Source organism: Gadus chalcogrammus, chromosome 10 (genome assembly GCF_026213295.1).
Source record: "Gadus chalcogrammus isolate NIFS_2021 chromosome 10, NIFS_Gcha_1.0, whole genome shotgun sequence".
Classification (NCBI taxonomy): Eukaryota; Metazoa; Chordata; class Actinopteri; order Gadiformes; family Gadidae; genus Gadus; species Gadus chalcogrammus.
Genome location: NC_079421.1, coordinates 21,402,723 through 21,535,188, shown reverse-complemented (window position 1 = coordinate 21,535,188; position 132,466 = coordinate 21,402,723). Strand labels below are relative to the sequence as shown.

General features: G+C 45.0%; 14 protein-coding genes and 1 non-coding gene across 28 annotated transcripts; 8 read left to right on the top strand and 7 right to left on the bottom strand.

Annotated features, from left to right (window-relative positions):
• The first annotated feature begins 11,000 nt into the window (after positions 1-11,000).
• gla (galactosidase, alpha) lies at positions 11,001-16,291 on the top strand. Of its 2 annotated transcripts, none has more exons than XM_056599827.1 (7): positions 11,001-11,288; positions 11,472-11,646; positions 12,525-12,699; positions 12,979-13,070; positions 13,619-13,780; positions 14,134-14,331; positions 14,863-16,291. In XM_056599827.1, exons 1-7 carry the CDS (start codon positions 11,131-11,133, stop codon positions 15,124-15,126), a joined length of 1,224 nt encoding a protein of 407 aa, XP_056455802.1. In that variant the 5' UTR covers positions 11,001-11,130; the 3' UTR covers positions 15,127-16,291. The 2 variants fall into 2 exon arrangements, with proteins under 2 accessions (XP_056455802.1, XP_056455803.1); XM_056599828.1 differs by having other exon boundaries at positions 11,200-11,288; positions 11,420-11,646.
• On the bottom strand, positions 15,913-18,414 carry rpl36a (ribosomal protein L36A). The gene is made up of 5 exons (XM_056599830.1): positions 18,335-18,414; positions 17,609-17,714; positions 17,088-17,155; positions 16,867-16,989; positions 15,913-15,989 (listed from the first exon to the last, which is right to left on the bottom strand). The coding sequence occupies exons 1-5, from the start codon at positions 18,335-18,337 to the stop codon at positions 15,969-15,971; spliced, it is 321 nt and encodes a 106-aa protein (XP_056455805.1). The 5' UTR covers positions 18,338-18,414; the 3' UTR covers positions 15,913-15,968.
• A 443-nt stretch (positions 18,415-18,857) lies between these two features.
• Positions 18,858-29,105, top strand: btk (Bruton agammaglobulinemia tyrosine kinase). 3 transcript variants are annotated; one of them, XM_056599822.1, is made up of 18 exons: positions 18,858-18,941; positions 21,380-21,531; positions 21,684-21,788; positions 23,442-23,523; positions 23,660-23,776; positions 23,865-23,923; positions 24,228-24,412; positions 24,855-24,917; positions 25,081-25,135; positions 25,359-25,441; positions 26,015-26,142; positions 26,249-26,320; positions 26,708-26,879; positions 27,441-27,660; positions 28,233-28,297; positions 28,429-28,547; positions 28,653-28,810; positions 28,926-29,105. In XM_056599822.1, exons 2-18 carry the CDS (start codon positions 21,391-21,393, stop codon positions 28,995-28,997), a joined length of 1,896 nt encoding a protein of 631 aa, XP_056455797.1. In that variant the 5' UTR covers positions 18,858-18,941; positions 21,380-21,390; the 3' UTR covers positions 28,998-29,105. The 3 variants fall into 3 exon arrangements, with proteins under 3 accessions (XP_056455797.1, XP_056455798.1, XP_056455799.1); XM_056599823.1 differs by lacking the exon at positions 18,858-18,941 and adding an exon at positions 18,952-20,592; XM_056599824.1 differs by lacking the exon at positions 18,858-18,941 and adding an exon at positions 20,601-21,249.
• Positions 29,106-30,174: 1,069 nt separating this feature from the next.
• On the top strand, positions 30,175-31,801 carry timm8a (translocase of inner mitochondrial membrane 8 homolog A (yeast)). Its single transcript, XM_056599831.1, has 2 exons — positions 30,175-30,427; positions 30,990-31,801. Exons 1-2 carry the CDS (start codon positions 30,317-30,319, stop codon positions 31,149-31,151), a joined length of 273 nt encoding a protein of 90 aa, XP_056455806.1. The 5' UTR covers positions 30,175-30,316; the 3' UTR covers positions 31,152-31,801.
• Positions 31,075-35,202, bottom strand: zgc:101583 (uncharacterized protein LOC494104 homolog). The gene is made up of 6 exons (XM_056599829.1): positions 34,507-35,202; positions 34,126-34,258; positions 33,898-33,954; positions 33,523-33,613; positions 33,057-33,217; positions 31,075-32,857 (listed from the first exon to the last, which is right to left on the bottom strand). The coding sequence occupies exons 2-6, from the start codon at positions 34,256-34,258 to the stop codon at positions 32,211-32,213; spliced, it is 1,089 nt and encodes a 362-aa protein (XP_056455804.1). The 5' UTR covers positions 34,507-35,202; the 3' UTR covers positions 31,075-32,210.
• Positions 35,170-43,163, top strand: mars2 (methionyl-tRNA synthetase 2, mitochondrial). Of its 2 annotated transcripts, XR_008896744.1 has the most exons (6): positions 35,173-35,940; positions 36,075-36,409; positions 36,832-38,582; positions 39,633-39,692; positions 41,342-41,452; positions 42,884-43,163. XR_008896744.1 is itself a non-coding variant. In XM_056599826.1 (3 exons), the coding sequence occupies exons 1-3, from the start codon at positions 35,613-35,615 to the stop codon at positions 37,999-38,001; spliced, it is 1,833 nt and encodes a 610-aa protein (XP_056455801.1). In that variant the 5' UTR covers positions 35,170-35,612; the 3' UTR covers positions 38,002-38,582. The 2 variants fall into 2 exon arrangements, 1 of the variants encoding a protein (XP_056455801.1); XM_056599826.1 differs by lacking the exons at positions 39,633-39,692; positions 41,342-41,452; positions 42,884-43,163 and having other exon boundaries at positions 35,170-35,940.
• On the top strand, positions 41,920-42,025 carry LOC130391070 (U6 spliceosomal RNA). The gene has a single exon (XR_008896863.1). It is a non-coding gene; the product is annotated as a U6 spliceosomal RNA (small nuclear RNA).
• Positions 43,164-43,833: 670 nt separating the features above from the next.
• LOC130390287 (uncharacterized) lies at positions 43,834-45,706 on the top strand. The gene is made up of 4 exons (XM_056600147.1): positions 43,834-43,896; positions 44,586-45,041; positions 45,225-45,538; positions 45,615-45,706. The coding sequence occupies exons 2-4, from the start codon at positions 44,779-44,781 to the stop codon at positions 45,704-45,706; spliced, it is 669 nt and encodes a 222-aa protein (XP_056456122.1). The 5' UTR covers positions 43,834-43,896; positions 44,586-44,778.
• An 833-nt stretch (positions 45,707-46,539) lies between these two features.
• Positions 46,540-70,920, bottom strand: LOC130390286 (uncharacterized). Its single transcript, XM_056600146.1, has 6 exons — positions 70,805-70,920; positions 53,519-53,608; positions 50,649-50,960; positions 49,840-49,950; positions 49,682-49,752; positions 46,540-46,731 (listed from the first exon to the last, which is right to left on the bottom strand). The coding sequence occupies exons 2-6, from the start codon at positions 53,565-53,567 to the stop codon at positions 46,540-46,542; spliced, it is 735 nt and encodes a 244-aa protein (XP_056456121.1). The 5' UTR covers positions 53,568-53,608; positions 70,805-70,920.
• LOC130390394 (complement factor H-related protein 5-like) lies at positions 58,767-70,716 on the bottom strand. Of its 6 annotated transcripts, XM_056600322.1 has the most exons (11): positions 70,592-70,716; positions 68,350-68,511; positions 67,307-67,486; positions 66,217-66,336; positions 65,812-65,991; positions 64,647-64,838; positions 64,207-64,371; positions 62,385-62,564; positions 59,421-59,726; positions 59,198-59,317; positions 58,767-59,110 (listed from the first exon to the last, which is right to left on the bottom strand). In XM_056600322.1, the coding sequence occupies exons 1-11, from the start codon at positions 70,638-70,640 to the stop codon at positions 59,025-59,027; spliced, it is 1,740 nt and encodes a 579-aa protein (XP_056456297.1). In that variant the 5' UTR covers positions 70,641-70,716; the 3' UTR covers positions 58,767-59,024. The 6 variants fall into 6 exon arrangements, with proteins under 6 accessions (XP_056456297.1, XP_056456295.1, XP_056456296.1 ...); XM_056600320.1 differs by having other exon boundaries at positions 65,812-66,336; XM_056600321.1 differs by having other exon boundaries at positions 62,385-62,561; positions 65,812-66,336.
• A 1,960-nt stretch (positions 70,921-72,880) lies between the features above and the next one.
• On the top strand, positions 72,881-76,791 carry LOC130390285 (uncharacterized). Its single transcript, XM_056600145.1, has 5 exons — positions 72,881-72,945; positions 73,432-73,740; positions 74,570-74,881; positions 75,947-76,204; positions 76,781-76,791. Exons 1-5 carry the CDS (start codon positions 72,897-72,899, stop codon positions 76,789-76,791), a joined length of 939 nt encoding a protein of 312 aa, XP_056456120.1. The 5' UTR covers positions 72,881-72,896.
• A 3,185-nt stretch (positions 76,792-79,976) lies between these two features.
• On the bottom strand, positions 79,977-97,395 carry LOC130390397 (complement factor H-like). 2 transcript variants are annotated; one of them, XM_056600331.1, is made up of 8 exons: positions 97,294-97,395; positions 97,084-97,173; positions 88,929-89,111; positions 86,716-86,898; positions 82,901-83,083; positions 80,834-81,139; positions 80,611-80,721; positions 79,977-80,523 (listed from the first exon to the last, which is right to left on the bottom strand). In XM_056600331.1, exons 2-8 carry the CDS (start codon positions 97,130-97,132, stop codon positions 80,438-80,440), a joined length of 1,101 nt encoding a protein of 366 aa, XP_056456306.1. In that variant the 5' UTR covers positions 97,133-97,173; positions 97,294-97,395; the 3' UTR covers positions 79,977-80,437. The 2 variants fall into 2 exon arrangements, with proteins under 2 accessions (XP_056456306.1, XP_056456305.1); XM_056600330.1 differs by lacking the exon at positions 97,294-97,395 and having other exon boundaries at positions 97,084-97,212.
• A 2,278-nt stretch (positions 97,396-99,673) lies between these two features.
• On the top strand, positions 99,674-104,947 carry LOC130390395 (uncharacterized). 4 transcript variants are annotated; one of them, XM_056600327.1, is made up of 7 exons: positions 99,674-99,800; positions 100,287-100,598; positions 101,184-101,483; positions 101,781-102,074; positions 103,511-103,822; positions 104,290-104,547; positions 104,689-104,942. In XM_056600327.1, the coding sequence occupies exons 1-7, from the start codon at positions 99,752-99,754 to the stop codon at positions 104,721-104,723; spliced, it is 1,560 nt and encodes a 519-aa protein (XP_056456302.1). In that variant the 5' UTR covers positions 99,674-99,751; the 3' UTR covers positions 104,724-104,942. The 4 variants fall into 4 exon arrangements, with proteins under 4 accessions (XP_056456302.1, XP_056456301.1, XP_056456304.1 ...); XM_056600326.1 differs by having other exon boundaries at positions 104,642-104,942; XM_056600329.1 differs by lacking the exon at positions 100,287-100,598 and having other exon boundaries at positions 104,642-104,947.
• Positions 104,948-107,891: 2,944 nt separating this feature from the next.
• On the bottom strand, positions 107,892-110,509 carry LOC130390398 (uncharacterized). The gene is made up of 4 exons (XM_056600333.1): positions 110,225-110,509; positions 109,381-109,692; positions 108,857-108,955; positions 107,892-108,616 (listed from the first exon to the last, which is right to left on the bottom strand). The coding sequence occupies exons 1-4, from the start codon at positions 110,271-110,273 to the stop codon at positions 108,429-108,431; spliced, it is 648 nt and encodes a 215-aa protein (XP_056456308.1). The 5' UTR covers positions 110,274-110,509; the 3' UTR covers positions 107,892-108,428.
• A 3,319-nt stretch (positions 110,510-113,828) lies between these two features.
• Positions 113,829-128,417, bottom strand: LOC130390567 (DNA-directed RNA polymerase II subunit RPB2). Its single transcript, XM_056600599.1, has 25 exons — positions 128,275-128,417; positions 127,748-127,820; positions 127,332-127,482; positions 126,962-127,074; positions 126,628-126,847; positions 125,543-125,701; positions 124,996-125,160; positions 124,707-124,903; positions 124,284-124,403; positions 123,434-123,620; positions 123,071-123,214; positions 122,227-122,366; positions 122,012-122,123; positions 121,508-121,662; positions 120,952-121,150; positions 120,542-120,710; positions 120,213-120,309; positions 119,800-119,894; positions 118,986-119,236; positions 118,234-118,323; positions 116,398-116,505; positions 115,675-115,788; positions 115,058-115,218; positions 114,600-114,795; positions 113,829-114,256 (listed from the first exon to the last, which is right to left on the bottom strand). The coding sequence occupies exons 1-25, from the start codon at positions 128,291-128,293 to the stop codon at positions 114,167-114,169; spliced, it is 3,525 nt and encodes a 1,174-aa protein (XP_056456574.1). The 5' UTR covers positions 128,294-128,417; the 3' UTR covers positions 113,829-114,166.
• Positions 128,418-132,466: the final 4,049 nt, after the last annotated feature.

Here is a 132,466-nt window from a genome sequence, read left to right as displayed (position 1 = left end):
CCTCCCCCTCTCCTCTCCCCCTCCCACTCCTCCTCCTCCCTCTTCTCCTCCCCCTCCCTCTCCTCCTCCTCCCTCTCCCCCTCCCACTCCTCCCCCTCCCTCTCCTCCTCCCTCTCCTCCTCCTCCCTCTTCTCCTCCCCCTCCCTCTCCTCCTCCTCCCTCTTCTCCTCCCCCTCCCTCTCCTCCTCCCTCTTCTCCTCCCCCTCCCTCTCCTCCTCCCTCTCCCCCTCCCACTCCTCCCCCTCCCACTCCTCCCCCTCCCTCTCTTCCTGCTCCCTCTCCTCTCCCTCTCCTCTTCCTCTCCTGTATTCCTGAGATTACATTTGGCCTGTGAAGTCTACTGGGAAACACTTAGGATGCCCCAACACGTAACATTAAGGAAGGAGGGAGTCTCGATGTCAGGATAGCTTCAGCACTCGTGTGATGCCGCGGCTTGGGCTGGGAAGCACCTATTTTAAACGGAAAGGGGGAGCCATTTGTCCCCCTGTGTAGCGGACCTCATTCGTCAGGCCGTAGCCAGAGGTCACTGGCTCAAAAAGGGAAGATCATTGTGATAATAGTCACACATATTTTCCTGGTGTGTGTGCACTGGTTCACTGCAATTGTTGGAGAGAGGGAGAGAACGAGAGAGTGAGAGAGAGAGGGAGGGAGGGAGATAGAGGGGGATAGGGAGAGAGAGAGAGAGAGAGAGAGATCGAGAGAGAGAGAGAGAGAGAGAGAGAGAGAGAGAGAGAGAGAGAGAGAGAGAGAGAGAGAGAGGGGGGGAGGGAGATAGAGGGGGAGAGAGAGAGAGAGAGAGAGAGAGAGAGAGAGAGAGAGAGAGAGAGAGAGAGAGAGAGAGAGAGAGAATGAGAGAGATATAGATACAGAAAGGGAGAGAAGAGAGAGATAGAGAGAGGTTGGCGGCGTTGGGGGTTGGGTGAGGGTGAGTGACTGATGCAATAAGACACAACACAAAAGCCATTGGTTTTTTGGTTTCAATTATTCCACTTAATTTGCTCTCTGTGTTCAAGCTATGCTGACCCCTTTACAACATACCCCCCCCCCCCTTCCTCCCTCACACACACACACACACATGGATACAATCCCACAAACGTGCACCAACATACAAATACAAATAGATACAACCTTTAGCTGCCTGACGCCGTAATAAGAGACGACTAGGTACACAAACAGTGTGATTTAGAGAGCGATGGAACATCCATCTTTGAGCTGAAAGGTTTTTTGTAGAAACGAAGGAAGGGAGGAATTAAGGAAGGAAAGAAAGAAAGAAAGAAACAACAGAGGAAAGAAAGAAAGAAAGAAAGAAAGAAAGAAAGAAAGAAAGAAAGAGATTGCTTTCCTCCTGAATACTTGAACCCAAAGATGCTTCCCCTGGTGTTTCTCTGGCCCTGCTCCTCGCTGAGCCTCCTCTGAAGCCACGATGGGAGTGAGGCTGAGCGGCCGGCTCTGGCCTAGACGCTACATGGACCCGAGCGGGAGACAGGTGGGCCGCTGAGTGTATGAACAAAGAGTACACCCCCCTAGTCCCTCCACATGGGACACAAGCACGCTGTCAAACTCCCAGTCTCCACTCCGGTACGAGGCGGGGACGTCCTTACAAAAGAGTCTAGTTAAACTGGTCATCTTGAAGATTTTCATGTAAATAAATGTCTGCTAGGTCACTGAATGAGGTCACTCCACGGTGGTGGAGCTCACTGATGAACGCTCTTGCGTTTGCAGCATTATGAATCGTAGGAACCGGGTGTGGTGGTGATACTGTACCGCTGGAAACAGACGGAATGTGGCTCGGGATGAAGAGCGGGACGGCTGCTAGTCCGATCCCCGGCTCCTCCTAGCGGAGTGTCGAGGTTTTCCTGAGCGAGACGCCTCACCCTGACTGCTCCTGACGAGCTGGCTGTCGCCCTGCGTGGTTGACACCGCCGTCAGTATGTGACGGTGTGCATGAATGGGTGAATGTTTGGCAGTATTGTAAAGGGCTTCGAGTGGCCACTGGTTAGGAAAGCACTGTACATATGCTGTCCATTTAGCATTTTCCAATAGATGACTGTTTATGGCCAAACGAGAACAAAATGGAAGGATGGAGTTCCAGATATATTTAGGGCACAAGCATGGTTCTGTTATATTATGGGTCAATATACAGTAAGGGTCTGCTGCAGGTCATAAGAGAGGACCCTGCATAATAAAATAAGCTTCAACCGCTGCGTATCGCCTTTGAACAAATGTTTGTCCAAAACATTAATTATTGAGTAGAGACAGGGAGACCTGGCTTTTGGCTGGCCGTCGACTGTCATCTCCACCTGACGTTCTCCTCCTCCTCCTCCTCCTCATCCTCCAACGTTTTCCTCCGTCTTGATGGAGCTGGTTCTAATTTAAGAAACGAGCAGAATTATCTGGGAGGAAAACACAGCTGCTACCCTGCTGAGTGTGTGTTTGTGTGTGTTTATGTCCATTGTTTGTGTGTGTTTATTCCTTGCTGAACTCCTCAACTGTGTGTGTGTGTGTGTGTGTGTGTGTGTGTGTGTGTGTGTGTGTGTGTGTGTGTGTGTGTGTGTGTGTGTGTGTGTGTGTGTGTGTGTGTGTGTGTGTGTCAATATGTCCATGTGTTTTCCACGTTTGATGTGCTGCTCTCATTCTCTGCTGAAACACAGTAAGGGTCTCTCTCCCTCTCCTCCCTCCCTCTCTCTCTCCCTCCCTCTCCCTCCCCTCCTCCCTCTCTCCCCCGTCTCCATGTCTCTCCCGCCTCCCTCCCTCAATCCCCTCCCTCCCTCCCCCCCGTCTTCAGGTCTCTCCTCCCTCTCCCTCCCCTCCCCCGTCTTCAGGTCTCTCCTCCCTCTCCCCCCCTCTTTCTCTCCCCCGTCTTCAGGTCTCTCCCCCCTCCCCCCTCCCTCCCCTGTCTCCAGGTCTCTCCCCCCTCCCTCCCTCCCTCCCCACTCCCTCCCCTCCCTCCCCTGTCTCCAGGTCTCTTCCCCCTCCCCCCTCCCTCCCCTGTCTCCAGGTCTCCCCCCCTCCCTCCTGGGACAGCCAGCTGAGTAGACGCTCTCATGCTCTGTAGAGGCGTGCAGGAACTGTTACGCCGAGAGGGAAATAATTATATCCTACAGAGACAGTGTGTCGGTGTGTGTGTGTGTGTGTGTGTGTGTGTGTGTGTGTGTGTGTGTGTGTGTGTGTGTGTGTGTGTGTGTGTGTGTGTGTGTGTGTGTGTGTGTGTGTGTGTGTGTGTGTCTGTCTGTGTGGGTCTGTGTGTGTGTGCCTGCGTGCGTGCTTGTGTATGTGCATGTGTGCTTGCTTGTGTGCGGGCGTATGTGAGTGTGTGTGTGTATATCAGTCACTGTGTTTGTGTGTGTGTGTGTGTGTGTGTGTGTGTGTGTGTGTGTGTGTGTGTGTGTATGCGTGCATGCCTGCATCTGTGTATATCAGTCACTTTGTTTGTGTGTGTGTGTGTGTGTGTGTGTATGTGTGTGTATGTGTGTTTGCGTGTGTGCGTGCATATGTGAGTGTGTGCGTGTATATATGTCACTGTGTTTGTGTGTGTGTGTGTGTGTATGTGTGCTTGCGTGTGTGCGTGCATATGTGAGTGTGTGCTTGTATATCAGTCACTGTGTTTGTGGGTGTGCGATACAATATATAAAGCCGTCTGTAACTTCAATAGAAAACGATCCTCCACCTAGTTAGAAGTCTGTAGATCTGCTGTTGGAAAGCAAATATCTTTACACATATCGGCTGTGTTGGTTTAAAGACTCGTCAAACCGAAGGGTTTCATTATCGCGCTTAAAGACGACAAAAATAACAAAAGAGAAATCCAAACTTAGGAGGCCAAGTGGGACACTTTATGCATAATAATGTCTGCTGTTCCACACAACAACACATACCGGCTGAAACCAGCAGTCCTGGAAGTATTTATTTTTATATCATCTAATCAAGGCAAAAAACGTTACTTTGATGACCTCATCAAAGGTCGCTCTGCGGCGACGGCGGAGTTGACGAACCCGAAAGGCCATCTCTTCGCTAATTAAGAAGGCTGCATAAAGGAAAGAGGCTCCCTTGTTAGATATCCTGTGAGGAATGGCAGAGTAAGCAGGATAATGAGTGCGTTTCATGTCTCTGAGGTTAGCCTGCCCGCAGGCTGCGTTGGCTCGTCTTGGCAGGGAGGTGAAAGGGCTGATCCTCAGTGGGTCTTGTCGGTAGATGCGGAGACACACACCGCCTACACACTAGGACTGGGGTGTAAGAGATTTGAGAGGCCACTTTTTAAACTACAACTAAAAGAACGGTTGAATACATTTTGTTTGGGCGATTATGGGACTGAACAGCGAATGCAATATAAAACTTTTTTCTCCCTTGTAAGAAGGCGAATCTATTTGATTTTCAATGCCACGATTTCATGTCAATCCTACTTGATTGGCTTATTGTCTTTTTTACATAACAAGGCTTTTTTACATAACATTATGGAAACTAAATATAGCTTCCACAAATTGCCATTATAGGTAGAAAAACTTTGATTAAAAATGACTGAATCACTAATTGACCCTTATCAAAGATAAGCAGACGAAGATACAATAAACAATACGGTTCTCAATCAACACTTTGGTTCTGACTTCTCTTCTCATGCTCGTTTACGTGCTGCTCGTTAAGGGGCTGCTCGTTAAGATGCTGCTCGTTAAGGTTTTGCTCGTTAAGGTGCCTCGCCCATGAGTAGAAGCAGGAGGGAGACGCCTCTTAAGGGTTGAGTATGTTTAAATGGATGGTTGTTTTTCTGGGACCGCAATGTTTGACTGCTTCAAAACGATGATTTATCCTGTGGGGAATGTGTAGTTCCATATGAAGTATCGTTCCTTTACACATGGAGCGACTACACTACTCTGTTAAAACAGACACTCTGAGGATACGGGGAAAATGTGTTTTAATTGCGTGCGAAAGGTATTTGTGAGATCGGTTTTCTTTAGCCTCCAGGAAAACACAGCATTATCTTAACAATATTTTGTTTTCTGTGCGACTGTGGAGAAATAACAATGGCTGTCTAGACTACAACAAATCCACTATGCCCCCACGAGTCTGGCTGCTGCGGAAACAGGATGCATTGTGATTCTGAGACACCAAGAGATAATGGCTCTATAGCAGTGTGATGACAAATTAGCGTGTGTGTGTGTGTGTGTGTGTGTGTGTGTGTGTGTGCGTGCGTGCGTGCGTGCGTGCGTGCGTGAGTATCAGAGAGAGAGAGACAGAGACAGAGACAGAGAGACAGAGAGAGAGAGAGAGAGAGAGAGAGAGAGAGAGAGAGAGAGATGGAGAGAGAGTGAGAGAGAGAGACAGACAGAGAGAGAGAAACCGACAGAGAGAGAGAGAGAGAGAGAGAGAGAGAGAGAGAGAAGGAGAGTCAGAGAGAGAGAGAGAGAGAGAGAGAGAGAGAGAGAGAGAGAGAGAGAGAGAGAGAGAGAGAGAAGGAGAGAAAGAGAGTCAGAGAGAGTCAGTGAGATAGTGCAGGAAGGTTAAGAGAGAGAGCAAATGAGCATCAGACAGGTCCCGTTGCTGTATTCTCCCTATCAACCCGATATCGTCATCAAAGTCACCTAGGGCCTGGAGTTTTCCTCCCATAAGAGTCAGCAGAACTTCCTTCCCTATCACCTCAGCCATGCAGCTTACTCCAGATCAGTGTTTTGGGGGCACCCGGGGATGTGATGCACAAATGGGGGATGTGCTCTGTCACATCCCATCCGCCAGTTCCCCACAGAAGACAGAGCCACATGACGCCATGGGCCGCTTTAAACACAATGGCATGAAAACTGCTGTACTGGCTCAAAGTGGAGCCTGGCAGATAAAGAACAACGTGCTCTTCCCGTGCTATTTGTCACACGAGCAGGAGCCTGTTGTGACAGCTTCTCTGGGTCTTTGTTTCATTTTTCCGAAGGAGAGTCAAAGGCATGACGGTGTTTCTGAGGCTGCTTCTGTTAAAGTGTGGGAGGGTATTGGCTGTTGACATGCTTCATTTAAGCAGCGTTCACAAACGACAGGGAGGAATTATCCTTCTCGAAATACACACAAAATAGCTCCTGTTTTTACGATAATCACCAAAACATGCAGCGAATCGCTTCACTCAGGTACTGAGCGCCGCCACTCTCCGAGGTATCTCGGGTTCTCCAGTGAAAACTGTGTTTTAGGAAATGATTTGTCTGCCAGAGGATAATAGGCTGTGGGGGAACTGTGCGTGTTTACTCTAAATAGAGCAGCTGTCAGTGTTTCTGATTCAGTTACAGATAAGCACCGGGAGGCTGGTGCGTTTTCTCTAGGAACTCATGTCAATCCTCCCGGCGTACTAGAACGATGAGTTGGTACATACTTGCTTCTTTGTCTGGCTCGTCTGGCTCCAAAGCTGTCGCTAAGGTGATGAATTACTACCTGTGCCATGTGGTCCTCTGGTACGACGATACGGGGACAGGACCTGGTGTGACACTGGGGGACAAATTGAAGCATCCCTATTTTTTTTCCCTACATATTTGTATTAGTATTATTTATTTATTAGCCCTAGAAAACCATAAACCTAACAACGGAAAGGTCTTTATTTTCTATGTTTTAAGATAGTATTACTTGTTATTCTTCAAAAGCCAGTGGCTCAATAACAATATTCTGAATGAACAATACTGTATATTGAGAACCAACGTAATATTTGTATTACATTTAATGCACGCAAATATTCACATCAGTATGCCTAGTCTGGCTCCCAAAATAAATAGCGAAAAACCGTAGAAGAAGAATAAAATATTTATATTCTCCAAATTAATTCAGATTCCATGATCTTTGTCAAGTGACTTTATAGAATAAAAGATAATGAAATTCCTTTTAATTAACCAACAGTCCCACCGTTTCCCTGGGTGTCTCATTGTCTGCCATCAAACCCTGTCTGTTGGACGGGCTCCTCAACGCCGGGAAGAATAATAACGCTTGATAACCCCATCGCCTTTGGCTATCTCTCATTTCCATCGCCAAATAGAGCTGTGTAATCCATTCCCTTCATGTGATAATAAAAATTATATAATAATACAGATAAGGAATTGGCGAGTGTGTGTGTGTACGTGCGTGCATGGACGTATGTGTGTAATGTGCATGCATGCGTGTGAGTGTGTGAGTGTGAAACATCCGTTATTTTGCCTCTCAGACCTGAATAAGGAATAAATAAGCCTTTGGGCTGAGTTACCCACACCCAGAAAAATCAATTTGGATTCCTGGCCATAACCTTTACCTGCATGGCTGTGCGTAAAGCATGAAATAATCATGTCCGCCTACAAGTGATGCAGAGAGTAAGCATGGGTCTGGTTTAACCACGGGAGAATAATGAACACACAAGTACAAACTCAAAAACAGGGGGGTTATTCTGTTTGATCTAAGGTGGGAATATTATACAATGCTGTATAAGTGTGTATTGGAGGCTACGGCTCAAAGCCTTGGGGTTATGTGGGGTTGACAAACAGACTCAGGATCGGAAATGAGGGGGCTTTGGGGGTCTGGGCATATGCTTTCACATGGAAATGACAGAACATGCTATACCTGCAAACCATGTTAACCTTAATTATATTTTTCCAAGGGGTTCCAATGTTTATCCGAAAGGTACCCCCATTTCTGCCGTGCAGGCATCAAATACGCTCACCTGTGTACCCCTACCTGTGTTTTACTGTCCTGCAACTTTCTGAACTTATTGAAGGTCAATTAGGGTGCAAGCTTCGTAGCTTTCGCTTGTTAACACCAGGAAGTCTTGACAAGGCAGCAAACATCTGCCGCTCTCTTTGTGTTAGCACTGATAGCGGCTGTGATGGACAGCGGAGCAATAAGTCCTCGAACACAGTGAAGATGAGCAAACATCTCAGAGGCCTGCGGGCAGGAAGAGCAGTCAAGTTAGTTTCACTGCAATTATTGGAGAGTTTGCAGACAGGAATCTTCGTTTTTGATGCAAAACTGTCAGACACAAACGGACAACCAATATTAGTACAAATAATGAAAGATAAGAAATGACTGAAGACTGGGGACATATACAACCAATAGTTTGTTGTTAGCTTGGTTTATATTTTCAGAAGAAATGGCACATCACAAGAGGTATGGTAAGTATACGGTCGTAAAGTTATACTAGTACTTCCTACATACACATTGTATGTAATAAACGTAAAGCATCAAGGATACTGGAATCCTGAAAAAAAAAAAAAACAATAATAATAATTCCCAATAACTGCAGGCTGGCGTCTTACGTTGCTGGTTATTGATGTCCTTCTGTCCGGTGCTCTTAGTTCAGCAGCTCGGTGGACAGCCACAGACATGGACCGTGCTTGATCTGATTATGAGAAGGCGCACGGGCCCACCGGAGCTGCTCAGAGGCAGGATTAGTCTTGGCAGGCCCCAAGTGCTTTTGTTACAGCAGACAAAATGAAGGTCACTCCATGTGGGTCCCTCTCTACTTCTTTAAGGACTACACACTGAATCACAAATCGATTACACTATTAAAATGGATTTTCTCTTTCTATTTTTTTCTAAATATACCATGGCCACTGCCCCCCCCCCCCCCCCCCCCCCCATCACTGGGAGACATTATCGAACATAATTCAGCCCGGCCTCAGAGAGAACTTGTAATTAGAGTCGTGGTTTTGCAGGTGAACGAAATGTGACGGCAATTTAATTCCTTTCGTTTCCTCCCGCTGTGGTCTTTTGAATGCATAGAAAGGACGCAATGTTCCGTCCCAGTGGGAGCGCATTCCCAATAAACATTCTCACTGTGTATACACACACACACGCACAAACACACACACATTTTTAAGAGTAAAAGACAATTAGTTTGTTTTTCCATTAAATGCGAGCCTCAGCTGGGAAATAAGAGAGAATATCTCTCGCTGCGTGTACGTACCTACTGTACCGGGTGAATTATTCATGAAGCTTTATTGATACAAATGAGTTGCGTTCAATGCGAGATAGCCTTAACATCTCCATGGCAGCGGGATAACGCCTGGGCTGAAACACATAGCAATGGGGCCATAGCAGGGGTGATGACAAATTAGACAGTGTGTATGTGTGAGAGAGAGAGAGAGAGAGAGAGGGAGAGGGAGGGAGGGAGGGAGAGAGAGAGAGTAGAGAGAGAGAGAGAGAGAGAGAGAGCGGGAGAGTAGAGAGAACGAGCGAGAGAGTAGAGAGCAGAGAGCAAGAGTGCTCCTTCCATCAGTGAGCAGATCATCTGTGTGATCGGTTCTCCACACTGTTATAATGATGGAAAATCCCTCACTCAGACAGACCAGCACAGGGGAGTGAGGAGATGCAAGTGCATAGGAATTTGTGTGATGAAGAATGCATCTCTCTCTCTCTCTCTCTCTCTCTCTCTCTCTCTCTCTCTCTCTCTCTCTCTCTCTCTCTCTCTCTCTCTCTCTCTCTCTCTCTCTCTCCCTCTCTCCCTCTCTCCCTCCCTCCCTCCCTCCCTCCTGCAGATATCTTTATTGCGGCCTCACATAATGCATATGAAAACGTACACGTTTCTACCATTTTCGACAATAAATCAATACATGATTCCCCACGGAGAGGTGAAACACGCCGTGTGTTTGCTCATAAACGTGATGGACGGGTCTAAAGGGGCATTTGATGGAGTGGGGGGGGGAGGGCACCTGCCTCCATAGATCACCCCCACAGTGCACCTGCTTCACAACAGAGAGCCAACCACAATGCTTCTCCCCCCCTACATACACACACACACGCAGGCACACACACACACACACCTCCACACACGCATTCGCTCTCACACACACACACACTCCCACCCTACCACGCACACACTCTCTGACCCACACACACACACCCACACTGACACACTCCCACCCTACCACACACACACTCTCTGACCCACACACACACACCCACACTGACACACTCCCAACCTACCACATATACACTCTCTGACCCACACACACACACACACACTCTCTGACCCACACACACACACCCACACTGACACACTCCCAACCTACCACATATACACTCTCTGACCCACACACACACACCCACACTGACACACTCCCAACCTACCACATATACACTCTCTGACCCCCACACACACACACACTCTCGGACCCACACACACACGCACGCACCATGGGCCCGCCCTGCGCTACATAACCAAGTCGGCAGCGTAAGTCAAGCCGTGACCACCTCCTCCTCCATCGCGCCTGGTCCGGCGCTGGAGGGAGGAGCCCTGGTGGGGGGGACCCTGAGCTCACCCTGGTCGGCCGTCAGCCCCACGGATTAACCCCCAAGAGGGGGGGCACGCGAGGGGGGGGGGGGATCACAAGGGTGAACAAGATGCAAACTAGCTTCGTATCCGGATTGGACCATCCGTCAAACCTGGGAGTGGGGGTGTGCATGTGCGTGTGTGTGGGGGGGGGGGGGTTCCGCACTGCGAGATGTGTGTGTGTGTGTGTGTGTGTGTGTGTGTGTGTGTGACAGTAGTGTGTGTGTGCGTGACAGTAGTGTGTGTGTGTGTGTGTGTGTGTGTGTGTGTGTGTGTGTGTGTGTGTGTGTGTGTGTGTGTGTGTGTGTGTGTGTGTGTGTTTGAAAGTAGTGTGTGACAGCTAGTGATGAATTGTTTCCATCAGGAGCATCTCTCTGTGTCAACGGTGATGGGGTTTGGGGTTGAAATACACAGCCCATGGCATTTGTGTTTGGAAATGGGGTTAGGGTTTTGTGTTATGGCTGCATTGTTCCTAAAGTCGATATAGACTGAGTGGTTAGGCATTAGGACCTAAGATGTAAGACCATCAGAAATATTAATACTAAAGGGCACCTCAGAAGATAACATATTTGATCATAAAAAAGATCCGTCTTCATTTACCGTATAGGATAAGGCCAATAAAAAAACAAAGAGGCTGTGGTTGCGGTATATTTGGTCCTCTATGTGTGTCATTTATAGCGATCTCTCCAAATTGTAATAATGAATTCGGCGCGTTGAGTGAAGATTCCTACGTCATCAGGGGGACCAGGAGCGTCTGTTCCTGAGCGGGCGATGCGGGAGGCTCCCCTCCGGTGAGCGGGGCTTGTATTGTCTGTAAACCGGACATATTTGTGTACGAACGCTTCCTGGTCCAAGGTGCACGTCACCCCTCAGATCCTACGATGCGGTGCACAGGACTACTTCTGTTTCCACTTTTAATAAGTCATGCCGTTAAAGCGCTGGACAACGGGCTGGCCCTGACGCCCATCATGGGGTGGCTGCACTGGGCGAGGTTCATGTGCAACGTCGACTGCGACGCCGACCCCGATAACTGCATCAGGTAGGTCGGATCTCTCAGGGCAGTGCCCCCTGTTCTTCTCCGTCCAAACATGAACGATCCAGCGCTACTCTTTTAGACTGAAACACACAGAACCGCTGTAGCTGACCGCTGAACATGATCTATGCATTTAGGAAGCATGAGTAGCAGCCCCCTGGCCCTGTCCCCCTCCCTTTGTGCTGGCAGTGAGCGGTTGTTCATGCAGATGGCGGACGTGATGGTGAAGGAGGGCTGGAGGGACGCCGGGTACGAGTACGTCTGCCTGGACGACTGCTGGCCGTCCCGCCGCCGTGACGCCTCTGGGGGGCTTCAGGCAGACCCCGCCAGGTTCCCAGGGGGCATCAAGAAGCTGGCTGACTACGTGAGCTGCCTTTTTTTACATTGTAGCCTACTAACAGCAGGTGTATTATTCATTATTAACTGCAGGTGCATTATGCATTATTAACTGCGGTCTTACGTCAAATATGATGCTACATTGGTTGTGCTTATACATAAAATATAACAGCTCAAATTTGACACCACATTCGGGCTCATGTAACTAAGGATCTATATATAAATCGATCCAAAATCGATGACATTTGTAAGTGTTACATATTCTCTATTCCTTTTGCAAGCAGCTTCAAAGTAGGTTAATCCATACAGGTGCCGTTCACGCGTGTAAAAAAAACAGAAACAGGTCGATAAGTTTCTCTTCCTGGTAGACAAACGCACTGCTTTTTTACAGTGTTCCGGCGCCATCTGGTGGTGGGGGTATATTACTACAACAACAACATTACAACGTTTGCTTGAAGTCAGGCACTCTTATCAATAAAAGTTTACTAAAGAACATTCTATCCATACAAAAGATATAAAGTAGAATAATAAACTTAATAAACAAACTTACAACTATCTTGATAGCATAGCCGCTAGTTTGGTCAAGTACTGCGTATCTTGTATATGACCAATAAAACTAAAAAAGGTTTGTTTAGTGTTGTAATTCATACTTTTTTATCCACCTTGAACAATGTGGACAAAAGCCCATTGCCCACTAAATGTATGTGCCTTTAGTTAATCTTAAAAGTATAAATAAGATATGGGTTAACCTAACAAACAATAAAAAGTGCTTGCCACATGGTTCTATGAACATCCTTTCTGTACGGACAGCGATATATTATTTCTCCTTCTTCTGACAAATGTTCTTATTGATAGTCGCTTCGGATAAAAGGCCTTGAGTATAAATGTAAATGTAATGTCTTGCAGGTGCACTCTAAAGGCCTGAAGCTGGGTATCTACAGCGACGTCGGGGCAGAGACCTGTGCGGGATACCCCGGGAGCCTGGGTCACTACGAGAAGGACGCCCAGACCTTTGCCGACTGGGGGGTGGATCTCCTCAAATTCGACGGCTGCAACATGAAGTGGACTCGCCTGGCAGAAGGTCAGGTGGATTTTACGAAGAAGATATGCATCTACACGGTTGATGTGTTAACAGGCCTCATCATCTGACACTGACTCATAGCTTTTTTTCAATGTATTTTAAATTAACATTATATTACCATGTGGAGTCGATTTAACGTTTGGCACACATGACATAACTCTCTCTCTCATGACATAACTGAACAGCGCCACTATTTTAGAACTGATTGCCCTGGCCTGTACCACTTCAAGATTCAGTACTGCATCACGGACTGACGTCCATTCTGCTTTGCTGCTCCAGGTTACAGGAACATGTCCAGAGCCCTCAACGCTACTGGGAGCAGGATGGTGTACTCCTGCGAGTGGCCATTGTATGAATGGGATTTCCACAAGGTGAGGTAGACTTTATATGTGCGACCCGACACGCATACAATCAAGTTTCGGTTCCGCTTACACCAGAGCACAAACCACACTGAGTGCACCAGGGGTTTCATTTATAACCGTTTCGTACGCACAAAAGGGGGCTGAAAGAGGCGTAGGCCTACGTGACTTTCCACGCCAAGGTTGTGATCTATAAAAACAAACTTGACGGGAGAATGTGCGCGGCGGAGAAGGACAATACCGAGCGTTGACAGAGAATGCTGAAAGCGCCTAGATGAGAGGAAGTTTCCCGAAAATCGACAGTTTTTTGTGCTGTGATTCGTGTCAGGTTGCTCTATAGTAATTTCGGGAAAAAGTTACACATCTTCATTGTAAGATCCCCTCTCAGGGGGCCTACGAAACCTCTCAGCCCCAGGGGCCAATGGCAGGTTAAGGCAGGCCTGATAATAGGAGATCTTTAAACACCAGAAAAGGCAGATTTTCAAACAACTCGTAATGGCTGATCCCACTCACACCTTTTGGCATAACACCCCCCCTTTAACATCGACTACGCTCTCCAGCCAAACTACACGGCCGTCCGCGAGACGTGTAACCAGTGGCGGAACTACGCCGACGTCTACGACTCCTGGAGCAGCGTCAAGTCCATCGCAGAGTGGACGGCTCTGCACCAGGACGCTGTGGCTCCGTGGGCCGGACCGGGGGGCTGGAACGACCCTGACATGGTAGGGCTCTCTGGGGGAGCTGAGGCGCCGTGCAGAGACTGCATGCCAACAACCACTACAACATGGTCACTGCAACGCTCAGCTTAAAGTGTACAGTGAAGTAGTTTTTAAAAGTCTATATTAACCACAAACATAACACACACCTTAAAGTGTTAGATGAAAAACTGCCCTAATACATTGATTTAAATTCAACCTTTCCAGATATCTTGCCAACAGTGGTTGAACAAGATGGAACATTTAACGGCGCAAATGTTAAACTCAATCTGAAAATATAAATTTCCCATTCGAAACAAATCCCAAAAATATATCTTAACACGCGTCGTAATCCGATTGCATCTTTCCCGGTCGTTCAGCTGGTGATCGGAAACTACGGTCTGAGTCACGACCAGCAGGAGTCGCAGATGGCGCTGTGGGCCCTGATGGCGGCGCCGCTCCTCATGTCCAACGACCTGAGGAGCTTGTGTCCGCGCGCCAAGGCCCTGCTGCAGAACCGACGCGTCATCGCCATCAACCAAGACCCCCTGGGCCGGCAGGGGTACCGCACGGCCACGGTAGGCCGACCGGACCTCTGGATCCAGTAGCAAGGCCAGGGAACCCGGATCTAGTTAGAACCTCGATACTGCCTGGTTGATTACATTTTAAATGGTCTTCTCTCAAAACAGGCCCTCAAAACCCACCTTTTTAAGATTATAGAAGCTTTGTTATTGCACTGAATACTAAGTACAATAACAAAGTATTAAAACAACGAAATTCAAGGTGCCACTCCTGATCGGTGCTTCAAAAAATAAGAGTAGAATAAATATAAAAATTTAACAAGACAGCCCCTCTACATATTTTCTCTCAGACAAGATAGCTTCCCCCCCCCCCCCCCCCCCATCCCTTCTCTTCCTAATACATGTTCTTAAACGGTTTTATTCTTTGTTCACTCTGCAAAGCGTCAGAGTTTTTGGAAAAGTGAAATATAAACCTAATGTATCAGTCTCTTACGTGTAACCATTAATAAGCTTATACAATTGGGTAGACACCTCACTCGCCAACACTGCTTGAGTTTTACAAAGTTAATTGAGTTTTTCCTTCAACAGTTGGGCTCATTCGAGGTGTGGGAGAGGCCTCTCTCGAATCGCGTCCTGGCCGTCGCCGTGAGAAACAAGCAAGAGATAGGGGGTCCGCAGAAGCTTCCCATCGTGAAGGTCCCCGGCTGGAGGACGTGTGATTCTCGGTGCAACGTCACGCAGATCCTTCCGCAGTACAAGGAGCTGGGAGTCCAGCGGAAGCGCACTGACCTGGCCGTCGCTGTGAACCCATCCGGCGTGGTCCTGTTGACCCTTCACCCCATATTGGACTAGGAAGCCAGTGTTGCCAAAGCTCACAACCAGCTGAACTACCCTCCATTAAAGTCAATTCTGGTTATTTTTTACCATCGTCTGAAGTCTAATACCTTTTGCGGACCACATCTCAGAAGACCTCTCCTCTGCCCTGATCACCTCCTACCCGAGTAGCCTGAAGCCGCACCCGTTTTACTCTGGTGGACTTCTACCGCTGCATCGGTAATGGCTGATTACGGTGCCACGTTCACGCATTGCAAAGGGGTTACGGACCCATCTTGCGTCCACCTCAAGGGCCTGATGTGCGCCTCCCAAAAATGATAACCTTCCGTCGAGGCGACGTAGCAGCGAGGGCTGCGATTGGTCGGCTTACTAAAACCCGACCCAGAAACCATCAAGGTTCACGACTGCGTGGTCATTACGTAGACGTAGAAAGTCAGCCCTTTAGCGTGACAGTATTGCATGTCAACAGCCATCTTCCCGTAGAGCACTGACAGCTCTCAGTGCTTTGCGGTCAGAGGTTGGTTGAAACACAGTACCTTGACACTAATCCACCTATTTGCTATTATATGCACATGTCGGTGGCCACTCCTTAGAAACTCCAGTCGATCAGAATTGTACAACGAACATGAAGTCTTGTACAATAAATTGAAATGCCCTAAATACATTTATCAGAAACCTTATCAAATCCCAGTTGAGAGCCAACTCTTATTGAACTGAGCCAAATGATCTTTAGATAAAGCAAGAGCTTCAAAACTAAAATTTTTGGATTTGAAAGGTATGAAATTAAATGTCCACAACATCTGATTTTAGTTTCCAACGTTTTATTAACAGTGACCATTTCCACAAGACACAGCCACAGCTTAGAACTGGATGACCTGGCCCTGGAAGAACAGAAGGAAAGACGAGGTTAAAGGAGCAATAACGAGCATGGGAACCCAAAACATTTACGACCAAGACACAGAATGTAACCGGGATGGGTGATCCATGCCTAACTAAAGCAGACCCAAGTCTATATTATGTTTGGCATTTGATACAAATCAAGATTGCATAATCCACCAACTCCAAAAAATTAAAACGTATTAGGCAGCCCTTTCAATATTTTAACAATGCCCCATATTCACCGAAACCCAACTCCTATAACTGCCTAGAAAATAAAAACACGTTGGAATGTTTCCATTGTTTGTCATCAGTCTCAATTAATCGTACCATGATTTTCCTGAGTTAATGGCCGACTTTGAAAACCAGCATAACTTTTTGCATTATATAAAAATTCCATCAGGGAAAAAGAGTTGATAACATGATTCCACAGCATTGTTTTTTCACAACCCTTGGTGAAGCTCTTTATCATAAGCCTTGGTCCCACAAACTCTAAATATATAATGATTCCATCAGTGACTTTTGGTCCGGCATGGTCAAATCATGGACACTAGTCAGTCGTCACGGAGAATCAGTAATATAGTTTATAGATTTAGCCTTTTATTACTTCAGAATACAAGTCAATTTTGGATTTATTTGTAGCATAGCCTACGATTACCACAGAATATAAGTTAATGTGGATACACAAGTAGACTGGTATTACCACAGAATACAAGTTCATGTGGATATAGACGTAGCCTAGCATTACCACATAGAAGTTAAAGTTGCTATAGAAGTAGCTTAGCCTAGCATTACCACACAGTAAAGGTTCATGTGGATATAGATGTAGCCTAGCCCACCATGACCACAGAGTATGAGCCACATGGCTGTGTGCAGACCTACCTTTCTCTTCTTGTCACCTCCCAACTCAAAGTGCTTGCATCTCTTGATGGCCAGCATACGCTTTGATCTGCAGTTGGGCTCCACACACTCCAGCCTCAGCACAATCTTCTTTGTGGTCTTGGCCTGCGGACAAAAATAAAGGAAGTATGAGGCAAAAGATCACCAGTGACACAACTCTTAGTGACAAGTTCCGAATCAGTCATCATTGGTTGGAACGTTACCTTTTTCCTGAAGATGGGCTTGGTCTGTCCTCCATAGCCGGACTGCTTTCTGTCGTATCTCCTCTTACCTGGAAGAGAGCAAGATACTTGGTAAGGATTATAAAACAACAGAGGTCAGGTCATCAGTGCAGTCAACAAATAGGTTGGGGAATATGTAGACACAAGTGATTGACTTGAGAGCCCATGGCAACTTTCAAGAAACACTGAGAAAGTGTTTAGAGCTCACAGAACACTGCCCACACATGACAAACGTATGTTCTGAAACCAAAGGCACAATCATGGAGAAGACTAAGGTTGTCTGGAAATATCAATGTTGGAGTGTTTCTCCCCATTTAATACAATAAAGACATTATTCGTGAATATAGGACCTCATAGCGGGAATGGCGACTACTGCCAGGAACCCTCGAGAATATTTAACGTTTCCATTTGGTTTATTTGGTCGCTTCAGCCCATTGACAAACTAAACCAGCACGGCCAATCTGTCAGGTGAGGCCACCAACGAGTCAGTCCGTACAACATACCCTGTGCGTAGAGGGAATCCTTTCCCTTCTTGTACTGGCTCACTTTGTGGGTGGAGTGCTTCTTGCACTTCTTGCAGTACGTCCTGCGGGTCTTCGGGACGTTCACCTACAGACAGAGGAGACACACCCCACACACGGGTCAACATGGGCCGCAAGACAACAGTCCTAGATGCGTGACACAATATGCTGAACATTAGACATAGAAAGGGTAGGGAGTTCAGATAATGCATGATTTTATTTTTAAGTCTGGCTTAAACATTGATTGGCTTATGAGTAGTTTGTTGAGATTGTAGCCAACCAAATAGTTAAGAACTCCCATCAAACTAGCCGCAGCTAATGACTGGCTATCGATGGTCTGGTTGTAGCAACAAGCTAGCGTTAGCCCGAGTGTTTATGGCCAACAACTTAACTCAAAACTGGTGGATTTAAATGGTTTGACAAATGCAATAGGACTTATTAAGAGCCACATTATGTCACAACTGAAAACCCTGTTCTAATATAGATATACGTTGTTGGTTCAGGCCCGACACTGTGGCCATACTGGAACGCTATCGATATAAAGAGCGATTATACATCGAATAATGCAAACATCCAACAAATGACATCTCGAATTGATGTTCAACATAAAACAATACAAACGTAGATAAATATAAAGAAAGTAAACACATTAAAATCAGTAGGATTGCGTTAGATTTGAAAAAGTAATTGCGAGAATAGATTCCCTACCATCGCTGCAACCCGATGCGGAGCGAAAGAGAGAGCCCTGACCCGGAAGCACTCTACTTTAAAGCAGCCGGTAGTCGAATTCGAGGAGCATTTCTAAAAATACGCCCTCCAGTGGTTAACTATTAATATTTCAGTATGCATATTAGAGGATGAGAGGAGGTATCAACAGTCCCACTCCCCTGTCACAGATAGAAACTGCACTTAAGTCATTATTTTACAATTAAATAATTAAATAAATACAAAAAAACAACAAGACCAGATGCATGAATACTCAACCAGAAACTTTTTCAAACTGCATCAATTATTAATGCAGCACATATTCCAAATAAAGGCCTAACAGTTGTCTGACCCACTCCACATTCAGTAGATGAACAAAGCACTAATGTTTAGCCACGTTCCACTTATCACAGAACAAAAACTGCTCGGAGAAGATATGAAAATTAGCAGAAAGAAAAAGGGGAAGCAAGTGGAGTCAATTCCTCTCTGTGGGTGGGGTTTAGGTTCTTAGAACACACTCCGTCACATTGCATGGAAGACCAGCCATCGAGCCGGAGGCGCCCACCACCCCCGCTGATCACCTCTCCTTCTCCATAGTGTGGTCACTCAGGTAAGAGGCTTTTCAATCAAGTATTCAAAAATGATTATTGAGTCCAAATTAACACGATTGCGATTAGAGATTCACACCCTCTTTTTCATCACAGACCAAACAGAGAACACAGACTTTGTTCATTAAATAGTCATCCATAGCTTGCTGGTTTTTAGAGCTAAATTGCCAGTGACTATGGGGTCAACAGTGTTTATTAAGCTGAAGCTTGGCCATTAGGGTCCCAGTTTCATTGGGGTATAACCACTTCGGTCAACTGGGAATTACCCTCCCTCACCACACCACCATTATTTAGTGACTGATATACTATTTGAGGCCATGTAGTTCTGTTGTCTCCTCTGGAGTTTTGCCAGGTTATATATGATGTGTTTATCTACTGCTGTTGTTGCTGCTTTGAGTTACAAACAAAAAGTTTTCACACAACGAAACAAAGATTGTGACACCTGCGCTCCTCCTTCACCTGTTGGGTTAATGAGAGGATGCATAGGCTACCCTCTTGAACATGAATTATTCTATTTTTAATACACTCACCATGATTGGTGTGTTTATTGTTTTTTTTCTGGTGGTAGCATACAAAGACTTCTCAAACGGTGAATGAATGAGATACTTTGACGGAGATGGAGTAGCCATCATTTGCTCTGAGTAAACACTGATCTGCCACCAAATTCCTTCAAGAACTTCCTTGTCTGTTCGTATTGAACCCGTCCGTCCATTACAAAGCCGGCCTATTCAGGGTATTGAGTTCAAATGTACGGGTGGTTTTCCCAAGGGGCCGTTCCTTTCCCGCCCATACCTCGCTCAGTGACACTGTAGGAGGCTTCATAGACACATTTTGGTGAGTAGTTTAGAGAACACTATAGTGTGAAATTCATGTAAGAAAATACAGAATTAAGACTTTTCTATGCGTGCCACACTTCTTTGTGGCAACGTTGACCCTCAAATAGGCCTCTGAATCCAATATGGAGTTAAACTAAGGAGACAACGATAATTGTAGATAGTTCTCCACTCGACCTCGCTCCATTGATCAACCCCACAACCCAAAGCGGTCGTGTTCACAAGACAATCCAGCACGGTACAAATGGTGGAGCAGGGCCACAGAGTTTCTTCTCCCTTTGTATCATAGTGCAACATTGACGCAACTTCCCCATTCATCTGTCTGTCAGCCACAATGAGTCACAAGCTCAGGATAAAAGCAACAAGTCAGAAAAAAAAACAGCCCTTCTGTTCAGCAAGATAAAATAAATAATGGAAATGGCGTCAGCTGCAGATAAGTCTATGGTGGATGCATTTCCTCTCGCCTGTGTGAATCAACAGAGAGATGGTGATAGAGGAGAATGACATTGGATTCTCATGAATATGCATTGGGAAGTGTTTGTTGGGTGTTGTAGGGTGGTAGCGATAACTAAAGTCAACAAAAACACCAACGGTGGCTTCAAAGTGAGGGCAGTGGTAGAGGGGGGGAGGGCTTGCGTCGTTACAGTTCAGATGCTAGCAGGAAGTGCTTGCAGGCTGAAAATAGGCGTAAGTGGACGACAGTTTCATTTGCATAGACACATTTGCTGTTTTTCGGTCAAGCATTCATACAAGCAAAAAGCATGCAATCAAAGTGTTTTTTTTAATTGAAAAGCGACTGGACAGAGTTGAACAGAACAAGGTAAGTAGATCTGCCTTTTTTTGTGTTTACGCGAATGTTGTGCAGATGGTGTGCCACAAATTCAACACTAGCATCAATACAACAAATTACATTCCTACAGATATTTGTCCATGTTTGCAACACTTGCTTTTGCTTTTGACTAACTTATGTAATTCTGGTTGGGTCTTTATGTATTTTCTATTTTAGATTGAGTTTCACAAATAACTTATATGTTTACGACCACGTTATTGGATAACTCTGTAATATATGTCAATATATATATGTCAATATGGAGTGTTTCTTCAACTTTAATGACTTTTCAAGCATTGGTAAATAACAACTACAATGGTTTCTATGTAAGCATGTCATGTATGTTCATATTTATATTTGAGAGTGTGAATTATACTGATATTGCCTGCACCTGTTATTCCTTAGTTTTCTCTTAATCATTACCGTGTCGGATCCGTCCAGGGTGGGTCCAGCTCCCACAATGAATGCTCTGTTATTTTACGTCCCTAAATGATAAGCTCATTCAGACATTTTAAACTCTCCCCTGGTCTCACTGGCAGCTCTCAGCCCGGGGTGCTGGCCAACTTAAACTAAATTAGTTGTTTAGAGCGGCGGAGTTAGTGCGCCAGTGTGTTGGGGTGAAGAGGGGGAGGTGATAAGATCTTGCAGGTGTGAATACAGGCCACCGGGAACTTCCGCACGGTCCCTTTACACAAATCCTACCGTATAATTTGACTAGATAGCCAGCTATTGAACAGGTCCCCACTCCTGCTCTGCTTCCCCTCTGCTTGGATTCCAGGTCAAGGAACGATGGCATCAAGCATAATGGAAGAATGCTTCATTAAGAGATCGCAACAGAAAAAGAAGACGTCTCCTCTGAACTACAAGGAGAGACTGTTTGTTCTCACGCAGGATAAACTGTCCTACTACGAGTACGACCAGGACAAGGGGGTAGGTGTTCAATTTACAGTAATAAACACAACATATATACAAGCCACACCAGCGTGTTGGGCTGATCAAACCAGGATGATAGGTTGTCTTGAAATGACTGATCTCTCTCTCTCGCTCTCGCTCTCGCTCTCGCTCTCTCTCTCTCTCATCAGAGGAGGAAAAGTCTCCGGGGAACAGTGGATCTCCAGAAGGTGAAGTGTGTGGAGAAGGTATACCCTGAGCACCATGCTCCCACAGAACGCCTCTACCCATTCCAGGTACATCCATCCCTCACGTCCCTCATCAAGACATTATCCTTTATTATTCTAGTTCTTTATGGATTTAGATATTGTAGTCAAGAATCTGACTTTTGTCCAATTTTTTTTCATTTTCATCACACGTATAATTAGGTGGCCGAGCTGCGACGCTGCTTGGCCCCTATTGTTTCTGTAACGTTTATTAGGCTTATTTCTCCTCACCAGGTTGATCTGGACTCAAAATTATTTTAGAATATTAATCTCTAGAATCAGATCCATTTATAAAACCCGGGGTCTTATGCCCTAATAATGTATACTTTTCCCCACAATTTAATATTAAAGCTCAACATGATAAAAACATTCACAGGCCACAACAATAATAAAAACTTCACCAAATCGCCACATAAAATCTTTAGACCAAGCCTCACGAAAATCATCTAAAATAATTTGTTTGATTTAATTCCATTTGAGAAATATTGGCCAAAAATAATAAAAACTTCACAAAAATCGCCAGTTAGCCCATTTAAGTTAGCCCATTCTAAAACTAGATGCATCTTTTTCACCCTGGTCTTCTGCTCTAAAAATGTTTACTTTTCCCACAATTTCATAGAAAAGCCAAACGTCCACAGTCTCAACCCATTTTGCCTATATGATCATTTTACTATTGTATAACTACCTTAAGGCTATCATTAGGTGGATACCATTAACAGTGCACATTTTCAGATCTGTACTCTTTTAAGAAAGTCCTTAATTCTCTTGTGAAATGTGTGCTTGGAGTTTTCTTGATGTATGCTTATCAATCGAAATGTTCACCCTGTGAATGAGGATTCATGCAGTTCAGGAATGTTATGGCGCGTTTCCGCTGCAGGGTGCGGTATGGTATTTGCTCGGACCCTGTTAATCACCGCTTGCGGTTATATTTTATATTTGTTTTTTGATTCCCATTATCGAAAGCGAGTTCTTCAAATCGTTTTTCTTTAACGATTTGTGATGAAGCATGATACATGTGCGCTAAATAGGAGTTGACTAACTGTACGATCAAAGCTTTAAAAAAAGAAAAGGCCTTAAAGTGGGAAGTGAAACTCGTTGAACAAACAGACGGACGGAGGTTGGTCCAGGTGGCAGAGGATCGAGTCAACGTTGGGATTTCTGTTTGACGTTCAACTCAGAAGGAGGAGCGACTTCTTCCGGATTATTCTTGTTTTTAAAGACTGGACATGCTGGGTGATATCTGGGTTTATCTGTAGTGCACTGAGTATCACCGACTGATTCGATGATATTACAAATCAACTTTGATGATCAATGTTGAATATTCAGTATTTCATCAGAGAATCAGCCACATTTCATGCGATCTCATTTAAATGACAGGATAAATAACATTTGACAAGCAGCATTTGTATTGTGATGCCCTCCCTGTTTTTGTCCATCCACACAAAACCCATTCGGCGTCTGTCTGTTTAGTGATTAATAACACAATATAGCCTACTCCTAATCTAACCCAAATGGATTGTCATCAACACCTTGTGGGTTTATAACCTTATCATAGCCCTTCCATTCATTGTTTCATATATTCAACTAAAACCACCAAGTAGCCTGGGCTTTATTTCTCCTGCTTCTGATCAATGTTCCTGATTATTCAGATGTTTAATGTTAAGGTTGTCCTCTCACACGCAGGTCATATACGATGACGGGCCGCTGTATATCTTCGCAAAGAATGGCGAAATTCAATCGGAATGGATACGAAAACTTAAAGAAAGTTGGTATATGTTTTTATCTCTGTTTGGGTCAGAGTTATGTTCCACATATTACAGTCAATTCAATGTTAATGTGTAATGTGCGTGTGTGTGTGTGTGTGTGGGGGTGTGTTTGTGTGTGTGCGTGTTTGTGGGCAGTTGTGCGCTACAACAAGGACCTCAAGCAGAAGTACCATCCGTGTTTCTGGGTAGACGGCCAGTGGCAGTGCTGTCAACAGGAAGTGAAGCAGGCGATGGGGTGCAGGGTGTTACAAGGTAGGGTTATCCTAGCCCTTCCGCGTCGCCTCTTCTAGCTGTTGAGAGCACAAAACAACCTGGAAAAAAAAACTCTCCCATTTCACAGGCTTGTCCAAAGACAGCAGAGGGGGCTCTGGGAAACCTCTTCCTCCTACTCCAGTAGAGGTGAACCCCCCCCCCCCCCACACACACACACACACACACACACACACACACACACACACACACACACACACACACACACACACACACACACACACACACACACACACACACTTTATTGCCCATTTGTCAGGCAAAAGTGTCTGCTAAATGCCCTTTAATTTGGTTTTCCTTTTTTTTTTACCGTGCAATTTTAAATGCACACACACACACAAACACACTCACACACCCCCGTTGAAGGCTTCACATGCACTCTACGGTAACAACAACAAGCATCCCCCCCTGCAACCCCGCCCTCCTCCCCCAGGAGCCGGCCGTCCAGACGTTGTCTCTGGAGCCCCCCAAGCCCTCACTGTCGGTGGGGATGACAGTCATCGCCGAGCACGAGTACATCCCGCTGTCAGCCCAAGACCTGGAGCTGAAGAAGGACGAGGAGTACACCATCCTGGAGATGCCCGACGCCAACTGGTGGCTGGCGCGGGATAAATACGGGTGAGCTGTGTGCGCGCGTGTGTGTGTGTGTGTGTGTGCGTGCGTGTGCGGGGTAGAACAAAAAGTAATCCTGATGGGGGTTAGAAGATCAATGAAGTTTAAGAAGTTTACAGAGTAGTTAATATTTTGATATAGTATTGGGAGGAGAAGATAACAGCCGCAGAGTGCAGTCCGAGTCACTATTGATCTGCCACTAAACCATCCGATGAACATACGGATGTAGCACATTTGTGTTATTGATATGTTGGATATTATTGTGCATTTACCTTTTTCTAAATGTTTTGTCTTCTTTCAAATGCGGCATTTTCTGGCTCAATCATTAAAAGTACTATACTCTGTAAAAACAAAAGACATTGGGACTGCATGATAAGGGCGTGTAATAATGCATTGTAGATGTGCATACTAGTGCATAATGACTTTTTCCTCTGTTTTTTTATTACAGAAGAGAAGGCTACATACCAAATAATTATGTTGTACAGGCTGGAAATGTTCTAGAAAGATATCCGTGAGTAAATCATACGATAAAAACATGACATGTTATTACAAAAGGAAAATATTAAAACAATAAGGAAAGAAAGAAATAATAAAGCCTAAGAAAAACAATATTTGAGCGCTGCATGCAGCACTCACCTATTGAAAATAAATAATGATAATTCCACTTTCCACAGCTGGTATTGTAAGAATATGAACCGGAGCCAAGCAGAGAATTTGTTAAAAACTGAGGTAAACAATAATTTATTATTAATTATGATTCTTATTGTTGATAATAAGGTAAGAGGCCTAAACCCATACTGCTCTTCCACGAAATGTGTTTACACTCATTATTAGTCGCTTTGGATGAAAGCAAAGGCAAAACTAACTCTGCAAATGAAAGGGAAGTATCAACTAACATATGTTTGACTTGAAAATGCTTAAAAACCTTGGCGCTCTGATTCTGAATTTACAGAACAAAGACGGTGGGTTTGTAGTGCGGGATTCCAGGCTCAAGGCTGGGCAGTACACAGTCTCCCTGTTCAGTAAGATCAGTGGGTAAGTACAGTTACAAGCTCTGTTTACACAAGGCCAAGGATCACATAAACACACACACAAGCACGCACAGAGACACACACACACAGACGCACACACACACACACACACACACACACACACACACACACACACACACACACACACACACACACACACACACACACACACACACACACACACACACACACACACAGACTCTCGTTTGTCCTGAAGGAGGAAACAGAAGCAGAGCGTGGGCCCGAGATGGAAATGCAAATCATGCAAAACCAAAGTTTAATCTACTTTCATTTTCAGACTGCGATAAACTGTTGTTCTGAGAAGCTGCAGACCACACAGACGTCTTTACACAGGATTCTCTGTCCTGTCCCCTACAGGGCTTTAACTTTTGTTTTAGATTTATTGAGACAATGCAGAACTAACAAGATTTACGTCACAACAACAGCTGTCTTATCCGGCCTCTTACATTATTCATGCTTCAACATCAACACACTTATCAATTGATATGCACAAACAATGCTGATGAAGACAGAAAAGGGCACTCAACCCTGACGTCCTGCTGGGTTCCCCCATCAGGGAGACGGCTGGGAGCTGTCGACATTACAACATCTGCACCACCTCCCAGGGGCAGTTCTACCTGGCCGACAAGCACTTTTTCAGCACCATCCCAGAACTCATCACTTACCACCAGCACAATGCAGCAGGTTGTTGATCGGATCTTTTTAGATAAGTCTCTCTGCATTATGTAGCCAAAAGTTGGTCAAAGTGACATTGTGTATTTGTCCATGGGTTCCTGGTACCTTCTCCTAGGTATGGTCAGCAGGCTGAAGATCATTGTGTCCAACCGGGCCCATGCGCCATCCACCGCAGGCCTCGGCTACGGTAAACACACAGCGATTTGAAGAGCACTGGCACCGTGTTTGTTCTGGATAATGCATTGACTGATAGACCGATCATGGAAAGTAGCTATACAAAGATTAAGAGAAGCATGCTGTTGCTTCTTTATATGTTAACATGTAGAGAGAAAGAAAGAAAGAAAGAGGTAAAGAAATTCCACATTGATACCTTATACTAAATCCTTCAATGAGATCTTGGGAGCGGTGGATTGATTCCAGTATCCTTATGTGCGTACATTTGATCCCTTCAGGGAATCTAAGGCTAAACAACAGAATGCATGACCCTGGCAGGAATACAGAGCGCAGTGCGAGCTAGAAGATGAGACTGATCCACACTAGTCAGGGTTTAAAGGGATTTTGTTGGATCTTCCAGGTATGTGGGAGATAAACCCGCGTCACCTCACCTTCATCAAGGAGCTGGGCAACGGCCAGTTCGGCGTGGTCAAGTACGGCAAGTGGCAGGGCCAGCACGACGTGGCCATCAAGATGATCAAGGAGGGCTCAATGTCGGAGGAAGAATTCATAGAGGAGGCCAAAATCATGATGTAGGCCACGTCATCATCATCATCATCATCATCTTCCTCATCAGTCAATGTTCAAGATATTCACAAATTCTAGTAGTCCTACAGCTAAAAACGCACGCACACACACACACACACACACACACACACACACACACACACACACACACACACACACACACACACACACACACACACACACACACACACACACACACACACACACCGCCACACAAACACACATACATTTTAACCCCATCACCATCCACACAGCGCGGCAATGTTAATATATATGTGAAACGTAAGGATGTAACCATGGTTACAATTACAAGACAAGGGTCAGGGAAAGCAGAACAGCTCTCCCTACTGGCGGTGTTTAGCGATATATTGTTGCCGGTCTTTCTTCTGACAAATGCACTCATTGTTAGTCACTTTGGATTAGCGTCAGCTAAATACCCTAAATGTAAATGTTTTCACTTTCCATGCTTGTAGTTAGGGGTTCAAAGTTAGGGATGTGTTCACTCACTCACTCACTCACTGATAGGCTGTTGCTGTTATTGTTGTTGTCGCATGCCAACCTCCCAGGAAGCTCTGCCATGAGAACCTGGTGCAGCTCTACGGCGTGTGCACCAAGCAGAGGCCCATCTACATCGTGACAGAGTTCCTCTCCAACGGCTGCCTGCTCACCTACCTGAAGGAGGGCCTGAAGCAGCACCCCACCAACATCCAGCTGCTTGAGATGTGCAAGGACGTGGCCGAGGGCATGGCCTACCTTGAGTCCAACCAGTACCTCCACCGGGATCTGGTGAGACCGCCAATCGTCCTCCCTCACGCACGCACGCACAAACACATATACACACACGCACGCACCCACGCATGCACGCAAAAACACATATACACACACGCACGCACGCACACATATACACACACGCACGCACGCACGCACAAACACACATACTCACACGCACGCACGCACACACGCACAAACACATATACACACACGCACGCACGCACAAACACATATACACACACGCACGCACACACTCAGATACAAACACATGTACAGGCACGCACGCAGGCATGCACGCACGCACGCACGCACACAGGAACACATGCACAAACACACGCAAGCACGCAGTTGCACACAAACACACTAGGATAGGACAGACCAAAGATATTACTGCGCTACTCAGGATGTGAATGCATGTATTAGGTATATGCTGATTATTGCTGTTTATGTCCTTTGTTAATTTAAATGTGTGTGTGTGTGTGTGTGTGTGTGTGTGTGTGTGTGTGTGTGTGTGTGTGTGTGTGTGTGTGTGTGTGTGTGTGTGTGTGTGTGTGTGTGTGTGTGTGTGTGTGTGTGTTTACTTCCAGGCTGCGAGAAATTGTTTGGTTGATACCAACGGCACGGTCAAGGTGACAGACTTTGGATTGTCACGGTAAAGACACACAGCTGTCTATCAATATAAATGATATTTACATTTATATTCATATTAAGTATGATGCTGGTGGCCCCCAGTGGGCCTGCGAGTTCCCTGCGGTGAGATGTCCTCTCTCCCTGAGGCCCCAGGTACGTCCTGGATGATGAGTACACCAGCTCAGAGGGCTCCAAGTTCCCCGTCCGCTGGTCGCCCCCTGAAGTTCTCCTCTATCGTAAATTCAGCAGCAAGTCCGACATCTGGGCATACGGTGAATAAAGAAAACAGCGTCGCCGTAACACCCCCACCTACTGTGTACCATCTACCGTTCCCATGACAGGCTTGATTGACCTCACGTTTTTTTCTCTGTGGTCAGGGATCCTCATGTGGGAGATCCACACGCTAGGGAAGCTTCCCTACGAGCGCCTCGACAACCAGGCCATCGTGGACCAGGTGTCCACGGGTTACCGCCTCTACCGGCCCCAGCTAGCCAACGAGAGGGTCTACAGCATCATGAAGAGCTGCTGGCCGGAGGTGGGCGATCACACGACCGCATCGCGTGATCCGTTCAATCCAACGACCGTATACTCTGGCTGTAAGACTACGTATGAGTGCTAATGCAGTTCTTTATGTCTTGTGCTTTTTGCAGAAGCCAGAGGAGAGGCCGACCTTCCAAGAGTTGGCAGTCAATGTTCAAGATCTGCTTTACGAGTTCCAGTAGTCCTACAGCTGAAAACACACACAAACACACACACACACACACACACACACACACACACACACACACACACACACACACACACACACACACACACACACACACACACACGTCCCCCCCCACCCACTGCTCGGCAATGTCAATATTGAGGGAAAATGTAAAGATGTTACTGGTTACTAATATAAGACAAGGGTCAAACAGTTGGACAGTTGTGGTATAGGTTATAGGTTACGCTTCTTTCTTCCTCGCCGATGAGCTCATTTTTTGCTAGTTTTAATAATTATAATAATAAAGTGCCCTTTATCAGTATATCTTCTGTCCTCCTTCGATTTACTTCGAATTAGCTAGAAATATTATGTTATTATTTGACTCAGAGATTTGAATGAAATGTGTGTTCATCACAATAAAATGTGACTTTTGTTGGAAACATATTTATTGCTTGTTTTCCTGCTATTCAGGTAGGTTATCGTTTGTTCCAGCAGTGTGAATAGTTGAGTAATCTTGAAGGGCAAGAAAGAGAGAGAGAGAGAGAGAGAGAGAGAGAGAGAGAGAGAGAGAGAGAGAGAGAGAGAGAGAGAGAGAGACAGAGAGAGAGAGAGAGAGAATCAGTAATTTCAAGACAACCGATCATCCTGGTTTGATCAGCCCAAAACGCTGGTGTAGCTTGTATCGATGTTGTGTTTATTACTGTAAATTGGACACACCTACCCCCTTGTCCTGGTCGTACTCGTAGGACAGTTTCTCCTGCGTGAGAACAAACAGTCTCTCCTTGTAGTTCGGAGGAGACGTCTTCTTTTTCTGCTGCGATCTCTTAATGAAGCATTCTTCCAGTATGCTTGATGCCATCGTTCCTTGACCTGGAATCCAAGCAGAGGGGAAGCAGAGCATGAGTGGGAACTGGGGACCTGTTCAATAGCTGGCTATCTAGTCAAATTATACGGTAGGGTAGGATTTGTGTGAAGGGACCGTGCGAGATGGGAGAGAGTGAGGGAGAGAAGGAGGGAGGGAGAGGGAGAGAGAGAGGGAGGGAGGGAGAGGGAGAGAGAGAGGGAGGGAGAAAGAGGGAGAAGTAAAACGATGAGTACCATTAAGGAGTAAACGAATCAATAGTATCTGTGCATTTGAAACAAGATGGGCTACTTCTCAAAATGAATGAATCTATCTAAGATTGACGTCACACACAAGCTGCGCTGTGATTGGTGGGTTCTCTTCCTGTTTCCTGTCGGCCGTCTCTGGTGGGTCCCTAGTCGCTACACGTGAAGGTCAGAAGCGGTACACTTTGAGGCTTTGCTGTCCGTCGAGGAGGGTTTCGTGTTGAGAAGATGGAGGGACAAGGAGCCGCACCCGACCCCCAGCTTCAGCAGTTCATCGAGGTTGAATCCCAGAAGCAGAGATTTCAGCAGCTGGTGCACCAGATGACTGAAGTGTGCTGGGTAAGACACACACACTCACACACATACACTCGTCTGCTCTCCTGCTAGGCTAGCAAACAGTTCTTTAGAGCACTACCTTCATCATGACCATTATGTACCTTTCATGTGTACAAGGGTTTACAAATTGGCATTGTAGATTGTGTTGGATCAGGTTCACCGTAGCAGGACGTTGGTGATGGATCAGCACGGCTGATGGTTTCGTAACTCCCTAGCGCAAGCTAATAGGACGTCCGCAGGAAAGCCGTTCTCATGATGATATAATGTGTGATTGTATTTAATGGTGATGAACTCAAAAATAGTGCACCTTTATGGACAACTTGAGTCATCCCCTTTGTCTTAGCAAGCCTTTGGTTTCACCAAGATCAGACGTTTTTTTTATGCATTTCAAACTTTCGGTATATAACCCTGTCAAGTGTTGATTCACTTCAGAACATATTGAAAGATGTAATGATTCAGACAATCAGTTTCATACCAGAGCTTATGAGGATAGCAATGCACATACTCAAAATCTAAACTATTGTATTCTTATTGTAGCCTAACTGTTACGTTATGTTTTTTCTAGGAAAAATGCATGGATAAACCCGGGCCTAAGCTGGACTCCAGGACGGAGTGCTGCTTTGTGAACTGTGTGGAGAGATTCATAGACACGAGCCAGTTCATCCTGAACAGGCTCGAACAGACGCAGAGGAGTAGAGGTTCGTTCTCAGAATCCATGTCGGAATAAACGCTGTCCTGTTAAAGGACGGACAAAACGGACGCGTACCACCTTTGGCCCCGCCCACCTCCAGTACTGACTAACATGAGAACCGTCCCAGCAACCTGAAGAGAGTAAAACATGTTGGGTTTGATACAAGGGCCTCAAGCGAACGCACGTATCCGGTCATCAGGAGTTGTACGCATGTCAAGCCATTGATTGCCCCCCTCAATGGGTAATATGCGTGTCGTTTGTGGACTGAAAGTCTTTTAATGTTGCCATGGCTAGGAAACGTTTCATGTTATTCTTTACAGCAGTTGGGTTTCAAACTTCATTGGACACCTGTTTTGGCGCGATGTGAACCCGCATTGAATCAGCCTTTGAATCTAGTTGACGAGCGGGGAAGCCTATAGGATGTGGGCCACATTGGGTCTACCGTGCTGTCCTACAAATGGCCCACATCACTGCTGTTTTGGTCCAAGTGGGTGTTATCAGTGTCTTTATTGATAACATACATGATCTTCGTTAACAATGTTAATGTACATATGCAATAAAGAATATGTCAGTTGAAACCACATCTGTTTAAGGCACATCACGGTATATCAAGGGTGTTACATCGAATGGACTGATCCAAATAGGATACTCAAGAACAGTCCATTATTCAAAGCTAGTTCTGGGGTCATTCAGTGACTTAAAAAGGAAGACCATCAGGAGATATGGTCTCATTGGTATATTGGCAAATAAATTAACTTTAGGTGCAAATGACGCATATATGCTTTGCCATTTAAAAAAAATGGCTTAAGTGAATTTAAATGTTAACTCAAAGTGAGCATTGGGATTGTATGATTACACATTCACAATTCACTGAAATAGGCGATAGTGTCAAAAGTGTGATAGTGTCAAAAAAACCATAACATTCAGATAGTAAAATAAGTGATCAGTTGTGTATGCTCACAGCAAGCAGACGCACCTTTTGAAGAAAAAAAAAAAAAAAGTCAACGCTACAGTTGCCGAGCTAGAAAGGTCAGCGAGTCAAATATAAAATGCAATACTTTCTTTGGGGGGGGGGGGGGGGGGGGGTGTTAGTGGCTAGACCGCCCCAAGGCTGCCCTTCCTCCTCACAGGGCTTCCTGGGGGATACCCCCCCATCGTCGGCCCGCCCTCCTCCGCCTTCTCGCTCTGGTGTTCGGGGAGGAGGGCTGCGTAGGGGAGCTGATGCCAGGGCGCCCCCTGCAGGCCGTTCCTCAGGTACAGCGGCAGCGTCTCCCAGGTGAAGGGGATGTCCTTGAAGGCGTGCAGCAGCAGTATCCCCATGACGATGGTGAGGAACCCGCTGACGGTGCCCACCACGCCGTCCGTGTTCATGCGCAGCCACTCCTTGAAGAGGATGGCCGAGCAGGCCATGACCGAGGTGGTGAAGAACACGTAGTAGATGGGCGTGACGATGGAGGTGTTGAAGATGTCCAGCGCTTTGTTCAGGTAGCTGATCTGGACGCTCACGCAGATCACCAGGCAGACGAGCAGGCACCAGAAGAGCGGCTCCTTAAGCACGGCCGTCCCGGCCACCAGCTCCTTGAAGCTGATGCCCAGGCCCTTCACGCAGGACACGGACAGCGAGCCAATCACGGAGCAGATCAGGATGTAGACCAGGACGTTCTTCTGGCCGTATTTGGGCGCCACGGCGAAAATGAGGACCAGGCTGATCAGAACCACGGAAGTGGCGAAAACAATAAAGCCTAGCAAGGAGGATAAATGCATGTCATTACACACAGTACAATTCCAGTCAGATCATTTTGTTCTTGTTTAATCCTCAGGAACTCGTGTGGAAGATCCAGCCAAACAAACCCGGTCTAATCCAACAGGGAGGTTGTTTCGGCCGAATCCCAATGCATATATGATTCTATAGTTTGAGTTCTCCGTGTGCGGTGTCCGTACCGGGGTCTTTGAGCTTCTCAGCCATGCTGCCGAGCGAGGCCACCTCCTCCTCCTGGGGCGCATGCACCACCATCACCGTGGAGCCAAAGATGCACAACAGGCACCCCACTTTTCCATGGACGTTCAACTTCTCATTCAGAAAATGGGTGGACAGCACAGCACTATAAGAGACGAGCAAAAAATACAACTGTTTGTCTGCAGCGACAATGCATCAACCTGCGAGTGAAATGAATTCACAGAATACATCGGCCTAGAGTGTGGACACTGGTCTACTTCGGATTTACAACCAAGGTTTGAATTCTTGATGAGAAGGCATAATATAACGGGCGATCTAGCTTCCTCTAAAGGCACTGCTTCCTGCTTTTGATCGGCTTTATGTGTCAAGTGACAGCGAGAGGAGTCAACACGAGAAGGGGGGGAAGGGTTTAAACACAGAGTAGAGCCATTCCGTAGCCAACACCTTTACCTTACGAGTACACTCATGGCTCCGAGAGGGGTCACAAGGGTTGCAGGTGCAAACGCATATGCTGCAAAGTTTGCAGCTTCGCCAACACCCACTGAAAGTGAGGGATAGGGAGAAATTGAAGGTTTTCATTAAATATTTTCTTGCAAATTGCAATTAAAATAATGTCCACATCAAAGCTGATATCCACAATGTAGGCATGGCGACACAATATCACCAACGACAATAGCCATCCCACTCTGAGTAGCTCCTGATCTGAATACAAAGGCATCAATGTATGGGACCGCGTGGGTTACAGCCAGGCGCTTGTTTCGCAAACGCCTCGACAACATATCTGAGTATTCATAGAAAAGGTAGGTTTGCATACAATGGTCTTACTTGAGATCAGCCCCGCCCACCACAGCCATTCTTTAAGGTACGAATAACCTCCCTGGCCTGTGAAAGAAAGCAATACACAGCATTGGATGCGGGCAACCACTTTGCACTTAAATCCAAACACGATCGTGTTACAAAGTGGGTCGTTTGTTTGATCAGGGCCCTTCCACAGTCGAGCATCACTATCTTATACAAAGTATTGAGTGTAAACTGACCAGACCCTGATTTTACCTGCTCGCATTGAACCCTTGCTGGCCAATCGTAGCAAGCCTTTCTTTTTCAAAATAAAGCTCGCCCCGATAAAGACACTGGATCCGATCGCCAAAGACAGACCGATGTAGAAATCCTTCCGGTTGACATCCATCTAAAACAAAACAACATTAGACGTTGCGCTTACTACCATTAGAGCGAAACAAAGTAGTATGGAAAGAAGCTTAAGGAGCCACAAGTATGCTTGTGGTCTCCGGGTTTAGATCACATGATGGTGGTCTTCTGTTCTGACTCACATTTCCCAGAGAAAAAGATAAATTAAGACATTGAAACAACTCGCTGATTTAGTTCATCATTTAAAATGAAGAAGTAAAAGAAAACTATCTGAACATTAAGGTTTACCTTTCAGCCCATTCGTCCCTGTTGAAAGAGATCCAGTAAGGGAGCGCTGAGGACTTCCTGATCACGCTGCACGACAGACAGAGGCTCGAGCTGCGATCAGCTCCGCAAGAACCAGTACCGCTCCCCAGGAACCCAAACCGCCCACCAGAACCAGACCCGCTCACCAGGAACCCGACCCGCTCTCCAGGAACCAGTAGCGCAAACCAAGAACTGCACCTCACTTGGTCTGGGGACCCCGCATCGGTTCAGTTTAGATTTACTCCGATTTAGTTAAGGACTAAATCCGAAAGCATTTGTCTCTATCATTGGGAATAAAATACAGCATCATTGTGTCTCAACTTAAAAAATCGTATAAGTTGACACAATAATTATTGTGTCTCTCTAATTATACAGACAGAAATAAGCATACGTAGGCTCCAAAATAAACTATAACATATGGATAACTAAATGATTCGTAGAGCCATATCTGTTTGGAATTAGTGGTTACAGGAATGTAGGATTATAGTAGGCCTATTGGACAACATTTCCTCAGCCGTCAGTATAAAAAAAAATGGAACGTTCTTTGTAATTTGTAAAATAGTAAAGATCTACAAATACAACCTCAATACCCTCCATGTAATTTGTGCTAATTGTAAAAAAAAAAATCCGTTATTTTATGGCATGGTCGACATACACCTTAGATACATTCTGATCAACATATGGGGCGAAGTATACTGAAAAAACGCATATGACTGAATATAATAAGTTGGAGGAAGACTCTGCGATATGATTGGTGGTTACCGTTCAAAGGCGGGTTTAAAGACGATGGAGCAATTTCACTGGTTGAGGGAACGTTGCCCTTACAAAACCGGAAACAGATCTAACCTTGACAAGGAAACATCTCACGTGTAGCTCTAGTCAGGTTCTCAGTTATTCGTTAAAAATATTCTGCGACCAGTAACGGCGATACTGGCTGGTGTCAGGCACGAAATGCCTTGCTCAAAAGATGACGGTTTGGCCACTGAGTGCTTACGGGACCCCGTCCATTCATGCATGGAGACTGGGAACTGTCATACTGACTGACTGGATCTACTTGAGTTCACGGGATCACCGTCTGGTATGTCAACATGAGGAACCCATGCCGATTTATCATTCGAAACTATAGTGTGGTACCAAGGTTGTCTACACGTTTATTTGCACAATGCCATGTCCCTCAAGCCGGTCCACAGAGGTTGGATGTGGGGCACATGAGCACATACCAAGGCTATCCACACAGGTTGGATGTCAGGCACATGAGCACACACCCCCCCAGCGATGAAGAGCATTTCTTCATCACTACCCCCATCTTCTATGTCAACGCATCCCCGCATCTAGGACATTTGTATTCGGCCGTGACTGCAGACTGTTTGCACAGATACAAACTACTTCAAGGCTTCAAGTCAAAGTTTTCTACAGGTAACGCTCTAAACAACAATGGTTTTGTAATTATGTTGATTGACTAAACAATACTAATGATTTCATGAGTGTGTTATGGGCAATGACTGTTGTGTCATGAAAATGTGTATGCTCCATATCCTTCTGTGTCTCAGGCACCGACGAGCACGGCCTGAAAATCCAACAGGCAGCCGAATCTGCAGGCAAAGATCCGCTCATCTTCTGCACCGATGTGTCTGAAAGATTTAAACGTCTATTCGTCCAATGTAACATCTCGTACACGGACTACATCAGGACCAGCGACCCGGTTCACCGGCGGGCTGTGGAGAGGTTTTGGACAGTGCTGCAGGACAAAGGGCTCATCTACAAGGGGAGCTATGAGGGTTGGTACTCGATGCAGGACGAGAGCTTCCTCACGCCGTCACAGGTGGCCGACGCCTTGGACTCCTCAGGAAAGGACATCAAGATCTCCCTAGACAGTGGGCACAAGGTACAGGAGGAAAACTGTTAATCAAGCAATGCATTGTTGTTGAAGTCCACCTTTCGTATGCTGCCTTAATGGGACAACATCAGAAATCAAGTTGTTGGCATGTTATGTCTTGGCTAATGAAAAGGAAGATAAATACATCCTCCATCTTGTTTCTAACGTGTAGTACTTGAAGCAATATGCTAATCGGAATAATTTGATATACCCGTGTGTGTGTGTGTGTGTGTGTGTGTGTGTGTGTGTGTGTGTGTGTGTGTGTGTGTGTGTGTGTGTGTGTGTGTGTGTGTGTGTGTGTGTGTGTGTGTGTGTGTGTGTGTGTGTGTGTTCATGGTTGAATGCAATTATTGTGTGTCTCTTTGGATAAAAGTGCCGTATTGGCCTTTCATCCTCCCAGACTCACGCGCTCGTGTCCGCCCACTCCACAGGTGGAGTGGATGAAGGAGGAGAACTACATGTTCCGTCTGTCGGCGTTCCGCCGCCCGCTGCTGGCCTGGCTGAGGGGGAACCCCGGCGCCATCCAGCCGGAGCGCTTCTACCAGGACGTCCTCCAGTGGCTGCAGGAGGAGCTGCCGGACCTCTCGGTGTCCCGCCAGAGGAGCCGACTCCAGTGGGGGGTCCCGGTCCCGGGCGACCCCCAGCAGACCGTCTACGTCTGGCTGGACGCCCTGGTCAACTACCTGACCGTGGCCGGCTACCCCGACGCCCACGCGCAGTGGTGGAGCTCCGCCCACCACGTCATAGGGAAGGACATTTTAAAGTTCCACGCCATCTATTGGCCGGCTTTTCTCTTGGGGGCGGGGCTACCGCCGCCACGGACGATCTGCGTGCACTCCCATTGGACGGTGGGGGGTAAAAAAATGTCCAAGAGCGTGGGCAACGTGGTCGACCCTGTGGAGAAGTCTGGGCGGTTCGGCACGGACGGCCTGAGGTACTTCCTCCTGCGGCAGGGCGTGCCGGACTCGGACTGCGACTACAACGACGCCAAGGTGCTGAAGGTGCTGAACGCCGAGCTGGCCGACTCGCTGGGCGGCCTGCTGAACCGGTGCACGGCGCCCGCCCTCAACCCCGCGCAGCGCTACCCGCCCTTCTGCCCGGAGCTGTTCGCGGCCGGCTCCGGGGGCAGGGCGACGGCGGACGACCGGCGCCTTCTGGAGGCGGTGCGCGGGCTCCCCGCCGTGGTGGGGCGCCACTACGAGACCCTGCACGCGTACAAGGCGCTGGAGGCCGTCGGCGGCTGCGTGCGGCTCACCAACGGCTTCGTGCAACGCCACGCGCCCTGGAAGCTGGACCGGGGCGACGAGGGCGACCGTCGCTGGCTGGACACCCTCCTCCACGTGGCGCTGGAGTGCCTGAGGACGTACGGCCTGCTGCTGCAGCCCGCCGTGCCGGAGACTGCCGACCGGCTGCTGTGCCGGCTGGGGGTGGGTCCGGGCGAGAGGAGCTGGAGCGCGCTCTCCTTTCTGCCCAGGGCCCGAGGGATGGCCTGCCCCTTCGAGGGGAGGGCTCTGGGGGCTGATTGTGGAGTGCTTTTCAGCCGCCTGGAGCCTTTGGACTCGGACGACCGAAAGCCTAAGAGAACTTTGAAACATGCATGATTTTGCATGTTTGATAATAATTAAACGTGCATAATCATGTTGTAACTGGCAATTTGGTTTCACTTAAGTGTGTCTCCATGTGCAAATTTGTACTATTTTGACTCGTGAAATAAAGGCTAAATTAATTGAGACTAAGATGGTATTGGGGATTCAGCTGAAGATAAGTGATAAGTGTTGCAATATTTCATTGTGCATTTCATCAGAAGGCATACAATAAAAGCACATTCAACTGACATGATATTGTTTAAGGAGAAATACACCAAACTTAAAAAGTCGAATAAAAATATATTTGAATTATTGTTAAATTAGTGCCTCATCCGCTCGTGCTCACAGCGGGAAAACAGATGTCCAAATGTTGTTGTTTACCGCAAAGTCACACGTGAAGACGGTCCGTAATCGGTAAAAGGAAATTGTCAAGTAGCCTACCTATTATTAAATTGAATAGGATTATTTCATGCAAGAAAAAAACATAATGGTTGAGATATTTGGGAGCATTTGTAAGTGTTAAACCATTCAACAGGCGACCCAACAACCAACTTCATTCCAGAGAGGGAGAGGAGAGAATGATTAATACTCATACGGTGAGATATATGGGCTGGTTTTTCATGTCATTTAGATAATGTATGGAGTTTTTCGATTAATATATAGTTAGTCAGTACACGTTCAGTGAAGAATGACAAGGTATTGAACCCATGAATGAACCACTAGCTCGGAATGTACTCAAGTTCAAATAATGCACGTTAGGTAGAGATAAATACATAAAATGTATTGATCCCCCAGGGGGGGATTTGAAGTCACAGTCGCTTGAACACGTCTCACACAGCATGCAAATACAACATAAACAAGATTATAAAATAAAATGTAGATGTTTAATATGGTAGATAAAATATATAAAAGATATGCTTTGGAGAATGTGTGATAGTAGTTCAAACTAGAATGCGTTTCGTACGTAGCCTAATTAATTTGGCGGTACAAACCGCCCAATCAGGCAGCGCCACCTGCCCGTCCGCCGTGTTCTGACCTCAGCTAATCACTGACCAACTGAGACCAACTGAGACCAACTGAGACCAACTGAGACCAACTGAGACCAACTGAGACCAACTGAGACCAACTGAGACCAACTGAGACCAACTGAGACCAACTGAGACCAACTGAGACCAACTGAGACCAACTGAGACCAACTGAGACCAACTGAGACCAACTGAGACCAACTGAGACGAAGCCGATATGGAACGTAAACTGTGATTCTGAAAAAAGTATAAATGTAATCGAAATTAGTTTTTCAGATTAATGAAGATACAAGTGTGTTATTTGTTCAATAGTTTAAACGAAGGTTAGCGTTGAAAATTTAACAAGTTACGATGTCAAAGAAGGCGACGGCGGAGCCGTCCGCCGATTGACTTAGCTTACAATGTCCAAAAAAAAAAAGCCCAATAGTTTAAAAAGTTCAAAGAGTTGAAAATCGCCGAGAGATAGCCATCATGCCGTTAAAGAGCTGGACGTTTTGATAGTTGAATGGTTTCTGTAGCTGAAAGTATGCAGAAGAAGTATGTTTAAGATGAACAGTAGCCTAGATGTGCTTGCAGTAGCAAACACACTTAACGAATACAATATGTTGAACATGGTTGCAGGCCTGCAGCAGGCGACCAACGCAGGAACCCAGAACGAGAAAACATCTTCATCAGTATTCGGTGAGTAGGCTACTACGGTCCACTGGTGTGTTCCTTTTATGCACCCCCTTGTTAAGCCAAGGGGGTATATAGATATAAATATACATCTATTTTAATTGGCGCATTAGAAAATGTCTGTTAAAGAAACAGTTAACATTATGGTAGGCCTACTCTATATATTTTTTCTAAAGTTTGGATGTTGAGATTTCAGTTGTATCATCGGACTAAACCCAGCATGTAGGAAGCGGTGAACTTGGGCCTTTGGGGGCTCGGTCGGTTGAAGGTTTTGAATCCAATTTATTATGCGCCTGCCAAACTAGAGACCCCAAAAAAATTGCATGGTCATTATTGCTCATATTTAGCATTATAGCGAATAAGAATGCAATTAAGTTTGGAATATTCACCAAAAATCAATCCATTTCGATGAGAAAGAAGTTCATAGCTAAGGTAAGACCTTCTATTGAATACTGCCATAGCAGTCAGTGCCTTTGTTAATCTGTGAATGAGACTATTGTATCTGTGTGTAATATTGGAACTCACTCGAGTAGAAGCTTGGTCAGGGTTTATACAGAAATTCTTAAGTTTAATTTAATACCTTTTTACAGAAGCTCATAGCATTGACCTGAGTAAAAATATCACTTTATCTCATAATGACGAAATAATTATCTCATAAGTACGAGATAATTATCTCATAATTACGAAATACTATCTCATTATTACGGAATAGTACTTCATTATTATCTCCTCGAATTGGAGTTGCTGTTTAAGTCTTGATACGGCTCTAATTGCAGGTTTGTGGTGTAGGTTTCCAAAGTTTTTAATGAACCATCCCTAGTTTTCTTCAGAATTCCATTTTAAAGAGGCCAGAAGCTTTCAACCACACAAAAAAATATTTTTCTATCATTATCTGTTCCAAAGATTAATGTACTTTAATCTTTGTAATTAAATTCCCATCACTAATTGTTTTGATTTATTTTATTTGAATATTTTAAACTATTTGTTTCACCATCATGCAATATATAGGCAAAATGTTAACTGTAGCAAGTAGCAGCCCACGTTGGCAAGTATCCTACTACTACAGCATCAGAGCGAGAAAAATTGTAGACGCTCCCTAAAACAGACGTGCAGCCGGAACGTAGATAAAAGTGCTGTTCTCGCACAGGTGTCGATAGCAACAACTAAATGTCTGTGTAGTTCTTGGTCAATGCGGTGTCCTATACTGTACTCCACAAACTACACCCGTAATGAATTACAATTGTGTTGATCAATCCGATTGCAAAACCGAATATCCGGCGAATATCCAACCTGCTGCTCAACCAGCTCAGAGAGCCAGAAGTGGTCGCATGCTGACACCTAGTGGTGGCTTTTTGAACATCACTCTAAAAATGTAAAAACATTGAACAATCAAAAAGCTAGCGTTAGGGGTCAGCATGGGACCTCTCTTCTGGCCAATACTGCTCAGTAATCAAATTACAATCGACCCAATTATGTATTTTATGTTTTTATACATTTGATTTTTGTCATGTGTAGAATTAGATCCCAGTATTAGTCAATCTATAGCTGTATGTGTTCTTGTTTGGCGATACAGTGGTCTGACTTGTATCCAGGGCTAGACTGACTCTATCTCTAAACAGGCTGTGGTCTATGGAGTTTGAAGCGTTCCTTCTCAGCCCCTAGACCGGCGCCACCTCTTCCACCAACACCGGGTTGTAGCCGCGGTCTGCGCTGCCTCGTGAGAGGAACGGTCCTCTGGTGGACGGCGGCCGCGGCACCAGGAAGCAGTAAGTACGAGTGGGGGGGGGGGGGGGGGGGGGTTGTTCCACACACATCAGCGTGTAAACCAACACCGTTCCCTTCTGGGTCAATAGCAGCGACTGAGCCCCGGGCGTCACTAGTGGGAGGGGGAGGAATGCAGAGGAGGGGGGTCGGGGGCGAGGGGGCGGGGGGTGTGTGTGTCATGTGACAGGGCCTTAGGGCAACAGTCCTTTGTCTGCCTCCACCAATCCCAGGGCTGAGAGTCCCCCCATGCTCTACCCAGAGTTCCTCGCGCTGCGGTGTTCCAGTACAATAATCCCAACAACCGAACCCATAACGTCCTCCTAACACCACATAGTGGAGCGGTGGGTCGGTCCGCTACGACCCGGGGCTGCCGTGCTCGTCCGCCTGAGTCTTTAGTAGCTCCACACCAATAGAGCCTGTTGGGTCTGTGAGTGGAGCTATATGTATATCTCAGGATTATGCTGTATTTGTGTTACTTCGGTATCACATATACTAAAATTGGAACGATACAGAGAAGATTAGCATGGCCCCTGCGCAAGGATGACACGCAAATTCGTGAAGCGTTCTATCTTTTAAGTTTTATTTCATATTATTCTCTTATTAATTAATATTTAGTTTTGGTTTTGGGTGAAACACCGCCACCTAGTGGCGGAGTGTGCCGCTACAGCGGTGAAACGACGCCCCCTGGTGGCGGAGTAGACCGCTAAAGCGCTCCTCCGCTGTCCTGGACCACCGTTCACCAGGAGAGTTTACGCCAGGAGGAGTTTAACTACTCTTTCGGAATCACTCAAATGGCTCATTTTTTCAGTAACTTTTTCCAGTCTGTAAAAACCAAAGATAAAACAATAAAATGAGTAATAATCATAACAGTAATAACAATGATAATGTAGGATATAAGTTGCCACAATGCAATGAATAAATGCAATCAGGATCAAAAGACTAAAAGATGAGATAAAAATTAGGTAAAAGAAAGGTTATACTGAATTAAAGGCAATAGAGTAGAGATGGGTCTTAAGATTATTATTGATTTCTTCCTTGCTAATTTCAAGGGAGTTTTTCTGCCCTGGTGGGGGCTTGGGTAAAGGGCGGTAAACCATTCCAGGTGACTACCTCATGACACTGATCGAAAGGATGCCAAGAGTGTGCAAATCTGTCATCAAAGCATAAGGTGGCTACTTTGAAGAATGTAAAATATAAAACATTCTGGTCTGTTGAGCATTTTCTTTTTTCCCCACATAATTCCATATGTGTTTCTTAGTTTGGATGACTCCAATATTAATCTGCAATGTTGAAATAAATAAATAAAAATTAAAACCATTGAATGAGAAGGTGTCCAAACTTTTGACTGGTACTGTATATCTTAAAAGTCACTTTAAGGGAGTAACCTGTAATGCTCGTTTAATGCTGTGTCGTGTCATTTGTTGTCATTGTAGATAGAGATGTCTTTCGCCAAGATAAGGATTACGCCGTCGCAGCAGTCGGTCCTGCGGTGGCAGCCTTCACCGCCGCCATGGGGCCACGCGGGCCCCAGGCTACCGCCAGGGCCAAGAGGCCGGAGGAGGTGGAGAAGGAGGCCCGAGTTGTTTGCTGTATATATTTATCATTTTGCAGGGCTAGTTTATATAGTTCTTTGTTTTGTTGTTCAGTGCATACACACAGCCAATTTATTTATATATATAGTATTTGAATGAATAAAATAAAATATATTCTCCTTCTACGCAACATGCTTGTCCCTTGTTTGTTTCTTTCTTCTTTAGCAAAAAGTCCACAAGAATAATAAATGGTTTGTTCATTTCAATGAAGTCTAACACTTACAGCAAATGGATTATAAAAATATATTATTAAAAGGAATAAGTTGACAATAATAAATGGCATTATAATATAATAATTATAATCAAAAGAATAATAATAAATGTTTGGTTTATTTCAATGAAGTCATAACACTTACAGCAAATGGATTATAAATATATATAAAGCAATAAGTTGACAATAATAGATGGCGTTATTGTAATATAATAATTATAATCTATCTGTTCAGCGATGCTCAGCAACCCGCATCGACCCGAGAATCCTCAACTCGAGAATCGCCCGCCAAATCAGCAACCCGCATCGACCCGAGAATCCTCAACTCGAGAATCGCCCGCCAAATCAGCAACCCGCATCGACCCGAGAATCCTCAACTCGAGAATCGCCCGCCAAATCAGCAACCCGCATCGACCCGAGAATCTCTCTGTTTGTCAGCCAATCTGCAGCCGCAAATCGCCCAACTCCTGAATCGCTGCCCAATCCAAATCGCCCAACTCCTGAATCACTGCCCAATCCAAATCGCTCAACTCCTGATTCGCTGGCCAATCAGCAGCCGCAAATCACCCAACTCCTGAATCAGCCAACTCCTGAATCGCCATCAGCCCAGCATCAGTCTGAATTTGACGACTTCAACGATAGGGTAAGTCATGCTGAACCTAGCTGCTATCCTAGCTGCTATTAAATGCTGGAACAAATTTCGACGGTAAATCGATAAATCTAACGATAAATATGGTCAACTTAATGTTGAAATTACAGTTTAAACATGTTAAACTCAATGTTGAAATTACAGCCCGTCGCGATTCCCATTGAAACGTATGGCGCGGCGATTAGCCTTGAAAACGAGAGCTGGTAAATCGTTAAAAATGCATTAAAATGTGAGAGGACGACTCGGTTATAGGCTATAGACCCTATTGTGTATGTGGTATAAAGGCTGGGACGAATTTCGAATTATAAATATGTAAAACTAATTGTTGAAAGTACGGAGCGTCGCGCTTCCCATTGAAACGTATGGCGCGGCGATTAGCCTTGAAAACGAGAGCTGGTAAATCGTGAAAAATGCGTTAAAATGTGAGAGGATGACTCGGTTATATGCTATAGACCATAGAGTGTGTGTGGTATATAGGTTGGGACGAATTTCGAATTATAAATATGTAAAACTTATTGTTGAAAGTACGGAGAGTCGCGCTTCCCATTGAAACCCATTAGCCTTTTGTTATCTTTCCTGTAAGCATCCATGAACATAAAAGTCACTTTAAGAGAGTAAACTGTAATGCTTGTTTAATGCAATGTTCGTTTAATGCTGTGTCGTGTCATTTGTTGTCATTGTAGATGTCTTTTGCAAATTAAAAAATGACGCCGTCTTATCAGTTGGTCCTGCGGGGCCTCTGATGCGGCGGCGGCCTTCACCGCCGCCATTGGGCCACGCGGGCCCCAGGCTACCGCAAGGGCCAAGAGGCCGGAGGAGGTGGAGAAGGAGGCCCGAGCCCGCGTCGTCTCCGGGGGCGGTGACCCTGGGAACCCCATGCTGGTGCTGGGCTGCCACAGCATCCAGCTGGGCAAGTACCAGGGTCAGACCCTCAGGTGGCCCCTGGAGAACGACGTGGGCTACGCCTGCCATGTGGTCGCCAGTCAACGGCGGGAGCGGGAGACGAGTGCCTCGGACAGCTCGCTCATGGCCAACAAGGACAGCCTCGCCCGGTACTCCTGCGCCCACCCCGCTTCTGCAGAGCACCTCAAGTTCCGCCGGGCGCAGGAGGAGGCCCGGGCTCGCGCCACTCTGCCCGGGCGGGGGGGGGGGGCGGCGAGGGGCTTGTTGGCTTTGGGCTGAACAAGGAGGACACCCTGAAGGACCTGTGCGACTCCAAGGAGAAGGAGCGTCAGACGTAAGTCATATTGTGGTGAAGGGCAGTGGAGACGGTGCTGTGACAGGTTTATAAGCGTGTCAACTCCTGGATCGTTGTCTTGCAGCTACGTCAAGTGGCTACGGCGGAAGACACCACAGCCTGGGAGCGCCATGGACGTCGCCATAAAGTACATTCTGGGCCGAGACAAGGAGCGGTCGGCGGAGGCGGCTGCTACGCCCCCTCCGCCCGCCAGCAGCAGGACCAGCAGCGGCCCCAGCACCACCACCAGCCAGGCCGCTGCTTCCACCGTGCTGCCGCCCCGCAAGCCGAACGCTCCCATTTTCTCGGCCCTTGTACGCGGGCGTCCGATGGGCCCAGGGGAGCTGAAGGCCCGGATCAGGAAACCGATGACCCCACCAGCACGGCCTGCAGTTCCAGGTAGGTAGCTCTTTCTTTCTCTTTCACACAGCAGATTGTGTACGATTTACTAACCGTTGCCCCCCCCCCCCAATAGCGGTGTCTTCCGTCAGAGACCAGCGCCCCTCGGTTCCGCCGCCCCCCCACCACAGAGGTGACGGACGAGGAGCTGGTCCGGACGGTCACTGACGTAGAAATGGGTAACTGGCCCCAAACCGGACGCGTGGCACTGTAACATTTGCCTGTGCGGGGTGGAGACGCCGTGCGGGGAGGAGACGCCGTGCGGGGAGGAGACGCCGTGCGGGGAGGAGACGCAGTGCGGGGAGGAGACGCCGTGCGGGGAGGAGACGCCGTGCGGGGAGGAGACGCCGTGCGGGGAGGAGACGCCGTGCGGGGAGGAGACGCCGTGCGGGGAGGAGACGCCGTGCGGGGAGGAGACGCCGTGCGGGGAGGAGACGCCGTGCGGGGAGGCTACCCTGGCACCGGAGCCCAAGAAGAGGAGGAAGACGACGACGACGGGCGACGTGGAGCAGCCGGCACCGCCCACTCCTGCTCGGGCTGAGGTACAGACACGCGCCCGTTGTACTCACAGACACACGACTCTGCGGAGACAACCGTCGGACTGCGTGTAGCAGCGACTCGGCCTCCTCACGGTGTGTTTGTCTGTGTTGTCTTCATCCTCACAGACCCGGTTGCCTGAGGGCTGGCGGACAGCCCTCACCAGGGAGGAGCAGGAGTGGATCGGCCGGGCGCTGTTCAGGCAGAACAGCGGGGGGTCCCTCAAGCTCACCACGGACCTCAAGCTGTGGTGGGACGCCCCCCAGCCTCGGCTGAACTACTCTCAGCCACCCGCCTCGGCGGCTGCCTTCTTCGCGTTTCGATTGTTCCTCTGGGCGCCCCTAAACATGTGGGGTCCCCGGCCGACATGCTGCCAGAAACATCTCACCAAGTGTGGTCTGACCCTGGTACTTGCCCCCAGCTGGATGCTGTGGCAGCCCAGCACCAGCACGGGGTTCACAGGGTCACGAAGACGCCCCCGGAGACGACACGGGCTCGGGCCTCCTTCTCCACCCCCTCCGGCTTCTTAGCCCTGGCGGTAGCCTGGGGCCCGCGTGGCCCCGTGGGGGGGCGGTGAAGGCCACCGCCGCATCAGAGGCCCGCAGGACCGACTGCTGCGACTCGGTCAGCCTGAACACTGCTGAAGACATGTCTATCTACAATGACAACGAATGACACAGCATTAAACGAGCACTGCACTAAGAAGCATTAAAGGTTACTGCCTTAAAGTGGCTTTTATGTTCATGGATGCTGACAGGAATGATAAGAGAGGGGCTGACATGAATGATGTCACCTGTGATATACATCTGTGTGTGTTTGCAATGTATAAAGTGTGGATTTCGTTTATGATTAATGAGGCACCTTACTGGAATAGCTAATAATATAATTTTGCTGCATTGTAAAATGCACTGACAATAAATTTATTCTTATTTTAAACAACATATTAATGGCTATACTACCATGATATCATACTCTCGTTTTGAAGGCTTTTCACCGCACCAAACGTTTCAATGGGAATCACGACGGTCTGTACTTTCAACATTGAAGTTTTACATATTTGTAATTCGTTCTGGCCTATATATCACAGCTACCCTAGGGTCTATAGCATATAACTGGGTTGTCTGATTACAGTTTAATACATTTTGCACAATTTGATGGCTCTGACGGTTTTGAATTGCGGGGGGATATCAGCTTTGCACCGGGTGCAAACTAGCAACGATACAGGAGTAGAAAGTCAATTGCGCTGGGTGTAAGATAGGGCCCATTATGCTTAAACCAATAACCACAAAACGATAACTATCTTGAGCCTGTTCATGGGAACACACAACCCAGCCTATATAAGACCCACATCATCGCAGAAGGGGAAGTTGTGCAACTGAGCAAACTTCATACTCACCCCAACTGAACTAAAAGGTTAAATACCTTAGGATGAAAAGGTTAAACGGCCCTGTGATACTGGGCATCTTCAAAGATCCCATAATCTTATAATTATTAATAGAAAGAAAATGGGAAAGAAATTATGAATAATGGCTTTGTGAAATGTTCTCTTGTATCGTTTAAATTTTAAGTGATGAATGGTTTGGAAAAAAAGCTAAATTGAAGTCTACCGTTATAAAAGCTTTGGTAAAACAGTGAGGATGGAAGGGTGTTGGAGTCTGTGATGACGCAGCTATTGGCGCGTCCTCACGCGTCCGTATTGAGGCCGCACCGGGGCATTCAGGCAAGAGTAATCACAAGTAATCACGTTTCTGCATATTGTCTGCATATTGTTTAGGGTTTGTTGAATTATGCGATTGTGGGCGGGTTTGCATATTGAGTGGTAAAAAGGAGAACTGCTCACCGCCGTTGTCAGCTGTGCGATCCCTGCGGCTTCCAGGAAGCGCGCGCCCGACTGGGGACAGCTATATGGTGCGGGGCGTGCGCGAGTGACGCCGTTGCGTCTCCGCAAAATCAATTATCTTTGTTTGAACATATACTTTGTAAGTAGTGGGGGGTATGCACGCACGAATAATAACTAAGGTGTTGTAGTTTAATTCATTGAAGATACGTTTGTTTTGCTAAATGACTGAACTGAAGGTTAAACCTTGATGTCTCTGTTGTACTGTCAATGTGAAGAGATCTGTTTCATTCTTTACTGGTGGACCCTTGTCTAGTTGTTTGTGTTATCAGGGCAATCTGCCATAAGGGGATACAGCTGATACAGCTCAAGTGTTTGCCTCATTTCATTGGTTGTCATGAAACGGCCTTGACTATCTGCAGATGTGTCAGCATTTGAGCATTTGCGTAACAAATGATGGACTGTTTTTAATCTCTTTTAGGTCAAGAAGGTGCATTATGCACAAGATTGTCTCTTGGGCATCATAACAATTATTAATGTGAGGTTTTATATTTTCCCCTTCTTAAAAGCAATAGTTATCATTTCTTATTTTTTCAAGCTGTTTCATTTTACTTGAAAAATTAATCCGGACTAGAATAAATCAAATTGAAAAAAAGTTGGCCTACCAGTTGCCAGTGCTTATTTTCTCCAAATATATTTATATATTCATCAATGTATATTTTAACTGCAAATATATGTAATATTACATGTGAGAATACAACGTATCAGATGTTCAAATACATTATCTTTGCTCTATATTCAGGGAGAAAAAATGCCAAGGTCTCAGCCCTGGTTGAGAAGAAATTGGGGGGAAAATAACTTTGGCTTCGACTCCCTGAAGTACATGAACCACGACATGGAGGAGAAAGGGATTGTCTCCCGCCGGAGCCCCGTTGCCCGCTGCTGAGGCACCACTGCCGAGGCACCAGCACCGCGAGCCCGAGGCATAGATATCTATGTATAATATGATATTATTTAGATACATAGCTCCAGGACTCCCACCGGTGCAACCGGAGTGTTCTAGAATTTTTACAGAACACGGCCAAAAGCTGCGTGCGCCTCGCCATTCTGATACATCCAAATGCAGGCACATGGTACCGTGGCCGCAAGCTGCTCAGGGCCACGCCCCCACCATGCACCTTGACCTGCCTCTAAAAAACGGCACGTTTGTGGAGAGCTCATTGTGGGCCTGGCTCGTAATGGCTGTAATTCTGCACCAAGGCTGAAATTCTTGTATTAGGGGCCTGCTAACAGATGCTATAGCATGCCATGGGACCTTAAATACGAGTGCATTTAAATTGTGTGTGTAGGTGTGTGTGTATTGTGTCTAGGCCTATGTGCATCAATTTGCATGGCTCTAAACTTAAGAATGTATGTAGAACACAAAAGATAAAATACCAGCCAGCCTTTCAAAAATAGTTTATTTCATACAGATATGCATCCAAACAAGTGACTCACGCAGAATAGTGTAAAATACTAGTTATAATGAAATAACATTACACATGCAGAATAGTATAAAATACATAGCAGTTATAATATGTTAGGAGTTACGAATGCAGAATATTGCTTTTACGGATCAAGCTATCTACGCGTCCTTCTGGGTGTTGACAGCTCTCAGGGCCTCGTCCTCCGGGGCTGAGCGTCCACACACTCGTCCACATTGGTCTCCAGCGTCCGCCTGGGGCCTGGAGCCACCCTGACCGCCCCATACTCCCTCACTCCCCCCCTGCCCTTCCGGTCGCCCCGGAGACGTTACCGTACAGAACATCATCATCTACCGCCATGGAGGACAGCGCGATGTCTGAACAAACAGAACATTTGAAAATGAGAAAACCGCACGGGAAGTAAAGCTTGTGTTTAACAGTTGACCCAAAGAGACACTTGGTACCTCGAGGTCTTGAGGTTTTCTTCTTCTTTAGGGCCCAGTAGACTCCCAATGCTGCTAGGAGCAGCAGTACCACCGTCAGAGGACGAACGATGAACGGGATGCGGTCTGGGACTAAGAAAATAAAAAGTTAGTCAGAGGTTATTCAACTCCTCCCCAGAAAGGTTTCATAGGGGTGGACAGACACCGAATAGCGTTGGGTTGCCCACCTAAACCAAAATCCATAACTAATATCAGGGATTCTATTGTGCTGTTGCAGTTTATCGGCTGGCTGAAAGCTATGTCAACATGAGAGTTAAGGGAATCACATACTGAAGGACTTTGGTTTGTTATATTCCAGTTAATGTCAATAATCATGTGATGGAATAGACTAGTACCGGTATGTGGAGTGTGAGAGGATGGACGGTTTAAGCAGCCCCACCTCGCCCAACTCAGAATGATTGTACAGAGGAGGTGAGTCTCACAGTTGACTGAACAGAAACCTTATACAAAATGTTATACAAAATGTTGAAAGCAACGATAACATATGGGCAGAGTGATTGTTTAAAGAGTACCTAGAAAAGGCCTTAAAACATTCATGAAGTACAGTATAATGTGACATTACCGATCATGTTAGCATGAAGCCTGAGAGCAAGCAGTCTTTCTTTAAGAGCTATGAAGTCAGAGGTTAATGTCTAAATGATCCTGAATGACCTTAATGAATCCTGAATGATGATGAGAGGGAAAAAGCAGCTAAAACCGGTTGTTTTCCTATCATCTGTAACCGTGGTTACCAATAACTAAGGCTACTGAAATAAGATATAGTTGCTCACCTTGAATGGTTAAATAACATGTTGTATATGCTACTATCATTCCAGCAGCATTACGTATTTCCATTGAGTATGTACCATTGTCTGACCAGTCGATGTCCTTTATAGTAAATATTCCAGTACTGTCATTAAATGAATATCGAATGTTTACTGTCGTTCTGCTGTTGCAACAAATCACAGAATATTCTTTCTTCAGTGTGTAGGAATGCTCATGTGGGGAGTGAGTAGGCAGCAGGACCTCCACAGTTCCTCCCAGAGAGCCAAAGCACTGGGTCGTGATGTGTGGCTGTGTGGCGTCGCAGAAGGTCTTCACACCTGGAGGTTTACAGAGGAGAGAGTAAAACAATACAGGAGATATATGTCACTGAGATACACAGACCACCTCTCACTATTACTGTAAGAACTCTCTTATTACCATTACTATAAGAGGGATGGACATTTTTAATACAATGGGTGCCATTGGAGAGTGGAACATTATACTCATGTTGAAGGTTGAACATTTGATATCTTACTACTATAATAGCAGGCCTGTCGCACCAGTTACTCAAGTTAGTCATGTGCGCATGTGCCAAGCATCCTGCAGCTCACACACACACACAGCACGCGCAAACGCACACGTACACCGCAAGCACGCATATGCACACTGCATACATACACCGCACACACATGCACATGCGCACAAACATACACGGAAAGGCAAACACACACTGCATACACACACCGCACACACACACAATCTCCTGAACAAAACTACCCCTGAGGTATTTTTATCTCCATAGGAAATGTAAATTACTGTACCTTATAATAATAACAATTAATTTTATTTAAAGGCGCCTTTCTCTGCCCTCAAGGACACCGGACAGAGGTACACAAAAGTAATTTGAAGGGAACACAATTAAAAAGAAAGAAAGAAAGAAAGAAAGAAATTGTAATAACACAGACATAGTAATTGGCATCAAGTGGGATAGGCTGTTTTGAACAGATGAGTTTTGAGATGTGATTTGAAAAGTGGAAATTAATTGATGTTTCTGAGTTCGGGTGGTAATGCATTCCAGAGACGGGGAGCAGAGCGGCTGAATGCTCTGTGGCCCCATGGTGGTGAGACGGGCAGAGGGGACGGACAGGTGTACGCGGAGGAAGAGGATCTGAGGGAGCGGGAAGCATTGGGTAGGCCTACTCCTCATATGTGAATGAGGAGTACAAAGTCAGTATTTCTCACACCACTTCAGTGGGCGTGTTGATGACGCTTCTGCATGGCATGCTACTTTATGGATGCTTTAATATAGGTATTAGTGGGCCCCTAACACAGTATTTGAAGACGTTACCGAAATTCAGCCGTGGTGCAGAATTACAGCCACTACGAGCCAGTCGCACATTGAGCTTTCCCCAAACGCGTCGTTTCGGTGTCTGTAGCTTTAAAGCAAATGAGGAGGAGAGAGGCGGGTCAAGGAGGAGGGTGGGGGTGTGGCCCTGAGTAGCTTTTGGCCAGGGTACCATGCACTCTCTTTACCGTGGATGTTTCGCAATGGCGAGGCGCACACAGCCTTTGGCCGTGTTCTGTAAATATTCTAGAACACTCAGGGTGCTCTGGCGGGAGTCCTGGAGCTCTATATCTAAATAATATCTTATTATACATAGATATCGATATTATATAAAATATATTATCACGGCATCAATCTGAAGTAGACTGAAACGAGACATGGAGGAGAAAAGGATTGTTGCCCGCGATTGTCTCCCACCGGAGCTCTGCTGCCGGTTGACGAGGCACCACCGCCTCGGAAGCGGGCAGCGGGCCTAGCGGCGGTGGTGCCTCACAGCGGTGGTGCCTCGCGGTTCATGTACTTCAGGGAGTCAAAGCCAAAGTTCCTTTTACCCCCAGTTCCTTCTCAACCATGTCTGAGGTAAACCCCCACTACGAGTCTCGTTGTGGAAATATCAGAGACGTCAGAGAACCCAACTTGATATGCGCCATAACACCAACAGTGGAATGGTTATCCAAATAACAAAGAAGTGTACAACAGTCGTAGCTCATTGTCTCCTTGGCGGGCCAAATTCTCTGGGCGGGCAAAGCAGAGAAGGGGAGGTAAAATGGACCCGTATGACGGGTTGACAGTTGGGGAAAATTCCTAATCGGCCTGTATGAGCTTTGTTTTTTTCGAGGGCAGAGCAGGATACCTACTGCTCGTTTTACAGCTAACGCCATTTCTAGCTACTGGGGGACCATAAGTAGGCTAGGGGAACTCATATTAATGTTAGAAAACCTCATTAATTGACAATTTCATGCCATGGGATCTTTAAATGTTGGCATTGCTTTTAAGAGTCATTTGTGGTGAACAAATGTTGTACGTTGTAACCTTAAAGGCTAATTGTTATTATATTATGCGCTCAGCGATTTTTTACATTATCGTCCGTTCTTTTTTTTTTTCACATTAATGCCATGGGTTTAATTACTACTAGAGGTTGGGCGCTCCAAAGGCGAGCGCACAAACTCTTTAAAACTACACTAAACTTTAAAATTAATTAAAAATTTTATTTGATTTCCATAATTTCCATATGATTGTCACATAAATGAAATTCCCTATCCAGAATACTCCTGATAATATGTGATAATACTGTTGTGTTTTGCAACAACAAAGGTGAAGTCATCTTGTGGGGAAGACACAAAGCAAATGGCAGAGTAATGATGAATGATATTCAACAATAAGTGAATTTTTATCCAGAACTAACTTACAATGAGAGAGATTTTGGTGTAACCCAAGCATTTTTGAAAAGCAAATACTTATGTTTAAACCAATAACCACAAAACTATGGCTGACTAATTTACATAAAATACATTAAGATTTAAAACAGTAATAATGCCATAAAGATCTCACCTTCAGCCACACCAATTAGTAACAGCAGCACAGCCCCCATGTTGAGCATCTCGACCTCAGTGTGGTCTCAGTGGAGTCCAGGACTTGAGTCTGTTCACAGGAACACACAACCCAGCCTATCTGAGACCCACCTGTCATCGCAAAAGTGGAAGTTGAGCAACCGCTGAACAAAATGTATGCTCACCCAACTAAACTAAAAGGGCCAATACCTTATTAGGATGAAGACAGTTAACAGATCTGTGTTACTGGGCATCTTTTAAGATCCCATAATAATCTCATAATCCCTAAAATCAATAATTATTAATACAAAGAAATTAGGATATCAATTATGCATTCATGTAAAAATTCTCCCAATAAATACGACTGAGTTTGTGGAATGTTTCCTTCTGTCATTTAAATTTGTTCTCAGTAATCAGATGAATGGTTTGGAACAAAAGTTAAATTGAAGTCTACCGTCATAAAAGCTTTGGTAAGACAGTGAGGAGGGCAGGGTGTTGGAGTCCCAGCCCAATGGTTCAGGGTCCAAACGCCACTGCCAGAAGCCTTACCTCCCTACTTATTAATATGACTCGGGAAAAAGAATCAGACTCAGTCACTTTAGAGGACAGTGTTTACTAAATGACTAGGTTAAACCTTGATGTCTCTGTTGTACTGTCAATGTTTCGTTCTTTGCAGGTGCTCCCTAGCTCTTCAGTCTAGTTGTTAGGGTTTGTGTTATCAGGGTAGTCTGAGCCATAAGGGGGAAGTTAGAGACGGCAGAGAAGCAAAAACAGCTGAAGTGTTTGCCTCATCTCATTGGTCCCATGAGAAGAGGTTCCTCCCAGAGAGCCAAAGCACTGGGTCGTGATGTGTGGCTGTGTGGCGTCGCAGAAGGTCTCCACACCTGGAGGTTTACAGAGGAGAATAAGACAATACAGGAGATATATCTCACTGAGATACACAGACCTCCTCTCACTATTACTGTAAGAACTCTCTTATTACCATTACTATAAGAGGGGTGGACATTTTGAATACAATGGGTGCCATTAAAGAGCATCAATGTACTCATATATATTGAAGGTTGAAACATTTAACATTTTTTTTTTTTTTTTTGCATCTGAAGGCCATTTCGTTAAACTCCTGTTTTGAGAATGTTTGTATTTTTTATTTTATTATTAATATTATTTGCTTCTTCCTCTCTTGTTCTTGTCCATACTCCCTAAAATGTTGCTTAAAAACTGATACCAGCATATAATTATGGTAGCTTGAGTCCTGAAAGCACTGTTCTGCATACCATTATTATAACTAGTATTTACTTAATATTATTCTGCATGTGTAACTATTATATTATATAACTAGTATATATATTATACTATTCTGCATGTGCATTCTGCATCAACTATTACATTATTCTTTTGCAAAACTATGCAAATTGACGTATGTAAATACCTTACATCCCCCCCACACACAGACGCTCATCTATTACATAGTTACATACTTTCTCCAATAAACATACAAAATTGAAAATAAAAGAGACAATCTCATAGAATATAGACCTTTGTAAACTAAAAGAGAACAGAAACATTTAGGTAATTTCTAACTTTAACAGTTGGCACCTCTGCAGATAGAGTCAAGGCCGTTTCATGGGAACCAACCGGTTCTCTGCCGTCTCTAACTTCCCCCTTATGGCTCAGATTGCCCTGATAACACAAGACTAGACTTATAGGCAAGGGTCAACCAGCAATGAATGAATCACATTGCAGCACATTGGCAGTGAAAACATGACGGAGATACAGGTTTATTTTCTGTTTTTTACATTAGCGTACTCATTTAGCAGATGCTTTTATCTATAGTGATGTAAATTATCATTCATAAGTAGGAAGGCATCTTGCAGTGGAATTTGAACCCTGAACCATTGGGCTGGGAGTCCAACACCATGACCTCCGCACTGCCAAAGGATGTGTCGAACCCTCGCCTGTCAGACTGCCCTCCTGCTGATGAACCCTCGCCTGTCAGACTGCCCTCCTGTTGATGAACCCTCTCCTGTCAGACTGCCCTCCTGTTGATGAACCCTCTCCTGTCAGACTGCCCTCCTGTTGATGAACCCTCCCCTGTCTGACTGCCCTCCTGTTGATGAACCCTCTCCTGTCAGACTGCCCTCCTGTTGATGAACCCTCTCCTGTCAGACTGCCCTCCTGTTGATGAACCCTCTCCTGTCAGACTGCCCTCCTGTTGATGAACCCTCTCCTGTCAGACTGCCCTCCTGTTGATGAACCCTCCCCTGTCAGACTGCCCTCCTGTTGATGAACCCTCTCCTGTCAGACTGCCCTCCTGTTGCTGAACCCTCCCCTGTCAGACTGCCCTCCTGTTGATGAACCCTCTCCTGTCAGACTGCCCTCCTGTTGATGAACCCTCTCCTGTCAGACTGCCCTCCTGTTGATGAACCCTCTCCTGTCAGACTGCCCTCCTGTTGATGAACCCTCCCCTGTCAGACTGCCCTCCTGTTGCTGAACCCTCCCCTGTCAGACTGCCCTCCTGTTGATGAACCCTCTCCTGTCAGACTGCCCTCCTCCATGAAGCCCCTTGCCCCGTTCCCCGCCTTATTTGTTGCCCTCAGTAATCTCCCTAATTATTGACCCTCTGTGTCAGCGTCTCTCTTCGTCAAGCATTTGGGTCCACTCTCTCTACTTCCCCATTACAAATGTCTTTGTATTAATAATAATTGCATCTTAGAAGAAGCCCAGTAACACAGTACTGTTTAACAGAACTGTGTTTCCTAGTAAGGTATTGGCCCTTTATTGCAGTTGTGGTGAGGATAATGTTTGCTCAACGGTTGCACCACTTCCACTTTTGCGATGACATGTGGGTCTCATATAGGCTGGGTTGTGTGTTCCTGTGAACAGACTCAAGTCCTGGACTCCTCTGAGACCACACTGAGGTCGAGATGCTCAACATGGGGGCTGTGCTGCTCTTACTAATTTGCAGGTAAAATATATATTGATGAATGCATAAATATATTTTTAGAAAAATAGCACTGGCTACTGGTAGGCCTACATTTTCTCAACTCGATTTATTCTAGTCCAGATTAATTTTCCAAGTAAAAGGGAAAAGCTTGAAATATAAGAACTGATAATTATTGCTTTTAGTAGGGAACAATATAAAACCTCACATTAATAATTGTTATGATGTACAAACTGTTAAAAAAATGAGACAAATTTGTATATAATGTACCTTCTTGACCTAAAAGAGAATAAAAACATTATCATTATTTGTGACGCAAATGGTTCAAGTGCTGACAACCTCTGCAGATTGAGTATTGGGCATTTCATGGGGACCAATGAAATGAGGCAAAAACGTGAGTGGTTTTTGCTTCTCTGCCGTCTCTAACTTCCCAATCTAACTTCTGTTACGTATTTTAAGAACCTGAACTGCCTCCACATAGCCTCTAGGAAGCAGATTCAAAAACACAAGCTGTATTACCCTGCAATAACTACTTTAGCACACAAGACGGGCGGAGTGGCGGAGCCATTACGTCACCCCGGCCACGCCCACTGCATAGGCCACGCCCACTTGACGTCCCCTAGCAGGGGATTCGAAGTGGAGAGCGCCAGAGATTTTCACCGAGACCCCGCAGAGAGTCATGGGCCTTTGCCCGTGGCTCGAAGTAGCTAAAGTTATATCTCTCACACGTGTTCAACACCCCTCCTTATGCTCCATAGTCATAATTACCATACCGAAACAAACATCCCTACTTTAACAATAAAGTGAGTTAAAAGCAATCCCGGATTTGAACCCTTTCCTTGAAGAACTACTCAGCACTTCCCACCAGGAAAGAATGCTTCACACAGATTGCTTCACATTGACAGTAGCCTACATCAGAGACATCAAGGTTTAACCTTCAGTTAGCAAAGACTGTCCTCTAAAGTGACTCAGTCTGATTCTTACCAGAGTCATATTAATAGGGAGGTAGGGCTTCTTGTCTACAGCCTACTTTATACGAGATCGACAATATAGACCTTCTGTAATCTCGTCAATTATTACGGAGGCTGCAGCTAATAAAATGGCCTTTCTTGTCGCCATTTGTTTGTTCACAGTTGTTTTACAGTTTAGAACAAACGTTTAGAACGTTGTCCAAAAATCGTCGCTACGTTCGCCGATTCTGCACGCACCGCTGATCTCGCAAGTTAAATTTCTGTTGTCATGGAATTCATTGCGAAAGGCAAACGTGAATATCTGGATGCAACATTACGTTGCGTAGGCCTGGCTATGTTACATTGTGTACGTTACGTTGTGTACGTTGTTTAATGTTTGTAACGTTGTGTATGTTATTTAATCTTCGCTACGTTGTGTATGTTGTGTTGTGTAGCCTACGTTTTGTTGTGTACGTTATTTAATGTACGTTCTGTTGTTTCACGTTAAAGTAACAGTGATGTTTTGTTTCAATTAAACTTGTTTAGATTGTGTTTGAAAAATGTAACAATGCTGATTTGTGTGGTTCATTACAATTAGTCATGTTGAATTATTGATTCTTAAATAATTCTAAAAAATGGTAGGCTATGGTACATTTTATTTATTTATGTTTGTATAATATATTTGTGTTTATTTTCTCTTTTATTTATCATAATTTGCTTTGCTATTGCTGTCAATCACAAAAGTAAAAAGGGTAAATAATCGAGTGATAAAATAAATTTACAAACCTATGTACGGACAATGTGTTTTACTTTAACCACTCAACCATGGTCATGGAGGATTGGCGCGATGAGTAACATTGAAATACAGTATAAAAACAAGATTATACAAGTATTAAAAAATTGGATGGCCCTGCCCCTGCCTATAAGGTAATTAAAAGCTGCTCCCGATTAAGGTCTACATAATCAGGCAATACTGCCCCCCAGAGGCTAAACATAGTAACTGCATCTGGAGTAAAGCATGTAGCTCAGTACTGGTACGTGCCCTACGCAGATATCAGGTAAAGTAATGCTTCGTTTTACAGGTCCCAAGAATTCATGGTCATTATGTGAAAATTTGTTTTATTTAAATGTTTTAATTACAACCAAAAAATATTATATTATTATATGATTATTTGCCAAGAAGCAGTTGATAAATAGCTGGTTATTTTATTTCATTAAAAGGCTAACATGCTAAATAAACAGCAAAGTTAAGCATGCAGAATAGTATGATATACATAATAGGTATAATAATGCAAAAGTTAAATGTGCATAATAGTATAACAGGATATTTCTAATAGCGAGCTACAAGTATGGACAACAACAACAACAGAGGAAAAAGTTAATTCATAAAAATAAATGATCTTGCCATTATCAGATTCAGAGAGAGAAGTGTCCCTGGCAGGTCAAAGGTCAACAGGCTGCTGGCCCTCTGGCTAAAGCGCTGTCTACGCGTCCTTCTGGGTGTTCACAGCTCTCAGGGCCTCGTCCTCCGGGGCTGAGCGTACACACACTCGTCCACATTGGTCTCCAGCGTCCGCCTGGGGCCTGGAGCCACCCTGACCGCCCCGTACTCCACCTCACTCCCCCCCTGCCCTCCCGGTTGTCCCGGAGACGTTAACGTACGGCACATCATCATCTACTGCCATGGAGGACAGCGCGATGTCTGAACAAACAGAACATTAGAAAATGAGAAAGCAGCACGGCAAGTAAAGCTTGTGTTGAACAGTTGACCCAAAGAGACACTTGGTACCTCGAGGTCTGGAGGTTTTCTTCTTCTTTAGGGCCCAGTAGACTCCCAATGCTGCTAGGAGCAGCAGCACCACCGTCAGAGGACGAACGATGAACGGGGTGAGCCCTGTCACAAAGACAACTATGGCACAGAGGACAAACATTTATGAACACATATTGATATCATGTATGCATATATAAATAGTCTGCTTTCCATTCCTAAGATATAAGATATAGTTCCTCACCTTCAATGGTTAAATAACATTTTGTGTATGCTACTTGCATCCCAGCTGCATCATGTACTTCCATTGAGTATTCACCAGTGTCTTTCATGTTGACGTCCTTTATAGTAAATATTCCAGTACTGACAATAAATGAATATCTCCTGTCTGTTGTCTCACTGCGGTTGTTAACAGTAACATTGTTTTTCTTCAGTTTGTAGATATCATCTTGTGAGGTCTTAGGCAGCAGGAGCTCCACGGTTCCTCCCAGAGAGCCAAAGCACTGGGTCGTGATGTGTGGCTGTGTGGCGTCGCAGAAGGTCTTCACACCTGGAGGTTTACAGAAGAGAATAAAACAATACAGGAGATCTATCTCACTGAGATACACAGACCACCTCTCACTATTGCTGTAAGAACTCTCTTATTACCATTACTATAAAGGAGTGGACATTTTGAATACAATGGGTGCCATTGCAGAGAGGCACATTATACTCATATACATTAAAGGTTAAAACATTTAATATTTCATTAAATTTTGGATTTGATTGACATAATATCCATATGATTGTCATGAAAATACCCTACCCTACCCCGAATACTCTATAATATGTGGTCATATTTTTATGTTTTGCAATAACAAAGGTGAATTTACATTGTGGGGAAATCACAAAGCAAAGGCAGAATAATGATTAATGATATTGAACAATAAATTTACTCAATTTATCCAGAATTAACATACGATAAAAAATAAATTGGTTTAACCCAACAAATGTTGAAAACTCAGGTTGGTTTCGTAAGGCTAACATTATCTTTTCTGAGTCAACAATAATTTTGGGCAGGTGTGTTTGAGCACAGTATATCAGTCTAAACATTGGTATATTCCAGATGTCGCAGACCGTCTTCACTGTGCCAAATATCCCGCTGCTTCAGGTTTTCCTTTGTAGGCGCGTTGAGAGGAGGAGCGGGCAATCCGCTGTCAGTGCGTGTGCATAGGACTATCAGTGATACACGCGTTGATCCAAAGGTATTATTGTAGCAAAAGTCATTAGCACCTGTAACTGCAGAATTTGAATGCGTACACTAAAGTCACAGTAAATTCTAAGTCGTATATATTTATTTTGCACGTGTGCTCTAAAGTCACAAATGTGTAACAGTATATTTGAAGTCGTAAATATTTTTTCTACCATTGTAAACACAAATAGGGTCTACGAGTACGTAAATCTGTGTTACAGGTGCACAAATCATTTTGCTACAATCATTGCAGCGCAGTTGGTGCAAAACACATTCGCACACCCGTGTTTCATAATCTGAGAACCTGCCCAAAAGCTGTGCATTCGTAAACCCAAATTTGAACTAATGCATCAGAAGTTGCACGTCTGTGAACAATTTCCTCACAAATAAAATTATAAAGAACGCTATGTTGATTCAGCATTTTAATGAGCGAACACAAATCCATCGTTATAACTGCTCGAATCTGCTCCTGCAAGTCTCAGCCGTGGGTTTTTTTGAAGGTAGTTTTGCAACACGTCTAGGTGGTAAATGTGTAGCAAAAGTATTTGTATCCGTAGATGCCAGAGCATCCGTGGGCGGGACAAAATAGTTCTGCCCATAATTTCCTAATCCAATGAAAGTCGCCGGCAGGGATGCATTTCTCAAATTACACTGGGACCCACTGCGTGCCAGCCATGGACCTATAAACATCGCAGCATACTCTTTACGCGGGATACGTTCCTTTCTGAGGAAGTGAAGAGGGCGTCCTACTGAACGGAGGTGGGTATCCTACATTATTTTAAATGAAATAACTTAGTTCAAGTGAGTGAATTCCCCCCAAAGTATTGCATTAACATGCCGCAAATGTGCTCAATGGACAAGCATGAGTACCACCAGCCTATTTATCTGGTGATCGCGTAGCAAATTGTCATCTTACTGGTTCAAACCAGCACTTAAAACCTATTTTCGAATCATTTGGGCGATCGGGGGGGGATTCATACTATTTTTTAAATCTTTTTTTGGGCAACTTCACACAGGCGGCGCAGCATCCAAGACATTTCTGAACTTATGTTATGGCGACCATTAAAATACATTGAAGGACATTTGCGGCATGTTAATGCAATACTTTGGAGGGAATACACTTGAACCAAGGTCATTTCATTTAAGATAATGTAGGATACCCACCTCCGTTCAGTAGGACGCCCTTTTCACTTCTCCAGAAAGGAACGTATCCCGCGCATAGAGTATGCTGCGATCTTTATAGGTCCATGGCTGGCATGCGGTGGGTCTTAAGTCTCATAGGCATCGATTACGCGGGGGACGCTTCCCCACCAGATTTCGTCAAGATTCATTTTGTACCCACCACTTGTAAAAAAAAAATATATATATCGAATTGAATAATTATGGAATATTACACGGGTCTTCTCAATGCGTTCTCGTAATTGTTTCTCACAAACGAAAGAGGGCGACATCCAGTGGTGAGGGGTAGATATGGAGGTGCCTACGGGACCCGGGATGTACAAACCAGCTTTTAAAAAGCGCTTTTTCAGGGGCGGCGACGCTCGGGAATAGAACATTGGCTCGAAGAGTAGTTGGGCGGCGTGGCGCGGAACGCTGCCGCGCAGCTAGTCGGCGCCGGTGTGGGCTAGTACACCCGGAATAATGGGGGCAGACTTTTTTACGCGCCGCTGCGGCGCCGGTGTGTGAAGGCCTTAACGCGGTTGGTGTGGCCGTACCTTTAGTACTAAGCATGAGTCCTCCTCTAATCACTTGAAGATCACTTGGATGATTGTTGCATTTTAAGAGCATAATAACAATGTAGGCATAAATGATAATCAGATATCACCCGAATCAAATCAATTTGAAATAACGGTTCTGAAAAAGAGAGCGAATCTGTGATGCTAACGTCCACGGTCCCGGGTCACCGCTACGACCTAAGTTGTCACAGTGCAAGAAATCCTAGATTTGTGTGCAATGCCATTAGAAAAAAACACTTACCGATGCAAGTAGGAGTTCTTGGACTCCATTGACCACTTTGGCATCTAATTGTTCTCTCTCCTTCCATTCTGTAATTGGTATGGCATGCGTAGGTGACTGCGGCTCCATGATTGTAGACCTCCCGTTTGTCTCCAATAATATCTGAATTCGCTACTGTTGTCGGTAAATAGCATCGGGCTACTGAAAAACAAAACAAAAAGGGCACACACGATGTTAACGCAAAAGCAAGCATTCATTTCCTCATCGATTGATGATGCAACAAACTGAAAGATGAACAAGGTAAAAAAAAAGGAAAAACAAGAAAAACAAAACACTGAAATCCTGCCTCATGTTAACGGTTGATGATTTTGCACTGGGCTAAACTATGCTGAATGGCTTTAATAGAATACAATGAAACTGAGCTTTAAACTTCCATAAACTCTGCACTCTTGGCAAATGTGTAGACATCTAAATGTGATTGCTTCGGTTGTACTGAGCCTTAGGCCCCGTTTACACGAAGGGAAAACGCTGATATTTCCATGCGATTTGGCCTCTCATTTACACGAAAACGCCGTTTTTGTCACAGAAAACGATCATTTCTAAAAACTCCGGCCAAAGTGGAGATTTCTGAAAACGCCGGTTATGTGTTGTCGTGGCAACGGGGAGAAACGGGGTTTTAGGTTCTGAAGCGTCACATTATGCGCCAGGAAATGCTTCACGTCATATGAGCGCCCGATGTTTACAGTTTGTTTGTTACAGGAAGACGCTTTAAGACGTGTTATTCGTGGTTGTTGATTCTGAGGATTCTGATTGGCTTGCATGGCTTTATCCTTCTCCCTACTAGAGTTTAGATTCTCTGCCCGAGCCAATATTTCCCACCACTATCCTCGGGCCGGGCCTATGATCGACGATTTTTTTATTTAATTTTTTCATCGGTTTATTGGCCTAATCTGAGGAGAAATCTATGCCATAAACAGAAATATTATAGGCCTTTATTACACGGGTCTTCTCGATGCCGTGGAACGCTCCGTTCACTTGCATGGGAACGGCGTATTTATGCGTTTTGATGTAAACGACAACTTTTTTGAAATCGATTCTGTGTGCACAATGTTATTTTTGAAGACGGAGGGGGGGAGGTTTCTATAAATACCCTGCTACGTATAAACGTGGCCTTAATTGACTTTGGAATTAAAAAACAGATCTCCTTTTTTTAGTGCATTGATTACTCAATGACCAACAGGTGTGCAGCCTCAACCTGCCCCAGAGATTAATCTGTGTGACTTGGGCCAGGTGAGGCTGCTTTAACCAACAATCAACCACAGTACAGACACTCACACACGTAGTATTTGCCCGCTGAATAGGCGTTAACTGACGTCTATTTATAGGCATTATTTATCTGTTCCACAATATTTTGTATGTCATGTTTGGGGGACGGGATGAAGTGAGGGATCATTTCAGTAATTTTAAAACTTTTTCATTTATCTTCAATGTGTATTGGCCGATCAGATTTGTCTTGACGCTTTTGTGATTCAGCCTAAGCAGAGCATGAACGCACACTCACGACAAACAAGTTCTATAGTGGTCTGCAGAATACAGTGCCTGTGTAACACAGTATCTTTAGAATTCTATCAAGTCTACATTGACTGTAAGTTAACAACAATGTAGAAAATGAAAGAAACCACATATAACAAAATATGAAAAAAGTGGCATTGGTATGACTTAAAAACTGGTTTACCGGAAGTTAACATATCAAAACAATCACCAAACATGTTTCTAAAGCATACTGTGTCAAAACCCACTGTCAAAGACAGTGGGTCTTTGACAAACCCACTCTGTAAAATACCTTGACAGAGTGGGTTTGGTGTCCATCCGTTTTCCGTGCATCTAGCCCGACCACCATGAGTTGGCTTGAAGCCTTCTTTGCACCGGTATGGTGCATAACCATCCATCCATCGACTTTCAAGCTGTTCTTTCAAATGAGGGTCATTGGGATCCTGACATCTGATCTCTGATAAAGAAGCACAATTGTGACTCAGTGGAACTTATAGTAGTTCATGATTGTTTTCCAAAATCATACACTGTGACATCTACATAGTTCTCAATATATAGATTTCTGCGCACTTACGTAAACTTATTAGGTTTATTTCAATTGTTAAAAAAGCACACCAATCCAATCAAACCTGAAGGATCGAGACGACCTGGTTGGTTCACTTATGAGGGTAACAATCCTAAGAACATTTAGACATCTACAACTAATTGATGCCCGAAAATAATGTTGCCTACCTTGGCATATTGCAGCTGAATCCCATTCCCCACTTCCTGTACAAGTAATTGTTTTCTGGGTTCGCTGATCATCGTAGGAGAAACAGCGGTCTCGGTTGCATTTCACCAAAACGGTTTCTCCTGGTACATATCGGTCTTTATTTACATCAAGATAAGTGTTTCCGTTCAGTTGCGGCAGTCGACATGTCACTTCTGTAAATCAAAAAGTAGGACAACATATTAATGTTGCCATTACACAGCAGTCAATAGCCCTCATATTGATGTCTGTGCCTGACAAAGCCCTGGATTAGACAGGCTACACTGCGGCCACTTATGGTCTTAAAATTGGGAAAGATTAGATACTTTAGTTTTAGTCTATCACAACCGTTGTTAGCTAACCAATGGGCGATTCCAACGTCAAGCTAAATAAGAAGCATGCAGCAACATGAGGTATGTATTTCATAACTGTGCACATGCACATTACAATCATATACGTATATTGTTGCTAATCCTTGATATACGCAAATGATATATCAGCTGAGACTCCGCTGATTCTGGCATTCTAAACCATATCACTCTGTGGCGTGTTTTACTTTTATAAACTTCACTTCTTCAAGTTACCTCAAGTTATTTTGGTCCAAATTGTGTTTGATAATCTAGTGTCTGGGCACCATTTTGCAGCTGAACTCAGTGTTTACATATCCTGGATAGTCAGTAAGAGAAGGTTTCAAAGGTAATTATAGTTGCAAGCAACCATGACGGGGTCCGACTGTGTGACCGTGGGACTACTATGAGTACTTAAGGGGTACATAGAGCTCTGTTATGGACTTGGGTGCAATTCATGGCGAGGTGTAGATCCACTCAACCCCTGAAAGCGCCCCGTACATAAAAACAAATACAACATTATAATAAGTGATCTTTAAAGGCATAGTTACTTAGCATGAGTCCTCCTCTAATCACTTGAAGATCACTTGGATGATTGTTGTATTTTAAGAGCATAATAACAATGTAAGCAGAAATGATAATCAGATATCACCTGAATCAAATCAATTTGAAATAATGGTTCTGAAAAACAGCGAATCCGCGATGCAAACGTCAACGGTCCCAGGTCACCGGTACCACCTTAGTTGTCACAGTGCAAGAAATCCGAGATTTGTGTGCAATGGCATTAGAAAAAAACACTTACCGATGCAAGTAGGAGTTCTTGGACTCCATTGACCATTTTGGCATCTAATTGTTCTCTCTCCTTCCATTCTGTAATTGGTACGGCATGCGTAGTTTACTGTGGCTCCATGATTGTAGACCTGTTTCTTTCCAATAATAACTGCATTCTCTACTGTTGTCGGTGAATTGCATGGAGGGATCACTGAAAAACAAAAAAAAAGGGCACACACGATGTTAACCCAAAACCAAACATTAAATTCCTCATCTATTGATGATGCAACAAACTGAAAGACAAACAAGGTAATCCATCCTAAGAAAATGTATACATCTACAACTAATTGATGCCTGAAAATAATGTTGTGGGGAATGGCTGTATGCCATTCCCCACTTCCTGTACAAGTAATTGTTTTCTGGGTTCGTCGATCACCGTTGGAAAACCAGTGGCCTTGGTTGCATTTCACCCTAACGGTTTCTCCTGGTAAAAATCTTTCTTTAATTACACCAAGATAAGTGTTTCCATTCAGTTGCGGCAGTTGACATGTCACTCCTGAAAATCAAAACGTAGGATAACAAATTAATATTGTCATTACACAGCATTCAATAGCCCTCATATTGATGTCTGTGCCTGACAAAGCCCTGGATTAGACAGGCTAAACTGCAGCCACTTATGGTCTTAAAATTGGGAAAGATTAGATACTTCAGTTTAAGTCTATCACAACCATTGTTAGCTAACCAATGGACAATTCCAACGTCAATCTAAATAAGAAGCACGCAGCAACATGAGGTATGTATTTCATAGCTGTGCACATGCACATTACAATCATATATATTGTTGCTAATCCTTGATATACGCAAATGATATATCAGCTGAGACTCCGCTGATTCTGGCATTCTAAACCATATCACTCTGTGGCGTGTTTTACTTTTATAAACTTCACTTCTTCAAGTTACAGCAAGTTATTTTGGCCAAATTGTGTTTGATAATCTAGTGTCTGGGCACCATTTTGCAGCTGAACTCAGTGTTTACATATCCTGGATAGTCAGTAAGAGAAGGTTTCAAAGGTAATTATAGTTGCAAGCAACCATGACGGGGTCCGACTGTGTGACCGTGGGACTACTATGAGTACTTAAGGGGTACATAGAGCTCTGTTATGGACTTGGGTGCAATTCATGGCGAGGTGTAGGTCCACTCAACCCCTGAAAGCGCCCCGTACATAAAAATAAATACAACATTATAATAAGTGATCTTTAAAGGCATAGTTACTTAGCATGAGTCCTCCTCTAATCACTTGAAGACCACTTGGATGATAGTTGTATTTTAAGATCATAATAACAATGTAAGGCAGAAATGATAATCAGATATCACCTGAATCAAATCAATTAGAAATAATGGATCTGAAAAGGCAGCGAATCCGCGATGCAAACGTCCACGGCCGCGGGTCACCGGTACCACCTTAGTTGTCGCAGTTCAAGAAATTTTAGATTTGTGTGCAATGCCATTAGAAAAAAACACTTACCGATGCAAATAGGAGTTCTTGGACTCCATTGACCACTTTGGCATCTAATTGTTCTCTCTCCTTTCATTCTGTAATTGGTACGGCATGCGTAGGTGACTGCGGCTCCATGATTGTAGACCTCCTGTATCTTTTCAATAATGTCTGCATTCTCTACTGTTGGTAAATTGCATGGGGGGATCACTGAAAAACAAAACAAAAAGGGCCCACACGATGTTAACCCAAAACCAATCATTAATTTCCTCATCTATTTATTATGCAACAAACTGAAAGACAAACAAGGTAAAAAAGAAGAAAAACAAAACACTGAAATCCTGCCTGGGCTACTCATGTTAACGGCTGATGATTTTGCACTGGGATAAACTATGCTGAATGGCTTTAATAGAATACAATGAAACTGAGCTTTAAACTTCCATAAACTCTGCACTCTTGGCAATTGTGTAGTCCTCTAATTGTGATTGCTTTGGTTGTACTGAGCCTTAATTGTCACTTTGGATTATAAAAACACCTTCTTTTTGTAGTGCATTGATTACTCAATGACCAACAGTTGTGCAGCCTCAACTGCCCCAGAGTCCAATCTGTGTGACTTGGGCCAGGTGAGGCTGCTTTAACCAACAATCAACCACAGTACAGACTCTCACACACGTAATATTTGCCTCCTGAATAGGTGTTAACTGACGCCTATTCATAGGCGTTATTTATCTGTTCCACAACATTTTGTATGGCATGTTTGGGGGATGAGATGAAGAGAGGGATCATTGTAGTAATTTTTTATTTATTTTTATTTATCTTCAATGTGCATTGGCCGATCAGATTTGTCTTGACGCTTTTGCGATTCAGCCTAAGCAGAGCATGCACGCACATTCACAGCCTGACACAACAACAACAACGAGTGGTCTGCAGAATACAGAGCCTGTGTAACATAGTATCTTTAGAATTCTATAAACTCTACATTGACTGTAGGTTAACAACAATGTAGAAAATACAAGAAACCACGTATAACTAATTATGCACCTATCAATAAAAATCCAATCCAATGAAAATACCTTCACAGAGTGGTTTTGGTGACCATCCGTTTTCCGTACATGTAGCCCGACGATCAGTTGGGGTGAAGCCTTCTCTGCACCGGTATTGCGCATAATCACCCATCCATTGATTTGGGAGCTGCTCTTTCAAATTAGGGTCACTTGGATCCTGACATCTGATCGCTGAATAAAGAAGCACAATTGTGACTCAGTGGGAAATATAGTAGTTCATGGATGTTTTCCGAAATCATACACTGTGACATCTACATAGTTCTCAATATATATTTTTGCCCACTGAGGTTAACTTACTTGGTTTACTTTAATTGTATTACAATTGTTACCAGCAATCCAATCAAACCTGAAGGATCGAGACGACCTGGTTGGTTCAATTAAGAGGATAACCATCCTAAGAACATTTAATATAGTTGAAAGCAAACATGACAGAGTCCTAATGTATGACCGTATGACTGTATGACCAACAGTTTCACGGTAGGACTGACCGCATGACCGTATGACTGACAAGGGCAGATTAGAGTATATTTTGAGAAATAGAAGTCTTCCGTTCTTGGAGTAATGGTGAGCTTGGTCGGTATGGTAATATGGCATGGGTATGCCTTATAAACTAAAACCAACCATGTAAAGCACACTGTGTCATAATCCACTGTCAAGCAGATGTTTGCGAAATTACGTGTGTACCGCTTTAAGGCCCAGCCTGCATTGTAGAGAGGCCGTGGTTCAGAAGGCAGAACTTCAAACAAATGTTTTTTTGTTGTTTTTCCAGAAATAGACTTTAAATTTGGCATGGGTATACTATGGAATCTCCTCTTAATCACCATATTCAACAGCTTGATATTCATACAGCTGAGCCGACGTGTTTTGAATGCAATGTTAGAGCTGTTTAAACGTGTTGTGGAGGTGTGTACATACATACATCATTGGCCTATTTTGGCTTAGCACAGTGGGCATACCACTTCTAAAATACAAAAAAGCAAACAAACAATCCATCTCTGGAATGTAGTTTACATATTTTTTTTTAGAAGTAAATAGTTGAGTGGTTATTGTTTTGTTTTTTACATTAAATTGTATTGTCTTGAGCATGCCCTGCAACTGAAAATGTAGGCTATGAATTAAAAGGGATTTAGGGTTTGCCAATGTCCAACAGGTCACCCTAAAATGGACTAGTATGCAGGGAATCGCATCTTAGAGATTCAAAATAATTTTTTGGGGGAGGACCCCAGGACCCCCCTCAGGGCTAAGCCCCGGATGTACACAAAGTCTGGCTCCGCCCCTGATAAGCAGGCCCACTGCTGGTCAAAGTGAAGGGTGTTGCCCCTGAGAGAGCATCGGCCCTGGAGGGAGCGTCTCCCCTGTGCTCCTCGGTCTGGGAGCCGACAGCAGGAAAGGTGTAACACTAACCATCTCGTAGTTGGAGGTAAGAGAGTATGCTATGCGTGCTCCAATAGTGCGAGATAAAAAAACAAAACATTAATTGGAATGATTTTAGCTTATGTGTGCCCGTACCCGCGATAAATTACACACAAGCTGAAATCATTCAAATGAATGCGCTTTATTTTTATCTCGCACTATTGGAGCAGGTATACTCTCTTGCGCTCTCTTTTCGTTGTATTAAATAATAAATCAAAATATTGGTATAAACAATCCTTTCTTTCCCAAAGTTGGTCGGGACATAGGTTACGTTCGACCCTATGCAATATAAGGCCCTTGCTTTATTCTTACACACAACTGGACTTGTTTATTTCTTCACTAAACGCTCGCTCCACACACGCTCGCCACACACACACACACACACACACACACACACACACACACACACACACACACACACACACACACACACACACACACACACACACACACACGCTCATGAGATACTTTCTCGTGCGCACAACCTATTTTCACGTTCGCACCAGATACTTTCTCGTACTAACGAGATACTTTCTTGTGCGAACGAGAAACGTTAATTTTTTTTTCTTATCCCATGTCCCTTTACGAGTTCCGCAGATATGGCCTATTTTGTCAGGAAAAAAATAATACCACGATTACAATAGGGTTCCTAAGGATTTTGTAGGACCCAAATTTATCCAGAATTAACATACGATAAAACGAAATTGGTTCAACCCTGATAATGTTGAAAAGCTAAGCAACTCCTTGTGTTCAAACCAATAACCACAAAACTATAGCTGAATCATTAACATAAAATGCATAAATATTCAAAACAGTAATAATGCCATAAAGATCTCACCATCAGCCACACCAATTAGTAACAGCAGCACAGCCCCCATGATGAGCATCTCGACCTCAGTGTGGTCTCAGTGGAGTCCAGGACTGGAGTCTGTTCACAGGAACACACAACCCAGCCTATATGAGACACACGTCATCGCAAATGTGGAAGTTGTGCGTCCGCTGAGCAAAATTTATACCCACCACAACTGAACTAAAAGGGCCAATCCAATACCTTATTAGGATGAAGACAGTAAACAGTACTGTGATACAGTACGTCTTCTAAGATTCAATAATTATTAGTAGAAAGAAATGAGGAAAGAAATTATGAATTCATGTTAAAATTCTCAAATAAATTCTCCTACTACTCCCTGGACCGCAGCAGCTGATGGTGATGATAATGATTGTCAGTCACTTTCACCAACTGCATTCTACCTGCCCGCCTGCACTGTCCCTCATCAGCCCATAGGGGGAGCTGAGCTCCGCCCGGACCTCCACAATATATTCATATTTATTAATGAATATGTGTGATTATCATTGTTCACTGTGTCATACTTTTCTTTGTCACAGGACTCGTCCCTATAATGGTTCCCTGTCAGCGATGGCTCTGCTCCTGATAGTAGCATTGGGAGCCTACTGCACATAAAAACACAAAACCTCAGTAGGTATGAATCCCCATTGCTGCGTCCTTGACGATGTACACTGTACATTGTACAGTATAATGTACAGTATAATGTACAGTATAATGTCGCACCAATGTTACGGTCGAACACTGGAATGGAATGTAACGCAGACCAGAGTCTAGGAGGACATTCGGAAGGCGGTACTTCTATAATAACAGTAATTATTCTTGGATGGCGTTCTGTTCTCTCATTTCCTCATTTGCTCTTCCTCTCCATTCGTGCCGCTCTTCCACCACAGAAGTGGAAGATGTAACCTACGCAGACGTCTCTGTGCTCCAGTCGGTCAGGGAGGCACCAGGCCCCAGGGGGACGCTGGAGACCAATGTGGACGAGTGTGTGTACGCTCAGCCCCAGAGCACGAGGCCCTGAGAGCTGTGAACACCCAGAAGGACGCATAGACATTTTCAACCTCATGCTTTCTCCAATTAATTTAAAATAAAAGAGACAATCTCATGGAATATAGACCTTTGTGACCTAAAGGAGAACAGAAACATTCAAGTTATTTGTAACTTAAATAGTTGACACCTCTGCAGATAGAGTCAAGGCCGTTTCATGGAAACCAATGAGATGAGGCAAACACTGGAGCTGTGTTTGCTTCTCTGCCGTCTCTAACTTCCCCCTTATGGTTCAGATTGCCCTGATAACACGGAACCTAACTACTATACTTATAGGCAAGGGTCAACCAGCAAAGAGTGAAACGGATTGCAGCACATTGGCAGTGAAAACATGTCGGAGATACCAGGTTTATTTTCTGTTTTTTACATTAGCGTCCTCACTGAGCAGATGCTTTTATCTAACGTGATGTAAATGATCATTCATGAGTAGGGTGGTAAGGCGTCTTGCAGTGGAATTTAAACCCTGAACCATTGGGCTGGGAGTCCCAACACCATGACCTCCGCACTGCCCAAGGATGTGTCGAACCCTCCCGTCAGACTGCCCTCCTGTTGATGAACCCTCCCCTGTCAGACTGCCCTCCTGTTGATGAACCCTCCCCTGTCAGACTGCCCCCCTGTTGATGAACCCTCTCCTGTCACACTGCCCTCCTGTTGATGAACCCTCCCCTGTCAGACTGCCCTCCTGTTGATGAACCCTCTCCTGTCACACTGCCCTCCTGTTGATGAACCCTCCCCTGTCAGACTGCCCTCCTGTTGATGAACCCTCTCCTGTCACACTGCCCTCCTGTTGATGAACCCTCCCCTGTCAGACTGCCCCCCTGTTGATGAACCCTCGCCTGTCAGACTGCCCTCCTGTTGATGAACCCCCTCCTGTCAGACTGCCCTCCTCCATGAAGCCCCTCACCCCGTTCCCCGCCTTTACTTATTTTTTACCCTCAGTAAATTCCCTAATAATTGACCCTCTGTGTCAGTGTCTGTCTTTGTTGAGCATTTTGGTCCACTCGCTCTACTTCCCCATTACAAATGTCTTCGTATTAATAATTATTGCATCTAGATGCCCAGTAACACAGTACTGTTCAACAGAACTGTGTTTCCTAGTAAAGTATTGGCCCTTTTAGTTCAGTTGTGGTGAGGATAAAGTTTGCTCAGCGGATGTACCACTTCCACTTTAGCAACAGGTGTGCCTCATATGGGCTGGGTTGTGTGTTCCTGTGAACAGACTCAAGTCCTGGACTCCACTGAGGTCGAGATGCTCATCATGGGGGCTGTGCTGCTGTTACTAATTGGTGTGGCTGATGGTGAGATCTTTATGGCATAATAACTGTTTTAATTATATATATTACTGTTGTATTTATCTCATTTTTGTCAGCTATGGTATTCTAGTAATGGTTTAAACATAAGTAGTTGTTTTTCAATATTTGTTGGGTTCAAACAATCATTTTGGTCATACTTTTATTGAGAGTAAATTGAGTTAATTTACTTTCGAATATTAGATATATTGTTAGGGTGGGTGCTAACCCACAATGTGAGGTTTTTTTCATTTTTATGAAATCATATGTATGTGAGGACAATTAAATCAGCTAAAAAGTTATAAAATAATCGATGTTTCCGCCTCTACATTTAGTAGTACAATGTCTGCTCTCTGCAGTCGTTACTATTTCATTCAAATTTCCATCCCTCTTTAGTAAAAGTAATAAGAGAGTTATTATACATTGAGAGGTGGTCTGTGTATCTCAGTGAGATATATCTCCTGTATTGTTTTATTCTCCTCTGTAAACCTCCAGGTGTGGAGACCTTCTGCGACGCCACACAGCCACACATCACGACCCAGTGCTTTGGCTCTCTGGGAGGAACCGTGGAGGTCCTGCTGCCTAAGACCTCACAGGATGATCACTACAGACTGAGGAAAAACGATGTCCCGATTTTACCAGACCGCAGTCCGACAACAAACATTCAATATTCATTTAATGTCAGTACTGGAATGTTTGCTATAAAGGAATTCAACAGGACAGACAAGGGTACATACTGGATAGATGTTTATGATCAGAATGGAAAGGAAATATCATTCAACCTATTTCGCTTATCCATTGAAGGTGAGTTAATATATACATTCCATCAATCGTAACCGATCAATAGTAAGGCCTTTAACCAGGGCCGGAGTGGGACCCTTTATCAGCCCTGGGGTTTGGGCCCGTACCGGGGGGGACGACGACTGCTCATCACGTGACCTAAATCCAACGGCGAGAGCACGGCACTAGGCGGGGTTTCTGTTTTCAATAGATGTATTGCACTTATTACTTTTATGTGGAAGGCGTGAAGACCGTGAAGACCGTGAAGACCTTCTGCAACGCCACACAGTCACACATCCTGACCCAGTGCTTTGGCTCTCTGGGAGGAACCGTTGAGGTCCAGCTGCCTACTCACTCCCCACATGAGCATTCCTACACACTGAAGAAGAACAAGGTCCCGATAGTTGAGGGCGAAATCAAGATAACAGACCCCCGATATTCATTTAACGTCAGTACTGGCGTCTTTACCATAGAGGACCTCAAGAAGACAGACTATGATCACTATTCAATTGCAGCACATAATGGTGTTGAAATAGCAACTAAACGTTTATCCATTCAGGGTGAGTAACTATATCAATATTGCACATTTGCTACGTGGTAGTCTAATTATTGTTAACAGGATTACAGATCAGAGGGAAACAGCAGATTAAACATAGAGGATTAATTAGATTTAGTGTACTTTAATTAACATGAAAACCATGGTGAATTTATGTTAATCAGATCAAACTATAGAAAAAGATTGTATGTGATAACATTCATCATTTAGTTGTACTATGTCGCCTCTTTGCAATGGCACATGTTTTATTCATTACAAAAGTGAGAGTAGATCTTATTCTCGTCTGTAAACCTCCAGGTGTGAAGACCATCTGCAACGCCACACAGCCACATATCACAACCCAGTGCTCCGGCTCTCCGGGAGGAACTGTGGAGGTCCAGCTGCCTGCTAAGACCTCACAAAATGATATCTACACACTGAAGAAAAACAATGCCCAGATTTTATCAGGCCGTCATCAGACAGCAAACCTTCGATATTCATTGAATGTTAATACTGGATTGTTTGCTATAAAGGACTTCGACTGGTCAGACTACGGTACATACTCTATGAAACTACACGATGCAGCTGGAAGGGAATTAGCAAATACAAAATGTAATTTAACCATTCAAGGTGAGGAACTATATCTTATTTCAGTAGCAGTAGTTAATTATTGGTAACCAGGGTTACAGATGATAGGAAAACAAAAGATAAGGGGAAAAAACGGTTTTCGCTGCTGTTTCCCTCTCATCATCATTAAGGATTCATTAAGGTCATTAAGGATCATTTTGACATTAACCTCTGACTTCATAGCTGTTATAGAGATTTGTTGTAGCAAAAGTGAGAGTAGATCTTATTCTCCTCTGTAAACCTCCAGGTGAGGAGACCTTCTGCGACGCCACACAGCCACACATCACGACCCAGTGCTTTGGCTCTCTGGGAGGAACTGTGGAGGTCCTGCTGCCTGCTAAGACCTCACAAAATGATGAATACAGACTGAAGAAATACAATGTTACGATTGTAGAGTACAAAAGTCAAACAAAAAAGTTTGATTATTCATTTAACGTCAGCACAGGAATATTTACCATAAACGACATCAACAGGACAGAGGATGATACATATTCATTTGAAGCACAAAATAGGAATGGAATTAATTTATCAAACATACAATTTAATTTATCCATTCAAGGTGAGAGCTTTATCAATATTTCAGTAACATTTTATGCTTCATCGAATGATTGGTAAACAAGATTACAGATAAGAGCGAAGCGTTTAACATTAGTTATTAAGGATAATTCAGACATTAACCTCTTACTTCATAGCTCTTATAGAAACACTGTTGGCTCTCAAGCTCCATGTTAACATGATTGGTAACGGCACATGCTATACTGTACTTTGTGAATGTTTTGAAGGCCTATTCTAAGTAGTACTCTTTAAACAGTCCCTCTGCCCATCTATTATTAATACTGTCAACATTTGATGTAAAGTGGGGGCTCTTGCTACTGCCCGATTTGTGTATGTCGGCATATAATATGTCAAGTACAGTAAAGACTAGTTAGGCTGGGAGTAGGAGCAGGTGGGTCAAAGAGGTGGATACTACTTATTTTAATTGTATGAAGTTAAGTTTCTATGAGTGACTAACAGAAGGTTTCTGTTCAGTCAAATGTGAGACTCACCTCCTCAGTCGGTTTCCCTTAGCCCCGGTCTCCTCTCCCCTCCTGTCCCGGGAGTGTCTGTCCTGGGGACAGCAGAGGGTGTCCTGCTCTGCCGGGGGGGGGGGACTCCACTACAGCTGGAGTCTAGACGGACTCCCGCTGAACGACACGCGTCTCCTCTCCGGACCCAGTAGCGCTAGTGACGTCACTCTGGAGCCGGGCCGCTCGGGACTGCTCAGCTGCTCGGTCCGCAACAACGTGAGCCACGCCGCGGCTAACACCACCTTGTCTGTGTGTTACGGTGAGTGACAAACACAACGAGGGAAATGAATGAATGGAGCTTGGATTCAGTGGCAGTTGATTCATTTCACCGGTCACCATTGTCTAGTGCGGGGGCCGCGGCCGCCCGAATACAATCTCTCCCCCATCAATTAACTCCTTCAAATGAAAACGGTATTTGTCTTTTAAACGGAAAGGACAACCAACCCATTTGAAAAACAATGAATTGCCTAAAACATGGAGGCCTATACAGATATATGAACATATGGAACTCATGATGTTAACTTTGCCGCCTAACAATGACGATGCTACTCTCCGTCCTGCCATGCAGATCGTGTGTGTGCGTGTGTTGATGGCTGGATTAACCTGTTGCACATTGATTACTCAGTGTGCAACAGGTGTGCAGCCTTACCCAGCCCCAGAGTCCAATCATTCTGAGTTGGGCGAGGTGGGGCTGCCTAAATCATCCATCATCCTCTCACACTCCACATACCGGTACTAGTCTCTTCCATCATGATAGTGACATTAACTGGAATATAACAAACCAAAGTCCATCAGTATGTGATTCCCTTAACTCTCATGTTGACATCGCTTTCAGCCAGCCGATAAACTACAACAGCACAATATAATCCTTGATATTAGTTATGGATTTTGGTTCAGGTGGGCAACCCAACGCTATTCGGTGTCTGTCCACCCCTATGAAACCTTTCTGGGGAGGAGTTGAATAACCTCTGACTAACGTCTTCTTTCCTCCGTCCCAGACCGCATCCCGTTCATCGCTCGTTCTCTGACGGTGGTGCTGCTGCTCCTAGCAGCATTGGGAGTCTACTGGGCCCTAAAGAAGAAGAAAACCTCAAGACCTCGAGGTACCAACAAGTGTCTCTTTGGGTCAACTGTTCAACACAAGCTTTACTTCCCGTGCTGTTCTCTCATTATCTAATGTTCTGTTTGTTCAGACAAGGCGCTGTCCTCCGAGGCTGTAGATGATGATGTGCTGTACGGTAACGTCTCCGGGGCGACCGGGAGGGCAGGGGGAGAGTGAGGTGGAGTACGGGGCGGTCAGGGTGGCTCCAGGCCCCAGGCGGACGCTGGAGACCAATGTGGACGAGTGTGTGTACGCTCAGTCCCGGAGGACGTGGCCCTGAGAGCTGTGAACACCCAGAAGGACGCGTAGACAGCGCTTTAGCCAGAGGGCCAGCAGCCTGTTGACCTTTGACCTGCCAGGGACACTTCTCTCTGAATCTGGAAGGCCACTTCGTTGAACTCCTGCTTTGAAAATATTAGTCTATTCAGCCGTTGTTATGTTTATATGTATGTTCATGAAGCCGTTCGCATGTAGTTTAAACCGTGCAGTTTCCGTCACTCATCAATTCTCCGCTATTATTTTTATTATAAATAGTATTTATTGTTTCCTCTGTTGTTGTCCATGGTGGCTTCCTGTGTCATGGATAAAAACTGAAACAATCAAATACTTGTGATAGCTTGTCCCTGGAAGCACTATTCTGCATGCGTGATTCTTAACATATCATAACTGCTATGTATTTTCCACTATTCTGCATATGAAACTTGCTTGGATGCATGTCTGTATTAATTTTTTTTTTTTTAAGGAATAGTATTTTATATTTTTTGTTCTACAAACATTCTTAAGGTTCCAGCCATGTGGATTTGTGCACATACACACAACACACACACATTTACACAAACACAATTTAATGGCATTCTTAATAATTGTACCCTTGTTTTACTGTTTCAAATTCCAGTTTTCATCTTACCATACCGACAGAAAAAAAGTAGATTTTAGGTTTGAGTCTTCATAGTCAACAATTTATATTAATATTTCTAGAAAATGCTCTAGCGTAATTGTTAATCGATACAAATGGTGACAAAGTCACGTTTACAATACAACACTGCCCCATAGAGGCTAACAATCTAAAGATACAGTGAAGATAATGCATTGAACATCTGATACGTTGCATTCAAACTTAGTATGTTTAATATATTTGCAGGTAAAATATGAATTGATCATTATATAAATATATTTTTAGAAAAATAGCACTGGCGACTGGTATGCCTCCATTTTCTCAACTCAATTTATTCTAGTCCAGATTAATTTTCCAAGTAAAAGGAAAAAGCTTGAAACATAAGAAATGATAATGCTTTTAAGTAGAGAACAATATAAAACCTAACATTAATAATTGTTATGATGTACAAGCTGTTAAAGGAAGGAGACAAATTTGTGGATAATGTAGCCTACCTTCTTGACCTAAAAGAGAATAAAAACATTATCATTATTTGTGACGCAAATGGTTCAAGTGCTGACACCTCTGCAGATTCAGTATTGGGCATTTCATGGGGACCAATGAGATGAGGCAAAAACGTGAGTGGTTTTTGCTTCTCTGCCGTCTCTAACTTCCCAATCTAACTTCCCACCAGGAAAGAATGAACAGATTGCTTCACATTGACAGTACAACAGAGACATCAAGGTTTAACCTTCATTTCAGTCATTTAGCAAAGACTGTCCTCTAAAGTTTTCCCGAGTCATATTAATAAGCAGGGAGGTAGGGCTTCTTCCTTGTCTACAGCCTACTTTCTACGAGATCGACAGTAAACCTTCTACTGTAATCTCGTCAATTATTACGGAGGCTGCAGCTAATACATGGCCTTTCTTGTCGCCATTTGTTTGTTCACAGTTGTTTTACAGTTTAGAACAAACGTTTAGAACGTTGTCTAAAAATCGTCTCTACGTTCGCCGATTCTGAACGCACCGCTGATCTCGCAAGTTCAATTTCTGTTGTCATGGAATTCATTGCGAAAGGCAAACGTGAATATCTGGATGCAACATTACGTTGCGTATGCCTGGCTATGTTACGTTGTGTACGTTACGTTGTGTACGTTACGTTGTGTACGTTACGTTGTGTACGTTACGTTGTGTACGTTACGTTGTGTACGTTACGTTGTGTACGTTACGTTGTGTCCGTTGTTTAATGTTTGTAACGTTGTGTATGTTATTTAATCTTCGCTACGTTGTGTATGTTGTGTTGTGTAGCCTACGTTTTGTTGTGTACATTATTTAATGTACGTTCTGTTGTTTCACGTTAAAGTAACAGTGTTGTTTTGTTTCAATTAAACTTGTTTAGATTGTGTTTGAAAAATGTAACAATGCTGATTTGTGTGGTTCATTACAATTAGTCATGTTGAATTATTGATTCTTAAATACTAGTTCTAAAAAATGGTAGGCTATGGTACATTTTATTTATTTATGTTTGCATAATATATTTGTGTTTATTTTCTCTTTTATTTATCATAATTTGCTTTGCTATTGCTGTCAATCACAAAAGTAAAAAGGGTAAATAATCAAGTGATAAAATACATTTACAAACCTATGTACGGACAATGTGTTTTACTTTAACCACTCAACCATGGTCATGGAGGATTGGCGCGATGAGTAACATTGAAATACAGTATAAAAACAAGATTATACAAGTATTAAAAAATTGGATGGCCCTGCACCTGCCTATAAGGTAATTAAAAGCTGCTCCCGATTAAGGTCTACATAATCAGGCAATACTGATTATATACCCCCAGAGGCTAAACATAGTAACTGCATCTGGAGTAAAGCATGTAGCTCAGTACTGGTACGTGCCCTACGCAGATATCAAGTAAAGTAATGCTTCGTTTTACAGGTCCCAAGAATTCATGGTCAGTATGTGAAAATTTGTTTTATTTAAATGTTTTAATTACAACCAAAAAAATTACATGATTATTTGCCAAGAAGCAGTTGATAAATAGCTGGTTATTTCATTAAAAAAAAAGTCTCGCATGCTAAATATCAGCAAAGTTAAGCATGCAGAATAGTATGATATACATAATAGGTATATTAATAGAATAGTTAAACATGCAGAATAGTATAATATAAATGCTTGGTATAATGATGCAAAAGTTAAATGTGCATAATAGTAACAGGCTATTTCTAATAGCGACCACTATGGACAACAACAACAACAACAGAGGAAAAAGTTAATTAATAAAAATAAATGATCTTGCCATTATCAAATGCAGAGAGAGAAGTGTCCCTGGCAGGTCAAAGGTCAAAGGGCTGCTGGCCCTCTGGCTAAAGCGCTGTCTACGCGTCCTTCTGGGTGTTGACAGCTCTCAGGGCCTCGTCCTCCGGGGCTGAGCGTCCACACACTCGTCCACATGGGTCTCCAGCGTCCGCCTGGGGCCTGGAGCCATCCTGACCGCCCGGTACTCCACCTCACTCTCCCCCTGCCCTCCCGGTCGCCCCGGAGACGTTACCGTACAGCACATCATCATCTACCGCCATGGAGGACAGCGCGATGTCTGAACAAACAGAACATTAGAAAATGAGAAAACAGCACGGGATGTAAAGCTTGTGTTGAACAGTTGACCCAAAGAGACACTTGGTACCTCGAGGTCTTGAGGTTTTCTTCTTCTTTAGGGCCCAGTAGACTCCCAATGCTGCTAGGAGCAGCAGCACCACCGTCAGTGAACGAGCGATGAACGGGATGAGCCCTGGGACTAAGAAAAGTATGGCACAGAGGACAAACATCTATGAATATATATTGATATCATATATGCATATATAAATAGTCTGCTTTCCATCCCTAAGATATAAGATATAGTTCCTCACCTTGAATGGTTAAATAACATTTTGTATGTGCTACTTCCCTTCCAAACTGATCATGTACTTCCATTGAGTATGTACCGTTGTCTGACCAGTTGATGTCTTTTATAGCAAATATTCCAGTACTGACATTAAATGAATATCGAATGTGTGTCTGTCTGCGGTCTGATAAAATCGTGTAATGGTTTATCTTCAGTCTGTAGGTATCATCTTGTGAGGTCATAGTAGGCAGCAGGACCTCCACGGTTCCTCCCAGAGAGCCAAAGCACTGGGTCGTGATGTGTGGCTGTGTGGCGACGCAGGTCTCCTCACCTGGAGGTTTACAGAGGACAATAAGACAATACAGGAGATATATCTCACTGAGATACACAGACCACCTCTCACTATTACTGTAAGAACACTCTTATTACCATTATTATGAAAGGGGTGGGCATTTTGAGTACAATGGGTGCCATTGCAGAAAGAAGGCCGCGAACAATGAAGGCATTCGGATTCTCGGGGCCGCCGTCGTCAGGTTCACTGTTGACAGCAACAACGCCCGGAGATTGGAGACGCGCCAGATCGCGTACGTGACTGACACCTCAGACCGTATATTCCTGTCTCGTGCAGCCTGTGTGGACCTGGGCATGATCTCGGACAGGTTCCCAACACTCGGGGAGGTCAACCTCGTGATCTGACTGCCCGCGGCGTGCGGAACCTCCAACCAGGCCAACCACGCTCCCCATGCCGGCCACGGAGGCTAACAGGGGAGCTCTACGGAGACACTTACTTGGACTACACGCTCAGAGCGCATTCAATACATGTCCCCGTCAGCTCTTGCCGAGGATGTCTGGTCCACCGCTTCGTCTCATGCTCGATGAGAATGCAACGCCGGTCGCCTGCCACACCCCCATCTCAGTCGGCATACACTGGCAGGGTGAGGTGAAAGCGGGCCTTGACCAGGACGTTCGTCTAGGCGTGCTGGAAGAAGTGCCCATTGGCACGCCAGTGACGTGGTGTCACCGCATGGTGATCTGCGCAAAGAAGAACGGCAAGCCACGACGCACCGTCGATTTCCAAGCACTGAACAAGCATGCGCTCCGTGAGACCCACCACACGCAATCTTCGTTCCACCAGGCGAGACAGGTGCCCAGTGGGAAACGCAAGACTGTATTCGACCCCTGGGATGGCTAACGCAGCGTCCCACTGCATGAAGATGACCGCCACAAGACGACGTTCATCACCCCATGGGGGCGCTACCGGTACCTTTCAGCGCCACAAGGGTACATGGCGTCGGGAGACGGTTACTCACGGCGCTATGATGAGGTGGTTGCGGACATCGGCAACAAGACCAAGTGTGTGGACGACACGCTACTGTGGGCTGATACAGTTGAAGAGAGCTACTTCCAGGCGGCACAATGGCTGGACGTTTGTGGCAGGAACGGCATCATCCTCAACCCGGATAAATTTGTCTTCGCCTCGGTGGACTTTGCGGGCTTCAACTGGAGAACGTTTTCCGCGAATCAAAGGAGGAGATCGTCCAGGAGATCGAGCGCGGCATCCGCATCTTTGACAAGTCCAAACCAACATGCGTCGCCACGGACTGGACAAGACTGCCCGCAACAACAAACAAAAAAACTGCTCCAACCAGGAACAATGGAAGGCCCCCGGGACACAAGGGGACGCTGTTGTATAATGAATGATCAAACTATTAGAAGATGTATGCATACTATTCGTTTCATTAAAGCATTACGGTTTAGCAATCAATGGAGTCAGTCGCAGTCTCATGACAGTACATAAAAAATAAATACAACATTTTAATAAGTGATCTTTAAAGGCATAGTTAGTAAGCATGAGTCTTCCTCTAATCACTTGAAGATCAATTGGATGATTGTTATATTTCAAGAGCATAATAAAAATGTAGGCAGAAATGATCATCAGATATCACCCGAATTAAATCAATTAGAAATAATGGTTCTGAAAAAGAGAGCGAATCCGCGATGCAAACGTCCAAGGTCCACCGTTACGACCTTAGTTGTCGCAGTGCAAGAAATCTTAGATTTGTGTGCAATGCCTTTAGAAAAAAACACTTACCGATGCAAACAGGAGTTCTTGGACTCCATTGACCACTTCGGCATGTAATTGTTCTCTCTCCTTCCATTCTGTAATTGGTACGGCATGGGTAGGTTACTGTCTCTCCATGATTGTAGACCTCCTGTTTCTTTTCAATAATGTCTGCATTCTCTACTGTTGTTGTTAAATTGCATGGAGGGATCACTGAAAAACAAAAAAAAGGGCACACACCATGTTAACCCAAAACCAATCATTAATTTCCTCATCTATTGATGATGCAACAAAATGAAAACCAAATATAACCGCAAGCGGTGATTAACGGGGTCCGTGCAAAATTAAAAGTCAAGAACACACTAATAGAAGATGTATTAATATGACATATAATTATGAAGGAAAGATATTGATGAAGATGTTCCACTGAATGCAATACTGTGCCTCAGCTTTCAGTTGTGCTGCAGAGCAACGGCCAAATGTCATGTTCAGCTCGTTCATAATGCTCTCATCGGGATTCAAACTCTCAACCTAAGGATCACCTGTACAAGGCATTATCCCATTGAGCCACATATAAACCTCAACTGCTGCCTCATTCACATGGTCAAAATTTCTATTGATAAGCAAACAACATCCAGAAAACTCCAACCACACAATTCTTAAGTGAATTAAGGGCTTTCTCAAAAGCATAGACCTGAAAATTTTTTGAAATTCTGATGAAATTAAACATTTGTAGTCAAGAAAACGAATGGAACAAACATAAATATGACAGTCAGGGCCGGCGGTCGGCATAGACGCCCTAGGCGATCGTCTAGGGCGGCAAAATGCGTTGGGGGCGCCCTCTGGTGGCGCCCTTAATTAGTCAATTAATATATACGAAACAAACTGAGAAGGGAGGGGGCGCGGGAGCAATTGCTAGGGCGCACCGAAACCGTCACCGTAGTACGCAGGACAACAGGTGTCCAGCCTCAACCTGCCCCAGTGTCCAATCTGTGTGACTTGGGCCAGGTGAGGCTGCTTTAACCAACAATCAACCACAGTACAGACACTCACACACACTGTAAAAACGAAAACTTAAAATTGTTGGTCTCATTATGATTTCTGAGTAAAATGAATATAAAACATTAAGTATTCATGTCAACTGTGCAATGCAATTTAGTCCAACCAACAATGTTGAGTTTTGGGTCAAGAGTTGGGCTCACTGTAGTATCTTTGTTAGCAAGACACACGGGTTTAAGTCTCAGACTCTGTCTGAGGCTGGGCCAACTACGGTGCACATGCTCATTTTGACACTTTGGAAAATACGGGGTTTCCTAACGGAATTTTCAGATGGTAAATATTGTGGCGACTCCTACCCCCCGGGGAGTCTGGGTATTCGTGATGCCGGTTGGGAAAAAGGGGTTTATTGCCTTTTGTCAATTTGTTTCTGTTAGGTTAAGTGGGGTTAACGGGTTTGGGGTCTTTATTGTTTGTGTGTTGTTTATTGTGCGTAGTGTTGCCGCCACCGTTACCGAGACTTGCATGTCCGTTGGTTGGGTGTGCGGTGCGCTGTGTGTTGCGGGCGTGTGTTAGTTGTGGATTCAATGATTCGTTTCCGTGACCCAGTTCGCGTGATTCAGTTCGCCACGAGGAGTCGTTCGCGAATCGTTCGTTCGTTCGTTCAGTCGAATTTGCGGTAGCACTAACTCCACTGAGTCTGACTGAATCAGCTGAGAACCGTGCAATGGGGTCCATTCCATGATGCGATTTACCGCTACCGGAAACCAGGCTGAACGAACATACGATTCGTGAACGACTCCTCCCAGTTCAGTCGAGTTTCCGGTGAATCGATTCACCGGAAACTCGACTGAACGTGGAGGAGTCGTTCGCGATTCAGCCTAGTTTCCAGTAACGGTGAATCGCATCATGGAATGCACGCCATTGCACGGTTCTCAGTTGAGTCAGTCAGACTCAGTGGAGTTAGTGCTACCGGAAACTCGTTCGTTCGTTCAGTCGAGTTACCGGTGAATCTAATGGTGAACGAGACGACCGAACGAACGAGAGAGACGAACCGGTTCAGTTCGTTCGTCCTAAAGACTCGGTCATTCGAACCGGTTCGCAAACGAACGAGCCAACACTAGTGTGTGTTAAATAAAGGCAGCTCTCGGGATCGTGCGGTGTATGAGGCACGAGAGTTGCGTCACCGTTTAACCTGGGCTCCTGTCTCGTGCAGAACAAGTTTGACCATAATGTCAAACTTGTTCTGCACTTTGGTTTGCTGCATTTAGACAGCGATTCTCTGCAGCTGAACTAGCTACATGTTGCTTGTTCTATTGCTGTCTGGCATTCAGAAATGTAAAATGGAAGTTTCTAATTATTAATTTTTATAAAGTGAACTTAAAACTTGTTTTGCATTCTTTGAAATGTTTTTTTTTTAAATAATATTAACCTTAATTTGAAATATTAAGTTAACACCCCTGACTTATTTTTTTGAGTTTTGTAAAATATAAAAATCTTAGTTGGCATAACTAACTTTAACGTTTGTCTAAAGAAGAAAATGATCTTTTGATGGGCTCAAAACTCAAAAATGTATTGCAGTAAGTTGCCTTGCAATTTTGAGTTTTCTCAACTTTTTATTTTTTACAGTGCACGTAGTATTTGCCTGCTGAATAGGCGTTAACTGACGCCTATTTATATGCATTATTCATCTGTTCCACAACATTTTGTATGGCATGTTTGGGGGACGGGATGAAGAGAGGGATAATTTTAAAACTTTTTTATTAGCTTCAATGTGTATTGGCCGATCAGATTTGTCTTGACGCTTTTGCGATTCAGCCTAAGCAGAGCATGCACGCACATTCATAGCCTGACACAACAATGACAACGAGGGGTCTACAGAATACAGAGCCTGTGTAACATAGTATCTTTAGAATTCTATAAACTCTACATTGCCCTCATATTGATGTCTGTGCCTGATAAAGACCTGAATTAGACAGGCTACACTTCGGCCACTTATGGTCTTAAAATTTAGAAAGATTAGATACTTTAGTTTTAGTCTATCAAAACCGTTGGTAGCTTACCAATGGACGGCTCCAACGTCAAGCTAAATAAGAAGCATAAAGCAACATGAGGTAGGGATTTCATAGCTGTGCACATGCACATTAAAATGATATTGTTGATAATCCTTGACATACACAAACGATATATCATATGAAAGCTGAGACTCCGCTGATTCCAACAGTCTAAACCATATCACTCTTTGACGTGTTTTATTTGAATAAACTTCACTTCTTCAAGTTAATTCAAGATATTTTGTCCCAATTGTGTTTGATAATCTAGTGTCCAGGCACCATTTTGCAGCTAAACTCAGTGTTTAAATATCCTGGATAGTCAGTAAGAGAAGGTTTCAAAGGTAATTATAGTTGCAAGCAACAATGACGGGGTCCGACTGTATGACCGTATGACTACTATGAGTACTTAAGGGGTACATAGAGCTCTGTTATGGACTTGGGTGCAATTCATGGTGGGGTGTAGGTCCACTCAACCCCTGAAAGCGTCCCGTACATAAAAATAAATACAACATTATAATAATTGATCTTTAAGGCATAGTTAGTAAGCATGAGTCCTCCTCCCATCACTTGAAGATCACTTGGATGATTGTTGTATTTTAAGAACATAATAACAATGTTGGCAGAAATGATAATCAGATATCACCTGAATCAAATCAATTAGATATAATGGTTCTGAAAAAGAGAGCGAATCCGCGATGCAAACGTCCATGGTCCCAGGTCACCGTTACGACCTTAGTTGTCGCAGTGCAAGAAATCCTAGATTTGTGTGCAATGCCTTTAGAAAAAAACACTTACCGATGCAAGTAGGAGTTCCTGGAATCCATTGACCACTTTGGCATGTAATTGTTCTCCATCCTTCCATTCTGTAATTGGTACGGCATTCGTAGGTTACTGTCTCTCCATGATTGTAGACCTCCTGTTTCTTTTCAATAATGTCTGCATTCTCTACTCTTGTTGGTAAATTGCATGGAGGGATCACTGAAAAACAAAAAAAAAGGGCACACACCATGTTAACCCAAAACCAATCATTAATTTCCTCATCTATTGATGATGCAACAAACAGAAAACCAAATATAACCGCAAGCGGTGATTAACGGGGTCCGTGCAAAATTAAAAGTCAAGAACACACTAATAGAAGATATATAAATAAGACATATAATTAGGAAGGAAAGATGTTGATGAAGATGTTCCACTGAATGCAATACTGTGCCTCAGCTTTCAGGTGTGCTGCAGAGCAACGGCCGAATGTCATGTTCAGCTCGTTCATAATGCTCTAATCGGGATTCAAACTCCCAACCTAAGGATCACCTGTACAAGGCATTATCCCATTGAGCCACATATAAACCTGAACTGCTGCCTCATTCACATGGTCAAAATGTCTATTGATAAGCACACAACATCCAGAAAACTCCAACCAAACATTTCTTAAGTGAATTAAGGGCTTTCTCAAAAGCATATACATGTAAAATCTCTGAAATTCTGGGGAAATAAACATTTGTAGTCAAGAAAACGAATGGAACAAACATAAATATGACAGTCAGGGCCGGCGTTCGGCATAGACGCGGCCTAGGCGATCGTCTTGGGCGGAAAAATGTGTTGGGGGCGCCCTCTGGTGGCGCCCTTAATTAGTCAATTAAAATATACGAAACAAACTGAGAAGGGAGGGGGCGCGGGAGCAATTGCGAGGGCTCACCGAAACCGTCACCGTAGTACGCAGGACAACAGGTGTGCAGCCTCAACCTGCCCCAGTGTCCAATCTGTGTGACTTGGGCCAGGTGAGGCTGCTTTAACCAACAATCAACCACAGTACAGACACTCACACACGTAGTATTTGCCTCCTGAATAGGTGTTAACTGACGCCTATTTATAGGCATTATTTATCTGTTCCACAACATTTTGTATGGCATGTTTGGGGGATGGGATGAAGAGAGGGAAAATTTTAGTAATTTTAAAACTTTTTTATTTAGCTTCAATGTGTATTGGCCGATCAGATTTGTCTTGACGCTTTCGCGATTCAGCCTAAGCAGAGCATGCACGCACATTCACAGCCTGACACAACAACGACAACGAGTGGTCTGCAGAATACAGAGCCTGTGTAACATAGTATCTTTAGAATTCTATAAACTCTGCATTGCCCTCATATTGATGTCTGTGCCTGACAAAGCCCTGGATTAGACAGGCTACACTGCAGCCACTTATGGTCTTAAAATTTAGAAAGATTAGATACTTTAGTTTTAGTCTATCACAACCGTTGTTAGCTAGCCAATGGACGATTCCAACATCAAGCTAAATAAGAAGCATAAAGCAACATGAGGTAGGGATTTCATAGCTGTGCACATGCACATTAAAATGATATTGTTGAAAGCTGAGACACTGCTGATTGCAACAGTCCAAACAATATCACTCTCTGACATGTTTTATTTGAATAAACTTCACTTCTTCAAGTTACTTCAAGTTATTTTGTCCAAATTGTGGTTGATAATCCAGTGTCCAGGCACCATTTTGCAGCTAAACTCGGTGTTTACATATCCTGGATAGTCAGTAAGAGAAGGTTTCAAAGGTAATTATAGTTGCAAGCAACCATGACGGGGTCCAACTGTATGACCGTATGACTACTATGAGTACTTAAGGGGTACATAGAGCTCTGTTATGGACTTGGGTGCAATTCATGGCGAGGTGTAGGTCCACTCAACCCCTGAAAGCGCTCCGTACATAAAAACAAATTAAAATAAGTGATCTTTAAAGGCATAGTTACTTAGCATGAGTCTTCCTCTGATCACTTGAAGACCACTTGGATGATCTTTGTATTTTAAGAGCATAATAACAATGTTGGCAGAAATGATAATCAGATATCACCGGAATCAAATACATTTGAAATAATGGATCTGAAAAAAAGAGCGAATCTGTGATGCAAACGTCCACGCTCCAAGGTCACCGCTACAACCTTAGTTGTCGCAGTGCAAGAAATCCTAGATCTGTGTGCAATGCCATTAGAAAAAAACACTTACCTATGCAAGTAGGAGTTCCTGGACTCCATTGACCACTTTGGCATGTAATTGTTCTCTCTCCTTCCATTCTGTAATTGGTACGGCATTCGTAGGTTACTGTCTCTCCATGATTGTAGACCTCCTGTTTCTTTTCAATAATGTCTGCATTCTCTACTGTTGTTGGTAAATTGCATGGAGGGAACCCTGAAAAACAAAAAAGGGCACACACCATGTTAACCCAAAACCAATCATTAATTTCCTCATCTATTGATGATGCAACAAACTGAAAACCAAATATAACCGCAAGGGGTGATTAACGGGGTCCGTGCAAAATTAAAAGTCAAGAACACACTAATAGAAGATGTATAAATATGACATAATTATGAAGGAAAGATGTTGATGAAGATGTTCCACTGAATGCAATACTGTTCCTCAGCTTTCAGGTGTGCTGCAGAGCAATGGCCAAATGCCATGTTCAGCTTGTTCATAATGCTCTAATCGGGATTCAAACTCTCAACCTAAGGATCACCTGTACAAGGCATTATCCCATTGAGCCAAATATAAACCTGAACTGCTGCCTCATTCACATGGTCAAAACATCCAGAAAACTCCAACCACACATTTCTTAAGTGAATTAAGGGCTTTCTCAAAAGCATATAGCCTACCTGAAAAATCTTTGAAATTCTGGGAATTTCAAAGATTCTGAAAAAGAGGTGAAACTGGATGAGATTTTTTCTTTTTCGAGCGAGAAAGGGCTGCTCTGTGAAACATGCTGTGAAGCCAAAGTAACGGGCGAGTTTTCGGAGGGAAGAATGTGGACTGAATGGAAGTTGGACTACCTCAAGAAAAGTCATTCAGCAGAAAAGTCATTTGAATGCTGTTGGAATTGTACGAAGACGCAATATGAAACTGGGGATCGGTACATTATTGCAGGAGAGCACAAAAGATCGAGAGAAGAGGAACGAGCTGTCACACAAAAATAAATCCAACCCAGAGCAAGTAAAAATTCTCATAGACAATACTCTACTCGCCATCAAAATGAATGTATCAATGCTGTCGGTTCAACAAATCCACGATCACATGGCAAAGTGTGTGAGTATACCAGAAGGATGGCGAAGCAAAGATTATGCCTTTGAATTTGTGAACTCAATCAATGACATTGTGCAGAATGAGACGATCTGCAATGTTAGAAATGCACCCTGGCATACCCTGATAGTAGATGAGAGCACAGACATAACAGTGCACAAAATGCTAGTCCTATATATTAAATACAAGGAGGAACATGACGTCAACTATAAAACTGTGATGGGCGGCATCATCCAGCTGACAGCATGCATTGCTCACGATATTGTGCAGGCAATCACTAAATTCTACTCCCAGCATGGACTGAACTTTCAGAGAACGGTGATGCTGACCTCCGATGGCGCCTCAGTAATGCTAGGAAAGCGTTGAGTTGCAGCTTTATTAAAGCGGCAAATACCACACCTAACAGAACAACATTGGCCCATAGAGAGGACTTGGGCATTGATGATGCCTGGAAAGATGTACCTTTGATGCGAGATGTGGAAACTCTTCTTAGAACTGTATATTCCACTTTCTCTCGGTCCACTGTGAAGAGGGCCAAAATCGAGGACCTAGCAAAGATTCTCGATGAGGATACATTGTCATTCAGGCCTCTGAGCGAAGTATGATGGTTGTCGCGCCACCAAGCTGTGAATGCTGTTCCGAGGAACTACACTGTTCTTGAAGAATACTGCAAGAGACAATCCTGTGATAACAGAGATCCAGTGGCAATTTACTGCTACATTGGCGTTAACTGATGCCTTTTTATAGGCGTTATTTATCTGTCCCACAACATTTTGTATGTCATGTTTGGGGGATGGGATGAAGAGAGGGATAATTTTTAGTAATTTTACAATTCTTTTATTTGTTTTAAAAGTGTACTGGCCGATCAGATTTGTTTTGAGGCTTTTGCCATTCAGCCTAAGCATAGCATGCACGCACACTCGCAGCCTGAACACAACAACGACAAATAAGTTCTAGAGTGGTCTGCAGAATACAGAGCCTGTGTAACATAGTATCCTTAGAATTCAATAAACTCTGTAAGTTAACCCCTCTCCCCGCACACCCCCTGACGAAAATATCTAATAAAACTTGACGCCGGTTTTCTCTCGAGAAAAATTCGCCCGATACGCGTCTCTGCGTTCACTTTGTATGGGATCTTGTCGCCCTGTGGCGTTTGGTGTGAATGCACAAATCTTTCCTGACTGGGCAAAGCTGGCCAAAATCGCCAGTACAATCCCTGTGTCCAGTGTTCCTGCGGGACGAGCCTTTTCTCTCCAAAACAGGATTAAAGCATCTATCAGAAACCGCCCAGCTGAGGAAAAGGTGACGAGGCTGATGCGCATATCGAGCCTTGGGCCGGGATTGAAAGACTTCAACTTTTTGCGAGCAGCGGAGCACTTCCATGCCATGACGTTGCGCCGAAAGTAGCCTGCAAGAATTGCAATTATGGAATTAATTATTTTTTACCCGTATACCATTTTAGCCGAGAATGGCTGGTATGTTTTTTTTGCCTAGGCTAATTTAATAAATGGCATTTATTGAAGCAACTTAGTTTGGGTCGTTTGTCGTTTAAATGTGGACTTTTGGTGATTATTTAATTATCAGTGAATAACGTCCGGAAGATATTCCAAATGTCCGATATACTGGAATAGTGTCGGACATTTGTCCGCCCAAGAAAAAGTCTAGCGTGAACGCTGGTCGGGACATAGGTTACGTTCGACCCTATGCAAAATAAGGCCCAAGGCACAACTGGACTCGTTTATTACTTCACTAAACTGGCACGCTACCGCTCGCTCTCCTCGCTCGTCACACACACACACACACACACACACACACACACACACACACACACACACACACACACACACACACACACACACACACACACACACACACACACACACACACACACACACACACACACACACACACACACACACACACACACACACACACACACCAGGGATGGAAATTAACTTCTTTGCCCACCAGCCACTGTGGCAGGTAGATTTAAAAATCTACCAGCAACTCATCTTTTTTACCAGACACTTTTTACACGCTATATATATTTTTAATATATGCATACATTTTAAACATAATAGCATAATAGCAACAATAGATAAGAAAAGTGTTTTTCATCTGCATCTTTTTTTCCATCAGAAGTGATTTTTACTGTAAGTGGGTTCTACCAAGGAACCGAGTTGAAAACGTTACACTCTTACCGCATATGATAGACAATACACAGGTATCTGCCATGTTAAGTCATGTTTATTTCAAAGGTTTTATGATGACAAGTTTGGGGATAATTGATCTATACAAAGTATTTTCAATAAAAAACAAATTGACATATTAACAATAAAACAACATGCATGGCTACACCATCATAAGTCAATTCGTTTTTTTATATTTACATGTTACTGCATACAAATGTGTCCACAGACATGGTAACTAACATATGATAGTAAAAATAATTGGCCCTTAACACTAATATTCAGAAAAAACACTGCCTCAAAAGACTATTGGCTTAAGCAATACAAGTAGAGGCATATGCTTGAACTTTATACCCTGAACTTCTAAACGTTGCAAATGTGCAAAAACATAATTATATATTTATGTGGCATTCAGTCCAATACTGAAAATATATCTGTGGCATTCAGTAGGCCAATGCTGTGGTAAAGTTTGTAAAGTATGACCATTCTCAGAACTCTGACACTGCAAATGATTGCGCGCTAGGACTAGTGAACTGCTTTCAATTCCTTGTTTTTTTGTTGATCATATCCATTTGGTATGACAATAGAAACTGAATATTTCTTCATGTGGAGAACCGCTCTAGATTCCCCCACCCCCACACAGATTTGTTCCCAGTGGCGGCGCCAGGGGGGGGCTAGGGGGTGCTCTAGCACCCCCTAGATTGGCCATAGCACCCCCAAGAAAATAATGGTTTATTTATTATTGTTATTTAATTTCATTCTGAGTTCTTAATAAAATGTATTGTGTGATAATAATATTTTAATCATACAAGAAAATAACAGATTGAAATAAACAGATTGTGTCTGTGTCGTAGCACGACACAGACACGTTGCGTGCGTGAACGTGATTGTTCAATGAGTAGTAGGCTAGTAACAGTAATCCTGGCGATCGGTCAATTTTAAGTCAAGCGTTCACAAAATCGCCTAAAACCTAAAATAATATACTCTTTTTGAAAGCATTTCTGACTTTTTCCCTTTTTAAGTTAATTCTATCTGACATTCTAATCTGCCGTCTTTAGTGTATTGAACTTGGTATGTTTAGTTTAATTTGTCGCTCATGGTAGTGGTGATCTGGTAGTCATCTGGCGCAAACTTTAATCCACACACTGAAGTAAGTGAAGTATTTGGGATTACGTTATCTATAACATGCTGAATCCATTTTGACCGTCGGAGATGAACGCGGCTTTGTGCGCGTCCGTCAGAAGTAGCCTAATGGCAATAATAATACGATCGATTTGAATGGCGCTTTTTATGTACCCCAAAGACCCGTTAGAGAGCAAACGTGTAAACATATGTGACGATATGGTGGGGAGGTGTTGTAGTAGAGAAAAATGAGACTCATATGCTACCACCCTAATTTCATAGCACCCTCAGTAAAACGCCGAGCACCCCCATAGCACCACCAGAAAAAAATCTCTGGCGCCGCCACTGTTTGTTCCTGAGGAAAACCTATGGTGGAAACCGATACGCCCTCTCAACCACAAAATGTTTGAGTAACTTCTATGGAAGTAAATCTGTGCCATCGTATTTTGACAATAAAAAGCCATTGAACTCTTGTATTTGGATTTGAATTGAACTCCTATTCAGCTTTATTTTTCAATGTTAAAAATTCAAAATCAAAGATTCAACGTCAAAAACCTCAACGTGGGGACGTTGATTACCTTGAAATTCAAATCCAGATACGTTATTTCAATGCATAAATATTCAGTGCTTAGAATTCAATGGCTTTTTATTTTCAAAATCCGATGGCACAGATTTACTTCCATACACTTCTCCTTTGTCATGCTTAACTGATCATATCTCTCTCTCGTTGGTTACACAAATCTTACCATGGACACTTCCAGAACCCCGAAAATTTCAGCCAGCCAGACAATTCACGTCACAGTCACGTCTGTTAATTTATGAATGGAATTCTGAACGTGTCCCGCCTCCGAAATAGCCTGGCTATAGCCATGCTGCCTTGTGCGCGATTTCATTTCGCGCTGCGAGGCAGCCTGGATTCCATGGATCCGATTTTCGCCTGAGATGGAGAACCAATCACAGAACGGGGAGGGATGGCAAGACGATGACGACGTCTATGCGACACACCCATCGTCTTCCTCAGAATTGCGTGTGTCTCACGCCGAATGCGTGAGACTTCAGAACTGTTGCCGGTATATTATCCCAGATGTTGACAGTCGCAGTTCAGCAACAGAGGCGTAGAAGAAGAAGGGGGCCGGATGTTGACAGTAACGCCCCGTGCCCACTACCTCCGTCCGTTGACTGATCCCCATTGACTTTGAATGGGGACGGACGCGCAATGCATTGTGGATCCGTCCGTCCCGTTGGAGCCTTCGGCGCCGTCAGAAAGTTTAAAATTTTTCAACTTTTTCGGCAGCGACGGATCCGCTGACTGACGGAGGTAGTGGGCACGGGGCCTAACGCCTCGTGCCCACTGCACCGTCAGTCAACGGACGTCAGAAGGCGTGGCTGACGCCTCGTGCCCACTGCACCGTCAGTCAACGGACGTCAGAAGGCGTGGCTGACGGATGGGGGAGTAGTCTTTGCAGATGCATCCGTCAGCCAATCAAATCGGTTCGCCGGGTTCTTCCCGCTTCTTCCTGCTTGTTGCGAGGCAAGATTACCCGCTTTCCCACTTTCCAGTATCGTCAGAGCCCGAGTCGCGTCACAGTGCTTAAATTTGCATACGCGATCTGATTGGATGACGGATCCGTCGCTGCCGAAAAAGTTGAACATTTTTCAACTTTTTGACGGTGGCGAACGCTCCAAGTCAACTGACGGATCCACAATGCATTGCGCGACCGTCCCCATTCAAAGTCAATGGGCAACGGACAACTGACGGAGGTAGTGGGCACGGGGCGTGACGGATGGGGGAGTAGTCTTTGCAGATGCATCCGTCAGCCAATCAAATCGGTTCGCCGGGTTCTTCCCGCTTCTTCCTGCTTGTTGCGAGGCAAAATTACCCGCTTTCCCACTTTCCAGTATCGTCAGAGCCCGAGTCGCGTCACAGTGCTTAAATTTGCATACGCGATCTGATTGGATGACGGATCCGTCGCTGCCGAAAAAGTTGAACATTTTTCAACTTTTTGACGGTGGCGAACGCTCCAAGTCAACTGACGGATCCACAATGCATTGCGCGACCGTCCCCATTCAAAGTCAATGGGCAACGGACAACTGACGGAGGTAGTGGGCACGGGGCGTAACACCCCGTGCCCACTACCTCCGTCAGTCAACGGACGTGGGAAGGCGTGGCTGACTGATGGGGGAGTAGTCTTTGCAGAGGCATCCGTCAGCCAATCAAATCGCTTCGCCGGGTTCTTCCCGCTACTTCCTGCTTGTTGCGATGCAAGATGACCCGCTTTCCCGCTTTCCAGTATCGTCAGAGCCCGAGTCGCGTCACAGTGCTTAAATTTGCATATGCGATCTGATTGGATGACGGTTCCGTCGCCGAAAAAGTTGAACATTTTTCAACTTTCTGACAGCGCCGAAGGCTCCAACGGAACGGACGGATCCACAATGCATTGCGCGTCCGTCCCCATTCAAAGTCAATGGGGATCAGTCAACGGACGGAGGTAGTGGGCACGGGGCCGCCTCGCGCCTCGTGCCCACTGCACCGTCAGTCAACGGACGTGGGAAGGCGTGGCTGACGGATGGGGGAGTAGTCTTTGCAGAGGCAACCGTCAGCCAATCAAATCGCTTCGCCGGGTTCTTCCCGCTTCTTCCTGCTTGTTGCGAGGCAAAATTACCCGCTTTCCCACTTTCCAGTATCGTCAGAGCCCGAGTCGCGTCACAGTGCTTAAATTTGCATACGCGATCTGATTGGATGACGGATCCGTCGCTGCCGAAAAAGTTGAACATTTTTCAACTTTTTGACGGTGGCGAACGCTCCAAGTCAACTGACGGATCCACAATGCATTGCGCGACCGTCCCCATTCAAAGTCAATGGGCAACGGACAACTGACGGAGGTAGTGGGCACGGGGCGTCGTGCCCACTGCACCGTCAGTCAACGGACGTCAGAAGGCGTGGCTGACGGATGGGGGAGTAGTCTTTGCAGATGCATCCGTCAGCCAATCAAATCGGTTCGCCGGGTTCTTCCCGCTTCTTCCTGCTTGTTGCGAGGCAAGATTACCCGCTTTCCCACTTTCCAGTATCGTCAGAGCCCGAGTCGCGTCACAGTGCTTAAATTTGCATACGCGATCTGATTGGATGACGGATCCGTCGCTGCCGAAAAAGTTGAACATTTTTCAACTTTTTGACGGTGGCGAACGCTCCAAGTCAACTGACGGATCCACAATGCATTGCGCGACCGTCCCCATTCAAAGTCAATGGGCAACGGACAACTGACGGAGGTAGTGGGCACGGGTGTGGAACTGTGCAGCGCCGTATGACGAATGTATAAATATGCAAATTTGATCGGACCTGACTGGAAAGTATTACCCGACACAGTGGCGGGTGAAGTGACACAATTCCATCCCTGACACACACACACACACACACACACACACACACACACACACACACACACACACACACACACACACACACACACACACACACACACACACACACACACACACACACACACACAGCCAGTGATATGCGTACGATACTTTCTCGTGCTCACGAGATACTTTCTCGTGCACACGACCGTTCGCACCAGATACTTTCTCGTGCGCACCAGATACTTTCTCGTGCGCCATTTATCTAGAATCAACATACGATAAAAACGAAATTGGTTCAACCCTGATAATGTTGAAAAGCAACTCCTTATGTTCAAACCAATAACCACAAAAATATAGCTGAATAATTTACATAAAATACGTAAATATTCTAAACAATAATAATGCCATAAAGATCTCACCATCAGCCACACCAATTAGTAACAGCAGCACAGCCCCAATGTTGAGCATCTCGACCTCAATGTGGTCTCAGTGGAGTCCAGGACTTGAGTCTGTTCACAGGAACACACAACCCAGCCTATATGAGGCACACATGTCATCGCAAATGTGGAAGTTGTGCGTCCGCTGAGCAAACTTTATTTTCACCCCAACTGAACTAAAAGGGCCAATACCTGATTAGGATGAAGACAGTAAACAGTACTGTGATACTGTACATCTTCTAAGATTCAATAATTAGAAAGAAATGAGGAAAGAAATTATGAATTCATGTTAAAATTCTCAAATAAATTCTCCTACTACTCCCTGGACCGCAGCAGCTGATAGTGATTATAATAATTGTCAATCACTTTCACCAAATGCATTCTACCTGCCCGCCTGCACTGTCCCTCATCAGCCCATAGGGGGAGCTGAGCTCCGCCCGGACCTCCACAATATATTCATATTTATCAATTAATATGTGTGATTATTATCATTGTTCACTGTGCCATACTTTTCTTTGTCACAGGACTCGTCCCTATAATGGTTCCCTGTCAGCGATGGCTCTGCTCCTGATAGTAGCATTGGGAGCCTACTGCACATAAAAACACAAAACCTCAAAAGGTATGAATCCCCTTTGCTGCGTCCTTAACGATGTACACTGTACATTGTACAGTATAATGTACAGTATAATGTCGCACCAATGTTACGGTCGAACACTGGAATGGAATGTAATGCAGACCAGAGTCTAGGAGGACATTCTGAAGGCGGTACTTCAATAATAACAGTAATTATTCTTGGATGGCGTTCTGTTCTCTCATTTCCTCATTTGCTCTTCCTCTCCACTCGTGCCGCTCTCCTCTCCGCTGACACCACAGAAGTGGAAGATGTAACCTACGCAGACGTCTCTGTGCTCCAGCGTCGGGGGCAGCGGAGAGAGCAGAGGGAAGGGGAGGTGGAGTACGGGGCGGTCAGGGTAGCTCCAGGCCCCGGGCGGACGCTGGAGACCAATGTGGACGAGTGTGTGGACGCTCAGCCCCAGAACACGAGGCCCTGAGAGCTGTCAACACCAAGAAGGACGCGGAGACATTTTCGACCTCATGCTTTCTCCAATTAATTTAAAATAAAAGAGACAATCTCATGGAATATAGACCTTTATGACCTAAAAGAGAACAGAAATATTCAAGTTATTTGTAACTTTAATAGTTGACACCTCTGCAGATAGAGTCAAGGCCGTTTCATGGGAACCAAAGAGAAGAGGCAAACACGTGAGCTGTGTCTGCTTCTCTGCCGTCTCTAACTTCCCCCTTATGGCTCAGATTGACCAGATAACACGGAACCTAGCTACTATACTTATAGGCAAGGGTCAACCAGCAAAGAATGAAACGGATTGCAGCACATTGGCAGTGAAAACATGACGGAGATACCAGGTTTATTTTCTGTTTTTTACATTAGCGTCCTCATTGAGCAGATGCTTTTATCTATAGTGATGTAAATTATCATTCATGAGTAGGGTGGTAAGGCGTCTTGCAGTGGAATTTGAACCCTGAACCATTCGGCTGGGAATCCAACACCATGACCTCCACACTGCCCAAGGATGTGTTGAACCCTCTCCTGTCAGACTGCCCTCCTGTTGATGAACCCTCGCCTGTCAGACCGCCCTCCTGTTGATGAACCCTCTCCTGTCAGACTGCCCTCCTGTTGATGAACCCTCTCCTGTCAGACTCCCTCCTGTTGATGAACCCTCTCCTGTCAGACTCCCTCCTGTTGATGAACCCTCCCCTGTCAGACTGCCCTCCTGTTGATGAACCCTCTCCTGTCACACTGCCCTCCTGTTGATGAACCCTCTCCTGTCAGACTGCCCTCCTGTTGATGAACCCTCTCCTGTCAGACTGCCCTCCTGTTGATGAACCCTCTCCTGTCAGACTGCCCTCCTGTTGATGAACCCTCTCCTGTCAGACTGCCCTCCTGTTGATGAACCCTCTCCTGTCAGACTGCCCTCCTGTTGCTGAACCCTTTCCTGTCAGACTGCCCTCCTGTTGATGAACCCTCTCCTGTCAGACTGCCCTCCTGTTGATGAACCCTCCCCTGTCAGACTGCCCTCCTGTTGATGAACCCTCTCCTGTCAGACTGCCCTCCTGTTGATGAACCCTCTCCTGTCAGACTGCCCCCCTGTTGATGAACCCTCTCCTGTCAGACTGCCCTCCTGTTGATGAACCCTCTCCTGTCAGACCGCCCTCCTGTTGATGAACCCTCTCCTGTCAGACTGCCCTCCTCCATGAAGCCCCTCACCCCGTTCCCCGCCTTTACTTATTTGTTGCCCTCAGTAAATTCCCTAATTATTGACCCTCTGTGTCAGTGTCTCTCTTCGTCAAGCATTTGGGTCCACTCTCTCTACTTCCCCATTACAAATGTCTTAGTATTAATAATTATTGCATCTTAGAAGATGCCCAGTAACACAGTACTGTTTAACAGAACTGTGTTTCCTAGTAAAGTATTGGCCCTTTTAGTTCAGTTGTGGTTGGTATAAAGTTTGCTCAACGATTTCACAACTTCCACATTTGCGATGACATGTGTGCCTCATATAGGCTGGGTTGTGTGTTCCTGTGAACAGACTCCAGTCCTGGACTCCACTGAGACCACACTGAGGTCGAGATGCTCATCATGGGGGCTGTGCTGCTGTTACTAATTGGTGTGGCTGATGGTGAGACCTCTATGGCATAATAACTGTTTTAAATATTTAATGTATTTAAGTCATTTTTGTCAGCTATGGTATTCTAGTTATGGACCTATGGTTTAAACATAAGTAGTTGTTTTTCAATATTTGTTGGGTTCAAACAATCATTTTGGTCATACTTTTATTTAGAGTAAATTTAGTTAATTTACTTTCGAATATTAGATATATTGTTAGGGTGGGTGCTAACCCACAATGTGAGGTTTTTTTCATTTTTATGAAATCATATGTATGTGAGGACAATTAAATCAGCTAAAAAGTTATAAAATAATCGATGTTTCCGCCTCTACATTTGGTAGTACAATGTCTGCTCTCTGCAGTCGTTACTATTTCATTCAAATTTCCATCCCTCTTTAGTAAAAGTAATAAGAGAGTTATTATACATTGAGAGGTGGTCTGTGTATCTCAGTGAGATATATGTCCTGTATTGTTTTATTCTCCTCTGTAAACCTCCAGGTGTGGAGACCTTCTGCGACGCCACACAGCCACACATCACGACCCAGTGCTTTGGCTCTCTGGGAGGAACCGTGGAGGTCCTGCTGCCTACTAAGACCTCACAAGATGATATCTACAAACTGAAGAAAAACGATGTCCCGATTTTATCAGACCGCAGTCAGACAACAAACATTCGATATTCATTTAATGTCAGTACTGGAATGTTTGCTATAAAGGAATTCAACAGGACAGACAAGGGTACATACTGGATGGAAGTTCATGATCAGAATGGAATTGAAATATCATTCAACCTATTTCGCTTATCCATTGAAGGTGAGTTAATATATACATTCCATCAATCGTAACCGATCAATAGTAAGGGCGTTTAACCACGGCCGGAGTGGGACCCTTTATCAGCCCTGGGGTTTGGGCCCGTACGGGGGGGGGGGGGGGGGGGGGGGGGGTCTGCTCATCGCGTGACCTAAATCCAACGGCCAGTGCACGGCACAAGGCAGGGTTTCTGTTTTCAATAGATGTATTGCACTTATTGTTTTTATGTGAAAAAGTAGATTTTAGTCTTTTACAAGTCATCACAGTGACCAATTTACACTGCAACAAATGGCAGTGGAATTGTTATCAGATTGCTACAGAAATAGCTGCTGAAAGGCCATATTTGGAAATGCAATACTGCCCATAGTGGCTAAACTCAGTAACTACAGTTTGTTTCAAAATGTTTACTAGATATCCAGTGAAAGTGATGTATTGAACATATAATATGCAATATTTCCATTGTCCATTTTCCCTCTCATAGTAATAGTTATTATAAGAGAGTAAGTAGTGGAGTGAATAGTGTAGTCTGTGAATCTGAGTGAGATATATCTCCTGTATTGTTTCACTCTCTCGTCTGTAAACCTCCAGGTGTGAAGACCTTCTGCGACGCCACACAGCCACACATCCCGACCCAGTGCTTTGGCTCTCTGGGAGGAACCGTTGAGGTCCAGCTGCCTACTCACTCCCCACAGGAGCATTCCTACACACTGAAGAAGAACAAGGTCCCGATAGTTGAGGGCGAAATCAAGATAACAGACCCCCGATATTCATTTGATGTCGGTACTGGCGTCTTTACCATAGAGGACCTCAAGAAGACAGACTATGATAACTATACAATTGCAGCACATAATGGAATAAAAATGACAACTAAACTTTTATCCATTCAGGGTGAGTAACTATATCAATGTTACACATTTGTTATGTGGTGGTCTAAATATTATTAACAGGATTACAGATCGGAGGGAAACTTCAGATTAAACACCAGTCACAAAGGATTATTTAGATTTGGTATACTTTAATTTACATGAAAACCATGGTGAATTTATGTAAATCAAATCTAACAATATACAAAAAATATGTGTCAACATTCTACATTTAGGAGTAAAATTTTGCCCCCACGCAATGGCCCATGTTTTATTCATCATAAAGTGAGAGTAGATCTTATTGTCCTCTGTAAACCTCCAGGTGTGAAGACCTTCTGCGACGCCACACAGCCACACATCCCGACCCAGTGCTTTGGCTCTCTGGGAGGAACCGTGAAGGTCCTGCTGCCTGCTAAGACCTCACAAGATGATATCTACAAACTGAAGAAAGACAATGTTACAATAACAGACAACACTCGCTATTCATTTAATAGCGACACCAAAACATTTATGATAATGGACATCAACACGTCAGACGGGGGTACATACTCAATGGAAGTACTGGATAAGAATGAAGCTCAAGTAAAAAATACAAATTTTTATCTATCAAATCAAGGTGAGTGACAACATTACAGTAACATTTGATTTGTGGTCTAACTATTCATTAACAGGAATACAGATTAGACGAAAACAGCAGGTTCGACATCATTAAGGATTATTTGGACATAGACTTAGACTTTAGACTTTACTTTAGACTTTAGATTTTATTGTCCCCAAGGGGAAATTTTTCTTCATTTCATCGTACATTGCATATGTGGCCGCACGCCGACAGACAATAAACAGAGACAAATAAACATCTACACAGATCTGCATAAACATCTACACAGAGTGTAGTATATATATATTAAGTATATGTTCATATATATTAAAATCATATAGAAATTATCTGAATAAAATCAAACAATAATACATATTGTGTGTTTCAATATAGTTCATATTTTCTGCAATAGTTTTTATGTTATTCAAAATGTCCATCCCTGTTATAGTACTAGTAAGAGATTTGTTGTAGTCAGGGGTGGACTGGGACAAAAATTCAGCCCTGGCATTTTCTGTCCAGACCAGCCCACTACATTATCAGCACTAGGGGTGGGACGAGACGAACGGGAAGAACCCTGTATGTACTTTATTAAAACGATTTAATCAAGTACATACATCCTGCTATTTGCACTGCAAATAGCAGTGCAAATTGCTATTTGTGTCTCTTGTGCTGTTGACAAGAAAGGTGTGAAACCTGAACAGGAAGTTAACGGACATCCTGTGGTCGCTGCATCTCCATCCCCCATATCTACATAGCTACAAAACGCTTGTTAAATATCACACTTGATCCAACGCTAATTTCTCTCTTGCAGTCTTTAGTCTGTGAATGGGAAAATCTTTTTGTGTAAGCCCAGCATTAGTTAAAACTAGACTCGGACAATAATAACAAAATATCCTGACAAATAATCTGAATAGAAACATATTACAGACAGTAGCAGGTTTAGAGCTGAAACGCATTTGTTTAAACTGTGACTCAGTCATTGTGAAACCATAAATAGAGAATACATTTTTTTATCTGTAGCTGCGAGAAAAAGTCTAAGACATGAATTACTTACTCGTGGGAGTCGCGGACTCCCACGACTCCGGCCCAGGCCATGAGGTCCCGCCCACCCTGGTTTGTGTTGTGATTGACAGCACTGTCAGGGCTCTCTGAGCCTGCAGCCCATGATTGATTGACAATGACAAACATAGACCAATAATCTGTGCGATGCTGGCCACACACTGCTAGCCCTCTGTAGCCAATTGGCCGGCCTAATTGGAGGAAATTTAGAGAGAGAGAAAAAAAAAAACATAGCGGACCAGACCGGCCCACATTGGGTCAACGGCCCACCGGGACGATGCCCGGTATGCCAGATGGCCAGTCCACCCCTGGTTGTAGTAAAAGTGAGAGTAGATCTGTGAATCTCAGTGAGATATATCTCCTGTATTGTTTTACTCTCTTCTGTAAACCTCCAGGTGTGAAGACCTTCTGCGACGCCACACAGCCACACATCACGACCCAGTGCTTTGGCTCTCTGGGGGGAACGGTGGAGGTCCAGCTGCCTACTAGGACCTCACAAAATGATATCTACAAACTGAAGAAAAACAATGTCCCGATTGTAGAGTACAAAAGTCAGACAAAAAACGTTGATTATTCGTTTAACGTCAACACAGGAATTTTTACCATAAACGACATCAACAGGACAGAGGATGATACATATTCAATTGAAGCACAAAATAGAAATGGAATTGATTTATCAAACATACAATTTAATTTATCCATTCAAGGTGAGTAGCTTTATCAATATTTCAGTAACATTTGATGCCTCATCTAATGATTGGTAAACAAGATTACAGAGAAGAGCGAAGCGTTTATCAGTTATTAAGGATAATTTAGACATTAACCTCTGACCTCATAGCTCTTATAGATACACTGTTGGCTCTCAGGCTCCATGATAACATGATCGGTAACCTCACATAGCCTACATCTAGGTACTCCTTAAAGAGTCCCTCTGCCCATTTATTATTAATGCTGTCAACATTTGATATGAAGAGGCTCTTGCTACTGCCCGATTTGTGTATGTCGGCATATGTCAAGTACAGTAAACTAGTTAGTCTGGGAGGAGGAGCAGGGGGGTTAAAGAGGTGGATACTTCTAATTATAATTGTATGAAGTTAAGTTTCTATGAGTGAATAACAGAAGGTTTCTGTTCAGTCAAACTGTGGGACTCACCTCCTCAGTCGGTTTCCCTTAGCCCCGGTCTCCTCTCCCCTCCTGTCCCGGGAGTGTCTGTCCCGGGGACAGCAGAGGGTGTCCTGCTCTGCCGGGGGGGACGGACTCCACTACAGCTGGAGTCTAGACGGACTCCCGCTGAACGACACGCGTCTCCTCTCCGGACCCAGTAGCGCTAGTGACGTCACTCTGGAGCCGGGCCGGTTGGGACTGCTCACCTGCTCGGTCCGCAACAACGTGAGCCACGCCGCGGCTAACATCACCTTGTCTGAGTGTGACGGTGAGTGACAACACAACGAGGGAAATGAATGAATGGAGCTTGGATTCAGTAGCAGTTGATTCATCACATGACCGGTCACCATTGTCTCTCATAGGGTTCATAGATGTAAACCGTACATCTAATGGAACACATGTATCACAGTGGGTGCACAGAGACAACAATACCTTATGCCCTGAGACAGCTGTTGGACCAGACTTCAAAAAAATGGGTAAGCAGACTAACCCATAGATAAATAAAAACACATGTATAGATATAAACTTATATAAATAAATAGCTTCAAAAAAATGGGTAAGCAGACTAACCCATAGATAAATAAAAACACATGTATAGATATAAACTTATATAAATAAATAACTAAATAAATAGTTCTGTTCTCTCACATAGCTGTAAATCATTCCATGGAATTTAATAACGGCATTATTAATGAGACATTAAGATAATGAAGATATTGATGCTATTTCTGCCCCTGCTTTTGTCTATACATATATATATATATTTATATTAATTTATAATTATTAGATAATGATGCAATAACTGCCCCTGCTTTTGTCTATATATATACTGTGTGTATATATATATTTATTTATATTCATTTATAATTATTGTTCATATCATTGTTCACTGTGCCATACTTTTCTTTGTCACAGGGCTCGTCACTATAGTCGCTGGTTCCCTGTCAGCGATGGCTCTGCTCCTGATAGTAGCATTGGGAGTCTACTGCGCAAAAAAACACAAAACCTCAAAAGGTACGAATCCCCTTTGCTGCGTCCTTAAGAATGTACAGTACAGTATAATGTACAGTATATCGTCGCACTAACGTTACGGTCGAATACTGGAACGGAACGGAACGCCGACCAGAGTTTAGGCGATATTCTGAAGGCGATACTTCAATACTAACAGTCATAATTTTTGTTTGACGTTCTGTTCTCTCATTTCCTCATTTGCTCTTCCACTCCATTCGTGCCGCCCTCCTCTCCGCAGACACCACAGAAGCGGAAGATGTAATCTACGCAGACGTCTCTGTGCTCCAACGTCGGAGGCAGCGGAGAGAGCAGGGGGAGGGGGAGGTGGAGTACGGGGCGGTCAGGGTGGCTCAAGGCTCCAGGCGGACGCTGGAGACCAATGTTGACGAGTGTGTGTACGCTCAGCCCCGGAGGAAGAGGCCCTGAGAGCTGTGAACACCCAGAAGGACGCATAGACAGACCTTTAGCCAGAGGGCCAGCAGCCTGTTGACCTTTGACCTGCCAGGGACACTTCTCTCTCTGCATTTGATAATGGCAAGATCTTTTTCATTATTAATTAACTTTTTCCTCTCTTGTTGTTTTCCCTAGTGGTCGCTATTAGAAATAGAATGCTATGCTGTTCTACATGTTTAACTTTTGTATTATTATACCTAGTATGTATTATGCTATTCTGCATGTTGACGTATTCTATCATTATACCTCTTATATTTATTATACTATTCTAAATGCTTAACTATGCTCTTTATTTTGCACGTGAGCCTAATTATGATATAAAATAACCAGCTATCTATCAACTGCTTCTTGGCAAATGTAATATAATCATCTGTAATGATGTGGTTGTAATTAAAACATTTAAATAAAACAAATATTCACCTACTGACCATGAATTCTTGGGACCTGTAAAGTGAAGCATTACTTTACTTGATATCTGCGTAGGGTAAATACCAGTACTGAGCTACATGCTTTACTCCAGATGCAGTTACTGTGTTTAGCCTCTGGGGGGCAGTATTGCCTGGTTATGTAGACCTTAATCGGGAGCAGCGTTTAATTACCTTATAGGCAGGGGCAGGGCCATCCAATTTTTAATAGGCTTACTTGAATGATCTTTTTTTTTTTTTACTGTATTTTATCACTCGATTTCTTACCCTTTTTAATTTTGTGATTGTCAGCAATACGCGAAAACACTTATGATGAATAAAAGAGAAAATAAACACAAATATATTATGCAAACATAAATAAATAGATTATACCATAGCCTACCAATTTTTAGAACTAGGATTTAAGGATCAATCATTCAACATGACTTATTGTAAAGAACCACAAAAATCGACATTGTTACATTTTTCAAACACAATCTAAACAAGTTTAATTGAAACCAAACACCAGCGTTACTTTAACGTGCACATCAGAACGTAGGCTACATTAAATAAGGTACACTACATAACGTACACAACGTAACGAACATTAAATAACAAAGGCCTACACACAACGTAACGAGCATTAAATAACAAAGGCCTACACAACGTAACGAGCAGTAAATACCGCTCACAACGTTTGCAAGGAATTCCATGAAAACAGAAATTGAACTTGTGAGATCAGGATAGTCTCAGAGATCTACAGTTTTTTTTTGAATTGTTATTAATATTCGAAAGAAAACAATGTCACATCTTGAAACCATTAATTCCAGACCCTTGCTCTCCTTCCGTCCCTGTTGTTGCGTGGAGTAGAGACACTGAAATGACCCTTAATTCAGTGTTGTATTGATTAGTATCTGACTTTACAACCTGACCACATTTCATGTCCCATTTAGTCGAACTACTGAGCTCTGGATCACGGTTCAAGCTGTTAGAAATTAGCTCACCGACGCGGCCGTAGAAAGCCAGCCGGGCAAGCAGCAGCTTTATGGAAAGCCAAGAAGGCCACAATCCGGATTCCGTGGTACACTGGATTCCGTACGGTTTGGCAAGAATTCTTGCCAAACCGTACGGAATCCGCACGGTTTTGCACTTTTACCGCGCCATTCTAGGTCCGGATTGTGGCCTTCTTGGCTTTCCATAGATGGGGTGCCCGAACGGCGCTCCAGAGGTCCCCTACAGCGGGACCTGGTGGGGCCCCCCAATGGAGGTGATCCCCGACCACACCCCCAGGGCTTCTGCGGACTGTTGGAGACGGGCGTCCCAACCAGGGAGGAAGGCTGCGCCGCAACGGGGCCGCTACCGGCAGGAGCCATGGCGGCCCCCTGAACACTCGGGACCATAGACATCATATGGTCACACGTCTGACAGACCTCTGGCTTCAGAGAGCTCCCGTACCAATATGGCGGCGACGCGTTTCGCCGAGGCAACGGGCTGAAGCAGTGGAGGCGGCGTCTACCTATATGATGTCTATGCTCGGGACTATGCGTTGGGTGTGGGGGTCGTCAGGACGTCTGGCCCCTAAGGTGGGGGCTGTGTGGCGACCGTGGGCGTGGTCGCCGCGTTCAGGGTGCCGCAAGGGATCCTGGGGGGGGGGGTTAGGATCTATGGTTAGGACAATCGCAAGTCGGACCTCTGGCGCCCTCCTAGGTCCTTTGCAGCAGAGACACTGCGTGGGGTTTGTTTGTCGCTGTGGGTGGGCTGGTGTTGCTTTTGAGTTGTTGTTCAAGACACCGTGCCGAGACGTTTGTGTTAAGTAGTTTTATGGAGTGTGTCATGTGTGTTAACCGCTTAACCTGGGCTCCCGTCTCGTCCTTCCCGCGCTGCTAGAAACTATACATTCAATTGTATTCAAAATAATATATTTCATACAGCTGAATCCAAGCACCTTCACATAGCCTACATAGAAGTGGTTTCACAGATTCAGATTTCAGGAGTATTGGCTCATATTAATCTTTATCTGTGTTTTTATTAAACAGGGAAAAGGGTTACACACATAATTAAAATAACAATACAATAATTAACATGAAAGCAGATGTGGTGTAAAGCATAAAAAATTATGTAATGTCGGCATAGCCAAAATTTCCGCCTGAATGTCCAAATAGAATGAATGCTGAATCATCAGAACGTAGGGGGCCAATGACTGTGTCTTTCAGAAGCCACGATGGGAGTGTCAGTAAAAAGGTTGAAAATGTCTATGCGTCCTTCTGGGTGTTCACAGCATTCAGGGCCTCGTGCTCTGGGGCTGAGCGTCCACACACTCGTCCACATTGGTCTCCAGCGTCCGCCTGGGGCCTGGAGCCTCCCTGACCGCCCCGTACTCCACCTCCCCCTCCCCCTGCTCTCTCCGCTGCCCCTGACGCTGGAGCACAGAGACGTCTGCGTAGGTTACATCTTCCGCTTCTGTGGTGTCTGCGGAGAGGAGGGCGGCACGAATGGAGAGGAAGAGCAAATGAGGAAATGAGAGAACAGAACGCCATCCAAGAATAGTTACTAATAATAATAGTTATTATCGAAGTACCGCCTTCAGAATGTCCTCCTAGACTCTGGTTGGCGTTCCGTTCCATTCCAGTCTTCGACCGTTACGTTAGTGCGACATTATACTGTAGGCTACATTATTCTGTACATTGTCTCAGCAAAGGGGCTTCGTACCTCTTGAGGTTTTGTGCTTTTTTGCCCAGTAGACTCCCAATGCTACTATCAGGAGCAGAGCCATCGCTGACAGGGAACCAGCGATTATAGGGACGAGCCCTGTGACAAAGAAAAGTATGGCACAGTGAACAACATTTATAAATAAATATATATATATATATATATATATATATATATATATATATATATATATATAATAACAAACGGGTAGGCAGACTATAGCGTCCTCTTATTCATTCATTAACTATGGTGGATATTAAATTCCATTTTAATGATTGATGACGGCTATTAATTAATTAAGTTATGTTTGTATATATATATGCGTTTTTATTTTAATATCTATGGGCTAGTCTGCTTACCCATTAAATTGAAGTTTAATGATCCCAAAGCGGCCTCAGAGCATAAGGTATTGTTGTCTCTGTGAACCCACTGTGATATACTATGTGTTCCATTAGATGTACAGTTTACATATGAACCCTGATTACCAATAACTACTGCTACTGAAATAAGATATAGTTACTCACCTTGAATGGTTAAATAACATTTTGTGTATGCTACTTGGATCCCAGCTGCATCATGTACTTCCATTGAGTATTCACCAGTGTCTTTCAAGTTGACGCCCTTTATAGTAAATTTTCCAGAACTGACAATAAATGAATATCTCCCGTCTGTTGTCTCACTGCGGTTGTTAAAAATCACAACAGAGTATTTCCTCAGTCTGTAGACATCATCTTGTGAGGTCCTAGTAGGCAGCAGGACCTCAACGGTTCCTCCCAGAGAGCCAATGCACTGGGTTGTGATGTTTGGCTGTGTGGCGTCGCAGATGGTCTTCACACCTGGAGGTTTACAGAAGACAATAAAACAATACAGGAGATATATCTCACTGAGATTCACAGACCACCTCTAACTATTACTGCAAGAACTCTCTTATTACCATTACTATAAAGGAGTGGACATTATGAATACAATGGGTGCCATTGCAGAGAGAAACATTATACTCATATATATAGAAGGTTAATATTTCATTAAATTTGATTTGATATACATAATTTTCATATGATTGTCATGAAAATACCCTACCCTACCCCGAATACTAATATGTGGGAATACTGTTGTGTTTTGCAATTACAAAGGAGAAGTCACATTGTGGGGAAGTCAAAAAGCAAATGGCAGAGTAATGAATAATGATATTCAACAATAAATGGATTCAATTTATCCAGAATTAACACACGATAAAAGCTAAATTGGTTTAACCCAACAAATGTTGAAATGACACTCATTATGTTTAAACCAATTAAAACTATAGCTGACTAAATTACATAAAATACATTAAGATTTAAAACAGTAATAATGCCATAAAGATCTCACCATCAGCCACACCAATTAGTAACAGCAGCACAGCCCCCATGTTGAGCATCTCGACCTCAGTGTGGTCTCAGTGGAGTCCAGGACTGGAGTCTGTTCACAGGAACACACAACCCAGCCTAATATGAGACTTACATGTCCTCACAAAAGTGGAAGTGGTGCAACCGCTGAGCAAACTTTATCATCACCATAACTGAACTAAAAGGGACTTTCCTTTATTAGGATGAAAATGTTAAACTGTACTGTGATACTGGGCATCTTCAGAGATCCAATAATAATCGTACAATCCCTAAAATCAATAATTATTCATAGAAAGAAATTAGGAAATCAATTATGAATTCATGTTCAAATCTAAGTCAACTGTTTTCAAAGCTTTTGAAGGACAGTGAGGAGGGCAGGGTGTTGGAGTCCCAGCCCAAAGGTTCAGGGTCCAAACACCACTGCAAGAAGCCCTACCTCCCTACTTATTATTATGACTCGGGAAAAATAATCAGGCTAAGTCACTTTAGAGGACAGAGTTTACTAAATGACTGAACTGAAGGTTAAACCTTGATGTCTCTGTTGTACTGTCAATGTGAAGAGATCTGTTTCATTCTTTGCTGGTGGACCCTTGCTCATAAGTCTAGTTGTTAGGGTTTGTGTTATCAGGGTAATATGAGTCATAAGGGGGAAGTTAGAGATGGCAGAGAAGCAGACACAGCTCCAGTGTTTGCCTCATCACATTGGTTCCCATGAAACGGCCTCAGCTCAAGCTACAGAGGTGTGAGGCGTAGGTTGTGCGAGGGCTCCCGAGCTACCAGGGGGCTGGACGACGCGCGGGTGGGGTGGGGGGGGGGGGGGGTGTACTCGCACCGGACCTACAAGTCCCTGTACGGCACGCAGGACCAAGAGAGTCAAACCTAAGTATTGTGTTTGTGCGTGTGTGTGTGTGTTAATTTTGTGTGTTTTTTCTTTGCTCTGCTACAGCTTTGTGGCTTGGCTCAGAAAGCAGAAGGGGGGAGCTAGGTCCAAGTTGGGGGCCCTGCAGCAATATGTGCTGGCCCGGGACGCTGAGCCCACGGCAGCACCGGAGCCAGGACATGTCCCCCCACGGCCGGGTAACTGCACCGTCTACAAAACAGCCTGTGAGGTACTTTTAACAACACAACAGTGCTTCATCAGTTCATGTTGTCGTCTCGTTGTCGTTCTTTGCAGGCGTCTGCTACTCTGACCCGACCGACGCAGAACTGCTCGCTGCTGCCGACGAGGTCGACCCTCCCATTGAGTATACGTTTTGTAGTGACTTGTACCGCACGTGTACCGCACCGCCCTAACGCTGATATGGGTCGTCAGGCAAGTCCACGGACGCCCCACCAGCCGCGGTCCCGCTGGGAGGACCAGCACCAGGACCGATGGCCACGAGGGCCTGCCATCGGCAAAGAAGTTTGTATAATGTGTGTGTGTGTGTGTGTGTGTGTATATATGATGTGTGTGTGTATGTGTGCCTGTCTGCTGCACATTCACACCCGCTCACTGTGTGTGTCTGCTGCGTGTGGGTTTCAGCTGCTTCCCCTCAGCTGGAGGAAGACGCTGCCTGAGGAGCAGCAGGAGTGGGTGGGCCGGGCGCTGTTCCACAGGGACCCCAGCAGCGGGAAGGCTGTCCTCACCACACCGCCCCGACTGAGGTGGTACCCGCCAGGCGCCCGGCTCCTCTACACACAGCCCCCCCGCCACAGCTCACGCCTTCTTCCAGTGCCCGTTCATCCTCTGGCTTCCGTATCGGATGTGGGCGTACCACCTCAAGTGCCCCGCTGATGGGCGCAAGCTGATGGACGCTGGCGTCTCCAAGACCGTCCGGAGGGTCTAGGACAGGAGCGGGTGGTATTACATGGCCACAGAGTGCCTTCAGTGACCCTCCTGAGACAAGAAGGTGGCGGGCTGGTCGCAGGACATCCTGGAGCAGCTGGACGTTGCTCACCGTCAGCGATTCCCGGCTGTTCTGTCCTATGTCACTTTAAGTCATTCTGCGTTTACCCAGCGTTTTGTTGCTCGTGGTTAACTACGGTTAACTGTCTGTGTTCTGAGTGGTGATAGCGATGCTCAAGGAGCGCACCTTGGGCAACGGCGTGTCTCGCCTCCGTGCCTCCCTGGCGGAGCAGCACCCCGGGGACTGGATGGCGTGCTCCATCGCGCCATCCAGTCAAGGGCATCCGGAGCGGCCCAGAAGGACGACGTGTCCCTGCCGACCTTGCTCAAGGTGCCCGGGCTCACCTGGTTTGGTCGGGTGTACGTCCTGGAGGCCGTGACCAGGCTGGACGAGACCAAGGCCAGGGTGACGTCCATTATCGGCGGCATCCTAATGATGGACTCCACCAAGACGTTGGCAACGAATACGGGCAGGTGCTCGTGTCCGTCTTCACCTATGGCGGCCGGCCGGCCTGATGCAGCGGTACCGGGAAGCCGGGAAGGCCCCTCCGAGGGTCCTGTATGTGGACCGGGACTGCTGTGTCGCCGTGGGCAATTCGGCCACGCACGGCGAGTGGCACGAGCTGGTGGTGCGGCTGGACGTGTCACCACCGACAGCCACCAGCTCTACGGCCTCTTCATGGCCAGGCTGTCCTTCGCCATCTTCGAGTGGGACAGCGAGGACGTGAGCCGCCTGAAGGAGGCCAAGCAGTCCTCGGAGGGGATGGACGCCCAGGTCACGTTGTCCGCCAAGGAGCTGGCTCGCCACTGTCGCCGCCGTATGAGGGGTGCGGCGGAGACGGACACCATGGCCGTCCCTTTGATCGACCGCGCCCGAATGGAGGACACCTGGGGCGATACAGAGAAGTCCTCCCTGGTCTCGGGCTGGCCACAGCGGCTGCAGGTAAGGAGGAGCTCCCGGGCACGACGCTCCTTCCCTGCCTGGACCCTGTGTCTCCAGGCAGTGGAGCGGGGCATGGCTCCAGCAGTGGTAACGGCTGGAGCGGTGGCTGGAGCCGAGAGCGGGCTGAGGTCCAGTGGGGGGGCAGAGGCTGAGAAGGGGGGGGGGGGGGTGTTTGGCGAGCCAATCAGCAACCCGCTGGACTTTTATTACTTTATGAAACTTTAACGTTAGCAGCTTCGGCTCATCATTTTCGAAGATCTGGTAGTCAATTGTGAAAAATGCATTAAAAAATGAGCCGACAACCTAGTTATCTGCTATAGACCCTAGTGTATCTGTGGTATAAATGCTGGGACGAATTTCAAAGTATAAATATGTAGAACTTAATGTTCAATGTACAGATCGTCGCTTTTCCCATTGAAACGAGCGGAGCGGCGATTAGGCTTCAAAACGAGCGGAAAAAAATACCTCTCAAACACCCTCAGCTAAGTTCATAAGCGTTGGGCCACTTTCGTCCACTTGCGACTTTTGCAATGGCGCACAGGTTCCTCATTCTTAGTTCCGCTTGGAAGAAACACACGTGCGGTTGCAACGGTTTTAGATTGGCTGAAATTAGCATTTGCTGAAAATATTCAATACATTTCTGATTGGATTTAAAAAGCAGATAGTGATGTGACTTTTTGTAGTAGCCATGTACTAGAGTAGTGTTCAAATTAGGGATAGAGACAGGCACAGAAAACACTTTAGTTTAACTTACTTAATCAAACGGCAATGAAACCCAGGTCATAAAAAGCAAGATTTATTCAAATTTTACAAAACAGAGAACATGACTATCAATGATTCCCCAGAACTCTCTCAGTACACCGGACTTCACAAAGACCTAAAAAAAGAAAGTAAAGCAGCTCCACAGAGTTTCAGTTTACGCGTTACTGGTGAGTCTAGCTTTTCCATTTGTGATCGTCGTGAAGTGGACACTTTAGATCCGTCCGGGACATTCCTCCACACCGGCGGAGCTCTGCGTGTTTCACGGAAGCCCAGAAGCGCGGTCTGAGCGAGTGGACCCGGGGCGGCAGGTGGTGACCTCGGCTCGACTTCGGGCCCTAGGAGGTCATCATGCGGGGGGCGATGCTCATGGACATGAGCTCCTGGAAGAGGAGCTTGCAGGCGTAGGGCATCCGCACCAGCGAGATCTGAGACCACAGAGGACAAAACGGAAACGCTGACTAAAATAAATATCATGCTGAGGCGCTGTGGCTCATTCAGCGGCATGGAGAGAAGCAGCATTCTGTACTTAGTTTTTTCACACCCTCACGTTCGCGTCACTACACCAAGTCACTTAAGGCCCCTCAGCGACTGCTGTGTGTTACTCAAGTTGCGAGTTTGCTGACGTTAATAAGTAATTAGTTAACCAGTCATTGATTGATTGCATTTTGTTTGGATACATGACCATGAGTAGCGCAGACAGGAAAACAGAGCAGTGGCTCAGAGGGAGACGTGTGCAACAAGGGAGGTGGCCGTGGCCCGTTGGCGTACCTGGGTTTTGTTGCGGCAGCCGCGACACTCGTAGGTGTGGGTGCGCGTGTTGGCGATGGCCATGAGGCCGCACAGGTTGCACACGTGCACCTGGTAGGGGTCGGACGCCTCGAACAGACGCTCCTTCAGGAACTGGGCGGCGCCGTGGGCGATCTGACAATCACGCTCCATCTCACCGAAACGCAGACCGCCATCACTGGGAGGAGGGTAGAACACGATTGGTTGGGTGAGGGGAGAGAAGGAGTATGAGAAACAGGGAAGGAGGAGGGACAGACAGACAAGACAGAGACAAACGGGGAAATGAAGAGAGAGTGAGATAGAGGTGGACCAGCAAGAAAGAGAGAGCGCATCGGGCAAATAAAGAGTTAGTGACAGAGAGACGTAAAGAGAGAGAGAAACAGCACGAGAGAGACAGAATGTTGGAAAGACGGAGACAAAGGAAGGCAGTGGGTTCCTACCGCGATCTGCCCTCCATGGGCTGTCTGTTGAGGATCTGGACCGGCCCTCGGGCCCGGGAGTGGATCTTGTCGTCCACCATGTGCTTGAGGCGCTGGTAGTATGTGGGCCCGATGAAGATCTGGGAGGTGAGCTTGCGGCCGGTGAAGCCGTTGTAGAGGACCTGCAGTGGAAGAGACGGAGAGCGCTTGGACATCAGGCGTGGCGCGCAGTGAGCCGTCGTATCAGACCTGTGGGAGAGGGAGGGCTCTGTGGCACAATGCCTGATATTAGGGATAGGATCGCCAGCTCCGACTTCGTATCAAGACCCGAACGGGTACCACACAACAACAAAAACGTAGAAAACCGAATCCAGTATGACATAGTAGTGTACATAACCCCCAGTGTTTACTCGGTGAGTTACACTGAGCTGCTCATGCACCTACAATTGCCTCTCAAACACACTCATAAATAGTGAATGAATGAACGAACAAACGGGTGTTAGTCTGTATCCATTTCCCACGCACCAAGTCGAGCCTGCCATTAATTTGTGGGAACACACAACAACCTTACATATTGTCAACGGTAACCCCATCTCACTGGAGAGCGGTACAGAGGAGAATGAGTGCTCTGGCTTTACCTCGTTACCCCTCAGGTGGTAGCCGTACTCGGACAGCAGGTTGGAGACCTTCTGCACGTTGACCGCGTCGTTGAACGGCGTGGCGTCGCCGATCTCGCCCTTGTTTGCAGAAACCTGCGCGTGCACGGGGGAAAAGGGACAGAACGAGACGGAATCACGTCAACGTTTTACATGGAGCAGTGTTTAATTTAGAAAAGATTTAACTAAATGGGTGGGTTCAGAGTTGATGTACGATTGATCAGTTGACTCGTTGGTCAGAGTTGTGCTGGAGTGCCCTGTGCCCGGGTCGACAATAAACATGCCTAGAGTAACGTTGGCGTCCGACTAGTTAATCTCAGTGTACCCAATATACTAGAGTCGCGCTGGTCGACAGTGGGACCTCGGGCCGGGCTGAACACAGAGCGACGGCGTCAGCGTGGGGCTAGCTGTGATTGGCTCTCAAGGCGTACTGTGATACAAGATCCAGCCTTGCAGTGCAAAGTAAACAGGATACTGGACAACATCAACAGTGTAGGCAGACTGTTGGATGGAGACGGATGCTCCATAGAGTGCATTTATATAGCCATTTAAAGTGCTGACACACACACACACACACAGGGAACTTTAGAAATACATTTATCTACAGAATTGTTAACATTGAATTTCAGATTCTATACTCTGAAACTAGGTTGTGCAGCACTATAACTTTTCGTCTGTCTCACACACACACACACACGCACTTACCTTGCCCTGCAGACACTCGATCAAGTGACCGACTGTCATTCGAGAGGGGATAGCGTGGGGGTTGATGATGATGTCTGGCGTGATCCCCTCACACGTGAAGGGCATATCCTAAAGAGCAAACACACAAAGAGGCTAGAAGACACATCACCCGCGGACGGCTCTTTGGATTGAGACCTATTGATTAAGACCGCTTTACAAAGCAAATTTGTTCCCACACATGAGCCGCAGAAGGCTCTCCGGATTAATAAAGAGCTAGGGCTAACATGCAGAGAAGCAGAATGGGCTGGTTTTGCGAGGTTGATAAAAGGAAGGTAGATAGGTAACAAAAGGTCAGGGAAACTATGGGTCTAGAAGACTGTCTACCCGTGTTTATTCATCGTTAGTTACTTAGCTTGTAGTCAAAGAGACTAAGGCGATTATATTGGAATGAGATGCATCATGAATGAGCAGGTAGCGGTTTGTCTCCCAACGGGGTTTAAACACAGAATCCTTTTGGCTCCTCGGTCAGACACGCCAACCGCGGGCCTACACTATCTGGACACGGGGTGTGATTCCTTTAGTATCTCCCAACTAAATGTTGATTCTTGAGGGTCACGATTCAATTCAAAAAATGATTCTTGATTCCCGATTCAAAATAAACTAATGAATCAGTACTTAGGGGTGCACATTTCACAAACTACTCCAGTTCGCTATGTACTAAGAAAATGTATGTATTGAAGCATAGTAGAGTGTGTCAGGGGTGGACTGGCCATCTGGCATACCGGGCATCGTCCCGGTGGGCCGTTGACCCAATGTGGGCCGGTCTGGTCCGCTATGTTTTTTTTTTTCTCTCTCTCTAAATTTCCTCCAATTAGGCCGGCCAATGGGCAACAGAGGGCTAGCAGTGTGTGGCCAGCATCGACACAGATTATTGGTCTATGTTTGTCATTGTCAATCAATCATGGGCTGCAGGCTCAGAGAGCCCTGACAGTGCTGTCAATCACAACACAAACCAGGGTGGGCGGGACCTCATGGCCTGGGCCGGAGTCGTGGGAGTCCGCGACTCCCACGAGTAAGTAATTCATGTCTTAGACTTTTTCTCGCAGCTACAGATAAAAAAAATGTATTCTCTATTTATGGTTTCACAATGACTGAGTCACAGTTTAAACAAATGCGTTTCAGCTCTAAAGCTGCTACTGTCTGTAATATGTTTCTATTCAGATTATTTGTCAGGATATTTTGTTATTATTGTCCGAGTCTGGTTTTAACTAATGCTGGGCTTACACAAAAAGATTTTCCCATTCACAGACTAAAGACTGCAAGAGAGAAATTAGCGTTGGATCAAGTGTGATATTTAACAAGCGTTTTGTAGCTATGTAGATATGGGGGATGGAGATGCAGCGACCACAGGATGTCCGTTAACTTCCTGTTCAGGTTTCACACCTTTCTTGTCAACAGCACAAGAGACACAAATAGCAATTTGCACTGCTATTTGCAGTGCAAATAGCAGGATGTATGTACTTGATTAAATCGTTTTAATAAAGTACATACAGGGTTCTTCCCGTTCGTCTCGTCCCACCCCTAGTGCTGATAATGTAGTGGGCTGGTCTGGACAGAAAATGCCAGGGCTGAATTTTTGTCCCAGTCCACCCCTGGAGTGTGTAAAAGATCATAATTTTTTATATTTGAATATCAACAGATTTCATGAATGTAAACGCAATAAGACGCACGAAAAACAAAGAAAATATTAACGTTTTTTGCAATTCTTTGTGATTGTTTTACCCCAGCCCTACTGGCCAGCATTTCGATCAGATATCCCTCCACATTCCCGCACCGTGCATGAGGATGTGGTTTTACCTCTTGTCGGTACTGGATTCCGCAGGTACCCTTCTGTCCGTGTCGGCTGGCAAACTTGTCTCCGATCTGGGGGATGCGGACGGAGCGGACCTGTGGCCAGGGGAGACGGAGAGACAGACGGAGAGACAGACGGAGAGACAGACGGAGAGACAGACGGAGAGACAGACGGAGACACAGACGGAGAGACAGACGGAGAGACAGGCTGTGACACGCAGGCCTGAGGGACTGTTCAGCTGGGGCGACGCAGGGGAAGAGTTACGCATACCCCATTGGTCAACAGCCACCGCTCTGCAGCTCGTGTAATACGAGGGTTTAATGATCTGGTTTAGACTGATTGATAGGGAACGACAGAGATGCTCCACGAGGGCAGGATATCAAGACAACATCTCTCTCTCTGTCTGTGTGTCTCTCTCTCTCTGTGTGTGTGTGTGTGTCTCTGTGTGTGTGTGTGTGTGTGTGTGTGTGTGTGTGTGTGTGTGTGTGTGTGTGTGTGTGTGTGTGTGTGTGTGTGTGTGTGTGTGTGTGTGTGTGTGTGTGTGTGTGTGTGTGTGTGTGTGTTGGAATTCGCTCGGTGCATTAGACTTCATGAGTAAAAAAGTATTCATTCCGTTGAACGGATTCTCGTTAAGAACAATAATTGTGATTTTGTGAGACTCTTTAAACCCAAACAACCGCGCCGTCATGTCCTCATGAGCCAGCTCTGGGACCACCCCCACCCTCAGCGGTCTGTGTCTCCTCCCCGGGGGGCTCACCCTGATCTTGCAGAACTTGTAGCCCTCCTGGTTGAGGGTGACCATGACCTGGTCCACGATGCCCGTCTCGCTGGTGCGCAGGAAGGTGCTGCAGTCGCGCTTGGTGTAGCGCCGGTTGGTGCTGTCCAGCTCGTCGTCGTTCTCCGGCAGCGTCACCGTCTTGCCGATGATCACGTCCTCGCCGGAGACGCGCACGCCCGGCGCAATCAGCCCGTCGTCGTCCAGCTTGTCGTAGATGGCGTGCCGCATGCCTGGTGGGGGACAGGGGGAGGGGCTTGTGACGCAGCGGCGATGGTCACCCCCACCAGAGGGTATGAAGGAGGGCGCTTGGTTTGATGCCAAAGTCGACGGTGATTCAACGCTACATGATGCACTGTCAACCTGGTACAATGAGGCGTATCGTATACGATGGGATGTAAAGGTTAACATTCACATCCGCCATTATGTTATTGTTCTTGTTGTACATTTATTTTATTTTTAATGATTTACTGTCCTCCAATTCTGCGGCTGGGACACCCGAATTTCCCTTCTGGGATTAATGAAGTTTGTTAATAAAGTTAAAGCTTTACTGAAGGGAAGCCCACATTTGGATCAAAGTCCATTGCATGAATGAAACTAAAACACAATGCTGCTATGTGTATGTTGAGGAACCAAGCCTAAGAATTGTACTCTTGTGTACTGTACAATGAGATGTCATAAAAGTGATTCTGATTCAATGGTTTTGTTTTGGTCGCATCATGGCAGATGGTCCCTATGGCGACTGGACCAGCGACTGCGGCGATCCCGAGCGCTGTGCGCTGCGCGTTCCGCGTACCCTGGCAGGTTTCCCGGGTGGGCTTCTCGAAGATCTCCTCCTGGTCGAAGCCCTTCTTGGACTCCTGCTCTTTGTAGGAGCGGTAGAACACAGACCTGCCGGACAACATAAGCACCTGTAAACCTACTAGTCCATCCTCATCATCTTCATCATCATCATCCCCACCACCACTGTGGGAACTGCCGACAGACCTGGAGCAGGCTTCATGCCGTCAGTAGGAGTGGTTCAGACTCAGGTTTATTTAGACGTTATGTTTGTGTCTATAAGTGATCATCACTTATATAGTTTGATGCCCTTGGAGAAGACCGAATAAATTAACATTAAGCGGCGTTGCTTTACCCAAAGATACAAATGTCACGGGTCATGGACTAAATGAGAGAGACGTAGCCATGCAGACGGAGGAGCTGACTGACCTGAAGAATCCCCGGTCTACGGCAGACCTGTTCATGATGACAGAGTCCTCCTGGTTGTAACCCGTGTAGGAAGCGATGGCCACGATGGAGTTGATGCCTGACACACACCACCAAAGTTCAAATCATTCCAGAAATTGCTAGCATTCAAAAATGTAATATTGTGCCTTTGTACACTTATATCGTAAAATACTATATCTTAAATTAAAAGTAAGAGTAAATTCTAGACTCCATAAGATGTAGGCATTCCAATCGATCACCAAAATCCTACAAATATAAGACCATTGGGAATGGAAGTTTATAACGAGTAGACAATAAATAAACAGCCCCACCTGCTGGCAGTTCTCTGAAGCGCAGGTACTCCATGGAGCGGGTGGTGACCAGAGGTTTCTGGGGGTAGTACAGCACATGGGCCAGTGTGTCCATGCGCACGTGGAAGTTGGTGATGTACACGCCCATGGCCTGCTTACCCATAGCAGACTGGTACGTGTTCCTGGGAGACTGCATGAAGGAGATGACAGCGAAATCATCATAAATCGACAATTATATCAGAGTATCTGACCAGCTTCATCAACCCTTGACACACACACACACACACACACACACACACACACACACACACACACACACACACACACACACACACACACACACACACACACACACACACACACACACACACACACACACACACACACACACACACACACACACACCACTTAGAGGGCCGTATTGCTGATACCTGGTTGTGATCGGGGAAGGGGATGATGGAGGCGCACACTCCCAGGATCATGGAGGGGTGGATCTCACAGTGGGTGTAGGTGGAGCAGTAGGCCACGCCCTTCTCCTGGAGGTCATCGGGGGTCATGGCCAGCATGACCGTCTCCTCCTCCAGGGTGTCGATGTACTCCACCACGCCGCTGGCAACCAGGTCCTGCCAACTGGCGCGCACACACACACACACACACACACACACACACACACACACACACACACACACACACACACACACACACACACACACACACACACACACACACACACACACACACACACACACACACACACACACACACACACACACGTTAGACCACTAGGGTCACTCGGCAGCGGCCAGTGGGTGTTGCGTTTAGTAAGCCTCAGGTAGCTAACATATTGCCAAGATTCAAATTCTGGATGGCGGGGGCACACCACTTTCACACAAAACGATGACATCATACTTTGTACATTGACTTTGGGCCACTGAGGAGCGACGGCGAGTCGAAAGCGGGCGGTGGCGGCGTCCAGGGCCAGCTCACCTGTAGTTGTTGTACTCTCGCTCCTTGAGCTGGTCGATGTGTCTCCTCTTCAGCAGCAGCTTCTGTTTCTCCACGATGAGCAGGGGCCGACAGATGCGGCCGGCGTCCGTGTAGATCCGGATCTCTCGCTCTCGGATGTCCCGGATCATCGACACCTGGGAACGCACGCGCACACACACACATCCAGCATGTCAATGCAGTCACACTATTCCAATTAGTGTGTCTTGATGATCGTGGCATCCCTGATGTAGGGTTGGAACAACAACGTAGAAGGCGCCTCCAGGTTTGTTTCAGCAGCTACTCCACTCACAATCTCATACGTTTCATTGCAGAATATTCTATAGTGGTTCATTTAAAAAGTAAAAGTAAAAAGTACTGAAAGAAGATATTCATGATATTATCACATAAATCCTATTCTTAATTCATACACTCAACAGGAGTTTAGTTTAGCAGCACGAGGCCCCGTGCTGCCCAACAGCCCATAATAATCTTGGTCCCGGTTACCTCAGAGACGATGATGTCCATCTGCCTGCGAAGCTTCCTCAGGGTGTTCATCAGCTGCTCGGGGTCCTTGTGGATCCCCACCCAGCAGCCGTTCACAAAGATCTTAGTGGCGCTGCAATCAGAAACCCCCGATCAATCAGACAATATTCAACTATAAGAGCCCCAAAGATGTCTGTGTGTCTTTGTATGCGGGCTTGTGTGTGTGTGTGACTAACTCTGCAATGGCAGCCGGGGAGATCTCCTCCAAGTTCTCCATGCTCCACTCCTCCAAGAACTCCAGGATGGGAGAGGGCTGGGAGCCCACAGAGATGTAGGCCATGAGGGCCAGGTTCTTCACCAGGCCTACAGCATGCCCCTGCATCAACAGGACAGGGGGGACAAGGCCTTTACAACCAGAAAGACATCCTGCCATTTGGTAGTTGCTCCAGTATTGATTGTGTGTGGGGGCAACATAGTCGAGGTGTTTGATTACCGGCCGACCGTTGATGCAGTCTACCTCTACGTCTTCTAGAGCAAGCTGCTCTTAAATGACGTGCCTCTACAAATTGATGCTACCTTCGTTTTGGATAAATGTATCGGCAGAATGGCTAAATACTGAACAGTAAAGAGGGTTTTTAAGAGCCATGTTTGGTTACAAAACTCCCATCCCGAGGGAGTTTTGGGGTCTCTTTGATTTTTTTTTTGATTTGATTTGACTTTGATTTGGTTTTGCACATAATATTGTTTGCACTTGAAAAAAAGAGAACTATTTAATTTAATTTATTTTACTTCAACTTTTATAAATGTTAGTTTTAGTTTCAATTTCATGCATGTAAAGAGTTATAATAAAACATTTCAAAATGCATGTGCAACTCGGTTAAATAAAAGTCTGTTGGTCCAGTCAAATATTTTGTCATTGTAGTTTTCTTAAAATCTCGTCTCGTCTCGTTCTCGTGAACCGAATATCGTGTCTCGTCTCGTGAGCCGAGTGCATCGTGACACCCCTACTAAATACTGAACAGCAAAGAGGGTTTGTAAGAGCCGCGTTTGGTAACACGAGTCCCACCGCGAGCACCGTACCTCGGGGGTCTCTGCGGGACAGATCATCCCCCACAGGGTGTTGTGCAGCTGCCGGGGCTTGGCCAGCTTGCCGTCCCTTCCGATGGGCGAGTTGAGGCGCCGCAGATGAGACAGCGTGGAGGCGAAGGTCAACCTGTTCAACACCTGACGGAAAAACAGAAACCGGTTTAGTTTCAGGATAGCGCGTTTGCTCCCACCCTCAAAGGGCCCTAGGTTCCATCCCTAATGTCGGCCTCCCACCTGTAGAAATCCATGTGCATGAGAAATAAGCCCTACCTGCTTCTTAATGACATGTGTCCGACTCCACTGAGTTAGTGTGGATGAAAGCATCTGATAGTAGGCTAGGGAAGCGCGTCATCTCACCTGGGATACTCCCGCCCTGGCCTGATGGGCCTTCTTCACGTCTCCCCAGTTGCCTGTGGCCAGGGAGTACTTGAGGCCGTCAGAGATGATGCGTGTCTTGATGGCCAGCTCCAGGTTGAAGTCCTTCCCGCGGTCGATGAACTTTTGGGCGTAGATGCGGATCTCCTTCAGAAGGTTCTTGAACATCCTGGAAACAAGAAGAGATCGTCCACTTGTGTGTCAACACTAGGGCTGGGTAAAAATATCGATTCATCAATTCACCGCAATTTAATTGTTCTCCATTAAATTTAGATTCAGAACTTTTTTTGAAATAGATTATTTCCATAAAATAAAAATAAAGTTTTTTTTAAAAAGAAGCATACTCAGTCATTGTAATCTTGAAGCGAGTATTCCTAAATGTACATGCCCTTTTACATTTGTCCATGTTATGATTATTAGTTTTATGCTGCAAGTTTAGCTCAGGAACAATACCTTTTCGCTAGTTAAAGCACAATGAAATAGTTAATTCATTTTGAAAAGGTTAATTCTAAATAATATTTAGGTATTTTGCACGTATTATTGAATCGATATCGAAGCAATTGGATCAATATCGAATCAAATGAAGACCTAAAGAATCAAATTGAATTGAAAGGTACCTGGCAATACCCAGCCCTAGTCAACACTGAGGAAATCCGTAAATATGTTATACGTAAAGAATTAGCATCTGGGACTCAAAGAGAAGATGCTTTTCAGAAGGTCTTCAACCATTGCAGAAGAACCCATATTCAAATTCATCAAATTATTTAAATGATATACAAATGTGAGATCCAATCAAGACATTGAAAACAAAATAGATTGTGTCAAGACCCACCCTCTGAAAAGGAAAGCCAATAGCGGGCCGGCCAGGTCCAGCCTCTTGTTGCCATAGTGATCCCTGTCATCCAGCTCTCTTCTTCCAAGGGCAGCCAAGAGAAGTCTGTGAACCATGTACCTGAAAGAAGAAAAGTTGAATATGAAGCACAAATAACATATTTCAGCCTTACAGGAGGTCATGTTTGATCATGTGTTTTACTTTCACTCGATGCCAGTTGAAGTATTAACTTTGACACAGTGTAAACTTTTTTCTATGTAAAGCAAAGGCTTCAGAAGACCATACCATGAAGTTATGTTTAACTGTCGTAATGTTTGGCATCAATAATGTCAATGTACCTCAACTGTAACCAATGTTTACATCTTTATCTAGTCCTACATTGTGTGCATTTTTCTTATTTTCTTTTTTTTTTGATTCCCCTACCCCAGGAAGTAGGCCTTCTTGGTCTCGCAGAAGTCGCTCACTCCCACGTGGGGCAGCACCTCCTTCTGCAGCACCTCCTTGGCATACTTGATCCTCCTCTCCTTGGTGACACCGGGCTTGGCACCTCTGGAGCCGATGAAGTTGAGAGCCACATTCTGCTCCTGGATCACGAAGGCCTCATCCAGAGAGGGTTTTACCTGACGGACACATTGATCCATATCGATGTCAGACACACAGACTTGTCAGGGAATCGGCGCCTTATAAGCGGCGGGAGGTTCACAGTGTTTACCATCTCCATCATCTCGGGGTCGTCGAAGTCGTAGATGATGTGCTCCAGGATGTCTCTGTCGGACACGAACCCCAGCGCTCGGAACACGATGATGATGGGCACTTCCTGCCGAATGTACGGCAGTGTGGACACGATCCTCTGACCAATGGCGCTCTTCTTTACTCCCTGAAAGCAGGACGGGGGGGGAGGAGGGGGAAATGTTCCCATTAGGATAGAAAGGTTTCTCAGATTGAAGCCCAACATTGACAGCCAAAAGAGACCCACTCGGAAAATCCCAATATATGTGCCAATGAAATGTTTCTTAAATAGCGTTATTAAGGACAAGGAAGGAAGTTCGGAAGGACGAAATTGTGCCAGCTAATTGGAGTTACTTAATCCAAATCCACACAACTACAGTTCAGGTGAGAGTTTACAGGTGACCAACAACTACTCTACAGGTGAGATTCAGTTTGTTCAGGTGAGAGTAAAGGTTAACCACCACCACACTACAGGGGATAGTCAGTACATCCAGAAGAGGGTTTCCAGGTAGCTGTGGGCGTGTTCTCACCTGACCTCCTCTGGCCATCATGCTGACCCAGATGGAGCTGGTGGGGCGAGAGGAGTTCTCCAGGCAGGACCGGCACTCCCCTGTGTAGGCGTACTTGGAGTCCTTCTTGGCAAACACATACACTGTGTTGGTGGCCATCTTCTCCTGGGCGATCAGGACCTGAGAAGAATGTATTCATGTATGATACCTATTATATATATGCACACACACACACACACACCTGATATCAAAACCATGAACAACAATATAAAGAAATTCCAAATCCTATTAACAAAATAAACTGGCCAAAAATCTGTTAATTTCCCACTCGGGGGATAATAGAGGCTTTTCTTATGGCGCATTTCCACCAAAGGGTGCGGGTCTGTTCAGTCTGCAAAGGTGCAGACATTTCAACCGGCAAAAGTGGGCGTGATCCGGACTGAGCCGTATTGAGTCGTACTCGTCCCGCAATACTCCTCCGTTGGGGTACTGAGACGCCTGGAAGGGTGCCGGCAAGTGTGAGCTACACACGCCGTCCGTTGATTGGTCGACAGAATTGTCAGTTCCGCCCGGCAGGGGGATAATAATAATAACAAACAAACGCAGTAACCGCAAGGTAATTCTGTACACCGGCGAAAGCTTCGATTATTGAAGAAAATGTTGCGCAAAAATTTGACGTCCTTCTTGGACGTCCTACATTGTGGCTCTTTTAATGTGTCGCGTTCTTCTTTTTCCTTGGATTTAATAGCAGGCTACACTGTGTCGGGCTGCTATGAGGTCACGATGCTACCGTAGCTGCAGCGGCTATCGCCATCCGGCTTAAACCCCGTCCTACCATAAGGGTACTGTCGGAGGTGGAAACGCGAGCCGTAACTGAGCTGGGCTATACCGCACCCTCACTACTGGGCTGAGGATTGCTGGGTCCGAAGTGCAACCGCCGGTGGAAAAGCGCCATTAAAAGATAAAGTTAGTTAGAGTAACATTCCCCGTGGCGCACATTAACCAGCCAGACCTGTTCCCCAAATCCCTTTTGAGGAAAAACGATCAAATTGGGCTAAGAAGTGGCACCGCAGCGTTACTACGTCGGCACTCTATCAACCCCTCACCTTCTCGGAGCCGTTGATGATGAAGTAGCCCCCGGGGTCCAGGGGACACTCGTTGAGCTCACACAGATCACGATCCGTCAGGCCGCTGAGCAGGCAGTAGGTGGAGCGGAGCATGATGGGGATTTTACCGATGAAGGTCTTCTGGTGCTGGGTCAGCAGCTGGTCCTCGCCCTCCTTGATGATGGTTTTGGTGATGTCCACGTAGAGAGGGGCCGAGTACCTGAACGCCACACGGGAGGAGACGAGACGTGTTGAACACACCGCACTGAAAAAGCAGGGAAAACCTGTCCCGTATGCGAGGACCAACACTGGGTCTGAAGAGAGGAGAACGTACGTGAGGTTGCGAAGGCGAGCTTCGTTGGGCATCATGGGAGATGGGGCGCCGTCTCTCTCCCAGTGGGTGGGCTTGGACAGGTAGATCTGCTCAAACTTCAGCAGGTAGCGTGGCTGTGTAGACAAGAAATAAGGGGGCATGAGATTTTTGATTCAAGCTACCAAACCCACCAACTGCAATTAAAGTCACCTGCAGTCTATTTTAATGTTAAGGAAAACGTGTAATGGAATTAATTGACATCACGTTTCCTATCCCAAGTCTAAATCCATATGTGACCAGGAACTTGGGGAGTGAGAAGCAACAGCAATGTTATTATTAAAAAATATTACTATTAATGATGATGATTATTATCATTAGCTGTGGCTCTCACCGGATCCTCCACCTCCCCGGAGGTGTGCTGTGCCTCAGCCTGCAGGTCGATGGGTGGGGCGTCCTCCACGATCCTCTGGACGGACATCTGGATGAACTCATCGAATGAGTCCAGCTGCTGTCGCACCAGACCCTTCTCGTCAAAGTACGAGCTACAACAAGAGGACATTTTTTCTGTTACCAACAACAATACCAAGATCTGTAATGTGTACTGAATATTGTTCAAGTCTGACAAGACTGTGTATGTCAAGAAGTATGGCTGACAGTACAATATATTAATCGACTACAAAGCATGCAATACACTCTTTTTTTAAGCCAAATTATAGGCTAAACTAAAATGCCAGGGCATGACCATACAATTCGATTTTCCTAATCATACTTATGACAACAGAATTATATATCTGAAAGATTAGCTACCTGATAACAATCCAACAGGCTTCTTGCCACAAATCGGAGGTGATTTCATCTTCATCTTCGTCATACTGGGTCTCTGGAATTAAGAGAGATGATTCAGCAAAGGGGAAATTACAGTTAAAAATGAATGCTGGGTTTTGCTATATGGTATGTTTGATATACTTATAGATAAAATGGAAAGAGAGACACTTCCATCCCGACAAACCCAAAAAGTATAAGACGTTACTTATATTTATGTAGATCTGATGTATGCACATTGTATTTGAATGCATTTATAAACACATACATTCCCAAAGGGTTAAATAAAGGGATTAGATTCCAAAACAACTTTATATACCAGCTATAGAGCTAGCATTTGAGCAAAACTCAAGCAAGTCGCGTCAAAGTAGCGCGCCATTAGCTTCGGCTACCTTAGCCGGCTAGTTATATTAGCCTGGCTCTGGTATGAATGAAAGCTAAGGTGAGCTCCATACAATATAGCTCACTATAATATCCTCGTTCACGACTCACTCAAAGTAACACGTCCTTACCCTCATCTGGATCATACATGGTACCAGAAAACGCTCTAAGGCGCTATTTAAATACTAAATGTCAGTAAAACTATTCCGACTTCACTCCGTGCGCACAACGCTGTGGAGGCAAGACAACAACACTGCAGAGAATAAAAGTCACTTCCGGCTATCACCGGTTCTGGAGTTTTCAAAATTAAAGTTCACAGCAAACGCGACAATGTGGGAAAATAGAATAACTGAAGCGCAACTGAGAGGGATCTATCTAAATGGCTCTGGATAATATGGGTACTGGCGCTTTCAAAATCAAAGCCTCCGATTGTGCTACAAATATCCTATCTATGTTTATTGTTCGGTGATCAGGGGAGTTATAACTTACTTAATGTAAATAATAATAGTAATAGCCAAAGCTAACTTCAGCCAATTAATTGTGCAAGTAAACAAATATTGGTCAATGCGAAAAACCTATTTGCTGTATCTACTGTAATTTTGGCTTTGGATAATTATTTTTATAATAATAATACTATTCTATTCATCATTTCTGCAATTATACACCCGAGCTTGCACAATAGTAATAGTGCACTAAAATGATCAGATATGTACTTCCTAGTTGATTCCACTAGATGTCAGAGATAGCCAGGAGAGGAAACCTAGTGCAAAAAAAAAGGTCTTCCATAACAATCTTCTTATTATCCATCTGTGATCAGAATAGCCCAAATTCTGGCTTCAATTTAAACAAAACAATGATAAGGATTCAAAATATGGTTATTATGCAGACCAATAGCCAATAGCTGGTTAGGATACAACGTTACCACGTAGGCCTATGTTAACTTAAATTTGACACATAGCCTATAGCTCCGCTATGAATTTTGCATCCATTTTTTTTGGTGTACTTTTTAATTGCGAATTGCGTTTGCATTTTAAGAAAATAACCAAGCATGGCAAATGTTGTTCTGAAGTTGGTGAACTTAAATTGACTTCTGCCCTCATTTCTGGAAATCTTGATCCGCCCTATTTCTTAGACTGGACAAAACTCTTTCTTATTCACACCCTCTTTCTCGCCTCCCAATATCTCTCTATCTCTTCCTCTTCTTCCTTCTTTGTTATTAGGTAGCCTCCCTTTACCTTTGCAGCTCTACATTCCACTCCTCAGACCATCTTCGCCCTGCCCTCTCATTCCCTTCCTCTCCTAACCTCTCCCCTCTCCACCCCATTTATCTCCCTACCCTCTTATCCTCTCTTCGACTCCCCTCCTATTCCCTCCCTCTCCCTCCCCTCCTTCTCCAATCCTCTCTCTTCCCATCCTCTTCCTCCCCTCCACGCCACCCTCTTCCTCCTCTGCTTCCTCTATCCAGTGTAGCGTTCCCTGGAAACAGCTCCCCAGCATCTGGAACCCCGGGGTGGTTCACCCTAAACCCTGAAGAGTCGGATGGGAACCAGATGCTGTGGATCCTGGCCGACGGCCCACACTGCGAGCCTCACCAGGACACTGTCCCACCAGCCCCCCAGTCATGCATTGGCTTCTAATGACTGTCCTCTTAATGTTTTTAAATTGGTTCCTGCCTTTGCAAAGTATGATGCATGGCCTTGTGTCGGTATGGTGTGTAAATAAACTTGCCTTGCCCTTTTAAGCAAACAATTTGTATACCAACACTAGGCAGAAAACTAGAACTGGTCTAGATCAGTTCTCAGCGAGAACTTGTTTCTTCTGGGGCAGGATTGGAAGGTCTAGTAGAGGTTAAGGTTGTCTGACTGTCAACTGAAAGGGTGTTGGTTTCACCCCCAAGGCTGGTATACTTATGTAGGGTAAGTTAAACCGTCTCAAAACAAACCATACTTATTCTCCATTTGTATTTCGTTGTACAGATGGTTTAATCCAAAGTTTTAACTTACAGTGAGTTTCAGTTGCATGCCATTAATGAGGTGCTCAAGGAGGCCCACAGGTAGATTGTAGACATTTGGTGAATCAAACCCACAACCTGCTGCCTGGAGAGTCAAAAAGGCTTAACGACGAGACTATCCTGACCCTCCTCCAGCCGGGCGGTGATCCAGCGGTAGACGCGGAGGCGGTGTGTGACCGGTCTTTCTCTCCTCACCGGTGGCCTGCTGGGCAGCTAGGCAGGCCACCGGTGAGGAGAGAAAGACAGGTCGTGTGGTAGGTGGTGTTTGGTGGGCGCAGGGCTTCCATAGGCGCACTGCAGTGATCCTCAAAGAGGAAATGGATGGATATCCACACTTGTATTGTGTCACTTTCTCTTTCCCCTGTTAGGGTCTCCCACTTCATCTATCATCCTCCTTCTTCACCTCTCCTCCCCTCTTTCTGTCTACACCTCAGTAGCACCCCGGTCCTGCACTGCTCCTTCTCTGCTCGTCACTTCCTCTCTCCTTCCGGGTTCTTCGTCACCTCCAGGGGTGTAGTGTGCGGGGGACGCCCGTTTGTTTTCACTATGGCAGCGCCGTCGGCTCAGTTTGTGTATACGTTGGATTTTCATTGTGTTTTTGCTTATAGCTATTTTTTACTTATGTAACCCTCGACAAAGTTTTGTTTTTATATATAATGTGTTTGTCGTGACTGCAGGCCTAGCCTGTCTGTAAACTGGTGGTAGCATGGCCATGTAAGGAGCTCCATGTGAGTGTTTGTCTAGACCTTTAGGTAGGCCGATTGTTGTAATATGTGGGATAATGAGAAAGAAGCATTATTATTAATAAACATGTTGATTATTACAATTTAGATTAGCTACAGTTTCCATATTGGGCAAGTAACAAACTTCAAACTTCTTCCTATCATGTGCGTTTGCGTGTGCGTGTGCGTGTGCAAGCGGATCACAAAACACATTTAAAAGAACAACAACCAATGCTCTGTACAATATCCATCTCTCCTTGGCTCCACTACTGTCTAAACATGTACCTGGCCTCATAACATTCTACTCGCCCTCCAATGCTCAGACATGTGTGTTGTGCCCGTTGTATTTATGTGTGTGGGTTTTTCCCATTTCACTTTCCACATGCGCTTTCATGAGACCTAAGAGCTTGCCGCAAGAAGAAAATGACTATGGGAACTCGCCAAGGCGTTTTATGGTCATCACGGCCCGTGTTCGTAAACGCTGGCTGTTGATTGGATGATGGAATCCAAGACCGGCTACTGTGAGGCAAACTTCATGTTTTTCTTCTGCATTTTTTCATCAAGCACAAAGATGATTTAGCTGAGGGTAGCTCATTGTATTGTTTCTGGTATACCTTAATTCATAACATAATGGATTAAAACATTTATTGAATTGCGATCTAGGAATTTGGGCATAACAAGCTTACAGTTAGGGATGCTAGAGTTATAACTTCATAAGTGCAGAAGGCTGCCACAGTCTAAGACATACAGTGTCCTGTTGCCTTGACCGCTTGAACCCCCGACCAACGGTGAGGACCTTAATGAGGCAATACTGAGTCACAACTAAGTAGGGCAGCTAGCAGGATGCCTAGCACAGTGACCACACTGTTTCAATGAGACATCAATCTAATCCCAGCTGACTTCTATGGTCCAAAACGTGCCAATGCTAGGATAGAAATGGAGCAGCCACTAACTCTGTTAAAGTAGAATATAAGGATGAGGATTAAGTCATTTTCTGCTTTAATAGATTTATGTAGGCTCTTGCTGTGCTAGCACTGGTCAGGGAAATATTTTAGGAACAGGTTACTTGAAATTAATTGATACATGTCATTAAGAATAGGAAAAGAAAGGATTGCGAACAGACTAAAGGGGTTTAGGAGAGATTACAAGAGTAGGCCAAATCAAGCAAAACATAATCCAACGAATAGAAGGAAAATAGGGTAGGTGTAACTGAAATTGTAACTGTGTGTGGGGGAAGCTATTCGAACTAGTGTGGTTTGAGTTTTTTACTCTAAACAGTTTACCTCTTCACCACAGGTTGACGGGGGGGGTGTTTGTTTCCACCAGCAGTCTGCATTGGTGTTCATTCAGACGCTTCTGCCAGGATTCTGGCGTTTCCCAAATCTTTCACTCTCTCACCGACCAAATGTTTCTTCCCACCAACCCTCCCCTCACCCCCTCGCCCTCCCCTCACCCCCTCGCCCACCCCTCACCCCCCCGGGGGAGGGGGCTGGCTTCTTAGGGAGGCCATGTTGTTTACTCACACACACCCCCACACAAACACACCCACTGGCACATGTACACACAAGCACACACACTGGCACATGTACG

What these genes read in the sequence shown, in the direction of transcription:
- gla (XM_056599827.1), top strand. Translation starts at nt 11,131, where the DNA reads ATGCGGTGCACAGGACTACTTCTGTTTCCACTTTTAATAAGTCATGCC. An exon ending in GACCCCGATAACTGCATCAG is followed by an intron (nt 11,289 to 11,471) that starts GTAGGTCGGATC and finishes TTGTGCTGGCAG; the next exon opens with TGAGCGGTTGTTCATGCAGA. An exon ending in GTGGACTCGCCTGGCAGAAG is followed by an intron (nt 12,700 to 12,978) that starts GTCAGGTGGATT and finishes TTGCTGCTCCAG; the next exon opens with GTTACAGGAACATGTCCAGA.
- rpl36a (XM_056599830.1), bottom strand. An exon ending in GGATTCCCTCTACGCACAGG is followed by an intron (nt 17,156 to 17,608) that starts GTATGTTGTACG and finishes GCTCTCTTCCAG; the next exon opens with GTAAGAGGAGATACGACAGA. An exon ending in AGCCCATCTTCAGGAAAAAG is followed by an intron (nt 16,990 to 17,087) that starts GTAACGTTCCAA and finishes TTTTGTCCGCAG; the next exon opens with GCCAAGACCACAAAGAAGAT.
- btk (XM_056599822.1), top strand. Translation starts at nt 21,391, where the DNA reads ATGGCATCAAGCATAATGGAAGAATGCTTCATTAAGAGATCGCAACAG. An exon ending in AACGCCTCTACCCATTCCAG is followed by an intron (nt 21,789 to 23,441) that starts GTACATCCATCC and finishes TCTCACACGCAG; the next exon opens with GTCATATACGATGACGGGCC. An exon ending in GGGGTGCAGGGTGTTACAAG is followed by an intron (nt 23,777 to 23,864) that starts GTAGGGTTATCC and finishes CCCATTTCACAG; the next exon opens with GCTTGTCCAAAGACAGCAGA.
- timm8a (XM_056599831.1), top strand. Translation starts at nt 30,317, where the DNA reads ATGGAGGGACAAGGAGCCGCACCCGACCCCCAGCTTCAGCAGTTCATC. An exon ending in AGATGACTGAAGTGTGCTGG is followed by an intron (nt 30,428 to 30,989) that starts GTAAGACACACA and finishes TGTTTTTTCTAG; the next exon opens with GAAAAATGCATGGATAAACC.
- zgc:101583 (XM_056599829.1), bottom strand. Translation starts at nt 34,258, where the DNA reads ATGGATGTCAACCGGAAGGATTTCTACATCGGTCTGTCTTTGGCGATC. An exon ending in GTGGGCGGGGCTGATCTCAA is followed by an intron (nt 33,614 to 33,897) that starts GTAAGACCATTG and finishes CCTCACTTTCAG; the next exon opens with TGGGTGTTGGCGAAGCTGCA. An exon ending in GCCATGAGTGTACTCGTAAG is followed by an intron (nt 33,218 to 33,522) that starts GTAAAGGTGTTG and finishes CGTCTCTTATAG; the next exon opens with TGCTGTGCTGTCCACCCATT.
- mars2 (XM_056599826.1), top strand. Translation starts at nt 35,613, where the DNA reads ATGAGGAACCCATGCCGATTTATCATTCGAAACTATAGTGTGGTACCA. An exon ending in CAAGTCAAAGTTTTCTACAG is followed by an intron (nt 35,941 to 36,074) that starts GTAACGCTCTAA and finishes TCTGTGTCTCAG; the next exon opens with GCACCGACGAGCACGGCCTG. An exon ending in CCCTAGACAGTGGGCACAAG is followed by an intron (nt 36,410 to 36,831) that starts GTACAGGAGGAA and finishes CCCACTCCACAG; the next exon opens with GTGGAGTGGATGAAGGAGGA.
- LOC130390287 (XM_056600147.1), top strand. Translation starts at nt 44,779, where the DNA reads ATGCTGGTGCTGGGCTGCCACAGCATCCAGCTGGGCAAGTACCAGGGT. An exon ending in GCTCGCGCCACTCTGCCCGG is followed by an intron (nt 45,042 to 45,224) that starts GCGGGGGGGGGG and finishes GTTGTCTTGCAG; the next exon opens with CTACGTCAAGTGGCTACGGC. An exon ending in AGCACGGCCTGCAGTTCCAG is followed by an intron (nt 45,539 to 45,614) that starts GTAGGTAGCTCT and finishes CCCCCCCAATAG; the next exon opens with CGGTGTCTTCCGTCAGAGAC.
- LOC130390286 (XM_056600146.1), bottom strand. Translation starts at nt 53,567, where the DNA reads ATGCTCAACATGGGGGCTGTGCTGCTGTTACTAATTGGTGTGGCTGAA. An exon ending in GAAAACCTCAAGACCTCGAG is followed by an intron (nt 49,753 to 49,839) that starts GTACCAAGTGTC and finishes CTGTTTGTTCAG; the next exon opens with ACATCGCGCTGTCCTCCATG. An exon ending in TCTCCGGGGCGACCGGAAGG is followed by an intron (nt 46,732 to 49,681) that starts GCAGGGGGGGAG and finishes TTGTCATTGTAG; the next exon opens with ATAGACATGTCTTCAGCAGT.
- LOC130390394 (XM_056600320.1), bottom strand. Translation starts at nt 70,640, where the DNA reads ATGCTCATCATGGGGGCTGTGCTGCTGTTACTAATTGGTGTGGCTGAT. An exon ending in AAGAACTCCTATTTGCATCG is followed by an intron (nt 66,337 to 67,306) that starts GTAAGTGTTTTT and finishes TTTGATTTTCAG; the next exon opens with GAGTGACATGTCAACTGCCG. An exon ending in GAAAACCTCCAGACCTCGAG is followed by an intron (nt 59,111 to 59,197) that starts GTACCAAGTGTC and finishes CTGTTTGTTCAG; the next exon opens with ACATCGCGCTGTCCTCCATG.
- LOC130390285 (XM_056600145.1), top strand. Translation starts at nt 72,897, where the DNA reads ATGCTCATCATGGGGGCTGTGCTGCTGTTACTAATTGGTGTGGCTGAT. An exon ending in ACTAATTGGTGTGGCTGATG is followed by an intron (nt 72,946 to 73,431) that starts GTGAGATCTTTA and finishes GTAAACCTCCAG; the next exon opens with GTGTGGAGACCTTCTGCGAC. An exon ending in ATGTAATTTAACCATTCAAG is followed by an intron (nt 74,882 to 75,946) that starts GTGAGGAACTAT and finishes GGTTTCCCTTAG; the next exon opens with CCCCGGTCTCCTCTCCCCTC.
- LOC130390397 (XM_056600331.1), bottom strand. Translation starts at nt 97,132, where the DNA reads ATGCTCAACATTGGGGCTGTGCTGCTGTTACTAATTGGTGTGGCTGAT. An exon ending in AGGAACTCCTACTTGCATCG is followed by an intron (nt 83,084 to 86,715) that starts GTAAGTGTTTTT and finishes TTTGTTTTTCAG; the next exon opens with TGATCCCTCCATGCAATTTA. An exon ending in GAAAACCTCAAGACCTCGAG is followed by an intron (nt 80,524 to 80,610) that starts GTACCAAGTGTC and finishes CTGTTTGTTCAG; the next exon opens with ACATCGCGCTGTCCTCCATG.
- LOC130390395 (XM_056600326.1), top strand. Translation starts at nt 99,752, where the DNA reads ATGCTCATCATGGGGGCTGTGCTGCTGTTACTAATTGGTGTGGCTGAT. An exon ending in ACTAATTGGTGTGGCTGATG is followed by an intron (nt 99,801 to 100,286) that starts GTGAGACCTCTA and finishes GTAAACCTCCAG; the next exon opens with GTGTGGAGACCTTCTGCGAC. An exon ending in ATTTCGCTTATCCATTGAAG is followed by an intron (nt 100,599 to 101,183) that starts GTGAGTTAATAT and finishes GTAAACCTCCAG; the next exon opens with GTGTGAAGACCTTCTGCGAC.
- LOC130390398 (XM_056600333.1), bottom strand. Translation starts at nt 110,273, where the DNA reads ATGCTCAACATGGGGGCTGTGCTGCTGTTACTAATTGGTGTGGCTGAT. An exon ending in ATGTTATTTAACCATTCAAG is followed by an intron (nt 108,956 to 109,380) that starts GTGAGTAACTAT and finishes TCTTTGTCACAG; the next exon opens with GGCTCGTCCCTATAATCGCT. An exon ending in AAAGCACAAAACCTCAAGAG is followed by an intron (nt 108,617 to 108,856) that starts GTACGAAGCCCC and finishes TCCTCTCCGCAG; the next exon opens with ACACCACAGAAGCGGAAGAT.
- LOC130390567 (XM_056600599.1), bottom strand. An exon ending in ACCCCGAGATGATGGAGATG is followed by an intron (nt 124,904 to 124,995) that starts GTAAACACTGTG and finishes TGTGTCCGTCAG; the next exon opens with GTAAAACCCTCTCTGGATGA. An exon ending in CCAGGGCGGGAGTATCCCAG is followed by an intron (nt 123,215 to 123,433) that starts GTGAGATGACGC and finishes TTTTTCCGTCAG; the next exon opens with GTGTTGAACAGGTTGACCTT.